This window comes from Delphinus delphis, chromosome 5 (genome assembly GCF_949987515.2).
Source record: "Delphinus delphis chromosome 5, mDelDel1.2, whole genome shotgun sequence".
Lineage (NCBI taxonomy): Eukaryota > Metazoa > Chordata > Mammalia > Artiodactyla > Delphinidae > Delphinus > Delphinus delphis.
Window position 1 is genome coordinate 40634740 of NC_082687.1, and position 144179 is coordinate 40778918.

At 39.0% G+C, this 144179-nt stretch overlaps 3 protein-coding genes across 7 annotated transcripts in view; 2 read left to right on the forward strand and 1 right to left on the reverse strand.

The window, feature by feature from the left end:
* Positions 1 to 17623: 17623 nt before the first annotated feature.
* Positions 17624 to 55521, forward strand: LOC132425364 (placenta-specific gene 8 protein). Its single transcript, XM_060011668.1, has 5 exons — positions 17624 to 17759; positions 31473 to 31614; positions 33808 to 33932; positions 39063 to 39177; positions 55197 to 55521. Exons 2-4 carry the CDS (start codon positions 31503 to 31505, stop codon positions 39165 to 39167), a joined length of 342 nt encoding a protein of 113 aa, XP_059867651.1. The 5' UTR covers positions 17624 to 17759; positions 31473 to 31502; the 3' UTR covers positions 39168 to 39177; positions 55197 to 55521.
* A 5838-nt stretch (positions 55522 to 61359) lies between these two features.
* Positions 61360 to 98316, reverse strand: COPS4 (COP9 signalosome subunit 4). 2 transcript variants are annotated; one of them, XM_060012252.1, is made up of 10 exons: positions 98157 to 98310; positions 89430 to 89509; positions 86943 to 87094; positions 85745 to 85848; positions 80980 to 81133; positions 80669 to 80819; positions 73794 to 73964; positions 68955 to 69070; positions 66683 to 66767; positions 61360 to 61882 (listed from the first exon to the last, which is right to left on the reverse strand). In XM_060012252.1, the coding sequence occupies exons 1-10, from the start codon at positions 98228 to 98230 to the stop codon at positions 61749 to 61751; spliced, it is 1221 nt and encodes a 406-aa protein (XP_059868235.1). In that variant the 5' UTR covers positions 98231 to 98310; the 3' UTR covers positions 61360 to 61748. The 2 variants fall into 2 exon arrangements, with proteins under 2 accessions (XP_059868235.1, XP_059868236.1); XM_060012253.1 differs by lacking the exon at positions 66683 to 66767 and having other exon boundaries at positions 98157 to 98316.
* Positions 98317 to 115461: 17145 nt separating this feature from the next.
* The window catches only part of LIN54 (lin-54 DREAM MuvB core complex component), a 76397-nt gene continuing 47679 nt past the window's right edge, over positions 115462 to 144179 (forward strand). Inside the window, exons 1-4 of one of the 4 annotated variants that reach the window (XM_060012254.1) lie at positions 115462 to 115590; positions 129206 to 129918; positions 134268 to 134385; positions 140691 to 140833. In XM_060012254.1, the coding sequence (XP_059868237.1) occupies positions 129238 to 129918; positions 134268 to 134385; positions 140691 to 140833 (942 nt within the window). In that variant the 5' untranslated portion in view covers positions 115462 to 115590; positions 129206 to 129237. Of the gene's footprint in view, positions 115591 to 117615; positions 117908 to 129205; positions 129919 to 134267; positions 134386 to 140690; positions 140834 to 144179 lie in introns of those variants that run through there. The other 3 variants (XM_060012257.1, XM_060012255.1, XM_060012256.1) reach the window with 3 other exon arrangements.

Consider the following 144179-nt stretch of genomic DNA (forward strand, 5'->3'; position numbering starts at 1 on the left):
GCTTAAACAACAACAGCCATTTTTCCTACTCAAGAGTCTATAATTTGGGCAGGATACTCTGTCTCTGCTCATGCAGTGTGAACTGGGAGAGCTCACCCCGGGCTGGAAGATAGTTGGAGGTGCCTCTTGGCCATGGATTCAGCCAGGGCTTGAGCCTAAGGGCCTGGGCTCCTCTCTACATTCGCCACACCACAGGCTGCTTGGACTGCCTCACAGTATGGTTGCTGGGAGTCCAGGGCAAGCATCTCAAGAGAACGATATGGAAGTGAGTAACATTTTTATGATCTAGCTTCAGAAGTCATATAGCTTCATTTCTTCCGAACTCTCTTGGTTGGGGCAGTGGCAAAGGTCCACCCAGTTTCAAGAGGGAGGGGACACAGACACTGACTCATTGGAGTGTAGCAAGGTACTTGAAGAATATAAGACAAGGGCTATTGTTGCAGCCATCTTTGGAAAATAGAATCTGCCACAGATGCTGTGAGGCACTCTGTGTTTTGTCTTGTGGGGGGTCAAAGCTGTAGTCCATCTGTTCTCAATAAAGCTCCTCTTGGAGGATTGCAGCAGATTGATGAGTTGCTGCAATTATCTGCTTCTCACCCCTCTAGACCTGACTGATGAAGATATACTTTTTTTTTTTTTTTTTTGGCTGCGCTGGGTCTTAGCTGCAGCGTGCGGGATCTACTTCCCCAACCAGGGGTTGAACCCGGGCCCCCTGCATTGGGAGCATGGATTCTTAACCACTGGACCACCAGGGAAGTACCTGAAGATATACTTTTAAAACATCTGATGATTCGTTCAAACTAAGGAACTACTTTTTTCCCCCTAAAACTGAAAACAAAATTATTTCTCCCAGAACAAAAGAAGAATCTTCCCCACGAATTTGCAATTTACACTGAGAGCAAAGATACAAATTTCTGACAGCTAAAAGCCACTTTTTAAGGTTTCCAGCTTTCAAAAGCATGTAGGTCTAAACTTTGAGAGGCACAATCAAGAAAAGCTAAACACCAATGAATTTAACTGAAGGACATGAAGAAAGGGAAGAAATTCAGGATAATTTGTTTTCCAGCTTGAGCAGCCAGGTGGAGGAGAGAGCCACTAAGCAAAATGGGGAAGACTGGAGTGGAATGGGAAAAGAGGTTTCGAGAACATTGAAAGCTCTTTTGGGATTTGTTAAGTTTGAGGGGTATAAGGCATCCAAGGGAACGAGTCAAGAGAGCGATGTCAAGAGTTTCAGTCAAAGGAGAGACCCAGGGTAGAAATACAAATTTTAGATTCGATGGCACTAAACTGGTGCTTGAATCCATGGCAATGCATGAGATGAGCAACGAAGATCAGAGAGAGAAGAGGGTTGAGGGCCAGGGCTGAAGAACTCTCAGATTTGGACATTAGTTAGAAAAAGGGATGGTTAGCAAAACTCAGAAGGAGCAGTTTGTGTGAAGGGAGAGTGAAACCAAGGAATATAGAAGAGGAGAGTGTTTCAAAAGTGAGAGACCAAATAATATGCAGACACTTGAATTGGGCCACTCAAATGGAATAGGAGATTTTTTGGAGAGGGTCTCTCATTTGCAGGGCTGTGGGGAAGGACAGCAAATGATTTCTCCTGTGGATGGCTATGAAAGGGTAACTACCTTGGGGAAATTAAACTGTTGGATCGTGCCTTTCCACATTTGGAGGGTGATAAAGGTCAGAATAACAAATGGGGCAAGGGGAGGGAGTCGGGGGGGACAAGGAGAGGGCTAGACACAAGGAAACTTCCCTTGTGTCCCTCTGAGCTCCCAAATGAACTCAGCTTTATTGCTGTGGCTCACTAACAGTCAAGTCCCAAGGGCTCACTCTATTGAATAATCACTTGCAGGAAACTGACTGCTTAGTTATCTGAATTTCTTTAGAAATAAATTATCATTCTGGCATTCTACAGGAAACGGCTGTCATCTCATCCTTGGGTCATTGTGTTTAAGACACGCTGACTTGTATTGCTTTCTCAGTTTCAGCCAAGAATGTCAGTTCATGGCAGGATGGGAGGTGGGAGATGGAAGGAAGCAGGCTCTGTCCACTCTTCCCGGCAGTGTGATCAGGAATCTCACAAACAGGCTGGCATATAAGACTGGAAACCCTTTTCCCAGATCCTTTTCCAGACAGGATTGTCTTCTTCATTTCTTTACCCTCTTCAGAGCTTAGCAGATAACTTTGCACATAGGAAGCACTCCACAAATAGTTCATTCAATAAGTATTTACTGAGTGCCTACTATGTGCCTCTCTGTGCCTCAGTTTATGAACTTATTAAATGGGGATAATATTAGAACCTACCTCACAGGGCTGATGTAAAAATACAATGAATAATATATATAAAGTGTTTAGAAGAGTACCTAACACACAGTAAGCGCCCAAGAAAAGTAAATTACCTTTGTTATAATTCTTGTCATTTGCGAAGCATTATGTGAAGCTCTGGGGACAAAGCAGTTAAAAAAAAACAGACTCTTTCAAGGAGCTTAAACTCAAAAGCTGTTGTAGAATGAATAAATAACATTTACCAACAATTTCTGTAAAGGAATGTTTCCCTTTGTACTTTCTCTAGATCTCTCTACTCACTCCCAGATCTCTACTAATTAAAAACAAAACAAAAACAAAATCAAAGAAGCAGAAATTTCTTATGAGACTCTCGCATGAGTGATTTCCTTGGAGTGGAAGCGTTTGCTTGGGGAGCTCGGGCAAGGGCCAGCCACACTATGAAACTGGAGGAAGCGCCCGGCTCTAAGAGCACCCACAGTGATGGCCTCGGCTCAGCCAATGTCCCCTGAGTGTGCTCTGTGCACAGCCCGGCCCTGGACACGAGGATGGACAGCGGGGCGTGGCATCCGCTCTCAAGAGCTCCGAGGGGAGCCCAGCCTGGTCATCCCTGCCTTGGCTAAGCTGCCTGTACTGCCAGAATTCACACGTTTTCTAATATAAGATGAAGTTGCGTTGCCTGTAGTCAACTTGCATGAAGACTGCAGAAATACTGATTCCCAAACCCCACCCTGCATGAAAATACTCGGGGGAGGGGAAGTGGCCTGGGCAGGGAGGGGAGGGGAGGAGGGATTGGGTGGGAATCTGAACTTCTAACACAATTACTGGTGACTCCAAGACACACTAAAGCTTGAATATTGTGCTTACTGGGTTTAGCGGAAGCTGGACTCTACTCTGTTTACCTGTAGGCTCATATTACCTGTAGGCTTTAACAGCTCGGGTTTACTCCAATTTCTGAGCTCTCAAGCCTTGTATGAATTACGTGAGTGTTAGTTATCTTTATACCAACTACTCTGCTTTTGGCTTTTCAAAGCATCTTACTAGATGATAGTTTTTAAATGTCACTTCATCAACATCCAAATAAACGTACTGTGCTTTAATTTTTGTGCAAATGATAAAGATGAATATGTTCACCATCATTCCAATTTCTCATATCTTTCTACAAAAAGAAAAAAAAATCCTCATAAATAGCTTTGTGCATTGTATTAGTTACCTGTTCATACATAACAAACTTCCCTACACTTCGTGGCTTAAAACAACAATGATCATGTATTGTACTTTGTGTTTTCTATGAGTCGGGAATTCAGGCAGCATCAATGGGAACAGCTTGTCTTTGGTCCATCATACCTAATCCTCAGTTCAAAGCCTCAAGGCCAGGATTTGGGACCATGTGAAGTCCGTTCATTCACATGTCTGGTGGTTGATGCTGCCTTATTGGCTGAGGGCCTTGCTGGGACTGTTGGCCAGAGCACCCACATGTGGCCTCTCCATATAGCTTGGTCTTCATCAAAATATGGTGGTGGGTTCCAAGGACAAGCATGGAGGGTGGGGAGATCCTTTGTATGACTGAGCTAAGAAGTCACACGGCATCACTTCCATTGCTGCTCCATTGGTCAGCAGTCACAGGTTTCCACTCAGATTCAACGAGAGGGAACACACACCCCTACATGTGAGAATATCAGTCACATGGTCACACTGGAAGAAGAGAGTGCGGGGTGGGATAAGCATGAAGAGGGCCATCTTTGAAAAACGCAATCTACTATATTGCACGTAATTGGTAATAGGAACTTGTGATAAGATACTCCCAGCACATGTTGATAAACTTATCCTTGAACACTGACACATAATTAATGAGGTTAGTGATTTAGAAATATATGGCTGAAGACGCAAGAGGGAAGAGATATGGGAACATATGTATATGTATGTATAACTGATTCACTTTGTTATAAAGCAGAAACTAACACACCATTGTAAAGCAATTATACTCCAATAAAGATGTAAAAAAATAAAATAAAATAAAAAATAAATAAATAAAATAAAATGAAATACCTAATTCTGAATCGAAAAAAAAAAATAGATAACTAACAAGGACCTACTGTATAGCCCAGGAAAATCTACTCAGTACTCTGTAATGGCCTGTATGGGAAAAGAATCTAAAAAAAGAGTGGATATGTGTATATGTAAAACAGTTTCACTTTGCTGTATACCTGAAACTAACACAACATTTTAAATCAACTATACCCTAATAAAAATTTTTAAAAAGTAAAAAAAAAGAAAAAAAAAAAGAAATATATGGCTGAGACTAACTTAGATCCCACCTAGGTTAAGACCTTCCAGGGTGATAACAAAGCATATTTGCACTTACCACATGGAACTGAAATTGCCCTGCTGTCTGTCTCCCCTGAGAGAGTGACCTATAGTCAGGGATTCTGTCTTGTTCACTTCTGGATTCTCAGTGCTCTGTGATGCCCAGCTATGTGGCTTGTGCTGACCATCCCACCAGTGCTGGGCGACCCAAGAAGCTGACCAAGCACATGCCCAGGGACCCAGCAAAACAGGGACACAGAGCGAGAGACAAGAGAAAGAACAAGATGCTTCTAATCATTTATCTAAAATTAAAAATTTTTGTCAATTAAAATTAAAAATTTTTAATTAAAAATGCATTTGAAATTCAGCACATATAAATGATATGTCATTTCAAAAAGTAAACATTTATTTTGAACTAGAAATGATAGGACAGGGAAACCATGATCTTTTCAGGGCTCAAGAGCCTGCAAGAGGGACTCCCCTGGTGGCGCAGTAGTTGAGAGTCCACCTGCCAATGCAGGGGACATGGGTTCCAGCCGTGGTCTGGGAAGATCCCACATGCCGTGGAGCAACTAAGCCCGTGCGCTACAACTACTGAACCTGCGCTCTAGAGCCCGCGAGCCACAACTACTGAGCCCACGTGCCACAACTACTGAAGCCCGTGCACCTAGAGCCTGCACTCTGCAACAAGAAGCTACCGCAATGAGAAGCCACCGCAATGAGAAGCCCACACACCACAACGAGGAGTAGTCCCTGCTCGCTGCTCTAGAGAAAGCCTGAGCGCAGCAATGAAGAACCAACACAGCCAAAAATAAATAAATAAATTTTTTAAAAAAAGAAATAAGCTTGCAAAATTCCACCTGCAACTCTTTTTCTGCTGTGGACTCTTCACCGTGGTGCGGTTACCTCCACACCTGTCCATCCCCACAGGTGAGATCCTGTGGAGGGGATGCCGTTCTCGATACTGCTCCATCCCTTTATTCTCTTCTACCATCACAGACCCAGCGTTATGTGTCTATTATGCTTTTCTAAAACATCGGTAGCTACTACAAGGAATTACAATGGACAAGAAGAAAAAAAGAAATGATTAAAATGTGTATATAAAACCTATAAAACAAAGCATATAAAATACTTTGAAAGAAGACATATAGGTTGTGCATATTTAGGTTTACTTTGTATGTTAGATTTTGTTGGAAACAAAAGTCTTCAAGATAAATTGCTAAAATGAAAACCAAAAACAAGGCCAAGAGGAGTGTACAGTTATTGTATACAATAAAAAAACAATATCTAGATGGACATCCTTGTAGTACATCTACTATCCCTGTAGGATACAAAAGAAACTGGTGAGTGAACATCTTCATACAAGGGGACAGTGTAACTGGGGGACCAGAGAGGAAAGAAGACTTACTTTTCACGATGCACTCTTTTATAGTTTTGAATTTTGTACCATTTACCTATATTATCCTTTCCAAGTAAATGACACGATATTTAGAAAGAAAAATAATGAAAGCAGTCAGTAAATAATAGTAGAAGAGAAACAGAATTCACTTAATCAGTAGAACCAAACAAACAAGTCTTTGTCAGTGAGAAAACAGTGCCTGGGTCAACAAGACGCAGAGGAAATACTGGATAGTTTCACTTTCTTGAGATGAGAGGCAAGATGGAAGGCCTGGGGTTGGGGGCAGGGAATTTAGGAGGAATCTGTGCAGAGGTCATACAATGAAACTACATGAGGGAGGTGGTCTAGTGAGGGGATGTATTAACAGAAAGGAATACACAGTATGGAGAACTGACTGGCATGATCAAGGTCTGGGAAAGCTTCTCAAGGAAACTGACAATTGAGATCTAGAAGATGATCAGGAATCAACTAGCCAAGAGGGACAGGAAAGGCAGTGCAGGTAGTGAGTGAAAAGAGCAGGTGCAAAGGCACTGTGGGGGGAGAGCACAGACTCAATTCACCCCAAGTGCCCACACACATGGCTACCCACTGCCATGATTTAGCAGTCAAGATGTTCAACCCTCCCTCTCTCCAAGAGAAACCCTCCTCCATAGAGCTAAACCGTGGTGGGGAGGTTTAGTGCCCGTCTGTGTATCAGGGGGAAGACATTTGATATAAATTGCATAGAGCCTGGGATTTCCTCTGTTTGTTCACTGGTATATCTAGTATTATTACCTCCATTAGAAACTAAAGCACAGATAAGGGAATCCCCTTGTCTGTCCAAGATTACACAGTTAGTGAGTACAGGGTATTTTTGGGTGCTCATTCAGGTATGCAGGTATGGTTTCATCCAGGCTCTGGCTCCAATTCCCTTGGCTCTACTCAATCCTCCCCCATTGGTATTCTCTCTGCACCTCAGAAAAATTGATGGAGAAGCTTTGTGCTAAACAGCCAACAAACGAGCATTTAAATAATATCCCTGGAGACTTATAGTTAAAACCAAGAGACTGGGGACTTCCCCAGTGAAGCAGGGGATAAGACTCCACGTTCCCAATGCAGGGAGACCAGTTTCAATCCCTGGTCAGGGAACTACATCCCACATGCTGCAACTAAGAGTTCACATGCCACAACTAAGGAGCCCATGTGCCGCAACTAAGGAGCCCACCTGCCACAACTAAGACCTGGGGCAACCAAATAAATAAATATTAAAAAAAAGGAAAAAGAAACATTAGTTAATTAATTTTAAAAAAATAAAACCAAGAGACTGGGAAGAGGGTCATCAGCAGAAAGGAGAGAGTTCAGTGAATTTCTAGATGTAAACTAGGTGGAGAAATGGTAGTTGAAGAAAAACTAGAGGAAGTTATATTCTAGAATACTTATAGAGGAGGCCAAAAAGTAGTGGGGGGAAAAAAAGTAGTGGGAGATGCTCTTTGCTATAAAGTCCTGGAGACTGTTTCAGAAATACTGAAAACAATGGAAGGTGCAATAAGACATGCACTGGCATCAGAAGCAAGAGCTGAATGAAATAACATGAGATTTTCCTAGCACTGAAGGATAAGAGTTTTTGCAGTGAAAGGACCCACAAAGGAGCCAGCACAATGAAAAGGGGACAATCTACAACTAGATATCTTATTGTAAAAGTTCAGAAACACAAGCATAAAAAAGAAAATTCTAAAAGCTTCCAAAAACATATTGCTTACAAAGGAATAAGAAGTAGATTGACTTCTCCTCAGTCACATCAGATAGTAGAAGACCATGGAGCAATGCTTTCAAAATTCCAAAGGAAATTTGTAGACAAGAGTGCACATAACATACAAAAACGGCTTCAAAATAATAATAAATGAACATCCATGAACCCTCCACTCCACTGAAGATACTTAATATCACCAGTACCTGTTATATACTTGAGGTCCACACCCTGATCCTGCTCTTTCCCCACCTTGACTTCCATTATAGTTTCACCACATATGCATGTCTTGATGACCAATATAATTTTGGTTTGGAAATATGTATTGTAAAACATATATTCATTATGTGAAATTCTATAAATATCTTCCTACCCTGTGTATTCTTCTGACTTGCTTTTTTCCATGCGTTTTTGAGCTCACCCATGTGGGGAGAGACCACAGAGGTTCATGCACTTTCACTGCATTATAATATTACTTGTCTCATAGTAATACAGTGACACTAGCTTGCTTTTGGCTAGTTGCCTGGTAGACTTTTATCTATCCCTTGACTTTTAAAGTTTCTGTATATTATGTTCCTGCAAATCTTGATTAGAATGTGTGGCTAGATCTATTTCTTTATTTTAAAAATCTGATCTGAGAACTTTGTGTTTTAACTGAGGTATTTAAAGTGAGTACTACATCTGGGGGGAAAAATCTGCCATCTTATTTTCTGCTTTCTATTTCTCTTTTTCTAGCTCTCTCTTTTCCCTCTTCTTTCTTGCCTTCTTTTGGCTTGAGTCTCCCCTTCCACCTCATTCCTCCTTCCCATAGGGGAATTTATTTTAAACATAGAATTATAAGTCTAGTTGAACTATAAAGTGTGAGGGAAGAGTAAAAAATTTTTTCAGACGTGGAAAGACTCAAAAAATGCACTTCCCATACTTCCTGTCTTAGGAAGTCACATTCAATGCAAGTGAGCTAAATGAGAGAGTGAACCATGAAACAGGATGACTTAGAATCTGAAAAATCCTGGGGACAAATAAAGAAAAGATTCAGGTGGATAGAAACCCAGCAGGTTTAGAGAACAACTAGCCCAAACTGGGCAAGTAGATAGAGGTTTTTAGGAAGGAGCAATCCAGGGAAAACAGAATTCCCAAGATTTGAAACTGGCATCGAGAAGATGAGTAAAGCATGTAATAAGTGAATAGAAACTTCAGAGAAAAAAAAAAAATCCTGACTCTTCAGTTAACTAACTCTGTGACCTTCTGCTTTTTGCTTTTCTGCCTGGCAGTTTCATCACTCATAAAATAAGGTTAATAAGAGTCCTTCCTCATAGGGCTGTCATGAGGACAAGTTAATAACTGCAGAGTGATTAGAAAAGTGCCCAGCAACTAGTAAGGGTGTATCAAATGGATAAAGAAAAATGAAGTTTGGCTCTGCCTTTAAAAATAGTCACAGAAACACAACGCCATGAGACTAGATATCAATTACAGGAAAAGATCTGTAAAAAATACAAACACATGGAGGCTAAACAATACACTACTTAATAATGAAGTGATCACTGAAGAAATCAAAGAGGAAATTAAAAAATATCTAGAAACAAATGACAATGGAGACACAACGACCCAAAACTTGTGGGATGCAGCAAAAGCAGTTCTAAGGGGGAAGTTTATAGCAATACAAGCCCACCTTAAGAAGCATAGAATAAACAACCTAACCTTGCACCTCAAGCAATCAGAGAAAGAAGAACAAAAAAACCCCAAAGCTAGCAGAAGGAAAGAAATCATAAAAATCAGATCAGAAATAAATGAAAAAGAAATGAAGGAAACAATAGCAAAGATCAATAAAACTAAAAGCTGGTTCTTTGAGAAGATAAACAAAATAGATAAACCACTAGCCAGACTCATCAAGAAAAAAAGGGAGAAGACTCAAATCAATAGAATTAGAAATGAAAAAGGAGAGGTAACAACTGACACTGCAGAAATAAAAGAGATCATGAGAGATTACTACAAGCAACTCTATGCCAATAAAATGGACAACCTGGAAGAAATGGACAAATTCTTAGAAATGCACAACCTGCCAAGACTGAATCAGGAAGAAATAGAAAATATGAACAGACCAATCACAAGCACTGAAATTGAAACTGTGATTAAAAATCTTCCAACAAACAAAAGCCCAGGACCAGATGGCTTCACAGGCGAATTCTATCAAACATTTAGAGAAGAGCTAACACCTATCCTTCTCAAACTCTTCCAAAATATAGCAGAGGGAGGAACACTCCCAAACTCCTTCTACGAGGCCACCATCACCTTGATACCAAAACCAGACAAGGATGTCACAAAGAAAGAAAACTACAGGCCAATATCACTGATGAACATAGATGCAAAAATCCTCAACAAAATACTAGCAAACAGAATCCAACAGCACATTAAAAGGATCATACACCATGATCAAGTGGGGTTTATTCCAGGAATGCAAGGATTCTTCAATATACGCAAATCTATCAATGTGATAAACCATATTAACAAATTGAAGGAGAAAAACCATATGATCATCTCAATAGATGCAGAGAAAGCTTTTGACAAAATTCAACACCCATTTATGATAAAAACCCTGCAGAAAGTAGGCATAGAGGGAACTTTCCTCAACATAATAAAGGCCATATATGACAAGCCCACAGCAAACATCATCCTCAATGGTGAAAAACTGAAAGCATTTCCATTAAGATCAGGAACAAGACAAGGTTGCCCACTCTCACCGCTCTTATTCAACATAGTTTTGGAAGTTTTAGCCACAGCAATCAGAGAAGAAAAGGAAATAAAAGGAATCCAAATTGGAAAAGAAGAAGTAAAGCTGTCACTGTTTGCAGATGACATGATACTATACATACAGAATCCTAAAGATGCTACCAGAAAACTACTAGAGCTAATCAATGAATTTGGTAAAGTGGCAGGATACAAAATTAATGCACAGAAATCTCTGGCATTCCTATATACTAATGATGAAAAATATGAAAGTGAAATCAAGAAAACACTCCCATTTACCACTGCAACAAAAAGAATAAAATATCTAGGAATAAACCTACCTAAGGAGACAAAAGACCTGTATGCAGAAAATTATAAGACACTGATGAAAGAAATTAAAGATGATACAAATAGATGGAGAGATATACCATGTTCTTGGATTGGAAGAATCAACATTGTGAAAATGACTCTACTACCCAAAGCAATCTATAGATTCAATGCAATCCCTATCAAACTACCACTGGCATTTTTCACAGAACTAGAACAAAAAATTTCACAATTTGTATGGAAACACAAAAGACCCCGAATAGCCAAAGCGATCTTGAGAACAAAAAAAGGAACTGGAGGAATCAGGCTCCCTGACTTCAGACTATACTACAAAGCTACAGTAATCAAGACGGTATGGTACTGGTACAAAAACAGAAAGATAGATCAATGGAACAGGATAGAACGCCCAGAGATAAACCCACGCACATATGGTCACCTTATCTTTGATAAAGGTGGCAGAAATGTACAGTGGAGAAAGGACAGCCTCTTCAATAAGTGGTGCTGGGAAAACTGGACAAGTACATGTAAAAGTATGAGATTAGATCACTCCCTAACACCATACACAAAAATAAGCTCAAAATGGATTAAAGACCTAAATATAAGGCCAGAAACTATCAAACTCTTAGAGGAAAACATAGGCAGAACACTCTATGACATAAATCACAGCAAGATCCTTCCGGACCCACCCCCTAGAGTAATGGAAATAAAAACAAGAATAAACAAATGGGACCTAACGAAACTTCAAAGCTTTTGCACAGCAAAGGAAACCATAAACAAGACCAAAAGACAACCCTCAGAATGGGAGAAAATATTTGCAAATGAAGCAACCGACAAAGGATTAATCTCCAAAATTTACAAGCAGCTCATGCAGCTCAATAACAAAAAAACAAACAACCCAATCCAAAAATGGGCAGAAGACCTAAATAGACATTTCTCCAAAGAAGATATACAGACTGCCAACAAACACATGAAAGAATGCTCAACATCACTAATCATTAGAGAAATGCAAATCAAAACTACAATGAGATATCATCTCACACCAGTCAGAATGGCCATCATCAAAAAATCTAGAAACAATAAATGCTGGAGAGGGTGTGGAGAAAAGGGAACACTCTTTCACTGCTGGTGGGAATGTGAATTGGTTCAGCCACTATGGAGAACAGTATGGAGGTTCCTTAAAAAGCTACAAATAGAACTACCATATGACCCAGCAATCCCACTACTGGGCATATACCCTGAGAAAACCAAAATTCAAAAAGAGTCATGTTCCAAAATGTTCATTGCAGCTCTATTTACAATAGCCCGGAGATGGAAACAACCTAAGTGCCCATCATCGGATGAATGGATAAAGAAGATGTGGCACATATATACAATGGAATATTACTCAGCCATAAAAAGAAACGAAATTGAGCTATTTGTAATGAGGTGGATAGACCTAGAGTCTGTCATACAGAGTGAAGTCAGTCAGAAAGAAAAAGACAAATACCGTATGCTAACACATATATATGGAATTTAAGAAAAAAAAAATGTCATGAAGAACCTAGGGATAAGGCAGGAATAAAGACGCAGACCTCCTAGAGAACGGACTTGAGGTTATGGGGAGGGGGAAGGGTGAGCTGTGACAGGGCGAGAGAGAGTCATGGACATATACACACTAACAAATGTAGTAAGGTAGATAGCTAGTGGGAAGCAGCCGCATGGCACAGGGATATTGGCTCGGTGCTTTGTGACAGCCTGGAGGGGTGGGATAGGGAGGGTGGGAGGGAGGGAGACGCAAGAGGGAAGAGATATGGGAACATATGTATATGTATAACTGATTCACTTTGTTATAAAGCAGAAACTAACACACCATTGTAAAGCAATTATACCCCAATAAAGATGTTAAAAAAAAAATAGTCACAGAGCCACAATAATATTCATATTGATTTTTTAAACAACTAATTAGATTCAACGATTGGGCAATGTACACGTTTCTTAATTATGGGTACAGAACAGGATGTGAGTTTTATCAATTTCAAAAACACAAAAGTAAAAACAGAGAGGTCATCTGAGTGCAGTGGGATGCCAGTGAAACCAGAGACACACAACTCAGTTCCTGGGTTCCTACTGAGTCATCACACAGGGACCAAAGGACACACTGGGTCAATTGTGCCCTCCTCTTCAGCATGCTTCTCCCAAGTGCCAGGCAAGCCTGTGATAAAAGAAATTTTCACATATTGAGATATACGGAAGTCATTCTGGCTTATGCATGAGTTAACTTGAATTTTATGCTAACTAAAATAGCCTGTTTATGGCCTATCAAACATACATTGTACATCTGCTTTAATTAGTATAGAAAAGGGCACACTGACCAGTAGTAAAGAATGTCCAAGTGAAAAATAAAGATTAAATGCCTCTCTTCCTGGAACACTAACCGTGGTACTCCTTTGATGATAAGACTCCCTTTCCAGGGGCCAAGGCCATGCTGACTTGTGCTGATCTATGTGTTTTGTTTTGTTGTTTTTATATGTGCTGATCTATGTGTGTGTTTTTTGTTTGCTTGTTTTTGAAACCTTGAAGATATGTATCCCTAACTTGTTTAATGTTCTTTGTTCTGACAAGATATAAAACTGTGCTGGAAACCATGCTTCTCCGGAGCAGCTTCTCAGAGTAATCCGGGAAGCTGGCTTCCAGGCTAATCCTTAGTTTGGCTCAAATAAAACTCTTTTGTTATCAGAGATTATTTATTAATTATTTTCATTAACACTGTGCTACCACAGGTTGAATCTTTGCAGTTTCCACTCCAGCCTGTCAAGATGAGTCCCATCATTTTATATGATTTTGTCTATCCTGAGGCACACACCCACTCCCTATTTCAGACAAGGACAGCCTGCAATAAAGAAGAACAAAGATGAGACAGAAAGAGATAGCAACCCTATTCAAGTCCCTGGTTCCAGTAATTTGGAAGAGCTCTTTATATCCCTGCCCTCAGGCTCTTGCTTTCTTATTTTTATGTTTCGTTTGGGAAAAAGGGGCAGGTAAGTGGGTTCTGTTACTTGTAGCCTATACACAGCCTCTCCCTAATGGAAGTTACTACATTTCATGAAGAAAGCTGGGCCTGTCTACAAGTCTGTAGCCACTGAGTATGCAGACAGGGTCCCTCCAAGAAATGGAGAATCTTCCATCTAGCTGCAGAAGGACAGGAATTTAATCTGCAGTTAGGATTCCCACAATAATATATAGGGAAACAAATGTCACAACTTCTTCCATAGCACCTCCTCATTATCATAAAACTGTGTTCTCAGTTGCAACCTTCTGGAAAGGTATTTCCACCAGATATAAACTGACGAGTTGCTGGCATGAGCTGGGGCTGAATGCGCATCTAAGCACAGAAATAGATTTCCATATATACTGGTTTTGTAATATTGATCTTCTCCTTTACCAAGCGTGTTGTAAATCATCTGGTCTTTATTGGTTCATTATCCTTCCCCAGGAGACAATGTTTGGTTAGAGAAATAACTACGTGAGCTGGACCCCTTCTCTGTGCTGCACTTACTGCATGAGCCAGCTCCTCCCCATTTAGAGGTAACAGACTCTTAGTCTTCTCTCCACAGGAAGGTTAAAGACTTGTATACTTTAACTAAAAAACAAGAGCTCATAAACCAAAATGATCTTTGGCATCCGTCCTGTTTCGTACAGGATATGACTTCTTCTGCAGAGCTGCCAAGATTTCTAACAACTTTTATAACAATGGGCCCAGAGGACAAGCAAAGGAAATCAAGATTCATTTACACGTGACCTGATAAAAGCCTGAGACATAGAAATGTTTTGCCCTCATGTGCATCTGGAAATGCTCAATTTTCTATGAAAATTTTTATATCATGGCCAGTTTTCTGGCTAGAAGAATATTAATTATAATTTCACAAGAAACTGGCCCTCTATTCGATATGATAGCTCCAGTTATTCCAGATGCTGATTAGAGAATGGCACTGAACACAGAGCTTAGCTCCAGCTGTTTCCTTTTTAAGAATAAAAAGGATTTCTAACTCACGGCTTTTTAAAATTTGACATATGATTCACATACCATAAAATTCACCCTTTTAAAGCACAATTCAGTGGGTTTTGGTATATTCACAAAGGTGTGCAAAGCTGGGGCTGTGGGTTGGGTCTCAGTTCCTCTCCACGTAAGTACAAAATAGATAAAGGAAGATAAACCAGAAACTAAAAAGACAGGGGATGGATAGGAAAGGGGGGTGAGGGGATGGTAACAGGACAGCAGAGATGAAGAGGGAGTGACCTTTTTCTGAATAGATCTTACATTACCACACCAAAGGGGACAGGAAAGAAAAGAAGTAACCTAAGTAACTTTGGAAAACAGTGTTTTGACTTGATCCTGTAAAGCTAAAAAAGCAAAAAGAACTGTACACAACACTGTAATCTAGTTGGTAAATTGGTTTCTTACAGAGGTGTCGGTTAGCAATTCTGAAAGCCCCATGTGTACATAAAAGGGTTGGATTGAACAAATAAGTAAATATATTGTAGATAATGAAAGCTAAGTTTTTTACTGTCTGAAAAAGAACTTAAAATAAGGCAAGGAGGAAAGCTAGAATTAAACCTCATGGAATTGGATTAGAATTAGAGGTATCAGTGTGAAGTCACAGTTTTGATTGATAATGATGGGCATATGTATGCATATCCATATATGTACATGTACACACATTCATTCATGTGTATGAGTAAATATACATATATCCCCTCTCTTTACTGAAGGAGCCTAAAAGCAATGAGAACCCAACAGCAATGAGCCCGCCTAGCACCCAGATCTTTTCTAAATGCTGTTCTCCAATGAAAAGACCCAGGGCTCCTTGGAGAAGAGGTTAATTCCACATAGGTACTCTTCAAACATGTCAAAGTCATGAAAAGCAAGAAAAACCTGGGGCACTTCTCCAGATAGGAGGAGACTAAAGAGAGAGATGACAACTAAATGCAGGGTGGAATCCTGGATTGGATCCTTGAACAGAGAATGGAAAAACTATTAAGATTCAAATAGTTTTGTCTGTGGTTGAGTTAATGCTCTTGTACCAATGGTAATTTTCAATTTTTGATCATCTTACTATATGAGATGTTAATTTTAAAGGAAGCTAGGTGAAGGGCATATGAGAACTCTTCTATTTTTGCAACTTTTCTGTTAAGTCAAAAATTGTTTCAAAATTTTAAAAAAGGTTTACTTCACATAGAATTCACTGTCATTGAGTGTTCTTCTCCCACTGCCCCCAGTGTAGCTCAAAGGGGTAGACTATGTAGTTAAGCTCTTTTATCCCTTACTCTGGGTAGCATAGCAGGCTAAACACAGACTTGACATGATTTGACCCTTTCTTTCCTGTATTCTTTCAGGCCTGGGACCAGGGTGAGGTAAACAAAATGCCTATGAGCACAGAATTTAAGAAGACACTCACTCTTAGTGAAATTGCTGGACCAAAGGATAAATCTATTTTTTGATTCTGCTATGTATGTATAGCCAATACTGACTGCCAAAAAGAGAGTACCATTTTATAATGCCACCAAAAATCAATGAGTCTATCATCCATTTTGCAAAACCTTGTCAATACTGGATGTCACCTGGGTGGGAGGTGTGCGGGGGGATCATTGTTTCAGATTATAGTTGGTATCTCAACAGTCTTTCAGTGATATCAGCTAACATACATTGAACATTAAAATGGACTAAGCCTGACTTCCCTGGCGGTCCAGTGGCTAAGGCTCCACGCTTCCACTGCAGGGGGCTCGGGTTCGATCTCTGGTCAGGGAATAAGATCCCACATGCAGTGCGGCGTGACTAAAAAAAAATTTTTTTTAATTTAAAAATAATAATAAAATAAAACAGACTAAGCCTTATCAATGACACCCAATGACTTTAGTAGGTAAACCTTATTTTTCTAATTTTAGAGGTAAGGAAACCAAAGTTTAGACTTTTTAGTTGACTTTCCAAGTCCACACAGATAAGAGGTTGAACAACGAGGATTTTATCCCCTGTCAGCTCAGCTATAAACTATGGCACTTTTTACTACATCACGCCCAATCTCTTTATACCGTTTCTTTTACATTTGAATTTCTTCCTTTTGAAATACCTGTTCAAAACATTTTGATTTCTGATTCCGTAATTTGAGCCTTTCAGGCATGAAAGTGGCCAGCCTTCTCACTCCCTCTGAGGTTGTGAGGAACAGCGGATGTTTCCCACTAGAGCGAGGCTAGCATCAGACTATAGGGTGAGAACGTGAGGCAGGATGTGGTGCAGACCTCAACAGACACAGATTACAGTCCCTTTTCAGCCAGTTCCTAGCTGCCAACTTCTAGCCACTTAGCATTGCTGTGACTCAGTTTCCTTGCCAGTTAAATGGGGATGATAATACCCCACAGACTTGTGAGGAGAATTCAATAAATTAATACATGAAAAGCATTTAGTACAGTGCCTAACACTTAGTAGGCATTTACTTAACCAATGTCAGGGAGAACAAAGGAGTCCAAAGAGGCAGAAGAAAAAAAGAAAAGTGTCTGATTAGGTATGGAATTCCAGATAGCCTGTTTTCTCCTTAACCCTACCTACAAGCTCCCCAATTTAAAAATGGCAATAAATACACACTAAATCACACTAAAGGGAAAAAGTAAAATTTAAAAATTGGTAAGCTCTGCCAGACATGTAAAACCAGTCAAATTATATAATGAATCAAATCTTCCCCCCGCCCAAAAAAAAAGATACATGAGTGTACTTAACACAATGTAGGAGAAGGAACACAATTCTGCAGGCAAGAAATGCTTTCACTTTCAAAGTAACAGAAACATACCTTGAACACTCCTCTGCCCAGACTGCACTGGCCAATGAAAAATCACTGATTATGTACTTTGTACTGCATACTGCGATGGAAACATACTTCTCTCTTTTCTGTATCTTTCACTTCTAGTGAGATTCTCTCTCAAGCCACAAGATACAGCCTGCCCAGAACCTATTTCTTAACTGTAAGTACTTTGAAATGAAGCACTTCTTTAAAAGCTTATCTAGCGCTGGGGGGAAAAAAAAAGTTTTCTTTAATAGTATTTGATTTTCTTGTTATTATTTCTAACATGCAATATTTCGAGGTCCAGCCGAAAGACCAATGTTCTCTTATCTAATTGCTTTAAATTTAGTTAAGTTAGTCAAATTCAACATGTACCAGGCATGTGTGAGATGCCATGCTTTTCATAAGGTAGTCTTGAATCCTCATCAACTATTGCTTTCAGCAGGATACATATATTAGGCATTGTGTTTATAACTTTATCATTAATTTCACTCTTTATTTCATACATAGGCATGTTTACTCGTGCTAGTCTAATTTCTTTTGAAATTATTTTGCTTGATTTTTTTTCCATTAGAAAAAGAAGACGGAATTTTATAGATTTAGCTAATGAATCATGAGAATCCTTGAATTTTTGGTATGACAGTAAGAAAAACACACTAGAAGGCTTCAAACTTAAATTCTGGTGCTTTATTTATATGTATAAAGAAAGAGACCCTTCTCATCTCACATTTGTTAACTTCTGAGATGAGAAATTAGGAAATGGAAATGTTTCAATCAAAGCAAAAAAAATTAAAATTTAACGTTGATAAACACTAGAAAGAAAAGGAAAATCTAAGTGATATATTGATTAATATTAACGTAATTAATGTAGTAGGTTAATACTAATTAATATTAATAAGATAGGGGCTGTCCTTCTCAAGAGTGAGGTTTTCCAGGGCAGGGAGACAGGTATAAGATTAGTTGTAACTAAAACTAATGGATGAAATTAGGGTGTTTAAAATGTGGGCCAAATCCTGCAAGGTTTCTGGGCATTGAGGTCATTCCATGAAAGGGGTCTTCTAAAGAAAGGGGTCTCAGTCTCTCTTCAAATCTTGTCCACCAAGATTCCCATTTCAATTCCTCCTGCCTCCATTTTTCCTTTTTCCGGAGTGGCCCCCACCAACTTTTTTTGTCACCTGTCTGCTCTGTGGCATCAAAGACAACATGAAACGAAACAGCTGTGTGGTCCCTCAGTGATGGGCAGAGCTACCGGCTGTGGAGAAGAACCTACAGACTCTCCTGAACCCCTACCATATCTAACACAAGTGCTACACACGTTGGGTGTCCAGTAATGTTTGCTAATGTGGGCTGGATCTGCAGTTATTCTTAACAGAAGAGAAATAAAAATGCCCAGGGCCGTGGGTTACCAAGTGTCCTCTGTAAGGGCACTGATGCTGGAATCTCCTGAGACGCCAGGCCTCTGCATGGGCAGGCAGCCCAGGGGTGAGTGGGGCTAGTTCAGCCTGTGCTCCTCAGGAAAGCTGGAGGCCCTGGCATGGCTACATCTGCCTGGAGAAAGGGATGGTATTTTTCTAATTCTCACCAAGCTGTATCTATGCAGAGGGGCCACATTTCTCTACATGACAGCACCCTATGCCATAGGGGCAGCAGCCCTGAGGGTGCTCGGTACAGATTCCTGGACCCCAGCCCATCCCACCTAAATCACAGTCTCGAAGGATAGTGCCCAGGAATCTATATCGTAAACAAACTCTCCAAGTGGTTTTTACGCACAGTAAGCATTGAAAAGACGACTGAACGGAGGAGACAAGCTTGTAGACAAGGTCCCAGAAATTCTTGGAAACATTACTGGGCACTAAAATGATTTCAGGGAAGTTGTCTTTTGTTATCTTCCCCTTAACTCCTGCTGTCGATCTTTTACCTTGAATGGTTAAGGTTAAAGACTATTGGGTATTTAATGGCTGAAGCAAAGAGATTTGCAACCGTTTAGGATACTTTGAGTTCGTTTTTATTTTATATTTTATTGTAACCTAAAGGATGCCTAGAATTGTGAAATGATATTTAAACCACAGAGCTGCACAGGAGTAAGTGTGCTTGTTTTCTCTTCCGTTTGATAGCTACAGGGAGCTCTTTCTGGAGTAAGAAATCTCATGTGAGAAGTTACAAAACCTCTTTCAGAATAAGCCACATTAGTCAAAAAGAAGTCTGGGGCGCTGGTTCCTAGTGCTGTTGTTCTGGGCTGGGCCGGATAGAGTAGCCTTCCCCCCTGCTGTAGGTAACCTTCACTAGAGGTGAACCTTGAAACCTCCTGGGGCCCCCAATCTCTGCTCAGTTCTAGGTGCTAAAGTCCACAGAAACACCTGGGGTGCCCCAGTTTTCCGTATTCAAAAGAGGAAGTCAAAAGTAGTGAAAGAAACAGAAACAGAGAGCTTTTAACTTTGGGGCTAAAGACTGTTGAGGCCACTACACTGAGAAAGTAAACTGTGGTACAAACTAACTGGCAGTCAGCACATGGATATTTCCCACGAAGCTGCTGGCTACAAAATGTGCAGATTACCATTGACTGAACTTCAAAGGCACTCAGAGAATGCTCCAGTCTCTGCTTTAAGGGCTAACAGCAGCCAATCTGAATACACAGATATATAAAGTATGTACAGAGTGAGGACAGTTAGGAAAAGGAAAGGATGGTTAGATAATTGCAGGCAAGTTTTTATTTTGAAATCTTCAGATCATTCTATTCAAAATCACAGCATAGACTTCTTAAAAAAATAAGCAAGTTAAATGAACATGTTTTTCCTGAGAGAGATCATGGGAAGGGTATAAATTCATTAATTCAGCAATTGGTTACTGAATGCCAACTTGTGCCAGGCACTGGCCAGGGGCTAAGGAGAAAAAAATTCAGACAGCTATAGGATAATCAGCACAACCCTTTACTTTCTTTTTTTTTGTTGTTTTTTGTCACTGCATTTGCTTTTTGTTTCCAAAATGGGTATTTCTTGTGTTGATTATAAAAGGAATAAATGCTAATTGTAAAAAATTTTTTCAGACAATGCTCAAAATTATAAAGATAAAAATATCTACCAGCCAATCACCTAGTGATAACCACCAAACATTTTGTATAGCCTTTCCTGTTTTTTTCTGATATTTGATTATTAAAAAGAAATACAAAAGAAAGTTTGAATTTCCTTTTTTTTTTTTTTTTTTTGAGGTACCCGGGCCTCTCACTGTTGTGGCCTCTCCCGTTGCGGAGCATAGGCTCCGGACGCGCAGGCTCAGCGGCCATGGCTCACGGGCCCAGCCGCTCCGCGGCATGTGGGATCTTCCCGGACCGGGGCACAAACCAGTGTCGCCTGCATTAGCAGGCGGACTCTCAACCACTGCCCCACCAGGGAAGCCCTGAATTTCCTTTTTTTAAAGCATTTCCTGCAACACCTCTTCTTCCCAGGCCCCAAATATGGGAAGCTATCACCCAAAACTATGGTTTCTGTCATGTGAGTACTGGGGTTTGGGATATAGGATGTCTGGCAGTCTAAAGGAGTTCTAGGGAGAACTGCCACTGCGTTTTCAGGGCTGAGCACTAGCCTGTGTCTGATGTGCACCGGCTCCAGCGGGCATCACGCACTAAGACCGCGGTAGCGGGCATGTTAATGGGCACCTACTGTGTGCCAGGGCCTGAGCTAAGCTTTTGCGTTACATCAGAGAACACAGTCCCCAAAAATTCCCTGCCCTTGTAGAGCTTACGTTCAGGACTGGAAGCTTTCCCCCAAACCAAGGTGATTATTGTAAAAAGGGTGAGCAACAGAAATGACACAATTGCAATTTCTTTATCTCCTTTTTCATGAATCCACAGAACGAGTTTGTTTAGAAAGCTGTGGATGCTTCTTACTAAAATGAAAAACAGGCATGCGCACTAGAAGTAGAATCTGGGGACCACTTAAGAGGTGTTAAAATCATTGGGGCCAGGGGCAGGGGGTTGCTGATGATAGTTTCCTTCTGTATTACTTCCTGATCAGAAGTGAGCTGATCAGCCCATTCATCTGATGAAAACTTTAAAAAATGTATTACAAATGCCTGGTGAGACTGAGCGGCCGCGGCTGGCGGAGCGGCAGGGTGCCGGGCAGCGGCACCCCGACCCTGTCCCAGACCCCGGGCTCCCTCGCGCCTGACCGGCCAATCTCGGCTCCCACCAAGTCCGGCAGGTCCAGTCGCGTACGGCGACAGGGACCAGCCCGGGTCTCAGCCTCGCGGACCCTCCCCGCGTCCGCGAGACGCAGCCGCCTGGAGCTGGCCGCGCCCCGACTGCGGCCGACCCTGCCCTCGGGCTCCGCGCTGCCTGCCCAGAGGGATTCGGGGGCAAAAAGTCGGGTCCCAGCAGAGGAGACGGCCGGGTACACAACTCACGTACTGGGAGGCGGAACGTGGGTGCCTGGCGGAGAACACCTTCTGCGCCGCAGCGCTGCGCGCAGTCACCATCCTGAGGGGCGAGAGGTCACGGCGGTGAGAAGCCCACCCCACCCTCCGCCCCTCCCTGCTGAAGCCCCGGGCCCTGCTCCTGCCGAAGCCACACCTCCCGCGTGCGCCAGAAACGGGGAGCGAGTGGGCTCTCCGCCCCAAATGGAAAAGCGGGGGCTGCTGATGGGCCCGGATGCTTTGATAACTTGGTTCAGCCTGACACCGGCGCGCCCCGCCATCGGCGGGCTGTCCTGCCCTTGTCACTTCTCCCTGCAAGGGAGCCAGAGCACAGCCAGAGGCAAGTTCGCTTCGTTCCATCACCTGGTGATCCTACCCTTCAAGATAGACTCCTGCCTACAAAGACACCCACAGATAACGCAGGCCCCGAATGATCACCCCCCCCCGCCGCCACCTTCCCTCCTCCCCCCCATTTTTGTTCACTTACTAAACCTTCTTTCGCGGTGTTTTCTGTGAGATCCACAGTGGTTAGCCTCTCTTATTGTAAAAGAGCAGTAAAAAGCCATTATGGCGCATTAAAAAATAAATTAAAAAAGCAAAAACCAAAATAAAAAACCACTTTAATGCATATAAAAGGACAAACCTAATAAATTTTAAATAAGCTTCAGCTATTCTGAATGCATTTTATGGTGTTTTATACGAAAAAGAGAAATTCTTTAGGATGGTTCCTAAGAATTATAAGTGGGAAATGCAACCACAGTTCAAAAATCTTCTTATGGCTATGTTTATATTATATACTACTTGGATTTGGGAATGTATGTTTTACAGCTTTTGTAACAGATTGCTTTTGTATTTTTCACTCTAAGTCCTATGGGGGCTCTCCTCTTCCCATATCCTCTTTTGTTTTCTTATTTTTTAGAAATAATTTTAGATTTATGAAAAATGTTGGAACAATAAGACACAAAAAGACAAACAATAACAAATGTTGGCCACGATGATGGGACCCGCAAACAAAATGCAGCAGTTTTGGAAAACAATGTGAAGCAGTTCGAAATGCTAAACATGGCCTTGGTGGTATAGTGGTGAGCATAGCTGCCTTCCAAAATGCAAAACATGAAGTTAGTATTTTGACCCAGCAATTCCACTTCTAGATAGACACCCAAGAGGAATGAAAACAAATGTCCGCACAAAACCCTGTGTGGTACGCAGATAGTAATAGGAGCGTTATTCATAATAACAAAAAAGTAGAAGTAATCTAAATGACCATCAGCTGATCAATGGACAAACACAAAATGGTATATCCACACAATGGAATATTGTTCAGCAGTAAAAAAAAAAAAAGTACTAATGCATGCTGTGGTAAGGATGAACCTTGAAAACATTATGCTAACTAAATGAAGTCAGTTACAAAAAAAGCATATATTCTCTGATTCCATTTATATGAAATGACTAGAATAAGCAAACCAATAGAAACAAAAAGCAGATTAGAGATTGTTTGGACGTAGGGGAGGCGAGAGGAAGTGGGGAGTGACTGTTAATGGATATGGGTGCTAAAGGATGTGTGCTAAAATATTTCAAAATTAGATTATGGTGGTGGTTATGCAAGTATGAATATACTAAAATCACTGAACTGTATCCATTTTAAACAATTGAATTTTATAGTATGTAAAATATTTCTCAATAAGATATTTTTTTAAATAACAGGGACTTTCCTGGCAGTCCAGCAGTTAGGACTGCACGTTTCCATTGCAGGGGGTGCGGGTTCAATCCCTGGTCAGGGAACTAAGGTCCCACATGCATACGGCACAGACTAAAAAATACAAAAACAAAAAAGTAATACGCAGAGTCCCCATATACCCCTCACTGGCTTTCCTTGTTAATGTTTTACATAACAATCGTACAAATACAGAAACCAGGAAATTAATATTGGCAAACTGCTATCACCTAATTAATCCACAGATCTTATCCAAATGTTACCAATTGTCCCACTATTGCCCTAAGGAAGAGAAAAGCAGCTCTTGCCATTGTGGAGCTGGCCCAGTGCTGTGAGCTAGGCTTTGGTGTTGCAGCAAGCTGGCCTGGCACTTACACCAGGTCTTTTTTTATTTTTGAGATATAATTGACATATAACATTATATTAGTTTCAGGTGTACAACATAATGATTTGATATTTGTATATACTGTGAAATGATCACCACAGTAAATCTAGTTAACATGCATCACCACACAGTTACAAGATTTTTTCCTGAGATGAGAACTTTTAAGATTTATTCTTTTAGCAACTTTTAAATATACAATACATTGTTATTAACTATAGTCACCATGCTGTACATTACAGCCCCAGGACTTATTTATTTTACAACTGCAAGTTTGTACCTTTAGACCACCTTCACCCATTTCTCCCACGCCCTACCCCTCACCTCTAACAACCACAAATCTGTTCTCTGTATCCATGAGTTTGGTTTGTTTGCTTGTTTTAGATTCCACGTATAAGTGAGATCATCTTGTATTTGTCTTTCTGTGTCTGACTTATTTCACTTAGCGTAATGCCTTTAAGGTCCATCCATATTGTCCTTCCCACTGGGTCTTGATGTTCCCCTCTAGCACATGAACAATTTCACAGAGCATCAACATCAGATAAGACCATAATGGATCAAATAAAAACACTAACACTCTGTAATCATATTTGAACACAGATGAATTTTAAACATTATCAAGCCACAAAATACCAGACATTTCCCTTTCCTGACTAATATGAGTGATTGCTATTTCTTTACCTGTTGCAGGGTTAGGCTTGCTCTAGTCACCTTCATTCCCATAGATAAGATTTATTAATATACCCAGTCATAGCATTGTCTCCACTTTCTGGAGCACATCAATATGTCCCATTACTGATAATATCAACTTTGGTCACTTGACTAAGATAGTGTCTGTCAGATTTATCCACTAGAGAGTTGCTGTTTTACTCTTTGTAATTAATAAGTAGCCTGTGGGGAGATACTTTGAGATGTGTAAATATGTTGTTTCTCATCATACTTTCAAAGTCTAATTTTAGCATCCATCTGTGAGTCTTTCCTATAACAATTATTACTGTAGTGTTTGCCAAATGGTGATCTTATATTTCCATCACTCCCTCTATATTCATTAATGGGAATTCTCCCTCATTTTATTTATTATTATTATTATTATTCTGGCCGTGCCGTGTAGCCTGCAGGATCTTAGTTCCCTGAGCAGGGATCAAACCTTGCCTCCTGCAGTGGAAACGTGGAGTCTTAACCTCTGGGGACCACCAGGGAATTCCCCCCTTCTCCCTCAGAGTAAATAAAATTTACTCTTTTATTTATATCAGTAGAGAGTTACGGATAGTTTAGTCTATGAATTATAATCAGATATTAACATTATTTGGTTACACAAATTGTCCCAGATTTAGCCATTGGAAGAGCCATCAAGTTGGCTCTGAGGTCCTATCTCTAATCCATATTTGCACTCTTTTTTACTTTTTGGTACACAAGATGTTCCAGGCTTATCTTGTACTTCCCTTTCCCAGCCCTGGAATCATCCATTTCTCTAATGAACTCAGGCTCTTTTTAAAATTGGAAAATGGTATTTAGAAACCAAGATTTGGGCACAAGGTGTGTTCATTGATAGTGGGTTGTTGTTCCTTCTAGGTCCTCTCAATGGAGAGGGCTAGGAAATATTTATGTATTCATACACATTTCTATATCTCTCTGTGTGTATGGGTGTGTGTGTGTGTACTGTAAAGTTGTTGTTTGTTGCCTCAGTGGCTTTCTAAGTGCCTGTTTTGAACTTTTACCAAGTTATTGCCCACTTCTAGGTACCCATCCCCAGTACATGCGTTCATAAGCCTTATAATGACTTCCCCATCTTACCCTTTTCCTACTTTCCACATTGACCAAGTTACATTTAAATTACCCAGTGAGAATGCTTCCTGCATGCCACAAGCTACCCCACTCATGACCCTCAATAAAGGCATTTGCCCATGAGTCCTGGCTCTGCTCTCTCGACGCCTGTTGTTACCAAACTTCAGGCTTCTAAGGGACTTTGCATGGCCCTTTGGGCATGTCATGCCTCCCCCTTTAGGACCTGTGAGTAGAATAAATTCTTTAATTTCATATGCTTGTCTGAATGGGATTTCCGTAGCTGTGTTGGAGTGACCCTTAAAGACCCCACAAAGGAGTCTTACCCCCTCATTTACAACTGTGTGTGTGTGTAAATAACCATGAGTTCATACCAATGATTCCAACTCAATAGGACTCATACTAGCTGTCCTCCTTTCCTTATTTGTAATTTCTTTCTCTGACAGGGAAAAATCTCAATCTCATTATCCACAGTATATTATTCAAGCCATAGATAGATAGATAGATAGATAGATTTCGGAATTGCTAATTCATACCTCTGTGAAAAACAAGTTTAGTAACTAGAGTATAATATTTGTCAGGTTTTTTTTATAGCTTTATGTTATATAGTCAAAATACTTTCCAAGTTTATTTAGGTTACCTTTTTCTTCCTCAGTGTGGTTATAATATTAATTGTAATACAGTCAGGTCTATTTGTTAATGTTTATATTGCATTTTGGGATCCTGCCACATTCTCTTTGATTTTGACTATCCATTTATGCGTTGACTTGATATGTGAAATATTAGCATGGTTGGAAGAGTCAGAGCCATATGAAAAGGTACACTTAGAGAAGTGTTGCCCCCAGCCCTGCTACTCCATTTCCATTCTCTCATTCTTTCCACCTCATTTACCCTGAACATAACAAGTTTCATTTGTGTCTGGTTTATTCTTCCTGTATTATTTATTGCACAATTGAACAGATACATGTGTGTTTTCTTATTTCCCTTTATCTCTTACATGAAGGATATCATACCGAAAACATTCTTTTGTGCATTTTTTTCCCACTTATATATATCTTGGAAGTTACTTCATGTCAGTTTATAGAGCTCGTCCTCCTTCTTTTTTTGATAGCTGCATAACACTCCACTGTGTGGGTGTACCATAGTTTATTCAACCTGTCTCCCATATAGTGCTTACAATTATTTTGCAAAAACAAACAATGCTGCTAGGAATAACCTCATGCATATGTGTTTTTGCATTTTTGGAGGTATATCTTCAGGATGAATTTCTAGATATGGGATTACTTGGGCAAATGGTAAGCGTAAGTGTAGTTTTGTTAAGTATTGCTAAAGTTCCTTCCAGAATGGTTGCACCAGTTTGCATTCTCACCAGAAATATATAAGTACCTGTTCCTCCACAGCCTTACCAAAAGAATGTGTTGCATACTCTTTAATTTTTGCCACCTGACAAGTGTTTAATTTGCATTTCTTTAATATTGAGTGAGTTTGAACATCTTTTTTAATATACTTAAGGTCATTTTCATGTCTTCTTTTGTGAATTATCTGTTCCTGCCTTGTCATTTTATCAACCTTGGGGCTTTTAAATTTCTCTCATTTTAAAGATTTTTTTTAATACTTAATGTCAGATTTTGTCCTCTCTTTGTGTACCTATAATCATTTTATTAAAACTTAGAAAAATATATGTTTGCAGACCACACTCACTAATGGGAAGGGAAATACCTAGAGCTGTTTTCTGATGGTGATAAAGTTCAACAGACAGAAACCTTTAAAAAAACGTTTTAAAGCTTCTTCCTTCTTTCTAAAAAAATAAAAATAAACTCGTTTAATAGTCATCCAAAAACACTGTGTCCTTCACATGAGGCTGTTTGCTAGGACTCAGGGGACCATTTATAATGATTGACCTGGTTAATTTACAATTAGCTATGATGAAGCCTGGGCAGATTTAGACATGTTTGAACCATTGTTGATACGCTTTCAATTGTGTGGAAAAACATCCAAGATGTTGCCTTGTTTCATATACTGCTCTCCCTTTTTGTCCATGGGAACTACCAAACTAGCCAGGCATTACTGGGCAATGCAATCTAGAAAGAAACCCAGTTAATTCAAGAAATAGAAAAAGTGTAAAGTAATATGGAACAATGGAGGTAATTTGCTTGTTTTTGACACTGCCCTATGAGGGAAATAATACAAGAAAGCATTAGTATAATCACATTGCCTGAGTATCTCAAAGCACTGTATTTTCAATTTTAGTGTTTTTCTTTTGTCCTGAATTCTGAAGTGGAAATGTATTACATCTCAGTGTCTAGCACACTGTGAGTAAATCAAACATATAATAAGTACTTAATTCAAGAAGACAAGGAAAAGTACCTTCTATTAGACTACATTGAAGTTGGTGCTAAAGGAATAAATATGAAAAGAGAGTTCCAGTTCTCAAGGAGATCACAACAAACCAATGAAAATGCTACCCTGTAATAAGTGCTGTGATGGAGCAGGGCTCTAAAGCTAAGGGGCAAAGGGAGGGACAGGGACTGTGGAGTGAGCCAGAGAAGGATTTGAATTTCATAATTTACTTAAACTCTCTGAGCCTCCATTTCCTCATCAACTCAATAAATATAATAATTCCTACTTGGCAGGGCTGTTGCAACATTAAGTGGACAGTGTGAGTCTAGCACAGTGCCTGATATAGGGTAGAATTTCAATGAATATTAGCTGATATTATTGCCAACAGATATTTGTGGAAATCATCAAAAGAAATTTCCTTGCTGCATTTTTGTACATTTTAGCCGTACTCCCTGATACTAATCTGATTTTTTTTTTATTGTTCATTAAATTCATCCCTAGACTTTATCTCATAGAAGGTACTCATAGAAGGTAATTTTCATTGTCTTCTTGAATTAAGTACTTATTATATGCTTGATTCACTCACAGTGTGCTAGACACTGAGATGTAATACATTTCCACTTCAGAATACAGGACAAAAGAAAATACTCTCAATAAGCACAGAAGGTGGATAGGTCAGAAACCATTTCCATTTTTAAAGATTAGTAAGAGGAAATTTAAATGATTAGTTAAATAACTAGGCTGATCAATGACTAGTCCAAGATCACACAGTTTAGGAAACCAGAATTTGAGCAAAGATATTCTCACTTCAAATCAAATCAATGTTGCATGACCCCACACTGCCTCTCATGATGGAGAGAAATTAGGACCCACCTAACAAAATGTACTTCATAATAAACGTTGCTGGGGCACACCATCAGGGCTTGCCCCTAACACGTACCAAGGGTCTGTCAGCACTGACAGTCTGCACTGTCAGAGGGATACAGGCTCCAGGTAAATTTGAAGTGAAGGACCAACTTGGATGAAGGAAGATTGGAGAGGACTACTGTGATGTTGTGGTTTTTAATAAGAAATACATATTTGGTCTTCATTCCCGTTCATGGCACAGAGCTCCTAAAATCTTTGGAATTTCTTACATGGTAAGAGCAATAAAGGTGTCTTGTTATTCATAACAAGCCCCTCTCAACTACAGAGGAGTTTATGCTAATGAAGTGACTTTTTTGAAAGCCCTTGAGGGTGCTGGTTGCCAGAGAAACCAATCTTTGTTTAGAGGGTTGGAACTTTTTGCGAAGCTCTCAGACTTCCAGGGGAGGGGAGAGGGGTTTGGAGACTGAATTCAATCACCAATGGCCAATGATTTAATGAATCATGCCTGTGTAATCAAGGCTCCATAAGAACCCAAAAGGACAGGTTCAGAGAGCTTTGGGGTTGGTGTACTGGGAAGGTGGCCCACCCCAAACTCCACAGGCTCTGAACCTCACCCTCTGTATCTTTTCATCTGGTTGTTCATTCTTATCCTTTAATAGCCTTTGTAATATATCAATAATCTAGTAAGTAATCTATTTTCCTGAGTTCTGTGAGTCAATCCAGCAAATTTATCAAACCTGAGGAAGGGGTCATGGGAACCTCTGATCTAGTTGGTCAGAAGCACAGGTGACAACCTGGTCTTACAATTGGCATCTGAAGTAGGGGAGGGAGGGCAGTCTTGTGGGACTGAGCCCTTAACACGTGGAATCTGACACTGTCTCCTATAGACAGTGTCAGAATTGAGCCAAATTGTAGGACACTGTATGGGCAGGCTCCTCAAGATGTCTGTTCTCTTGTTCTCTGTACATTCTCTGCTTACCAGTCCCTGCTTAACCTACATTCTATTCAGATGACTGACCTTCCCTAATCAGCAAATACCTACGTAATTGCCCCCTGCCCCAGCTAGTGATTGTTCTAAGCTTTAGATCAGAATATCTCCCCTGTGATAGCTTATCAAAGGGGTGGTGAGAGGCTGTGCTCCTCTGCTTGTTTCCCTGGTAACCAGTGAGCCAACCTGATGTCAATCCTCCCTAAAACTGGTAACCTCCCTCTCCCCCCATCCCCTGCCCTGGGAGCGAAGACTGGTGGGCTGTCACTCCAGGACCTTGCTTCAGAAATGTAAGATCCCCCTATCCATTAAACCATTGATGTTTCTGTCACTGACTCTGGGCTCTTTCTTCGGTCTCCGGACAAGTACGGAGCTCGCAGGCCTGCAGGGTGCAATCCAATGGACCCCCATCTGGTGTTGCAGAATTGCTTGGTGTGGAAAAAAGCTACCACACATTTGGTGATCACAGGTGACAGTGTTCTGTGAGTAGACAGAAAACAGGGGAGTTTTTCCTTTACAACTGCTCATCAGAAACAAGTCCACAGCAAAAGGGAACATAAAAGAGGGGCAAGAGGAGAAAGGTTGCAAGTACACAAAAGCTTAGTATGGTGCAATTTTACAGAAGTCCGTTTCCGTAATTCACTACTCCTTCTGTCAACTGAAAAAAAATGCACAACGTGAGTGTTGTGAGTTAAGTTTTATTTGGAGCCAAATGAGGACTATAGCCTAGGAGAACAGCCTCACAGATAGCTCTGAGGACCTGCTGCAAAGAGGTCGGAGGGGAGATGAGTATGCACGCGATTTTGGTGAAGGGGGCACGTGCGTCAAGCACACATTTTGGCAGAAGGTTGCTGCTGGTCACGGGGAGCAGACGCCTCCGTTAATGATTTTAGTGCTTTTCTAGATATGAGAAGATGTAAGAAATGGGGCTCATAAAATCTTCTCCTAAAAAATATCTAACTCTCTGAAGGCCTGTTCTGCCAGTGTTTCCCAGAACACACAGTGCCTCATTCCTGATCACCGTGCTGAACTCCTTTCAGGGTGTGTTGAAGGTCAGTGACTGCAGTGGCGGGTGACTTCGTTCTTGTAGAACCAAACAGCGTGCAACAATTTTTAGTTGGCATGGTCATTATCACGGGTTTTCTAATTTGTTTCCCTGTCTTGTGTGGAGACCAGGCACCTGTTTAAAATAGTTCTTACAACCCTGTTACGTTCCCTAACACCAAGAGAAGAATCTGTACGTTTTACCAGTTCAGTGAATCCCTTCCCCCAGGGGCCTCTGCAGAAATTCTGTTCTTCAAAGATCAACAAGTCACTTGGTCTAAATTGCCTCACTTGCCCGTGAAGCAGAGTACCTCAAAACAAGCTTCCAAGAGCAACCTCCAGGCTACTTACACCAAGTTTTTCCTTTCAGACCACTGCCACGTAAGACCCTGCATCGAAAATGCAAGCTCCATCTCCAGTGGTCATTGTAACTCAGCCTGGAGCTGGTCCGGTTCCTCAAACCTCTAACTGGCAGACGGGCATGTGTGACTGCTTCAGCGATTGCGGCGTCTGTAAGTGCTGGGGAAAGTGCGCCCGTAACTGATGCAGAGGTGAATTACCAAAGACCAAATCCTTCCCTCACTCCTCCCTTATTGTGTAGTAAACGTTCCCCACTGATGCCAAAGTACCCTGTGTGTCAGGCAATGCTTTGTTAACAGAAAAAACCTGTACGGACTGTAAATTAATTGTTCTCCACCCTTCGAAGAATAGTCTTACTCCTAAAATAAGTTCTGGAGTTAAGATAATAGGCAAAAAGCTGATAACTCTAACAGTGAACAGACTTGGCCTAATGACTATAAATAGACCATACATCATATTAAAAGAGACATTTCAAGTTTTACTTGATTAAAAAAAAGACTGCTCTTGTTACACATAAATTAAACTCATTATTTTATAGTTACACTGTGCCCAGTAAACAAGGGATAATTTTCATCCATGGTTTCAGCATGAGCTCAGAGAAAAATTATTTTATTTGTACATTTAGCTTTGTTATACACCTAAGAATAAAGAATTCTAAAGGCAATTAACTTCTCATTGGGTAAAATATCTCTGACCCTCCTTGTTTTTTGTTTTGTTTCTTTTATGAGCGCTCTCTAAGTAAACTTGGGAGAGAGGAAGTTTGAGAGAAGATGGAGGTGTCAGAAAGGTCAAATGCTTAGTTCTCAACACCAAGCAGGAAACAAACAAACCTGCCTATATAACAAATTTTGCTCTGAGGTTTTTGGTATTGTTTTCCTGCCTCCTTGAAGTCTACACAGTGTTCTGAGACAGGAAAGGAAAATTTGTTAACCTCTAACTTATCACTGGAATTGAAATTTGAAATCGAGTTAATAATTACATTGAAAAGCCTAAAGGGGGGCTTCCCTGGTGACGCAGTGGTTAAGGACCCGCCTGCCAATGCAAGGGACACGGGTTCAAACCCTGGTCCGGGAAGATCCCACATGTTGCAGAGCAACTAAGCCCATGCGCCACAACTACTGAGGCTGTACTCTAGAGACTGCAAGCCACAACTGCTGAAGCCTGTGTGCCTAGAGCCTGTGCTCCGCAACAAGAGAAGCCACCGCAATGAGAAGCCCGCGCACCGTAATGAACAGTAACCACTGCCTTCTGCAAGTAGAGAAAGCCCGAGCGCAGCAACGCAGACCAAATGCAGCCAAAAATAAAGATAAATAAAATTTTTTTAAAGTAGATTGTAAAATAATATTTAAAGTAATATTAGATATTAAAAATAATATTTTTTAAAAAAGCACAGAGGGAAAGAATTACCTAGGAAATGGAACAGTTGGGTTTATTGATTTGCTGTCATTGTCCTACTGGATGACCTGGGGTGATGACTTACACTTCTCGGGACATTAGTTCAACATCTGCATATCATAGTGATAATGAAACCACAATAATAAAACCTTCTAAAGATGAACATTCTAATCCCCTAACCCCTAGTATTGTTACTCAAATAAGTGAATTACAAGTCCTAATATGAGCTTAATATCTTCATACAGAATTTCTTAATTGTAGATCTGACCAAATCATTCTCCCTTCTTAAAATATTTCAGAGGTTCCTCATGACTACCATGACCCATTCTGAGCACTCGTACTTCCTCTTTATCCAGTCTCCAACTCGCCATGGGTCCAGCTTCATCCCCGTCCCATCCCTGGCTCCAGCCATGTTGAATGAAAACCAGCCATTGCCTAGACATACCATGTTATCTAAAGAGGGTCTTTTCCCTTTCCTCTACCTATAAAATTCCTAATCATCCTTCAATATTCAGATCAAGCAACATTTCCTTCCCAGAGCACTGGAGGCCCCATTTGTGTGAGTGACTCCTTGGCATCCTGAGTAGGTTTCTGTTGGAGAATTTTTCATATGATCTAACTTCCCTTCTAGACTTCAGACAGAGGCATTGTCAGTACTGAGGATAATCTCTGGAACATGGCTAGGTTTCAGTGAATCATTCAATACATGGATGAAGGCAGTACTACAAAAAGAATACAGACTTTCCAAGGTGTGGTTATTCCAGAAATGATTGGGTGGAGAGAAGGGAGAAGCTGATGCGTTGCTGAGCAAAAGCAGTGAAGATGGACTTGGCAGCAGGATGTGTGACAAAGGCCCCAGGATTTGGACCGCCATTCATGAAAGCACACTGACTTTCAGCTGTGGTGGGGGCAGAGTGGAGTAATTTGTACCTCTGATTTCATGTGTCCAGGTCTCTGTGGCATATTTTGCTTCACGTGTCTTGCATGTCAAGTTGCATCTGATATGAATGAATGCTGTCTGTGTGGAACAAGTGTTGCAATGAGGACCCTCTACAGGACTCGATACGGCATCCCGGTGAGTCTCTTATGACACTGTATCATTCAAGTATGCGCCCACGTTCAAAATAATTGTCATAAACATGGAGACAATTTGATGGTACCCATCATCATACGAATTTGATTAGTAGGAGTTTCCTAGCATCTGCAACCTTGTATTCCATTACTGTAGCAATAGATCCTCTGGTTATGGGACCTCCTTCTATGTTTCTGTGAAAACCTTAGAAAATAAACAACTCTTGTATTTGCAATGTATGTCATACAGTGGAAGAGGAATGTTCAGAGCCTACTATGCCCCAGGTATATTACATATGTTACATCATTTAATCCTTACACCAACCCCGTAAAGTAAGTAGGCCCACCAGGCAGAATTCCTTCTTACTCAGGGGAAGTTGTTCTTTCTCTATTAAGGCCTTCAACTAATTAGATGAGACCCACCCACATTATGGAGGGTTACTCTAAATCTACTGATTTAAATGTTAATCTCATCTGAAATATTATCTTCACAGAAACATCTAGAATAGTGTTTGATCTAATATCTGGGTACTATGACCTGGCCAAGTTGACACATAAAATTAACCATCACAGGAAACAAATATCAATAAATAGACAGAGGGCTTCCCTGGTGGCGCAGTGGTTGAGAGTCCACCTGCCGATGCAGGGGACATGGGTTCATGTCCCGGTCTGGGAAGATCCCACATGCCACGGAGCAGGCTGGGCCCAGTGGGCCATGGCCGCTGGGCCTGTGCGTCTGGAGCCTGTCCTCCGCAATGGGAGAGGCCACAACAGTGGGAGGCCCGTGTACAGCAAAAATAAATAAATAAATAGGCAAAATATTTTAGGAACTTATCTTATTCCATTGAAATTATTTTATTTTTTATTTGAAAATATTTCTTACTTTTTTAATTATACAAGATAATACATATATAGGTAATTTTATGACAAATCCAAACACAGAGGTATATAAAATAAAAAGTGAAAATCTCTACTCAGTGATAAATTCTATTAGTAACTTGGTGGTCTCCTTCCTCAGGTTTCTTTTTCCTATGCCTATAAGGCATATACATATAGATTAGATGTAGCTATAGCTATAGATCTAGACATATGGGGTTTGGGATATGCAGGGCTAATTTATTGCTTTTTTTTTTTTAATGAGTTCATACTATATTGTAACCTGTTTTTTCCACTTAATATATGGTAGACACCTTTTATGTCTGTAATACAGATTCTTTTTAATATCTGCATAGTATTCCATCATAGAGATAACATATTTAATCACTTCCTTATTGATGAAAGGTTAAGTGATATTGCAGTTTAAATAGTTGTACGTATATGATTTTGTACATGCACTGGTATTTTTGTAGGATAGTGTACTAGATTAGATTGACAGATCACAGGATATGCACATTCAAAATTTGAAAAATACTGTTAAGTATCCCTTCAAAAAGATTATATCAATTTATAATTTATTAATATTATACATGTGCCAATATAATATTTTTTCATGTTGCCTGTCAGAGAGGAAATGATATTTCCTTGTCGTTTTAGTTAAATTTTTATTAGATAGATCAAGCAACTTTTTGAAAATTTATTGTCCTTTTTCATTTCTTCTATAAATTATCTGTACATATACTTTGTTCATTGTTTTATTGAGTTGTTTTTCTTTTCTAATTGATTTGTAGGAGCTCTTTATTTATTACGCTATGACTATTTAACATGAAAGTTATCAACTTTTTTAAAGGCTTAGTACATAATCAATTTTTTTAAATGCTCATTAGGAGTTTGAAAAATTAATAACAGTCTAAAACTAAAACTTTAGTTGGTTTTGACAAAATTTGGAAGATTGGAAGGAAGAGGAAGAAACTAAGATATTCTAAAGGCTTTGTCTGGCATTGATAGATAAATACATATTTTTTTATAAAAAGAACATTACTGAGGTATAACTGACTTACAATAAACTGCATATATTTAAAATGAACAATTTGATAAGTTTAGACATATGTATATACCTGTGAAACCTCACAGTCAAAATACTGAACATATTCATCACCCCCAAAATTTACTCACATCCCTTTGTAATCTTTCCTTCTTTCCCCTCCCCTCTTCCCCAAGTAACCACCAATATGCTTTCTGTCACTATAGATTAGTTTTCATTTTCTACCATTTTATATAATAGAACTATACAGTGTGTAGCTTCTTTCACTCAGTATAATTATTCTGGGATTCTTCAAATCGTTGTGTTGTGTAAACTTAAATGTGTTAAGAGGGTAGATCTCATGTTAAGTATATATTTTTAACCCAAACAATAAAATTAGAAAAAAAAAGAAAACATTTGAATGGCAAATAAGAACATAAGAAGATGTTCAATATCATCAGTCATTAGAGAAATGCAAATTAAAACCACAATGAGATACCACTACACACCTATTGGGATAGCTAAAATTAATCAGCCTAAACCACACCAAGTGTGAGCAGATATGGAGGAACTGAAACTCTCATGCACTGCTGATTGGAATGTAAAATACAGTTTCTTAAAAAGTTAAATATACACCTACTTTTTAGCCCAGCCATTCTGCTCCTAGATATTTACCCTACAAAAATATATATCCATACCAAGACTTGTACACAAATGTTCAGAGCAGTTTTGCTTGTAATAGCCAAAAACTAAAAACCACCCAAATGTCCCCCAGCAGGTGAATGGATAAACAAATTGTGATCTATCCATTATATGGATACTACTTAGCAATAAAAAGGAATGAACTATTGATACCCACTACAACGTTGATGAATCTCAAGATAAATATAATGTTAATAGCCAGGACATGGAAGCAACTTAAATGTCCATCAACCGATGAATGGATAAAGAAGATGTGGCACATATATACAATGGAATATTACTCAGCCATAAAAAGAAGCAAAATTGAGTTATTTGTAGTGAGATGGATGGACCTAGAGTCTGTCATACAGTGAAGTAAGTCAGAAAGAGAAAAACACATACTGTATGCTAACATATATATATGGAATCTTAAAAAAAAGAAAAGAAATTGTTCTGAAGAACCTAGGGGCAGGACAGGAATAAAGACACAGATGTAGAGAATGGACTTGACATGGGGAGGAGGAAGGGTAAGCTGGGACAAAGTGAGAGAGTGGCATGGACTTATATACACTACCAAATGTAAAATAGCTAGTGGGAAGCAGCCACAGAGCACAGGGAGATCAGCGGGGTGCTTTGCGACCACCTAGAGGGTTGGGATAGGGAGGGAGGGAGGGAGATGCAAGAGGGAGGAGATACGGGAACATATGTATATGTATAGCTGATTCACTTTGTTATAAAGCAGAAACTAACGCAACATTGTAAAGCAATTATACTCCAATAAAGATGTCAAAAAAAATTTTTTAATATATAATGTTAAGTTGTGGGTAAAAATTTAAGGGTCATTGCTAATAAAAATTAGTTGTGGAACATCTAAAACTACTAAAGGGAACAAAAGGAACCAGGAAAGTTCTATTCAGCCAAAAATGAAAAGAAGGAAAAAAATACCATTTGATGAATACCAAACGTAAAATAATTTGGCTATCTCATGGGTGGGAGTGATTTAGATTTATCAGCTGTGCTAAAATGTCTTTACCTTTTATTATTTCTTTTAGTGTGTTTGTGGTGAGTCTTTGAGAGTCTGACCTCTTATGTGATAGGTGAATAGCTGCCCCACTTATCTCACCCCTCTTCTCTTCTGGGGCCCCAAAGCCCACATTAGGGTCATCTGTTAAACTGCTCTGCAGGCTGTGTTCCAGGCAAGGCCACAGCTGGCAGCTCTGGGCTGGCCCAGCTGCTCAAGCTGGCATCAGTTAACCACTCATCTTTCATTCCCCAGCCCATTCTTCCTCCTTTCTGAACTGAGAGTTTTTGGTTTGGGGTTTATCAAATACCGTGCCTCTGACTATGTTAGGTTTCATGTTCCTTAGCTCTGTTTTACTTTCTCCATCAATGTAATCCCATCTGCTTCATTTTTTTTTCCAAAAATTGCTCATGATTTCTGGCTCACTAAATCCCCCCATCCCTGTTTTCTAGTACAGCTTTCATTTTAGTTAACAAAGCTCTGCAAGCACATAGTTTTTAAAATTATCTAATTTATAAGGTTTGTTAAGGAAAATAGTACTCCCCAAACTTCTCTCCCCTACTTCCTCTTTCCAAAGGCTGATCTTTGGGTGTTTACCTCCGTATCTCCAAATAGTAGACTTGTATTGCTACTTTTTGACTTTGCAGTTTGGGGCATTGTCTCTGGACTTCTTACTGTGGAAGATGAGAATTTAGTTCTGTTTTATCCCCCTTCCCCACCATGGACATGCACCCTACCCCTACCTCACTCCTTCCAATATAGTTATATATAATTTTGGTTAAATCCGTATTTAGTATTTATATTATGATAGCTCTGCTTGCTCTTCAGAGTTGAGTTGAATCGTGTAATGAACTATGATTGCCTTTTCTACTAAACTTTGTTTTTCCTACTATTAATAATGCTTGGCTTTTTCATTAGGAGTTTTTCATTTACTTAAGAGTAGTGCAGTCCCAAACTCTTTCCCAGTTTTCTAAATCTCTTCCCCAAACATTCAATACATCAGACATTCTATCATTTTCGTCTCCTTGATGAAATCACTCCCTGACCCGCTACCCTTTGAACTAGATGCTTTTCACTCCTGGTGCTCTGCTTTTGCCCTGAGATCTCCTTCGCCATGACTGGAGATTCCATTAACCGCTCCCCCATGTTAGTCTCTGGTTTCTTATACCTTTCTTGGTTTGCTCCTTCACTTTGGTGGAGACATCCTCTAGTAGCTTCCTGAGAAAGAGAGAGGGTAGAGGAGAAAAGAGATTTTACTTCATGAAACTCCTTATTTTACCCTCATATTGATAGTTTGGTTAGATATCTTCCATTTTCAATATCACAAATTATAGGAAAACATTTGATTTCATAAAAAGAGACAGGAGCTATATAGAGAAATCAACTAACATTTTCCTAAATGTATCCATCCAAACTCCAAATTCAAAGGACCAATGCCTTCTGCTTCTCTTCAAAATGTCTTGAAAATCCACAAGTCTTAATTCCCAAATAGGTGGATTTTACATTTCTGTTTCTTTTATATTTTCAAACAGGGATCCATTTGTGATGACTATATCGTGACCCTTTGCTGTCCTCTGTGTTCTCTTTGCCAAATCAAGAGAGACATCAACAGAAGGAGAGCCATGCATACTTTCTAAAAAAACAATGGTAAGTCCCAGAATCTGTGAATGTTGAGAAATATAATCAAGGGCTTTGTAAACTCAGCATTATTTTGAATAATAATTCAATAATAACAATTATTTAAGTCTCTCAAATGTTATCTTAATATAAAGATTGACTTTGATTTCTTCAAATGAAGAAAGCTTGTTTGGGCTGCCATAACAAAGTAACATAGCTTAAACAGGTTAAACAACAGGAATTTATTTCTCATAGTTCGGAATGCTGGGAAGTCCAAGATCAAGTATGAGCCAGTTCAGTTCCTTGGTGAGGATGCTCTTCCTAGCTTGCAGTTGGCCACCTTTTTGCTGTGTCCTCAAATATTGGAGACAGAGAGAGAGTTTTTGGCCTTTCTTCTTATGAGGACAGTATTCCCATCATGGGGCCCTCACCTTCATGATCTCATCTAAACCTAATTACTTCCCAAAGGCTTCACCTCCTAATACCATCACACTGGGGGTTAGGGTTTCAACATATGAGTTTTGTGGCTGGGGGGACACAAACATTCAGTTCAAAAAAATAACTCTATATTTTGAAACTATATTTTAGCAAATAAAGGGATGGTGACTTCTCTAGACTTCTCAGAATTCTGATGGTCTATTAATGAAGCACCACTTGCAAAATACAAGAGTGTGGTGAGATACAAAAGAAGTGGAAAGCACTTTCCCTGCTAATACAAACAAATTGATGAAAGAAACTGGTAAATAATTATAAAGTAGTAGAGCAAATGAAAATTATGCTATGTAATATTTGGATTAATTGTGGCATAATGCATCTATAAATAATGAGGTGAGGTTAAACAGGAAAGAGAAGGTGAACTTTGAAAGAGGTGGAATAGAATACAGAATATTTGGAAATGTTCTGTAGAATGTCATCATCTGAAATTCAGTCAAGTCATTTCCAACTCATTTTTCCAAGATTCTCAGAATTAGCTATTGAGGATATAGTAAAGTAGAAATCAACATGATTTTGTCAGTATTCTATAGAACGTATCTTGAGTATGGGAAGAAAACATTAATTTTCCCATTCTTTGCAAAAATCCCACTTCCTTTCTCAAGTGAATGAGAACTTTGTGTAAGTTAACAAACATAACTCTTGGAAGATATGTTTTCAAATATTCATGCATTTAGCAAATAATGCCTCACGTACCTAGTACCATGCAGGACACTGTTAGGGACTGTGGGGAATGAAGAGAAATAAGCTGGTCCTCTTCCCCTTAGAGACTTTATACTCAAAAAGAAGGCATTAGAAAATCCCTCAAATAAAATGCAAACTTTGAATAATGCCTTTAGATGAAGTGCTATTTTATGCTCAGAGGAAGGAAAGATGATATCCTGTGAGAAGTGTAAGTGAAAGTTTCTTGAAAGAAGTGGTTTTAATTCTAAAGAAGAAGTGAGCATCAGGGTCACAAGAGGAAATAGATGGCACTCAAACTGTGATAATACAAGGATTTAATGAAGACCATTTACAAAGGTGTGGGTGGGAGGTACAGGGAAATGACAGGGGATTGTGCAACAACAGCTGAACCGTTACCATCCCTAGGCCTCGGGAGGATGGGAGGGAGCAGTTACCTGCATCCCAAAGGAGAAAGCTGTGTAACGGCTGCCCTGAGAGGACCTGAGCAGCCTGGGGTAACCCCTCAGGAAGGAAACAAGGGGAAAACTACCCTGACCTCATTTTCTGATGTCCTTCTGGGCTTGCCATTGGTTGAACACACCAGGAAGGCAGAGAGAAGAACAGTATTGCTGGGGACCACAGGTCAGCCTCCCAGACCACAGGGCAGGACAGACAATGGTAGAAATGGATTGGATGGGGAAAAGGGAAGATTTTTGACACAAGATGAATAGAAATGGGTGTTGCTTCCCATCAGCAACATTAGTGAAACTATAGAGGCAAAAAACGGAAAAAAACATCTTTATGAGCTTAGGTTCGACTTGGCAGGGACATATGGTATAAGTAGGAAAATAATGAGAAATGAAAGATTTTAAAAACTGATTTGGGACCTTGGCATGCAATGTAGTGAATACTGGGCTAATGATTTGGCCTTTTATTTGGTAAGCACTAAGGAGTTATTGCAGGCTATAAAGGAGTAACATATGTAGACTTATACTTTAGAAAAATTAACCCAGTAATGGCAAGTGGCACAGACTGGACAGGATGAGGTCAAAAGCAAAGATTTGGCCTTACACCATTTCAACACTTTACCTAAATAAGCACATGAGACTGTTTGGAAAAAATATCTACCCACACATATACAATAATAAATCCTGGCATTTGAGCTTTTTTTTAACCTCAAGGAAATTATCTCACTGAAATTTTGAGCTGGTTTGACATAAAATATCTTGGTGGTCCCGACTCCTGCTCATCAGCTTGGACCCTACATTATTCATTGACAATAACACTTTAGATATACAAATACCTGAAATGGGAGAATAAAGAGATAAAGATAAAAGAATAATGTGATTTACGTTAAAAACAGATTGAGACAAAGGGATACAAGAACGAACTGAAAAAGTTCCCAGTAGCCAAAACTGGAACAACTTGAGCAACAAAATAAGGTAGTATTGGATTATAACCCAAAGTATAAAATAAGTATCTGAGTATCAGTCCATACTGATATGTATGTAATGGCAATATTATTCATTACTGTGACCAACCTATATGTAAGAATAAGTTTTCTTCAAAAATACACTAATGCAGGGACTTCCCTGGGGTTCAGTGATTAGGACTCTGTGCTTCCAATGCAGGGGGCACAGGTTCGATCGCTGGCTGGGGAACTAAGATCCCACATGCCATGCAGCGCTAAACAAACAAACAGATCAGTGCGGGAGACCTTCAAGATGGAGAGGAGGAGTAAGACGCGGAGATCACCTTCCTCCCCACAAATACATCAGAAATATATCTACACGTGGAACAACTATAGAACACCCACTGAATGCTGGCAAAAGACCTCAGACCTCCCAAAAGGCAAGAAAGTCCCCACGTACCTGGGTAGGGCAAAAGAAAAAAGAAAAAACAGAGACAAAAGGATAGGGACGGGACCTGCACCAGTGGGAGGGAGCCGTGAAGGAGGCAAGGTTTCCACACGCTAGAAGCCCCTTCGCGGGCAGAGACTGAGAGGGGCGGAGGTGGGAAGCTTCGGAGCCGTGGAGGAGAGCACAGCAACAGGGGTGCGGAGGGCAAAGCGGAGAGATTCCTGCACAGAGGATCGGGGCCGACCAGCACTCACCAGCCCGAGAGGCTTGTCTGCTCACCTGCTGGGGCGGGGTGAGGGGGTGCTGGGAGCTGAGTCTCGGGCTTCGGTCACAGCGCAGGGAGAGGACTGGGGTTGGCGGCGTGAACACAGCCTGCAGGGTGTTAGTGCACCACGGCTAGCTGGGAGGGAGTCCGAAAAAAGTCTGGACCTGCCAGAGAGGCAAGAGACCTTTGTTTTGGGGTGTGCATGGAGTGGGGATTCCTTCCCAGTGTGCCCACAGAAGGCAGAACACTGCCTAAGCGAGCTCCAGAGATGGGCGTGAGCCACGGCTATCAGCTCGGACCACAGAACGGGACTGAACTGCTAACACTGCTGCCGCTGCCACCAAGAATCCTGTGTGCCAGCACAGGTCACTATCCACACACTCCCTGGGAGCTTGTGCAGCCCGACACTGCCAGGGTCCCGGGATCCAAGGACAACTTCCCCGGGAGAATGCACAGCGTGCCTCAGGCTGGTGCAACGTCACGCTGGCCTCTGCTGCCTCAGGCTCACCCCACATCCCAATAATGACTACTGTACCCCTCCCTCCCCCTGGCCTTAGAGAGCAAGAGAGCCCTAATCGGCCGCTGCTTTAACCCCCAGCTCTCTGGGCAGGGAACAGACTCCTGAGGGTGGCCTACTCACAGAGTTGGGGCCAAAACCAAAGCTGAACCCCAGAAGCTGTGTGAAAGAATAAGAGAAAGGGAAATTTCTCTGTGCAGCCTCAGGAGAAGCAGATTAAATCCCCACAATCAACCTGATAAACCCTACATCTGAAGGATACCTAAATGGATAACGAATGTTCCCAAAATTGAGGCAGTGGACTTTGGGAGCAACTGTACACTTGCGGTTTGCTTTCTGCATTATTTTTTTTCTGGTTTTATGTTTATCTTAGTTTAGTATTTAGTGCTTATTATCATTGGTGGATTTGTTTACTGGGGTTTGGTTGCTCTCTTCCATATATATATATATATATATATATATATATATATATATATATATATATATATATACATATATATTTCTTTCCCTTTTCTCTTTTTTGTGAGTGTGTATGTGTATGCCTCTTTGTGTGATTTTGTCTATATAGGTTTGCTTTTACCATTTGTCCTAGGGCTCTGTCTGTTCGTTTTTTGTTTTTGTTTTTTTCTCTCTTCCTTTTCTTCTGAGCTGTATGGCTGGCAGGGTCTTGGTGCTCTGGCCGGGTCTCAGGCCTGAGCCTCCGAGGTGGGAGGGCCGAGTCCAGGACATTGGACCACCAGAGACCTCCCGGCCCCACATAATATCAATTGGTTAGAGCTCTCCGAGATCTTCATCTCAACACTAAGACACAGCTCCACCCAATGGCCAGCAAGCTCCAGTGCTGAACACACCATGCCAAACAACTAGCAAGATGGGAACACAACCCTACCCATCAACAGAGAAGCTGCGTAAAGTCATACTAATTTCACAGACACTCCAAAACACACCACCAGACACGGCCCTGCCTGCCAAAAGGACAAGATATAGCCCCAACCGGCAGAACACAGATACCAGTCCCCTCCACCAGGAAGCCTAAATAAGCCACTGAACAAACCTCACCCACTGGGGGCAGACACCAAAAACAATGGGAACTACGAACCTGCAGCCTGCGAAAAGGAGACCCCAAACACAGTAAGTTAAACAAATAGGAAAACAGAGAAATATGCAGCTGATGAAGGAACAAGGTAAAAACCCACCAGACCAAACAAATGAAGAGGAAATAGGCAGTCTACCTGAAAAAGAATTCAGAGTAATGATAGTAAAGTTGATCCAAAATGTTGGAAATAGAATGGAGAAAATCAAAGAAATGTTTAACAAGGACCTAGAAGAACTAAAGAGCAAACAAACAATGATGAACAACACAATAAATGAAATTAAAAATTCTCTAGAAGGAATCAATAGCAGAATAACTGAGGCAGAAGAACGGATAAGTGACCTGGAAGATAAAATAGTGGAAATAACTGCCACAGAGCAGAATAAAGAAAAAAGAATGAAAAGAATTGAGGACAGTCTCAGAGACCTCTGGGACAACATTAAATGCACCAACATTCAAATTATAGGGGTTCCAGAAGAAGAAGAGAAAAAGAAAGGGACTGAGAAAATATTTGAAGAGATTATAGTTGAAAACTTCCCTCATACGGGAAAGGAAGTAGTCAAGTCCAGGAAGCACAGAGAGTCCCATACAGGATAACTCCAAGGAGAAACACACCAAGACACATATTAATCAAACTATCAAAAATTAAATACAAAGGAAAAATATTAAAAGTAGCAAGGGAAAACCAACAAATAACATACGAGGGAAACCCCATAAGGTTAACAGCTGATCTTTCAACAGAAACTCTGCAAGCCAGAAGGGAGTGGCAGGACATATTGAAAGTGATGAAAGAGAAAAACCTACAACCAAGATTGCTCTACCCAGCAAGGATCTCATTCAGATTCAATGGAGAAATCAAAACCTTTACAGACAAGCAAAAGTTAAGAGAATTCAGCACCACCAAACCAGCTTTACAACAACTGCTAAAGGAACTTCTCTAGGCAGGAAACACAAGAGAAGGAAAAGACCTACAATAACAAACCCAAAACAATTAAGAAAATGGTAATAGGAACATACGTATCGATAATTACCTTAAATGTAAATGGATTCAGTGCTCCAAACAAAAGACACAGACTGGCTGAATGGATGCAAAAACAAGACCCATATATATGCTGTCTACAAGAGACCACTTCAGACCTAGGGACACATACAGACTGAAAGTGAGGGGATGGAAAAAGATATTCAACGCAAACTGAAATCAAAAGAAAGCTGGAGTAGCAATTCTCATATCAGACAAAATAGACTTTAAAATAAAGACTATTACAAGAGACAAAGAAGGACACTACATAATGACCAAGGATCAATCCAAGAAGAAGATATAACAATTGTAAATATTTATGCACCCAATATAGGAGCACCTCAATACATAAGACAAATGCTAACAGCCATAAAAGGGGAAATTGAGGGCTTCCCTGGTGGCGCAGTGGTTGAGAGTCCACCTGCCAATGCAGGGGACATGGGTTCGTGCCCCGGTCCGGGAAGATCCCACATGCTGCGGAGTGGCTGGGCCCATGAGCCATGGCTACTGAGCCTGCACGTCCGGAGCCTGTGCTCCGCAACGGGAGAGGCCACAACAGTGAGAGGCCCGTGTACCGCAAAAAAAAAAAAAAAAAGGGGAAATTGACAGTAACACAATAATAGTAGGGGACTTTAACACCCCACTTTCACCAATGGACAGATCATCCAAAATGAAAATAAATAAACACAAGCTTTAAAAGACACATTAGACCAAATATACTTAATTGATATTTATAGGACATTCCATGAAAAAACAACAGAATACACTTTCTTCTCGAGTGTCCATGAACATTTTCCAGGATTGATCATATCTTGGGTCACAAATAAAGCCTTGGTAAATTTAAGAAAATTGAAATTATATCAATTATCTTTTATGACCACAATGTTATGAGACTAGATATCAAATTAGAGGAAAAAAATCTGTAAAAACTACAAACACATGGAGGCTCAACAGTACACTACTAAATAACCAAGAGATCACTGAAGAAATCAAAGAGGAAATCAAAAAATACCTAGAAACAAATGACAATGAAAATACAACACAAAACCTATGGGATGCAGCAAAAGCAGTTCTAAGAGGGAAGTTTATAGCAATACAATCCTACCGCAAAAAACAAGAAAAATCTCAAATAAACAACCTAACCTTACACCTAAAGCAATTAGAGAAAGAAGAACAAAAAACCCCCAAAGTTAGCAGAAGGAAAGAAATCATAAAGATCAGATCAGAAATAATTGAAAAAGAAATGAAGGAAAGATAGCAAAGATCAATAAAACTAAAAGCTGGTTCTTTGAAAAGATAAACAAAATTGATAAACCATTAGCCAGTCTCATTAAGAAAAAAAGGGAGAAGACTCAAATCAATAGAATTAGAAACGAAAAAGGAGAAATAACAACTGACACTGCATAAATACAAAGGACCATGAGAGACTACTACAAGCAACTATATGCCAATAAAATGGACAACCTGGAAGAAATGGACAAATTCTCAGAAAAGTACAACCTTCCAAGATGAACCAAGAAGAAACAGAAAATATGAACAGACCAATCACAAGTAATGAAATTGAAACTGTGATAAAAAAAATCTTCCAACAAACAAAAGTCCAGGACCAGATGGCTTCACAGGCAAATTCTATCAAACATTTAGAGGAGAGCTGACACCTATCCTTCTCAAATTCTTCCAAAATATAGCAGAGGAAGGAACACTCTCAATCGCGTTCTGCAAGGCCACCATCACTCTGATACCAAAACCAGACAAAGATGTCACACATAAAAAGAAAACTACGAGGACTTCCGGGAAGATGGCGGAAGAGTAAGACACGGAGATCACCTTCCTCCCCACAGATACACCAGAAATACATCTACGCGTGGAACAACTCCTACGGAGCACCTACTGAAGGCTGGCAGAAGACCTCAGACCTCCCAAAAGGCAAGGAACCCCCCACGTACCTGGTTAGGGCAAAAGAAAAAAATAAACAGAGACAAAAGGATAGGGAAGGAGGAAAAGTATCCACACACTAGGAAGCCCTTTCGCGGGCGGAGACTTCGGGTGGCGGAGTGGGGGAGCTTCGGAGGTGGAGACTGCGGGTGGCGGAGACTGCGGGTGGCGGAGAGGGGGAGCTTGGGAGCCGCGGAGGAGAGCGCAGCAACAGGGGTGCGGAGGGCAAAGCGGAAAGATTCCAGCGCAGAGGATCGGGCCGACCGGCACTCACCAGCCGAGAGGCTTGTCTGCTCACCCGCCGGGGCAGGCGGGGCTGGGAGCTGAGGCTCAGGCTTCGGTCGGAGCGCCAGGAGAGGACTGAGGTTGGCGGCGTGAACACAGCCTGCAGGGCGTTAGTGCACCGCGGCTAGCCGGGAGGGAGTCCGGGGAAAAGTCTGCACCTGCCGAAGAGGCAAGAGACTTTTTCTTCCCTCTTTGTTTCCTGGTGCACGAGGAGAGGGGATTAAGAACGCTGCTTAAAGGAGCTCCAGAGACGGGCGCGAGCCGCGGCTAAAAGTGCGGAGCCAAGAGACAGACATGAGACGCTAAGGCCGCTGCTGCCGCCACCAAGAAACCTGTGTGCGAACACAGGTCACTATACACACCGCCTTCCGGGGAGCCTGTGCAGCCCGCCACTGTTAGAGTCCCGGGATCCAGGGACAACTCCCCCGGGAGAACGCACGGCGCGCCTCAGGCTAGCAACGTCATGCCGGCCTCTGCCGCCGCAGGCCCGCCCCACACTCCGTGACCCTCCCTACCCACCCCCGGCCTGAGTGAGCCAGAGCCTCCGAATCAGCGGCTCCTTTAACCCCGTCCTGTCTGAGCAAAGAACAGACGCCCTCCCGCGACCTACACGCACAGGCGGGGCCAAATCCAAAGCTGAGCCCCTGGGAGCTGTGAGAACAAAGAAGAGAAAGGGAAATCTCTCCCAGCAGCCTCAGAAGCAGCAGATTAAAGCTCCACAATCAACTTGATGTACCCTGCATCTGTGGAATACATGAATAGACAACGAATCATCCCAAATTAAGGAGCCCTGTGGATGAAAGGCTCTTGGTGCTGCAGCCAGGAGTCAGTGCTGTGCCTCTGAGGTGGGAGAGCCAACTTCAGGACACTGGTCCACAAGAGACCTCCCAGCTCCACATAATATCAAACGGAGAAAATCTCCCAGAGATCTCCATTTCAACACCAGCACCCAGCTTCACTCAACGACCAGCAAGCTACAGTGCTGGACATCCTATGCCAAACAACTAGCAACACAGGAACACAACCCCACCCATTAGCAGAGAGGCTGCCCAAAATCATAATAAGTCTACAGACACCCCAAAACACACCACCAGACGTGGACCTGCCCACCAGAAAGACAAGATCCAGCCTCATCCACCAGAACACAGGCACTAGTACCCTCCACCAGGAAGCCTACACAACCCACTGAACCAACCTTAGCCACTGGGGACAGACACAAAAAACAACAGGAACTACGAACCTGCAGCCTGCAAAAAGGAGACCCCAAACACAGTAAGATAAGCAAAATGAAAAGACAGAAAAACACACAGCAGATGAAGGAGCAAGATAAAAACCCACCAGACCTAACAAATGAAGAGGAAATAGGCAGTCTACCTGAAAAAGAATTCAGAATAATGATAGTCAAGATGATCCAAAATCTTGGAAATAGAATAGACAAAATGCAAGAATCAGTTAACAAGGACCTAGAAGAACTAAAGATGAAACAAACAATGATGAACAACACAATAAATGAAATGAAAAATACTCTAGATGGGATCAATAGCAGAATAACTGAGGCAGAAGAACGGTAAAGTGACCTGGAAGATAAAATAGTGGAAATAACTACTGCAGAGCAGAATAAAGAAAAAAGAATGAAAAGAACTGAGGACAGTCTCAGAGACCTCTGGGACAACATTAAACGCACCAACATTCGAATTATAGGGGTTCCAGAAGAAGAAGAGAAAAAGAAAGGGACTGAGAAAATATTTGAAGAGATTATAGTTGAAAACTTTCCTAATATGGGAAAGGAAATAGTTAATCAAGTCCAGGAAGCACAGAGAGTCCCATACAGGATAAATCCAAGGAGAAATACACCAAGACACATATTAATCAAACTGTCAAAAATTAAATACAAAGAAAACATATTAAAAGCAGCAAGGGAAAAACAACAAATAACACACAAGGGAATCCCCATAAGGTTAACAGCTGATCTTTCAGCAGAAACTCTGCAAGCCAGAAGGGAGTGGCAGGACATATTGAAAGTGTTGAAGGAGAAAAACCTGCAACCAAGATTACTCTACCCAGCAAGGATCTCATTCAGATTTGATGGAGAAATTAAAACCTTTATAGACAAGCAAAAGCTGAGAGAGTTCAGCACCACCAAACCAGCTCTACAACAACTGCTAAAGGAACTTCTCTAGGCAAGAAACACAAAAGAAGGAAAAGACCTACAATATCGAACCCAAAACAATTAAGAAAATAGGAATGGGAACACACATATCGATAATTACCTTAAATGTAAATGGACTAAATGCTCCCACCAAAAGACACAGATTGGCCGAATGGATACAAAAACAAGACGCATATATTTGCTGTCTACAAGAGACCCACTTCAGGCCTAGAGACACATACAGACTGAAAGTAAGGGGATGGAAAAAGGTATTTCATGCAAATGGAAACCAAAAGAAAGCTGGAGTAGCAATTCTCATATCAGACAAAATAGACTTTAAAGCAAAGACTATTAGAAGAGACAAAGAAGGACACTACATAATGATCAAGGGATCGATCCAAGAAGAAGATATAACAATTGTAAATATTTATGCACCCAACATAGGAGCACCTCAATACATAAGGCAAATACTGACAGCCATAAAAGGGGAAATCGACAGTAACACATTCATAGTAGGGGACTTTAACACCCCACTTTCACCAATGGACAGATCATCCAAAATGAAAATAAATAAGGAAACACAAGCTTTAAATGATACATTAAACAAGATGGAGTTAATTGATATTTATAGGACATTCCATCCAAAAACAACAGAATACACATTTTTCTCAAGTGCTCATGGAACATTCTCCAGGATAGATCATATCTTGGGTCACAAATCAAGCCTTGGTAAATTTAGGAAAATTGAAATTGTATCAAGTATCTTTTCTGACCACAACGCCATGAGACTAGATATCAATTACAGGAAAAGATCTGTAAAAAATACAAACACATGGAGGCTAAACAATACACTACTTAATAATGAAGTGATCACTGAAGAAATCAAAGAGGAAATCAAAAAATACCTAGAAACAAATGACAATGGAGACACGATGACTCAAAATCTATGGGATGCAGCAAAAGCAGTTCTAAGAGGGAAGTTTATAGCAATACAATCCTACCTTAAGAAACAGGAAACATCTCGAATAAACAACCTAACCTTGCACCTAAAGCAATTAGAGAAAGAACAAAAAACCCCAAAGTTAGCAGAAGGAAAGAAATCATAAAAATCAGATCAGAAATAAATGAAAAAGAAATGAAGGAAATGATAGCAAAGATCAATAAAACTAAAAGCTGGTTCTTTGAAAGGATAAACAAAATTGATAAACCATTAGCCAGACTCATCAAGAAAAAAAGGGAGAAGATTCAAATCAATAGAATTAGAAAGGAAAAAGGAGAAGTAACAACTGACACTGCAGAAATACAAAAGATCATGAGAGATTACTACAAGCAACTCTATGCCAATAAAATGGACAACCTGGAAGAAATGGACAAATTCTTAGAAAGGCACAACCTGCCAAGACTGAATCAGGAAGAAATAGAAAATATGAACAGACCAATCACAAGCACTGAAATTGAAACTGTGATTAAAAATCTTCCAACAAGCAAAAGCCCAGGACCATATGGCTTCACAGGCGAATTCTATCAAACATTTAGAGAAGAGCTATCACCTATCCTTCTCAAACTCTTCCAAAATATAGCAAAGGGAGGAACACTCCCAAACTCCTTCTACGAGGCCACCATCACCCTGATACGAAAACCAGACAAGGATGTCACAAAGAAAGAAAACTACAGGCCAATATCACTGATGAACATAGATGCAAAAATCCTCAATAAAATACTAGCAAGCAGAATCCAACAGCACATTAAACGGATCATACACCATGATCAAGTGGGGTTTATTCCAGGAATGCAAGGATTCTTCAATATATGCAAATCAATCAACGTGATACACCATATTAACAAATTGAAGGAGAAAAACCATATGATCATCTCAATAGATGCAGAGAAAGCTTTTGACAAAATTCCACACCCATTTATGATAAAAACCCTGCAGAAAGTAGGCATAGAGGGAACTTTCCTCAACATAATAAAGGCCATATATGACAAACCCACAGCCAACATCATCCTCAATGGTGAAAAACTGAAAGCATTTCCACTAAGATCAGGAACAAGACAAGATTGCCCACTCTCACCACTCTTATTCAACATAGTTTTGGAAGTTTTAGCCACAGCAATCAGAGAAGAAAAGGAAATAAAAGGAATCCAAATTGGAAAAGAAGAAGTAAAGCTGTCACTGTTTGCAGATGACATGATACTATACATAGAGAATCCTAAAGATGCTACCAGAAAACTACTAGAGCTAATCAATGAATTTGGTAAAGTAGCAGGATACAAAATTAATGTACAGAAATCTCTGGCATTCCTATACACTAAGGATGAAAAATCTGAAAGTGAAATCAAGGAAACACTCCCATTTACCATTGCAACAAAAAGAATAAAATATCTAGGAAGGTTCCTTAAAAAGGAATTTTTTAAGGTTCCTTAAAAAACTACAAATAGAACTACCCATAGTTCTATTATAGACCCAGCAATCATAGTTCTATCAATCAATGTGATACACCAAAATCAGAGAAGGAAAAGAAATAAAAGAAATACAAATCAGAAAAGAAGAAGTAAAAGTGTCACTCTTTGCAGATGACATGATACTATACATAGAGAATCCTAAGGATGCTACCAGAAAACTACTAGAACTAAACAATGAATTTGGTAAAGTAACAGGTTACACAATTAATGTACAGAAATCTCTTGCATTCCTATACATTAATGATGAAAAAACTGAAAGAGAAATTAAGGAAGCAATCCCATTTATCACTGCAACAAAAAGAATAAAATACCTAGGAATAAACCTTCCTAAGGACACAAAAGAACTGTATGCAGAAAACTATAAGACACTGATGAAAGAAATTAAAGACGATACAGACAGATGGAGAGATAAACCATGTACTTGGAGGGGAAGAATCAACATTGTTAAAATTACTATATTACCCAAAGCAATCTACAGATTCAGTGCAATCCCTGTCAAGCTACCAATGGCATTTATCATAGAACTAGAACAAAAATTTTTACAATTTGCTTGGAAGCACAAAAGACCCTGAACAGCCAAAGCAATATTGAGAAAGAAAAACGGAGCTGGAGGAATCAGGCTCCCTGACTTCGGACTATACTACAAAGCTACAGTAATCAAGATAGTATGGTACTGGCACAAAAACAGAAATATAGATCAATGGAATGGAATAGAAAGCACACAGTTAAACCCACACACATACGGTCACCTTATCTTAGACAAAGGAGGCAAGAATATACAATGGAGAAAAGACAGCCTCTTCAATAAGTGGTTCTGGGAAAACTGGACATCTACATGTAAAAGAATGAAATTAGAACACTCCCTAACACTGTATACAAAAATAAACTCAAAATGGATTAAAGACCTAAATGTAAGGCCAGACACTATTAAACTCTTAGAGGAAAACATAGGCAGAACACTCTATGACATAAATCACAGCAAGATCCTTTTTGACCCACCTCCTAGAGAAATGGAAATGAAAACAAAAATAAACAAATGGGACCTAATGAAACTTAAAACCTTTTGCACAGCAAAGGAAACCATAAACAAGACGAAAAGACAGCATTCAGAATGGGAGAAAATATTTGCAAATGAAGCAACAGACAAAGCATTAATCTCCAAAATATACAAGCAGCTCAATATCAAAAAAAAAAAATAACCCAATCCAAAAATGGGCAGAAGGCTTAAATAGACCTTTCTCCAAAGAAGATATACAGATTGCCAACAAACACAGGAAAGGATGCTCAATATCACTAATCATTAGAGAAATGCAAATCAAAACCACAATGAGGTATCACCTCACACTGGTCAGAATGGCCATCATCAAAAAATCTACAAACAATAAATGTTGGCGAGGGTGTGGAGAAATGGGAACCCTCTTGCACTGTTGGTGGAATGTAAATTGATACAGCCACTATGGAGAACATTATGGAGGTTCCAAAAAACTAAAAATAGAACTACCGTACAACCCAGCAATCCCACTACTGGGCATATACCCTGAGAAAACCATAATTCAAAAAGAGGCATGGGGCTTCCCTGGTGGTGCAGTGGTTAAGAATCCGCCTGCCAATGCAGAAGACACAGGTTTGAGCCTTGGTCCGGGAAGATCACACATGTCTCAGAGCAGCAAAGCCCATGTGCCACAACTACTGAGCCTGCGTTCTAGAGCCCGTGAGCCACAACGACTGAAGCCTGTGCGCCTAGAGTCCATGCTCCATAACAAGAGGAGCCACCACAGTGAGAAGCATGCACGCTGCAACAAAGAGTAGCCCCTGCTCGCTGCATTTAGTGAGAGCCCATGCACAGCAGCAAAGATCCAATGCAGCCTATAAATTAATTAATTAATTAATTAATAAAAAGAGTCATGTACCACAGTGTTCACTGCAACACTATTTGTAATAGCCAGGACATGGGAGCAACCTAAATGTCCATCAAGAGATGAATGGATAAAGAAGATGTGGCACATGTATACAATGGAATATTACTTGGCCATAAAAAGAAACGAACTTGAGTTATTTATAGTGAGGTGGATGGACCTAGAGTCTGTCATACAGAGTGAATTAAGTCAGAAAGAGAAAGACAAATACCATATGCTAACACATATATATGAAATCTGACAGAAAAAAAAAGGTTCTGATGAACCTAGGTACAGGACAGGAATAAAGATGCAGAGGTAGAGAATGGACTTGAGGACACGGGGAGGGGGAAGGGTAAGCTGGGACAAAGTGAAAGAGTGGCATGGACATATATACACTACCAAATGTAAAATAGATAGCTAGTGGGAAGCAGCTGCATAGCACAGGGAGATCAGCTCGGTGTTTTGTGACCACCTAGAGGGGTGGGATAGGGAGGGTGGGAGGGAGGCTCAAGAGGGATGGGATATGCGGATATATGTATACATATAGCTGATTCACTTTGTTATATAGCAGAAACTAACACAACATTGTAAAGCAATTATATGCCAATAAAAATGTTAAAAACAAACAAGGAAGGGAGAATAGACAAATCTCCCAGAAATACAGAATTTTAAATAATTTATGTAGGTACACCTCCCCCAAGGAGATAGAGCATAATTCCCCACCCCTTAAGTGTGGGTTTGCATAGCAACTTTCTTTCAAAATGTGTAGTATGAAAAGGAGGGAAAAAACTAACTTCACAGTGGAAAAACCTGACAAAACTACCTCAGCCAGTTAATATCAAAGTTAACATCATCAGTGGTGTCCTGTTGATAGCACGTACCCCTAAAATGATGTGATGAGATTGGCACCTTACCTCTAGGGTTTTCCTCTCAAAACCCCACAACTCCAGTCTAACCATGAGAAAAACATTAGACAAACAAAAATTGAGACCCATTGTACAAAATACAAAAATTGAGGCAGATTCTCCTCAAAAGTGTCAAGATCATCAAAAACAAGGAATGTTTGAGAAACTATTGCAGTTTAGAGGAGCCTAAGGAAACATGATGACTAAAGGTAATACACCAGCTAGATGGGATCCTGGAACAGCAAAGGAACATTAGGTAAAAACTGAGGAATCTAAATAAAGGATAGGATTTGATTAATAATCTATCAACATTGGTTCGTGGTCACAAACCTAACACAGTAAGATGTTAACCAATAAGGGAACTGGTGCAAGTTATATGGGAACTCTCTATACTATCTTTGCAACTTTTCTGTAAATCTAAAATGATTCTAAAATTAGACCTTTATTAAAATTTAAAAAGTAGATTGAGAAAATTTAACCCTATTTTTTGTCTGTCCCTTATAGGTGAAGAGCTCTTTTTTTTCTTTCCTTTTTCCTGTGGTCTCTCTCCTGACCTCGTGAAGAGCTCTTACTGAAGCAACTAAAACCAGCTCTACACCTCTTCAGCTTGAGTGCTTCTCCACTTTTTGCAATTGAAATATGATTGGTATGTTTAATCACAATCAATGGGGTAAAAAAAAATTGAACTTTGATTTATTTTAAAGGAGTGTTGTCCCTTAGTTTTTCTAAATGGTCCAGCTTAGTTTCTCCTTGCTATTAAATTTTCTGGCTTATAAATTTTGTATTACATTTAAAATATAAACCAAATAAAAGATTTTACTAACATGAATCTTTATGCTTCTTTGCTCTCAATAAAATGTCCTTACGTCATTAGTCAATTTCAGGGGTCAATCTCATAATTTGGTTCTCGTAGTTTGGTTTCCTAACAGGAGATTTCGGTCCACAGCTACTCAGCTCTCTTTCCTCTAAGAAGTTTAAGAGATAGAGAAAACGGCTACAGACAACTATTCTAAGACACTTATGGTACATTTAGCCAACACTTTTGCTCCTTTTCACGTAATCTATAAGCATTATCAATGCTGACAAAGCAACAATGCGCTATGCTCTGCTTCCCAACTGCATACCTGATGGTTTCATTGTTGTGTTATTGATTTTCTTTCTCTTTTGGATATGAAGTATCAGAGCAAGTAATAAAAATTCAATTCAATATGATTCAATTTTGGTTAAATATTGATGCATAAATGTATGAAGAAACTATTTTTTTCACATTTCTCAACCTGTTTGATCCTCTGCAACATTGTACCCTGATGAAAATCTCACTTCCTAATTTCCTTTCGTTCTCCTCCTACACTTCTGAGTCCATTTCATTTGTTGGGGTGGGGGGTTGAGGGAGGCAAAACTATCTTCTAGAATTAGATATTTCACTATAAGTATATTGTGAAATTTCAGTGAGATAAAATGTAAAAGCACCTGGAACTTAAGACGCATTCAACAAACTTGAGTGTTTTGCCCTTCTTTACTTGCCTTATAGATGTAGGTACTTTGCAATGTTCTTTCCTGGGTCCACTCCTTTTACAACTCATGTTCTTCTTAGAGTCCTCTACTCCCGTGTCTTCAAACGCCCCTATACACCAAGGAAGACTGTATTCCCAGTTTCTCCCTTACTATTGATCTTCAGAATGTCTCTTCAGCTGCCTACTAAACAAGTCCATATGGATGTGCCCTACCCCTTCTCTACACAACAGGTCAAAAGATATTACCACTCAGTTGTTTAAGGTGAGAAATCTAGATATCAGTGAAACCTGAACTGTCTCAGCATACCATTCTCCCTTCTCACATCTAATCCAACACCAACTTCTGTCACTTAAACTCCACTTAATACCCCCAATGGATGATCTATTTTGTTTGTTGCTGTATCTGTGGTGCCTAGAAGAATGCCTGACACCTAGTAGATACATACTGAAATCATTTATTGAATGAATTAATCTGTCCTCTCTTCTTTGTCTGCACTGCCATGGATGTAGTCCAAGCCCTAATTATGTCTTTGGAGACTCACATTCATAGCTCCTGAATTAGTGTCTCTGCCTCTAGTAACTCCAGCTCCCATTGCCTTCTCTCCAGTCCATCCTATACACAGCTTGCCATGAGTAAACTGTAAACATCCTAAAAAAATTTGCCTGGTGCTTCACAATATAACCTTAATCTACCTCGTTAGCCTATTCTCCCACTATTTTTTCACTCTACAAATTCCCTATTTTCCCTACTTTGAACACACATACTTTTTTCAAATTTCAAATTCCAGCTCTTCATTGTTATATATATAGGAAAGAAACTGACTTTTGTATATTAACCTTGTATCCAGCAACTTTGCTATAACTGCTTATTAGTTGCTGGAAATTTTTTTTTGTTTTTGATTCCTTGGGATTTTCTACATAATCATGTCAACTTTGAATATAGTTTTATTTCTTCCTTCCCAGTCTGTATTTAAAGTTTAATTTCCTTTTCTAGAGTTATTGCATTACCTAGGACTTCCAGTACAAAGTTTAATAGGAGTGGTGAGGGAATTCCCAGTGGTTAGGACTCCACACTTTCACTGCCAAGGGTGTGGGTTGGGGAATTAAGATCTGAAAAGTCATGAGGTAAGGCCAAAAAAAAAAAAGTGTGGTGAGAGCAAACAACTTCACTTTGTTCCTGATCTTAGGGGGAAAGAATCTAGCAATCTAGTTTCTCACCATTATGATGTTAGCTATAGGTTTTTTGTACACGCTCCTTATTAAATTGAGGAAGTTCCCCCTGTATTCCTAGTTTGCTGAAAGTTTTTATCATGAGTAGGTGTTGGATTTTGTAAAATGATTTTTCTGTACCTATTGATGTGATCAAATGATTTTTCTTCTTTAGCTTTTAGATGTGATGGATTACATTAACTGATTTTTGGATGTTGAGCCAATTTACACACCTGGAATAAATCCCACTTGGTCATGGTGTATACTTCTTTCTCTGTACTGCTGGACTTGATTCGCCAATATTTTGTTAAGAATTTTTGCATCTATGTTCATGATAGATATTGGACTGCAGTTTTCCTTTCTTGTAATGTCTTTATCTGCTTTTGGTGGAAGGGTGATGCTTGCCTCATAGAATGGATTAAGAAATGTTCTCTGCTTCTATTTTCTGAAAGAGATTATAGAGAGTTGGTGTGATTTCTTCCTTATATGTTTCATAGAATTCACCAGTAAACCCATCTGGGCCTGGTGCTTTCTGTCATGGAAGGTTATTAATTATTGATTAAAAATTTTTAATAGATATAGGCCTATTTAGATTATTTCTTCTTGTGAGGTTTTTGGTAATTATGTCTCTCAAAGAAATTGGTCCATTTCATCTAGGTTATCAAATCTGCCAGCACAGAGTTGTTCATATTATTCCTTAATTATCCTTCTATTCTTCATAGGATCTGTAGTGATGGCCCCCTTCATTCCTGATATTAGTAATTTGCCTTCTCTTTTTATCTTAGTCTGGCTAGAGTTACCAATTCTATTGATCTTGTCAAAGAACCAGACTTTGGTTTCATTGATTTTCTTTATCAACTTCCTGTTTTCAAGTTTCACTGATTTACACTCTATTATAATTTTTATTATTTCTTCCCTTCTTCTTACTTTGGATTTAATTTGCTTTTTTTCTAGTTTCCTAATGTGGAAGCTTAAATTATTGACCTTGGATCTTTATTCTTTCCTAAGATATGCACTGCTTTCACTGCAACCCACAAATTTTGATAAGTTGTATTTTCATTTTCATTTAGTTCAAAATATTTTTAAATTTCTCTTGAGATTTCTTTCTTTTCTTTTTTTTTTTTTTTTTGCGGTACACAGGCCTCTCACTGTTGTGGCCTCTCCCGTTGCGGAGCACAGGCTCCGGACGCGCAGGCCCAGCAGCCATGGCTCATGGACCTAGCCACTCCACGGCATCTTGCCAGACCGGGGCATGAACCCACGTCCCCTGCATCAGCAGGCGGACTCTCAAACACTGCACCACCAGGGAAGCCCGAGATTTCTTCTTTAATCCATATGTTATTTAGAAGTATTTTGTTTATTTTTTATTTATCGGCTGTGTCAGGTCTTAGTTGCAGCATGTGGGATATTTGTTGCGGTATGGAGGATCTTTCGTTGTGGCACGAGGGCTCTTCACTGTGGCTCACAGGCATCTCTCAAGTTGTGGCACACAGGCTCCAGGGTTTGTGGGCTCTGTAGTTTGTGGCATGCGGACTCTCTAGTTGAGGCACATGGGCTTAGCTGCCCCACAGCATGTGGGATCTTAGTTCCCCGACCAAGGATCAAACCCACATCCCCTGCATTGGAAGGCAGATTCTTTACCACTGGACCACCAGGGAAGTCCTGAAGCATGTTGTTTAATCTCCAAGTTTTGAGGGAATTTCCAGGTATCTTTCTGTTATTGATTTTCAGTTTCATTTCACTGTGGTCTAAAAGCATACATTTTAGGATATCTATTTTTTTTTTAACTTGTTAAGGTGTGTTTTATGGCCCAAGATGTGGTCTACCTTCATGAATGTTCTATGTGAGCTTGAGTGTACTCTGCTGTTGTTGGATGAAGTGGTTTAGAAATAACAATTAGATCCAATTGATTGATGGTGCTGTTGAGTTCAACTATGTCCTTACTACTTTTCTGCCTGCTGAATCTGTCCATTGCTGATAGATGGGTATTGAAATCTCCAAATATAGTAGTGGCCTCGCCTACTTCTTCTTGCAGTTCTATCAGTTTGGGCCACATGTATTTTGACACTCTATTGTTGATGCTCTGATTTTAACTGAGCAGTTTATGATTACATTTTCTCCATCCTCTTAGCTATCAACTATATTTTTAAAAATTTTACAGTTCCGAAACTTCAATTTGTCTGCTTACATTACCCATCTGTCCTTGCATGTTGTCTACTTTTTCCATGAGAGCCGTTAGCAAATTAAACATAGCTGTTTTAAATTTCTATTCTGTTCTGAGAATTTCAACATCCCTGCCATATCTGAGTCTGGCTCTCATGCTTGATTTGTCTCTTCAAATTGTGCTTTTTCTTACCTTTGATCACCCTTTGTAACTTTTTTGGTTGGAGGCCAGACATGATGTATCAGGAAATAGGAACTGAGGCAATTAGTCTTTTAGTAGAAGGTTTTATGTTAATCTAGATAGGAGCTAGGCAGTACTTAACATTTTCTGTAGCTCTAAGTGGCAGAGGCTTGTTTCCTCTGTTTTCCTTGTTGTTTTGTCTTCTTCCCTGTTGTGTTTTTTCCCTAAGAATTCTTTGTTAAAGAGTCTGTCTTGGAGCTCTCAGTCATACTGAACAGATACTACACTGGAACTCTGTTGTCATGGTGGTAGGGTATTTGGGAAGCATTCAATAATCTTATATCTCTGTCTTTTATTTGGCCTGGGTCCCTGGGCTGTGATTTTCAGAAGTATTTCTTAGACATTTTTTTCTCTTCTCCCATGATATAAGAAGGCTAAAGGGGGCTGAGATTGTCTAACTTGCTTTTCCTCAGGTGAGATAAGGCTCTGGTAGAGTAATTTCCTTCAGAGGGCAGGACTTTGTCATGGAAAATGATATGGGTGTATTTCAAAATAGTTATCTTCTCCTCCCCTGAAACACAAGGGGATCCCTGATCTTAATCATGAGAACTTGGTGGGGTTCCTGGGGATAAATCCTATAAAGTGTGGAGGTTCTCCTAAGAGTGGGGTTTTTAACTGTCAAGGCAGTTAGCATCCAGTAACTTGTCAAAGTTACCATTTCACTGTTCATATCAGTTACTGGCCCAAGCAGGTCTGCTCCTGGTAAGCTGATCTCTAATGTGATTCTATCTGGCTGTTTCTCCAGTTTGGGAGTGGTGGTTTGCCCTATGACCTCAATTCTCCTTCAGATCTAATAAAAGGCATTGATTTTTCTGCCTGTTCAGCCTTTTTCTTATGATTCCATTTTCTCCATCCTCTCTTAGCATATCAACTATATTTTTTAAAATTTTATAGTTCTGAAATTTCAATCTGTCTGCTTACATTATCCATCTGTCCTTGCATGTTGTGGGATATGTCTTGCTGTGAGGATGGAGTGATGACTTCAGCTCCTTATATGCTGGAGCTGAAACTGGTAATTGCCTACAAACTCTTTTATTTTTTATTATTTTTATTTATTTATTTTTTTTTGTGGTACGTGGGCCTCTCACGGTTGTGGCCTCTCCCATTGCGGAGCACAGGCTCCAGACGTGCAGGCTCAGCGGCCATGGCTCACGGGCCCAGCCTCTTCGCGGCACGTGGGATCCTCCCAGACCAGGGCACGAACCTGCATCCCCTGCATCGGCAGATGGACTCTCAACCACTGCTCCACCAAGGAAGCTCCCAAACTCTTTTTTAAAAGTTCTTCCCTGTTTTCACTATAAAGCAAGGCTGAAATAATCCTGAGGAGTCTTCCCTGATCTCTCTCTGCTAAGTGAAAAGCTCCTGCCTATGTACTCTAGTACTTGGTACAACTACAAGTATTTCATATATTGACTCTTAGCTCTGTGACTCTGTGAATGCCTGGAGAACAGGCTTTTTGGCTTATCTTTGCATTTCTTGCATATGGTATAAATAAGTGTCTGCTTAATTGAAAGGAAAAAGGAACAAAACACTGTTCACTAATTAAAAACAAAGTACTACTTTTATTTGGCTCACTTCTCCATTTATTAGATAACCACATGTGGAGAGGCACAAAGCACTTAAGTTTTACATAACTACAAAGTTATCACAAATCCCAAACTTTTTAGCCACAGATACTTCACTTACTCTGTTTAAAGAAAAAGCTTTCAAAACATCTGAGTTAGCCTGATACAGAGACCCTGAATAAATGGGAACTACATATTTTTAAATGCTTGTACTTCCTGCTCTAATAATGTCTTCTTTAAATTGAATCCAGCATGAAAGGGATTGAAATATGTAAGGTCATGATGCAAATGCTTTTGAGAGATAGTGAAATTAATCTGTACAACATGGAAAAAGATGTAATGTGCACAGAAGGTCTGCAAGGATTCACTGAGCCATCTGGGCTTCCATGGCTTGTGCTGTCCATTCTGGTGCTGTCTGACTGATTTTCTCCAAAAGGTTATTCACTTGGAAACAAAGCGATTGGATCTGTTTGTCCCATGTTGGCAGGGCTTCTCGTGCTAAAGAAAAAAGGAATAATGTACAAAGTTGAAATTACTCCTTTGCAACCACAGTGAATGTTGAGTTAGAAGATAAATACAGTAACATTGATTTTTAAAAGTTTACTCCAAAAATCTTAGTTAATGAAATTAAGCTAATTAAAAAATAGTTAAGAAAAGTACCCCAATCACTGGTACAAAGTATAAACAAAACAAAACAAAAAACACAAAATAAAACCAAACCACCTCAACTGCAGCAGTCAGACAGACAACTTCACTGAGGCCACCTGTTCCCTCACCAATGTCTACTGCTTCGTAAGACACTGCCACCAACTGGGGAAAGTGAAACTTGAAAACACTACGATCAGTGAAAGAAGCTAAAAGGTCACATATTGTATGGTTTCATTCATATCAAATATCCAGAACAGGTAAATCCATAGAGACAGAATAGAAATTGGTTGCCAGGGGTTGGGGAGAGAGGTATGAGGAGCAATTGCTTAAGGGGCATGGGATTTCCTTTTGGGAAGATGAAAATGTTCTGGAACTAGGTAGAGATGGTGGTTGCATAACACTGTAAACATACTAAATGTTACTGAATTTTTCACTTTTAAATGATTAATTTCATGTTATGTGAACTTCAACTCAATTAAAAAATAGTAGTGGAGGAATAGGTATTCCTTTATTAACAGTAAAATTTACTATAAATTTATTACCTAATATTGTTACAGATCAATGGAACCAAATAGAGTACAGAAATAGATCCGAACATATATGTGGAACCTAATATACGCCAAAGATCAGAAAGGATATTTTATTTAATAAAAGATATCTGCATAATTGGCAATCCATCTTAAAACAAATAACTAGACCATGCCTTAAAATTATACACAAAAATGAACTGCAGACAGATTAAATTTCTAAATATAAAACAATAAATAAAATATTAGAAGAAATTTTAGGAAAATATTAATTTTATCCCAAAATGAGGGAGACTTTCTTTTTTTTTTAACATCTTTATTGGAGTATAATTGCTTTACAATGGTGTGTTAGTTTCTGCTTTATAACAAAGTGAATCAGCTATACATATATCCCCATATCCCCTCCCTCTTGCGTCTCCCTCCCACCCTCCCTATCCCACCCCTCTAGGTGGGAGGGAGACTTTCCTAATCAATACAGAAAACACAAAAGCCATAAAATTAAAAATGGACATATTTGGCTGCAAAAGAGCTTTTAAATGTGTTTATGGCATGCATTGCGTTACAGAAACACAACTGACAGAAAGAGAAAAATATCTGTAACAGATAGGAAAGGTGTGGAGGGGGAATGAAGGAAATAGACAAGAAAAACTAACATGAATTCACAGAAAAGGAAATACTAATGGCCAATACATGGAAAGATATTAAACTTCACTAGTGCCAAGGAAATGCACAATAAAACAATAACATAGTATTTTCCCCTCAACAATTGGCAAAAGATAAAAAGAAGAAGAATATCCAGATCTTAAATATTCATTCTCTCATATTGGTGGAAGTGTAAATGGCTACACCTTTCTGGAAAGCAAACTGGCAGTAGCTATTAAGAATCAAAATATGTATATCCTCTGATGCAAAGTATGCAACTTCTGAGACTCTGTTCTATAGAACTAAGTGTCCCAGTATATAAAGATACGCACAAGGAAACCACCTGAATGTCCATCAACAGGTGAATAGTTGAACTCCACGAAATACTATGCAGCTATTAAAACAAATAAATTAGATTTATATCTAGTGACTTGCAAATATATTCACGGTACATTAACTTAAAAAAAAAAAAAACCACTTTGGGACTTCCCTGGTGGTCCAGTGGCTAAGACTCTGAGCTTCCACTGCAGGGGGCATGGGCTAGATCCCTGGTCGGGGAAGTTCCACGTGCCAAGCAGTGTGGCCAAAAAACCCCCCAAACAAACAAACAAACAAAAAACAAAAAACACTTCATAGAACACTATGTACTTTAAAGTATAATGCCACTTTAAAAAATCTCTACATGTTTTTACTTATCTATATAAGCATGTAGAAAGGCACACGAGACTTTAGACTGACATTAGTTATGCCAGGCAGCTGGGATCAGAAGAATGCAGGTGAAAGTGGAAAGACATTACGGACTCTTCCTTTATTCATCCTTGTAATGTTTTACTTCTTATTATGAGCAGATTTACCATTGTAGTTTTTAAATCTAAGAAAATTAGAAAGTAAAATATCCCATATTCTATCAAGTTGGTATACGTTAATTTAAATTGTGTTTACTTTGTGACGCTTCTGCTATACTCTTCATCATACACTGTGTTTGCTCATTCAATAATTATTTATTTCCCACTTACAACGTGCAGGGCACTGGAAAAGATGTTGGATATACCATGGAGAACAAGAGACACTTAATATCTATCACTAGGAAGCTGAGCTTGGTTAACAGAAACAGACATTTAGACAAATTCAGAAATTCAGGGTGACAAGCATGTATGACTTAAAGCCATACCTAACCTGGGAAGTCAGGAAAATCATTATTGATTAACATTGTTCAAACTAAGACATGGGGACAAACAGAAGATGGCTGGAGAGGCTGCTTGTGGAGAGGGATGACTATTTTGGAATGTTTCAAGTGGGAAAGAATTTACAATGCTGGAAAAAACAAAAAGTCCTGTGAGCTGGATTGGAAAGAGAAAACCATAAAGGATCATGCAGGACCTTTTGGAGACTTTGTAGAATCTTACTCTACAAGCAATGGGGAAGCCATTCATCAGCATGTCAAGGAAGAGAGTCACATTTAATAATTTGGTTTTTATTTCTTTTTTCTGTTTGTTCACATTTTTAAAAGATCACAATCCCTCTGGCTCTACTAGGGCAACTGGACTAGAAAGGAGCTATTGTAGATGTGAGAAAAAAAGCTAAAAGGCTATTTCTTAAGCCCAGAAGGGGTTTCAGGGGTTCAGAACAGGCTGGTGACAGTAAGAAATGAAGAAAAGTACATGGATTCCAGATACACTACAAGGTAAAATTCGAAGGATTCTGGGCAGTGAAGAAGAGAAGGGGTCAAGGATAAGGAATGCTGGAGAAAGCGAACAGTGTAGTTTCTGGCTGGCTGGCTGTTTTGGGAGGCAGGCAGTGGAGGAGATAGTGAATTCAGTTCTGGGTATATTCATTCTGAGAAGCCCACGAAGCAATCAGGTGGGAAACACCTATTAATCAATTAGAGCTGCTGAACCTGGGACTCAGAAGGGAGATTTACACTAGAAATCTAAGCGCTGTCTGCATAGAGATGGTAACTGAATCAATGGGAATAGGTGAGATTACCTAGGGTAACAGTAGAGGAGAAAAAGGCCAAGGAGTATGTCCCAAGCAACCCCAATATTTAAATTTAAAGCACTATAGAATCTACAAAGACAACTGGGAAGAATACCTGGAGAAATAGGAGGAAAAACAGGAGAACAGGGTGAAGGAGATGACAGAAGTCAAGAAGGGGCGGGGGCACTCAAAAAGGAGTGAGTGATCAACCCTATTCAATATGTGGAAAAGTCAGGATGAAGCCTGAAAGATAAAAGGATTTTTGTTAAAATGGAAGAGACCTGACCATGTTTAAATATTGATAAAAAGAAGCCAACAGAGAAGAAAAGGATGAAAATAGACAAAATAATTGCTAAGCTCAGGTTCCTAAAAAAGATTTCTTTTGGAGCAGGGAGTGGCAGAGTTCAGAGAAGGGATCCAAAGTACAAGAGGAAGAACTGGAGAGAGAGATAGAAACCATCTCCCATAAAACACGGAAGAAGAAAAAGACAGAATTAGATCTATATTGAACAGAGAGTGAAGGAGGAGAAAAGTCAGAGGTTTAGGAAAATGAAATTTGAAATAGTCATTGCAGAGTAGGGAAAAAGTGGACTAGAGAAAAGTATCAAGAATCCCAGGCAGCGTCGAGAATTCAGGACCTTGAATTTTGCAGTGGTATCAATCTGTCTGGTGCTCTGACTCTTCTCCAGCAACGTTAGTTAGTTACTTAAGTACAGGCATGGAAAAGATGGAGAATGGGTTCATTCAAGGTGAAGTTTTGCTGGACAGCAGGAACAAAAAGTTCGCAGGCAAGTGTTCTGGGGCATCTGTAAAAGAAGTAACTGAATCATGAAAATGATTGAAATCCTGATTTCATGATTCACGATGAATCATGAAATCTAAGCTGGATAGGAAGAACAGTAAAGGTTAAAAAAGGGCTGAGCTGACTGAAAGAAAGTGAAAGCAAATAGACCAGAGGCTCCAGTGCAGTCAAGGAAGAGGTGAGGTAGAAGTACCTGAGAAAGACCACTAGAAAGGCTGGGAAAAGGTCATGGTCAGAGTGGGATACTTCAAATTAAAACTGTACAAGTGGAATGGTTCTGGGTAAGGTCCAGGGCATAAATGAGGTGGGAAGAAGGGCTGAGGAGGTATTAGACAATGAGAAAGACAAGAGATCTACTTACCTGTCTGTCTTCATCAGTTTAGTGAGCGGCTGAACAGGAAATGCAACTGTCATTTCTACATGCCCAATACACGGTATGTGGTCAATAAATGTTTGGTGAGTAAATGAGTGAACTAACATAACAATTCCAATTTCAAATTTTTCCACGGCATAGAAAATGCTGCATTAATTAGATTCATGAATATAAGTTCATAAAAATTATTTTAAATTATTTCTTTGGGAAATAAGCTCATTCCAGTAGTAAGATTCTGGGTCAAAGGAAATTGCTCAACATGTTTTAATCACAAATATACAACACTTCACTGCCATTTCATTATGATATAAACAAGCAAAACTTCTTACTTTCAAAATGAACTATTCCATCAATCTGATCAATAAATCCATTCATACGTCCTTCTGTTATCATTTGCGATGCTATCTTTTCTGCCTGTTTAAAAAAAACAATAAATTCTTAGACACTTTAATTATCATTTCTAGTTATTCACATATTCTCACCAAGAGAACTGAAAGCTCTTGGTTTAGCTACCCGTCACTAAACTTTACGTATGTGTTCATCTGCCAATCATTACAAGAATAAATCCTGTAAATCTGCCTGTTATATCCCCCCAATTCTTTCTGGGTACAATCCATTATTTTAAGTTAATTGGGATCTGTTTTTCTTGTTGTAAGATTTTAAGCAAGAATCTAGCCTTCTAACCAACTTTTCTCTCTGCTCAAAATCAAACTAACAATTTTTCCTCTCACTGGGATCCACATCTCAAAAAAATCCCTAGCTTTTCTTATTTTATTTCATTTCAATTTTCACAGTATTTATCACCCCCAAAACTCTCTAAGACAGTAATATTTTTGAAGAAAATATTGAAAGGAGGAATAATGTTCAAATTTAAAAGGGAAACGAAAGGATTTAAAAGACCATTAAAGGGGAGCAAAAGGTCCTCTACCTAATTCCTAAAGAAATACTTCATGTTTACTGTCTGTTTAGTAAACTGGGTTGTGACAGTCATTTTAGTAACTCTGACCATCTTCACAATCAACCCTAAATCACTCTTGAACAGACTGTGACTAGCATTTATTGTTAAAAACATATTCACTTCCCTTAGTCTCAGCAAGGGATCAATACGTCAAAGCCTAAGAAGAAAGCACCTTTTAATGGTAACTGAAGCCTTGGTTCCGAAATTGTTCCACGTCCTTTACTGTGTGTTGAATGTGTACATGTAAAGGAATTGTATTAGAAAATACTAAATTTAAATTTCAGTAACAGATAAAAGGGGATGTGACCATAACTACATGACTCTAAGCTCTACAAGTTTTGTAGTGAGGTGGATGGACTTGGAGTCTGTCATACAGAGTGAAGTAAGTCAGAAAGAGAAAAACAAATACCGTATGCTAACACATATATATGGAATCTAAAAAAAAATTGTTCTGAAGAACCTAGGGGCAGGACAGGAATAATGACGCAGACGTAGAGAATGGACTTGAGGACACAGGGAGGGGGAAGGGTAAGCTGGGACAAAGTGAAAGAGTGGCATGTACATATATACACTACCAAATGTAAAATAGATAGCTAGCGGGAAGCAGCCGCATAGCACAGGGAGTTCAGCTCGGTGCTTTGTGACCACCTAGAGGGGTGGGATAGGGAGGGTGGGAGGGAGACGCAAGAGGGAGGAGATATGGGGATATATGTATACATATAGCTGATTCACTTTGTTATACAGCAGAATCTAACACAACAATATAAAGCAATTATACTCCAATAAAGATGTTAAAAAAAAAAGTTGTACAAGTTAGGTAAAAGTAAGGTTGATTGCTTGCTTTTACTGTTACTTAAAATTAAGAGAATGTTTTATAGATGTTACGTGAAATACCCTCTACATACGACCGGTACTTTTTGGGAATTTATACATAGCCAACCAAACGTTACCATGACTAAGAATAAAATTAACTCCCTAATAACTCAGTCAACTTCTTAAGTTAAATCAAGCACAGAAGTTACAATAGAATAGCCCAGAGTATTACCATAGTCATTCTCTCAAAGAGATGAACTTTTTAAACTTTGAGTCAATCTAGGGCAGAAAAAAGAATTAAGGCATAGATCAAATGTTAGTTAAAAATCAGAAACCACTATGAAGTGGATTTAAACAGATACTAAACAAAGATATTCTTATAAAATGGGTATCATAACCTGGAACCCCTTTAAGATTTCCATTCTAGGTCACTTTACCATAAAATACAACTTAAAAAAAAAACCAAATCAAAGAAAATTCCATTACAGTACTATTTTGACATTCAAATAATTTATTTCCATTTACCTTAGGCTTTTAATGTATATTTTTGTTGCAACTGCCAATATTTATCAATTACAGTCGTCTCTTGGTATCCATGGGGGATTGGTTCCAGTAGCCCCCATGAATACCAAAATCCATGGATGCTCAAGACCCTTATATAAAATGTAGTAGTACAATGAATACAGTTGGCCCTCCAAAATATTCCTCCAAAATATCCACAAATTTTGTATCCGCAGATATGGAGGTCCAACTGTATATATTTTATTTTCTCTTTATGTCAATAATTTAGTCTCTTAACTTCCTTTTATGTATTGGAAATAAGAAAATACCTTAGCTGCAGGAATCTCTAAAAGGGCTCCAAGTTCCTCAAAGGTAATATTATTATATAATTTGCTTGCAGACAATAAATTGTGTTCAATAACAGCTCTGTCCAAGATGCTAGAACCTTAAATATAAATAAGAATGTTATAACTTTGAAACTAGTTTTACACTCTTAAAAGATGCATCTTGTTAAAAATTTTCTAGGCAGGTACTAACTCATAATCATTGCCTTTATTCTTATCAAAAATTTAAAAGTAACCAAAATCCCTTAATACATTTTGAATAACATGCAGTTAAATACAAATAACATTTAGAAAATGATTGGCAAGTATTTATTAACTAGCTGAACAGATTTAATCCTCTGGGTTTGGGGTTTTGCTTCCTCGGACTAGCTACCAACTTCACTAACTTTTCTTTTCTTGCTATAAGCACATACTTTTATTAGCAAGCAGCAGCAAAACAATCATGCAAACGATCATGCTGTTTGTAAGCCTGATAAGTCAAAAAATACTGCTCAATGGAAATATCTCTATTCCCCTGGGCACTTCACAAGCACTTTACTCTGAGGCAAACGTGAGAAATGTTTGGAAGGCAGGATCCCTTCATGAGATATCAGGCATAGGATCCTCCCTTAAGTAAGATAATACAGGGCATGACAAAGTTATGGACCTCAGGCCCCATCCTGAAGGTGTGGCTCACTCACTTCTTTTTTTTTCCTTTCCAGTTTTATTGAAATATAATTGACATATAACATTGTATTTATTTAAGGTGTACAACATAGTGAGTTGATATATGTATATATTGTGAATTGATTACCACTATAAGTTTAGTTAATTAACATCATCACCTCACACAGTTACAATTTTTTTTCTTGTGACAACTTTTAAGATCTACTTTTTTAGCAACTTTCCAGTATAAAGACCTAAATAAACAGGAAAATATGGAAGACTTAATATTGCTAAGATGGCAGTACTCTCCAAATTGATCTACAAATTCAGTGCAATCCCAACTGGCTTCTTTGCAGAAACTGACAAGCTGATCTTAAAATCTATATGGAAATTCAAAGGACCCACAGAAGCCAAAACAATTTTGAAAAAGAACAAAGTGGGAAGACTCAAATTTTCTGATTTCAAAACTTACTACAAGGGACTTCTCTGGTGGCACAGTGGTTAAGAATCTGCCTGCCAAAGCAGAGGACGTGGGTTCGATCCCTGGGCCAGGAAGATCCCACCTGCCGCAGAGCAACTAAGCCCGTGTGCCACAACTACTGAGCCTGCGCTCTAGAGCCTGCAAGCCACAACTACTGAGCCCACATGCCACAATTACTGAAGCCCGCGTGCTACAACTACTGAAGCCTGTGCACCTAGAGCCCATGCTCTGCAACAAGAGAAGCCACCGCAATGAGAAGCCTGCGCGCCACAATGAAGAGTAGCCCCTGCTCGCTGCAACAAGAGAAAGCCCACGTGCAGCTACGGAGACCCAACGCAGCCAAAACTTAAAAATTAAAAAAAAAAAAACTTACTACAAAGATACAGCAACCAAGACAGTGTGGTACTGGCATGAGGACAGGCATACAGAATAATGGAACAGAATTTAGAGTCCAGAAATAAACTCACATTTACAGTCAACTGATTGTCAACAAAGATGCCAAGGCAATTCAGTGGGGAAATAAGAGTCTTTCCAACAAATGGTGCTGGGACAACTGAATATTCACATGCAAAATAATAAAGTTGGACCCCTACTTTACACCATATACAAAAATTAACTCAAAATGAATCAAAGACCTAAATGTAAGAGCTACAATTATAAAATTTACAGAAGAGGGGCTTCCCTGGTGGCGCAGTGGTTGAGAGTCCCCCTGCTGATGCAGGGGACGCGGGTTTGTGCCCTGGTCCAGGAAGATCCCACATGCCGCGGAGCGACTGGGCCCGTGAGTCATGGCCGCTGAGCCTGCGCGTCCGGAGCCTGTGCTCCGCAACGGAAGAGGCCACAACAGTGAGAGTCCCGCGTACCAAAAAAAAAAAAAAAAAAAAAAAAATTTACAGAAGAAAATAGAACAACTTTTCATAACCTTGGATTAGGCAATGGTTTCTTAGATACAACACTGTAAGCACAAGCCACAAAAGAAAAAACATAAATTGGACTTCATCAAAATTAATAACTTTTGTGTTTCAAAAGATACCATCAACAAAGTGAAGAAACAACACACAGAATGGGAGAAAATATTTGCCAATCATTTATCTGATAATAAGATCTAGAATGTATAAAGAATTCTTACAATTCAATAATAAAAGCATAAATAACCCAATTTAAAAGTGGTCAATAAGCATATGAAAAGGTGCTTAACACCATTAGCCCCCAGGGAAATACAAATCAAAACCACAATAAGATACCACATTTCATACCCACTAGGATGACTAAATCAAAAAGACAGATAATATAACAAGTGTGGGAGAAAATATGGAGAAAACGGAACCCTCACACACAGCTGGCAGGAATGTAAAATGGTGCAGCCACTTTGGAAAACAGTCTGGCAGCTCCTCGAAAGACTAAATATAGAGTTACCATATGACCCAGTACTTCCACTCCTAGATATACATCCAAGAGAATTAAAAGCTTATGTCCACACAAAAACTTTTACATAAATGTTCACAGCAGTATTATTAATAGCCAAATAGTGAAAATAACCTAAATGTCCACTAACTGATGAAGAAATAAAATGTGGTTAACAGAATGTTATTTGGCAATAAAAGTGAATGAAGTACTGATGCACACTACAACATGGATGAACCTTGAAAACATCACGTTAAGTGAAAGAAGCCAGTCACAAAAGATCATATATTGTATGATTCCATTTATATGAAATGTCCAGAACAGGCAAATCTCTAGAGCAGAAAGTAGACTAGTAGTTACATTGTAAAACTCTGAGAATATACTGAAACCACTGAATTGTAATAACAAAACTATGTCTCAAGGTTGCTAGCCTTAGGGTTGTAATGACAATAAACAAAGATGTCCAAGAAAGATAAATAAGGAAGGCAATAAAGTCTAAAATGGAAGAGGAAGAAGACAAAATGCCTGTCCTATATATTGATACATAGTCTCCTATGAGAAATTTGAAAATCATTTGCATTCTCTGAGATCCTAGTGAACAGCCCTCATTTGAGAAAAGAATTATCTGATGTTATCTTTTTTTTTTCATGGCCAGAATGCTCAAAGTCAAATGTGAAGCTCAACTACATCAATTCTAGAAACTCTTTCTTATTTATCTAGCTTTTGTTTGTCAGATATCTTCTTGCAAAAGAATTTATTTAAAGCTGCTCAGAATACACAGAAGACAAGAAAATTTTAAAGTTAAAAAGAAAAAGAATAACAACAATCAAAACACACACATTACAGGTGGGCTACAAGTTTAATTTTTTAAACTTTCTAGCAGCCCATCAAATTAAGAAAGCTGGGACTTCCCTGGCGGCACAGTGGTTAAGAATCCTCCTGCCAATGCAGGGGACACGGTTGGAGCCCTGGTCTGGGAAGATCCCACATGCCATGGAGCAACTAAGCCCGTGCGCCACAACTACTGAGCCTGTGTTCTAGAGCCTGTGAGCCACAACTACTGAGCCTGCACTCTAGAGCCCACAGGCCACAACTACTGAGCCCACATGCCACAACTACTGAAGCCCGTGTGCCTAGAGCCCATGCTCCGCAACAAGAGAAGCCACCGCAATGAGAAGCTCACAAACCGCAACAAAGAGTAGGCCCCACTCACTGCAACTAGAGAAAGCCCAAGCGCAGCAACGAAGACACAATGCAGCAGAAAATAAAAATAAATAAATACATTTTTTTTTAAAAATTAAGAAAACCAACCAGTTTATCAACTCACAGTGTTTAAATAAGATAAAAATCAATTGCTCCGGAGAATCACAACTAATCCTAAGACTGAAAAGGAATTTTTCTGAGGATCTGCATAAAGAATATCCTATAGAATAAATATCTCCTTTAGACAGAAAGATAATAATCAATTGATTTGTTTCTTAAAGTACAATTAAATAAAAGAAATTCTATAGGTCAATATAATTGCTTCAATAATCTGTAACTCAGGGCAGTAAGACTGGTGAGGTATATACCTTTCAGCCAAATCTTACATAAATAATTCTTTACAGCTAGATTCTCTTCAATATGGGATGACAGTGAATCCAAGGCAATGAGTCTGACAGCTCTGCACGTTTGTCTTGACCTTTTCCATGTTTCTGGTGGCCTACATCTATATTTTTATTATCATGTGTGTTACTGTTATAAGCTACTTTAAAACCTCTGTAGATAAACATACATAAAATAATTGATGTTATGAACAAGCATCTATTACAAAATTCTTTCCCAGCAAAGGCAGTCTGACTTAAGCAAATACCTAGGAAACATGACACCAAGTTCTATTCTTATTGGAAACACTTTCCCCTCAGTAACCTTGGGCAAGCTATTGTGCCAAATTTTGCTCTAAAATAGGACTGGATAATTATGCTCTGTTACAAATTGATGTTTAAGATTAATTAAGGTACTTATCAAATGGTTTGAGTCTGTAAAAAACCAGGCGCTATAAGCCTAGCCTATAATTCTTCTGCTCTTAAGAGTTTCCAAAAAATGCTTTATTCCATGAAATGCTTTCCAATAGAGCTACTCTTATACTTCAAACTCATATCTGTGTATAATATTCATCTTCAGTCAATACTTCTTTTATCAAGTGTTACATAAAAATATTACAGAAAGATATCAAGATGCTTCAAATTTAACATATGTTCTACTAGTGTGACCTCAATATTTACTACCACATACTTATAAGAAGTAATCATTACCATCAGCTGTAGTTGCTTTCTGGTGAGGCATCAGCATGGCAGCAAATTCTTGAAGTTGATTTCCTCTGATGATCCTATCTAGGTACATTTTCTCGAGGATTCCATAAGCAGCAAGTTGCTGGCACCTTTCATCCTTAAAAAGAGTAGCAAGCATCCGAGAACGCTGCTGTCCTAAGGGGAACAAATGAGCATCACATATTCTCACAATCTGTTTTTTCAATGAAAAGCAATCTTTTTTATGACCCCATTTTTGCCTACTAAAATATGCAGGCTGATTCTCGTTATTTCTGGTAGTTATGTTCTATAAATTTGCTGCCAACACTGTATTAGTGAATACTCAACTCCTGCTCCTAGGGGATATATGGGGTTAGGTTCCATGAGCCTCTGGTCACAACATTTTTTTCAGCTGGTCAATATGTAACCTTGTTTTGTGTATTTCTGTTTAAAGGCACCACATTCAATACGTATTGTTGATTCAGTAACATTGAATTCATGGCTTACACTATAACTCATGCCTGAATTAAGCTTACCTAACTTAACACACATCGTTTCTCCAAAAGGCACATCACAGACTTCCCACACATAAGTACACAAGATAGTACTTCAGCACTATGCTAGGGGCCATTTTAGACAGCAAAACCACCAACAAAATGCATGAAAATGTGGAGAATGTGGTATTAAATAGACCACAAAAAGGACACTTGTTTATAGTATGAGAGCTGAAACAAGGTAGAGCATTGCCTTGTTCGATCCCAGCTAGAAACATAAACAGGGAGACTCAAATTTTTTGCTGCTCTGCACATGTCTGCAAATGACTGTGAAAGCATCATACTTTGAGTACTGATTTGGGGGTGATAAATTTTAGGAAGCAGGCAAAGTCACAAATGTGGAATCTGTGAATAATGAGGATTAACTGTATATTCATTTGTGAAGACTATGATATACAATCATTCCCTCAGTATCCAATGGGGATTGGTTCCAAGACCATCCCCCCAATAAATACCAAAATCTGCAGGTGCAAAAGTCACTTATGTAAAGTGATATTGTTTTTGCATTACCTTCATACATCCTCCCCTATACTTTAGATCATCTCTAGATTATGTATAATACCTAGAGATGATCTATCTATGTAAATGCTATGTAAAGCATTGCTGGCACATGGCAAATTCAAGTTTTCCTTTTGGAACTTCCTAGAATTTTTTTTCCCAAAATATTTTCAATCCACAGTTGGTTGAATCTGCAGATGAGGAACCCCTGGATATGGAGAGCCAACTATATGCCAAAATGTTACATGTGGTTCCAGTTATAGTTGTTATTTTCTTCTTCTTGCTTATCTGTACTTCTACAATGAACATGCATTCTTCCCCTAATAATAAAAAATTTATAAAAGATGAACAAACATTTCTCAGATGGGAAACTTGATTTTCATAGTTTCAATTTATACCTTCAAGGACCTTTAAATGGTGAAAAAATACATGACAACTGATGACATTAAAAACTGAACTAATGGAAATAATATGAACAAACTTTTTCTTTTTAAATTTATTTTTAGCTCTATATACTGAAAGAGCCTAATGACAACGATACCCAGCATCAATGAGCATATCTAGTAACCTGATCTCACTATCCTCATTAAAAGGAACTAGAGAATAGCTGATTTCATGTCTGAAACAGGGAAAATACAAAAGGAGCCTGAAGCATCTTTTTATGCTATTGATACATTTCAGGCAAGTACTCAAAGACTAATGGGGCTGTGTCAAAAAGACATAATTTGGTCATATTTGGGACAAGTTGAGCATCAAAAAGAATAACAACTATAATTTATTGTGACACACTGAATAAATAAAAAACAGAGTCAAATATACAAGAATGTTCACAGCAGTACTACTACTAATAGCTAATAAGAAGGCAATAGGATAAACAAATTGTGGTATATTCACATAATGGAATACCACATAACAATGAAAATGAAGAAACTGAATGTAACAGTGTGGATAAATTTCATAAAGCTGAGCAAAAGAGGCAAGACAAGAGTATATATACTATATGATTTCATTTATATAAATACAAGAAGCGGGCAAAATAACAATTGCTCTTGGGGGATAGGGGTTGGGGCCAGTGGTTAGGAGAAAGCAGGACAGAATATTTCAGGGTGCTGGTAATATTTTGTTTCTTGTTCTGGATGTTGATTACGTGATGGTATTCATTTGTGACAATTCAGCAAATTGTACACTTCTGATATGTACAGTTTTCTGTGTGTATATTATACATGCAGAAAAATAAGCTAAGAAAAAATCCACAGTGATATTTGGGAAAAAAAAAAAAGGAGAAAAAAGGAAAGCTCCTGAAGAATACTATCTAATAAATACAGAAGAAAAGAATTAGTAAATCAACATTTTTCATTTTTATTTTATATTACACATATAATGAGTGATCCAGGCAAAGATTATTAATAGATATTAAATTATGGAAAGGAATATGTGAAAGGAATTTGGGGAACAGGATTTTTGTAGTGTCAAAGCAGCACCCCATGAATTATTTACAAAATACACAGAGGACAATGTACCTTTACAATGGAATTTCTACCTTAATCAAATGAACAAACTCAGCATCACTAACAGTGGGACCAACCTGACAGTGTGTGCTCTCTGACGTGATTCAACAGCAAGTACACAGCATCATTATAAGGTATTCTTGCTAGAAAAAAAATAACCTGAATCTAATCTCACCTCTGGCTAACTTCCATTTTACAGGAAATATAGGGGATTAAGGAATAAAAAAACAATATATATGTATCAAAAAATCTAGGATGAAGGACATTTTACCTAACAACTTCAAAGTCAGTATTTTTTCTTTTTTTAAGTGAGGCAACTATACAGTGTTGTATGTCAACTATATCACAATAAAGTTGGCAGGAAAAATAAGGAAACTACTCTAGACTAAGAGTCTAAAGACTAAAGAGCCATAATCACCATAATCACCACACATGAAGTTGCTCCTTGTTCAAGGGGAAAAAGGCAGGTATAAAAGATATTCTTGAGCTAACTGGGGCAGTGATAACATGGACCAGCTGCTAAATTCTACAGTGGAATCACTGTTAATTTTTTTAGGGATGATGATGGTATTGCAGTTATGTAGAAAAATGTTCCTGTTCTACAGAGATACATAATGTATAAAGAGGCAGTGTCATGATGGCCTACAACTTACTTTAAAATGATACATCAAAAAATATGTGTGTGTGCGCATGAGAGTGAGAGAGAAAGCAAATATGACAAAAAGCCAGGAAAGTTTAGAAAAAGAGTAATGAAGGGGAAGTAGATCTGCAAGATAATAAAACACTATAAAGCTATAATAATTTGAAGAGCATAGTACAAGTATATTCATAAATAGACAGGCTAATTAACGGAACAGAATACTATGTCCAGAAATCTACTACAGTGTGCTTCAAATCAACAGGGAAAAAAAAGACGGATTATTCAATAAAGAATGCCAGGTCAAATAACTAGCCATTTAGAAAAACAAACAAACAAACGTTAATTTCCTATCTCATTTCTTACACTAAAATAATTCCAACTGGATTAGGATTTATAGGTAAATTTAAGTAGGTGAAACTAATCTATACTAGTGATTACTCTTGGGGGGCAAGGGTTAGAGATCATGACTAGGAGGAAGCATGAAGGTAAAAAATGAAACCCTGAAGCAGCGATTCTCAAAGGCGGTCCCCATGACCTTTTCAAGGGATCAGTGGTTGACACTAAATTTAGAATAACAAAGACATCCTGTGCCTTCTTCATTGAGTTGACATTTGCACTGCTGGTGCAAAAGCAATGGTGGCAAAGACTACTGGCACCATAGCACAAATCAAGGCAGTGGCACTGGCAACAAACTATATTATGCCACACACTCAACAGTCAAAAGAGATAGTTTCACTTAAGAATGTCCTAGCAGCAGTAAAAAATTATTTTCATTAAATCTTGACACTTGAGAACATACCTTTTTAATATTTTGTGTGACGAAATGCGAAATGTACTTACAGAACTTTTGCTATAAACCAAAGTATAATGGTTGTCCCAAGGAAACAGTGCAAGCTGAACTAGTCTCTCTTTCATGAAACACATTCACTTAAAATAACAACTGACAAATTATGGTTTCCAGACTTAGGTATTTGGCAGACATTTTCTTAAAAATGAACAAAGTGAGCCTGTTACCACCAATCAACAGCATTTGCTGCCCTTGATAAAATTTGAGTTTTAAAGAAAAAAATTAAAATTTCTGAAAACTTCTATCTGCCACTATGAAGCTGACAACCTTCCAATACTTAAAGGTTTTTCTGATGAGATCAGTGGTAATACATTGGATATTGGATAATAAAGTACATCAATATTTGGAAGCTCTGCATAAATCAGCAAACCAACATTTTCCAAACAACAAATACATGATGGTACAAAATCTTACATGGGTAAAAGATCCATCAATGTTGAAGACAGACCAAGATTTTGACATTATAGAGTGCAAAATGTTCACTGATATGGTTTCAGATGCCACATTCCAATTAACCCATAAGAACTACACTACTTGTCAAGTTATAGTATCAAAGATGAATACCCACGATTATCTGAAAAAAATCACTAAACATGCCTCCTTTTTCCAACTACATATCTGTGTGAGGCTGGGTTTTCTTCATATACTCCCACCAAAACATCAAAACAGGCTAAGCACAGAAGTACATTTAAGAATTCAATTTCTGTCTATTAAGCTAGACAATGAAAAGACTTGTAGAGTCAAAAGTAAAACAATTCCAATTCTCTGACTTTTTTTGTTTTAGAAAAAACAGCTATTTTATAAAAATGTCGGGAATTCCCTGGCAGTCCAGTGGTTAGGGCTGTGTGCTCCCACTGCCCAGGGCCTGGGCTGGATCCCTGGTCGGACAACTAAGATCCTACAAGCCGTGCGGTGCAACCAAAAAACAAATAAAATTAATTAAAATGTCATTTACGTTTATACCTAAGAGATCTATTATTGTTACTTTTAAATGAATTAATAAATATTTTAAAATTTCTCACTTCAATTTCTAATTCAATAATCAACAGATATACCCTACATAAACAAAAGCTCTCCAGGGTTCTCAATTATTCAGAGTCTAAGGGGGTCCTGAGTCCAGAGGATGTGAAAACTTAAAGTACTGGAAGAAAACATGAAGGAATTTAAAATATGTAATTTCACAATAGAGAAGACCTTTCTAAGCAAGTCAACAAAACCCAGAAACCATAAAAGATTAAAAAATATTTAACTATATAAAAATTTAAAGTTTCTGCATGGCAAAAATTTCATAAACACAGCTAAAAAGGGGACAATAAATTGGGAGAAAAAAACTGTTAATTTCTTATATACATGAAGAGCTTTTATTAAAAAAAAGATAAAAACAAAAAAATGGCTAATGGACATAAACAGATAATTCACTCAAAAGATTGGGTTTTTCAACGACTTTTTTAAACACATGAAAAGATATCCAAGAGTATTCATGATAAATGAAATGCAAATTAAAACTAGAATGAAATACTATTTTTCTTCTACCAGGTTAGCAAGGACAAAAAAATTTGGTAATGTGTGTGTGAGTAATCAGGTTCACAAAGATATTGTTGTTTAGAAGGTCTAACATTAAAGGGCAACTTATAATTTCCATCAAAATTTTAAATGTATGTACCCTTAGATTCAAGAATTTAACCTATACATATATTCACATATGTGTATAATCACTACAGCATTGTTTATAATTGACTAATTATGATACAGCCAAACAATAGAAAATCAAAAAGAATGAGCTTTATGTAATGACATATAAAGACCACTGTGATGAATATCCACATAAAAAAAGAAAGTTGTAAAAGTGTATTTATCATGCTATCATTTGTGTATAAAAAAGAGGATACACACTTTTATATTCAAGGAAATAAAAGAATCAGTAATAGTTCTTCAGAGTACAAGCAGTCCATTTTATGTACTGCCTTTTCAGTAACAAAAATAAAATAAATAAGATGACTGCTACAAAGAGAATGAAATGTGTAGTCTGAACATGTCATTAGGCTCTCAACTAAACACAGTTCAAAAATAGACATTCTGGGCTTCCCTGGTGGCGCAGTGGTTGAGAGTCCGCCTACTGATGCAGGGGACACGGGTTCGTGCCCCGGTCCGGGAAGATTCCACATGCCGCGAAGCGGCTGGGCCCGTAAGCCATGGCCGCTGAGCCTGCGCGTCCGGAGCCTGTGCTCCACAACGGGAGAGGCCACAACAGTGAGAGGCCCGAGTACCACAAAAAAAAAATAGACATTCTAAAATGATTTAGAAAAGCAAGCCATGGCTTAGAATTATCAGCATTTCCTCTCAATGCCCTTTCCTGCTTTATAAGTTGAATGATTTACATGTTACAGTTTAGTAAAAAAGAATACAGAATAGTTTATTATTTATATTTATGGAAGAAAAAGATAAGCACCAGGTCTAAAACTGAGGCTTGAATATAAAAAAAAAAACAAACCCCAAAGCAGTACATTATCACAGCACTCATTTCTAGATTTTAATTTTCATTTCCCTTTGTCTAATTCTCAATTTAATATCCATTTTTTCAGTGATATTTTAGGAGAACTAAACTTCAGATTACCTCTTAACTACTCCTAATACCTGACAGGCTGATAAATGCATATTTTAAAATGTCTTAAGTTAGCAATGCGCTGTTTTTAACTGTTTAAATTTATCATAATTTTATTAACAAGACATCCTCTTAAAGAATAGCTCCTTGCTAAATCCTCAAATAGTAATGAACCTGAAATTATTAAGCAAAGATAACTTACTGTTCATTAAAGTGTAAATGACATATTTACCTGCTGATGCTAAGATGGTACAGTGCAGAGCATGTTTTAAGGCCTCTAGTCTTTCACTTTCGTGCACTATTGTCTTGTAAGAGAGCTCGTTGTACCTTTGTGCAGCTTCAATGAATTTTCTTCTATAATCAAGAACACGTGCATAGCAGACCTATACGAGGGAAAATGTTTCAATTAGGGAGAAAAATTAAAAATAAAAAGCAAAAGAAAATTTCTATTATATAACAGTATTTATCAGATATTCTGGAGCACCTTATTACTGAAGGATTCTCCAATACAAAATTAATTTTCCAAATTAGCTCATCTGTTACCTTATAATGTATCTGTAACTGTTCATTGGTTGATTCATTCTGAAGCAATGATGCCCGATTTATGTAAGCCTCTGCCTGGACTGGATCATCATCCTCCAGATATAGCCTAGCAATCTTCAGGTATGTCTCCAGTTTATAATCTACATTGTACTGTCTAGGGTATAACAGAAAGACACAGAATAACTAAATATTTCATCAAGAAAATTTTGGGAGTGGTAGGAAATACATTATTTTTTCCTTATATATATTCTGTTAATATAAGGGAATCATACTTTTATTGCAGTATATTACGTAGACAAGCTAAAACATATTTCCAGAATAAGATTTATTGAATTTTTATTATTTTTATCTTTGTTCATTTTATTTTAGCTTCTTCTAATCCTCAGATAATCTCACAAATCAAAGATCTTAAAAAAAAAAAAAAAAGCTCAGTTCAGGGACATATCATATACTACCAGGGAAACTATGAACATGTACAACCATCCTGGAAAACAATTTGGCAGTATGCTCTCCAAACATCCTTTGAATGCTTTAAAAATGCATATCCTCTTTACCTACTGTATTTTACCTCTAAAAAATAAATCCTTAAAAAAAAATCATGGTTGTACATACATATATATGTACAGAATATTCATTTGTAAAGTTATTCATAAATATCCGTAATAAAAAAAATGGAAATCGCCCATAATCATATTTGTGGTAATCAATTAAGTTGTGGTACATAAAGATGGTAGATGCTATACAGTTATTATAATAATTACTTCTGATAATAGTCATAAGTTTTTGCTAAGTGAAAAAATTGGATAAAACAGTACATAAAACACCATCCAAATGTATTTCTATACATGCATATCAAGATAGTAATAGCAATTATCTCTGAGAATACAGGTGGTTTTCATTTTTCTTCTTTATCCCAATAGTCACATTTTATGCAAAAAATGTATAACTGAAGACCTAACATAATTCAAAACTCACATAATTCAAGATTAATCCTCACAGAAAAATTAATTCTATTTACCAGTAAAAGTGGAGCCACCATTTGGCAAGAACAGAGTTTACAACTGACTTGGCCCAGCTTTGAAATTAATTCTGCAAAAATTTTTATATTGAGCTTCCCTGGTGGCACAGTGGTTGAGAGTCCACCTGCCGATAAAGGGGACACGGGTTCATGCCCCGGTCCGGGAGGATCCCGCATGCCGCGGAGCGGCTGGGCTCGTGGGCCATGGCTGCTGGGCCTGCACGTCCGGAGCTTGTGCTCCGCAGCAGGAGAGGCCACGGCAGTGAGAGGCCCACGTACAGGAAAAAAAAAAAAAAAAAAAAAATTTATATCAATTCAAAATTTTCCATAAGTCATATATTATTATTTTTTATTATATTATTTCCATTCACAACTCATATTTACATAAACTGCTACAAATAGCACCATATTTTTTGCATTTCCATATTTTATGCCAAGATATCTATTATGTCCATTATTTTCAGAATCAGAGTGAATCATTTTTTAAAGAAACAGGCTCTCAATAATTTACCCAAATCACTTTAACTTGTTTAGAAAAACCACTGAATTTTCAGTTCTTGGTATCCTCACAGATAATGTTATAGTACTCTCAAAATGATAATTACCACCACTGCAAAGAACAATATCTATTTTATATTTACATCAACTACCAATGAAAATAAATCATTTGCTCTGTGCTAGGGAGAAACTGTTCCAGACAGAATAAGACCAAAGCAATTAAGAAAGCCTCCAGCCTTTTCAAACTATCCAAGAAAAAACCCAAATTAACAAGAGGCCTTAGAAAACAAAATTCAACATCTGCGTATGAATGAAGGCTTTTTAATATACTGATTGCTTTTTCAACGGGCATCACTGTCTAACAATTTCATAAATGCACAAAAGGCAAGATGCCTGAAGTAGTGTTTGACTTATGATCACAAATATTAATGAAGACAAAAAAAGAATCCCTTATTCACCTGGTAAAAGAGAAGTAACTGAAAATATTTTTTGTCATTCAGTTGGTATTTTTATACTTGCCAACTGAAAGAGGAAGTGTGTTTAATAATACAACCAAGAGTTTCACACCTTTCATCCTTCTATACAATATACTTTGGAGGAATGTTTCCTAAAGAACTATAAATATTTTTTAAAATACATATCAAAGGTAAGACTGGCTGGATAACAGTCATCTTAATTTTTTCTAATTGTTTTTCCATCTCATTTTCTCTAGTATCTCAAACCTAACAATCCATTGAACCCATTGTGACTCCAAACCACTGATCCTACTACAGTTATTGTATTTTTCCCCTTAAAGGCCTCACTTCCTCCTTACCTGGCTTAATTCCTATGGTCAATCATTTCCATCACTGAATTGCACGTGCGCTCGTCTCCCTTGCCCCTCTCATGCTGTCATACTGGTTGGGCGAAATCATAATGCTGGTTAAACCTAATAGTTCATCTACTCCTTTCCTGCAACCATGTAGCCGAACTCTGATGAAGAAAAACACCCAACCAATCTGACTGATCCCATTTTAGTGACTATGACCTTTAAATGAGCCTTAATGCTGTACACCGTCTCACTCTCCCAGAGAATTTTTTTTGATATTCTTATATCTCCTCAACCTCACAACTCTCACCCCCATCCACACTTCAGCTGATGACTCTGATTCCAACTTCACTAAGAGTATTGAAACAATCAAAGAAAACAGTACTTGCACAAACTCCATCACCACATTACTAATATCTGCACCCATATACTCTGTTCCTGGCTGTTACCATAGATCACTGGGACTATTCTGCCCACCAGGGAACAATCTGCAATGTTTACAGACATTTTTTTCTTTTTTCGGTATGCGGGCCTCTCACTGTTGTGGCCTCTCCCATTGCGGAGCACAGGCTCCGGATACACAGGTTCAGCGGCCATGGCTCACGGGCCCAGCCGCTCCACAGCATGTGGGATCTTCCCGGACCGGGGCACGAACCCGTGTCCCCTGCATCGGCAGGTGGACTCTCAATCACTGCGCCACCAGGGAAGCCCTACAGACATTTTTGATTGTCACAACTAGGCATAGTGGTGTCACTGGCATCTAGTGAGTAGAGGCCACTGATGCTGCTAAACATCTGCAATACACAGGACAGCCTCCAGGACAAAGAATTATCCGATCTAAAATGCCAAGAGTGCCCAGGCTGAGAAACTCTGCCACAAATGAACTGTCCATGCTCCTATCTGAAGCCTATCCCTCCACTGGATTCCTTCCCCTCTAGTCCACTCCTGCAAGAATCCTCTCCACTACTCCCCTATGTCAAATTTTTGCTTTCCACTGAATCATAAAAGAAAAAATAATCTCAGCCTAACCTCCGCTGTCATCTTCTACCCTACTTCTCTGCTCCATTTTATGAAAACTTCCCCAAAGAGCTGCCCATGCCCACCATCTCCAATTCTTCTCTTCCCATTCTTTTTTAAACAGCTCCAATCAGGCTTTCACTCTCACCATTTCAGCAAAACAGCTTTTGCCAAGGTCACCAATGACCTCCACGTTACTACCTTTTACGGTTCACCTTCAACTCCTCATCTTACTTGACCATCAACACCATGTTGATCCCTTGCTCCTTCTTGATACATTTTCCTCATTTGGCTTCTGAGATATCACACTCCACATTCTTCTGGTTTTCCTCTTACCTCAATGGACAATCCTCACTTGCTGTATCTTCCTCCTGCCCCTGACCTCTTAATGTCAGAGTGCTCAGTACTCAGTGCTCTTCTCTACCTATATGCCCTCCCTTGGAGATCTCGTCCAATCTAAAGGCTTTAAGTTCCATTTATATATCAATGACTCCCAAATGTACATCTCTAGTCCAGACCTCTCTCCTAAACTCCAGACTAATATATTCAACTCCCTACTAGATATTTCCACTTGGTTATCACATGTCCAAAACAGAACTCTTGATCTTCCCTCAAAATCTATTCTTTACCACTCAGTAGATGGCAACTTTATTTTTCCAGTTATTCAGACCGAAACTCAGGACTTATCTTGGCTCTTTTTCTTGTACTCCATGTCCAAGTTGTCGAGAAACCCTTAGCTTTACCTTAAAAACACATCAAGGGTCCAACATTTCTCACAATCTCCATCTCACCTGCAGTAGCTCATAAGCCTCTTAACTAATGTCCCTAGTTCTATCATCGCATGTCTACAGTTTACTCTCAACTCGGTAGTTAGAATGATCTAACATGATCAGATCATGTCAGTCCTCTGTACAAAATCCTCCAATGGCTCCCCACTGTTTTACTTAGAAAAAAAGCCAAAGGCCTTACAATGGCTTACAAGACCCCATGTAATCTGGTACCCAATACTCTCTGATCTCACCCTCTATCACACTCCCCTTTGCTCACTCCACCCACAGTGGTCTCCCTGCTCTTCTTAAAACACTCCAAGCATGTTCCAGTCTTAGGGGCTTTGCACTAGCCATCCTCTCTAAGAGGATCTACCGATAACTCTTCCCTCAGGCAGCTCATAGCTACTCTGTTACCTCCTTCAAGTGTTTGAAAAGGTGATATCAGGACTACCCTACCACTCTAATCACCCTATTTAATAATACATCCTGTCCCCACTTTGCCCCTTTTCCCCATAGCACTTATCACCTTCTAAAATAGTACAAATTTTACTTATTTATTTATTAAATTGTTCATTATCTGTTTCCTGTAACAGAATGTAAAAAAAAAAAGTAAGTGAACAATTATACACGTTTTATATCCACTATTTACTATACTTTTGTCCTGTTTCCAAAGGAATTCCCACCAACACTTGGGCTGCATTTCTCCAATCTTCTTCTTTTTCATATATGGATGCAAGATGCTGTCTTATGGAAGCAACCTGGAATAGGAGGTATACATGTTAAATTACTTCCGCTGATATTAGTAAACTAGTTAAAATAAATAGATGATAATCTATTGTGACAATGCTCTCATTCAACATATTATGCAGGCAAGTAAATAGTAAAAGTTTACCTAGACTACCCAAATTTTTAATGACTTTTGCATTTACAGAATATCAAAAGAGTGAACTAACACATTCTGCAATGTGGATTATGGCAATAATTTAGTTGAAATATTAAGTTTTGCTTTTGTGTCACTGCATATATAATGCTGGAGTTCTCCTATGTTCTTAGCCTAATCAACAATTTACCTGATTTTTAAAAATTATCTAGGGACTTCCCTGGTGGCACAGTGGTTAAGAATCCGCCTGCCAATGCAGAGGACATGGGTTTGAGCCCTGGTCCAGGAAGATCCCACATGCTGCAGAGCAACTAAGCCTGTGCGCCACAACTACTGAAGCCTGCACTCTAGAGCCCGCACGCCACAACTACTGAAGCCCGTGCGCCTAGAGCCCGTGCTCCGCAACAAAAGAAGCCACTGCAATGAGAAGCCCGCGCATCGCAGTGAAGAGTAGGTTCTGCTTGCCGCAACTAGAGAAAGCCCGTGCGCAGCAACGAAGACCCAACGCAGCCAAAAATAAAATAAATAAATAAATACATAAAATTTTAAAAAAAATTATCTAAAGAGTAATATTTGGTTCATAAAACCAAATTATAGTATATGAGCAAATGTCAGCTGGACTTAAAACATCATGATATTTATTTGATCTTACATTGTAAAATGCTGTTTGGCACGCTGTTTGGCACACTGTTTTGTAAAAATGAAGTTGAATGATTACCTACTTTAAAAATTTAATAGTATCTCTCAAAATAACTGCTGCTATCTCAAGTTTAAAAATTGCCACTCTAATAGCCAATATTTTATAATAACTATAAATGGAATATAACCTTTAAAAATCGTGAATCACTATGTTGTACACCTGCAACTTATAATAATATTGTACATCAATTATATCTCAATTTTTAAAAAAAAGAAACACATAATAAACAGAGTCCTAAAAACAAAACAAAAACCACTGCTCTAGGTTTTTACCTGCTCCTCAAATGAAATGACTCTAGGCTGGATCTTTTCCAAGGTGAAATGATAGATTTCTTTGGCTGTGCTATCAGGTAGGTTAGGGAGATGTGTGCAGAAATCAGTCAGCAACTGGCGAGAGATCACGAGGCTGACATTCTCATTTACCACTTGTTAAAAAAAGTAAGGGATAAGAAAACATGAGTAATTTATGTTTTCATTAAGCAATCAATTTTCACCTAAAATTAATACTAAAAATAATATATACCAGTGTACTCTTCAAAGCATTATTTAGGGATCTCCACACCCCTGTGACCTTATATTATAGAACCAGTTTTCCTTATGCTGAATTATCTGATCACATAACAACTACAACAAAACAGTAAAAATACCACAACTTTTCTAAGAAACAGAAATGGCTGGGAAAAAGTTTTAACAGTTGAGAATTTTAAGTCATTCTTTTCTCTTCTTTATTTTTCTACAAAGTGAAGGCACAGAAACACTTAATATTTTTATTTATGTTCTTACATTCTACCTAGCTACAAAAAAAGAGTTAAAGAAGAAACAGTGAAATAATTTTCACGAAGTTTAAATAAAGCGAGTAGTGACAGTCACTGCCACTTGTACTTTCCTGATAAAAACAATAAATAAGAACTTAGGTCAGCACTAGATGCATAGACATATTTTATGATACTGTTTATAAACATTTATGATGTATTATTATATATGATTAAGGATGAAAACTCTGGAGCCACACTGCTTCCAAATCCTCCTGATTACATGCCCTCAGGCAAGAGACTTAACTTCTCTGTGCTTCTCTTTCCTCTTCTGTAACATGTGGATAAGGTTGCTGTGAAGCTTAAATGCAATATACATAAAGTGCTTTAAACAATACCTGGCACATAGCACTCAGCAAATGTTAGTTATTATTATCACTATTATTACATTTTAAAAAGATGCATCATGCTTGTGAACCACTCCTTAGATAAGTTTAAATCAGTAGTTACTGGGGAAATAAATGACAGTTCAAAACTATTCAGTTGATGCAAATGATTTTAACAGTAGACTGCTTTTTTTTTTTTTTTTTTTTTTATGCGGTACGCGGGCCTCTCACTGTTGTGGCCTCTTCCGTTGCAGAGCACAGGCTCCGGATGCACAGGCTCAGCGGCCATGGCTCACGGGCCCAGCTGCTCTGTGGCATGTGGGATCTTCCCAGACCGGGGCACGAACCTGTGTCCCCTGCATCGGCAGGCGGACTCTCAACCACTGCGCCACCAGGGAAGCCCGACTGCTTTTTTTTTTTGGTGGTTCATTGGATTCAAAGTTTATATAAAGATCAAAGTTTATAAAAAGCACTACTCTTTTGCTACTAAGTGCAACGGTCTTAAAAAAAAAAAGCCACTAAAAGAGTTTTTCTGAAACCATTGCCAGTTTGTCTCACATTGCAGGCCCCAATTTTTTGAGGCAGTAACTGACAGGCCTTGTAACTAATCAGTTTATAGTATATTAATTGGAATTGGATGATACTGGATGTGACTGAGAACAGTTTCATTACAAATGCCATTAGGTACCTATAACTGTTAGAAATTACTATACAAACTAGGACTTCTCAGGGAAATATAATTAAATAAGAACTATAAGTAAGAAAACTTAGTTTCTAGTCTGGGCTCTGTCACTGACTAACTGAATGTCCTTGGGGGAAAAAGTCACTTAATCCTGAGACTCATTTTATAATATATTATATAGGGCTATCTATACCTGCATTGTTAGTCACAAGGTTATGAAAAGGAGCCTGTGTGATGGATAATGTGTATGAAAGCACACTGTAAACTGTAAAGCACTATCAAGTATCATTAATATTGTGAACTCAGGATAAATTCCAGCCTGAATGTTGAGTAATTTTCCAGATAACTGGATATGTTAGAAGTCAGGGAATGGGGAAGAGTGTCTTAAAGAATGGAAATTTCTAGTTCCCATTCAAAAGAAATGTTCTTAACATTAACAACAGCTAACACTTATCTAGTACTTATCATGTGCCAGGTACTATTCTAAGCACTCCATTATGGATATTAACTCATTTAATCTCCCAACAATTCTACAGGGTAGGTATCATATCCCCATTTTATAGACAAGGAAAAGGAGGCACAAAGAGGTTATATAACCTACCCAAGATCACATAGCTAATAAAATAGCAGACCAGGATTTGAATCCAGACTATTCTTTTTTATCATTTGCTATATTGTCTCTCCATCAGTTGCTTTATCAATAACTATACAAAACCTTAATTGTAAATGTAACAATGGCTTCACATTGAAAAACAATTGAAAAACAATCAAATATCAAGTTGTAAGTAGTTTAAATTCTAAAATCAATCAAGCTCAATGCATATTTAATTTAATCTCAATGTAAATTATACTGACAATCTGATATAAAACAAGGCTTGAGCAAGCTTTTAAGTCCTAACTCAGCAATACAAGGCAAACACAGAATTTTCATTCCACTTACTTGCTTCCACAAAAGCTTTCAAAGCTTCTAGCTGTTCTGCCCCAGATAACTGAATGGCTTTTTCCAGTATCTGACGATACCTAAAACAATACCAAAAAGAAAAAGTGTTTAGAAGGCATTATATAGTCTAATGCTAACTTTGATGTTTGTTCATTTCTATTTACCCTGGTTTCTTTCATAGTGCTCTAGTTTGTGGTTTTCTTCATAGTACACTACAGATTTTTTTTTTTAAGTTTCTAGTTCATCACAAGAAACACTAAATCTGTAATTCAAAGTGCTACTTCTTCTAGTTTTCTTTACAGTATATCACCATTTTTTAAGTTTTCATGTCTATCACAAAAAGAGTAAATCAAAGTTAATGGATCTAAGGTGCCACTTTTTCTTTCAAGTTTTAGTTTTGAATTTGAAACGTCAATTTTCTTTCAAGTGCCTCAAAAGATAAGCTATATTTCCTTCACTAAAGTACACACAAGAACATTACTTGAGGTGGCCCAGAACCTTTTCCTTATGGACCTAATGAATCTAGGTTTACCAACAATAGGATAATGTTGACTATGCAATGAAGCCAAATATTAGAGATTAAATGTCTTAGTGTGTACAAAATACATTCCACCAAGCCAAATGTCCTGACAGAACATCCTTCAGTGCCTATTAGTTCTTTATTTGCATTCAGTTCCAATAATCATTCTGCCTAATATTCATGATCACACAAAATTCAAATCAGCATTCTACAAATGATGGGGAAATGTTGAAAACAAGAACACTAACAATTATTAGGCAATGGTAAGTTCCTTCCTAAACTGTAAACTCCATGAGGACAGGGATTTTTGTTTTGTTTACTGCTATATATACAATGCCTAGAAGAGTACTTGGCACATCATAAGGACTCAAAGATACAGCAGTATTAGTAACATTTTATTTCTTAAATTGAGTGGTTGGTACATTGGTATTATACTATTCTTTATCCCTTTTGTTTGTCTCAATCATATTTATTAAAAGCATTAGTTAATGCATTTTACAAACCTAACTGCAATTATTCAGAGCATTATCCAGAATATAGTCAAGAAATAAAAATATACAAATAGGGCCCAAACTCATTCAAATTTATGACTTGTATTTGTAGGGCACACCCTCAAGCTACAATTCAGCACTTACTGATTATCAGCTCATACAATATTCTCACAGCCTTGGTGATACGATTTCTCAAAACAGCAGTGAATCAAACCGGCTTTGTAAGAAAGCAGGTATACTGACAGAAAAGATAGCTAACTCCAAAAGAAGAGACAAACAATTCCAAGAAAGCAAGGAAATATTATCAAGCTTTAAAATAAAAAATTGTCATTTTAAAAATTGCTACATTTGAGGGATGAAATACAGTTATCTAAAAATTTATTTACATTAAATATCTCATTCTCGGGAGTTTACCAGTGGCCTAGTGGTTAGGATTCGGCACTTTCACTGCCGTGGCCTGGGTTCAATCCCTGGTTGGGGAACTGAGATCCCACAAACTGTGCAGCACAGCCAAAAAACAAACAAACAAACAAACAAAACTCATTCTCTCTCTCTACATATATACATATATACACACACATATACACATATATTTTCCATATCTATATTTATACATTTACTTTATTGCCCTGGGCATGGTTCTAGTTAATGCATTCATGGTTTATTATTTCTTTTTTAGATTGGCTTGTTTTTCATAATCAATTAAATGAAGACTATGGCTAAACCCTCTTACTCTTAAATCCCAGTTATTTTATACTAACAATATTGTATTCAAAGATGACAATGTCTCACTTATAAAAATTTGCTAATAATTTAAGTTTTAATATATAGTTTCATAACTTATCAATCAACTAATCTGTATTGAGAACACCAAAAAAAACCCAATCGAAATCAATGGAAAAGATGGAAAAGTGACTGATGTGGAGAACATGACAAGTACCAAATATTTTTTCATTAAAAAATATTATGGAGGAAAAGAAAATTAATTAAGGCACCTTGCATCTGTCCTATCCATTCATCATCATCAACAAATGTTTATCGAGCATCTATTATGTATGTGAACTAAAGTTCAGTATGTCAATTTCTGATTTCTTGGCACTTGAAAGGAATCTGGAGGTAAATAAAACATACACACATGAAACTGTACCACAGTCACTATCTATGCTCAAAATTAGTGTAACAGGTATGTATTCACAGATCTTTCATTTACAGTAATGGTGAAATAGATATTGGACCAATCCTGCCTCCAAAACAACATAAAAAGTTGAAAGAAATGAAAAAAAAATTTAATAGCATAAAATCCTAACAAGAAAGAGTAAAGAGAAGAGACTAAGCGCAAAGACGTGAACCATAGCTTCTGTTTGAAAGCATTTGCTGACTGTGGAAAGAGAGCTGAGAGGCAAAGAGGCACTTCTGCTGGGGAAAAGTGGGCTCGGCTCTGGGGTGTTCTGCCATCTGCTGGAAACGCTGAAAGGCAAGTTGCAATTTCCGGCTGACTGATAAAACTAGAACAGGAATCTAAGGTGTTTTACCTGCCAAAGGAGGAAACACTAGCACTTTGGAAGTATGGTTACAAATTCTATTCCAAGGATCATCTAGTAAGAAGACCAATAAATTTGGAAGCCTTGGTCCTAGACTCCTAACCCTGTCAGGTGTCCAGCAGAAGGAAATGAAAATCCTCCCTGAAAGGTAACATCATAGACCTCCAGTTGTTTCTAAAAATACATTTAAAAATAATTTGCCAACAACAAACATTACAATGCATATGACAATATTAGCTGGAATCAACAAAAACAACAGTCAATAGCAACAAACAGGGACTCCAGATACTGGAGTTACCAGAAAGACTGAAATACACTTATGTTTATCAAGTTTATAGAGACAAAGACAGGCTTTTAAAAAGTTTCAGAAGAAACTAGGAACCATAAATAGTGTCATTTGAAAAAAGAATCACCAAAAGCTATAGAACTAAAAAATAATATTACCAAAACTTGAAATTCGGTGTAGTTCTTAACAGCAGACTAGACACATTTGACGAACTGACAAACTAGAAAGTAGGAGAACTTATCCAGAATAAAGCCTTGAAATGGAAAGTACAGAAGACAGAGTAAGGGGCACAGAGGTCACAGTAACAAGGCCTAACAAGGGTTTTACCCGGGGCCTAGAGGAGAAAATAGAACGGGACAGAGGCAACATTTAAAGAGAGAGAGGGCTTCCCTGGTGGCACAGTGGTTGAGAGTCCGCCTGCCAATGCAGGGGACACGGGTTCGTGCCCCGGTCCGGGAAGATCCCACATGCCGCGGAGCGGCTGGGCCCGTGAGCCATGGCCGCTGAGCCTGCGCGTCTGGAGCCTGTGCTCCGCAACGGGAGAGGCCACAACAGTGAGAGGCCCGCGTACCGCAAAAAATAATGATAATAATAAAATAAAATAAAGAGACAGAGAGCTGAAAAACCTCTCAGAACAATGAATGATCCAATCCATTGATTCAAGAAACAAAATGAAGCTTAACCAGGATAATGCGGTAGAGCAGTGGTCCCCAACCTTTTTGGCACCAGGGATGGGTTTCGTGGAAGACAATTTTTCCATGGAAGGGGTGTGCTGGGGCGTGGCGGTGGTTTAGGCGGTAACGCGAGCAACAGGGCGCGATGGGGGGCGGCAGATGAAGCTTCGCCCGTAGCTCACCTCCTGCTCTCTTCTGCGGTCCGGTTCCTAACAGGCCTCGGACCATTAGCGGTCCAACGCCCGGGGAGCTGGGGACCCCTGCGGTAAAGCACTCACAAAAATTGCCCACATTTCTTTTACTCTCTGTATCTATGCCCCTTTGCAATGTGACTTCGTAACTCTTCACATCAAGAGGTAGAGTTTATCTCCCTACCCTTTCATCTGGGCTTGTTTTGACCAATACAAGGCAACAGAAATAGAAGTAAAGTGCCCGTTCCAAGCCTGGACTTTAAGAGAATTTGTCTTTATCTGCTGGAACGCGGCTTTGCCACATAAATGGGTCCAGGCCGACCTATTGGATGATGAGATATGTAGCCCAGTCACCTGCCACCGCCACAGCCAACAGAGAAGCAGAGCTGCCTACCTGACCTGACTGCCTACATGTAGCTGACTCCAGGTGCACCTGGAGCCCCTGTGGAACCAAGACCACGTGGAATAGGGAAGAATCAACCAGCTGGGCCCAGCCCAAAGTACAAAACAACAGAACTATGAGCTAAATAAATGATTGTTGTTTTAAGCCGTGAAGTTCTGGGGTGGTTTATTTCACAGCAGAAGCTAATTGACATAAGTAAAATCAAATCCACAGACACATCATAATGAAGTTGCAGAATATTAAAGACAAAATCTTACAGCTAAGTGCTAATATAATTTTTTAGAAGACAGAAATAATTTCCTAATGAGGTTGATCTTTTTTTTTAACATCTTTATTGGAGTATAATTGCTTTACAATGTTGTGTTAGTTTCTGCTGTATAACAAAGTGAATCAGCTATACGCATACATATATCCCCATATCCCTCCCTCTTACATCTCACTTCCACACTCCCTATCCCACCCCTCTAGGTGGTCACAAAGCACCGAGCTGATCTCCCTGTGCTATGCAGCTGCTTCCCACTAGCTATCTATTTTACATTTGGTAGAGTATATATGTCAATGTTACTCTCTCACTTCATCCCAGCTTACCCTTCCCCCTCCCCCTGTCCTCAACTCCTTCTCTATGCCTGTGTCTTTATTTCTGTCCTGCCACTAGGTTCATGAGAACCATTTTTTTTTAAGATTCCATATATATGCATTAGCATATGGTATTTGTTTTTCTCTTTCTGACTTGCTTCATTCTGTATGACAGACTCCACGTTCATCCACCAATGAGGTTGATCTTTAAGCAGTCTAAATATTTGGACTTAGTTAGTGTTAAATGGGAAAGAGTAGGAGAAGACAGAAATTCTAGGCAAAAAAAAATTTGTCTGAAATGCAGTCCAGTTTGCTGAAAGTAATATAAAACCAAAAGGTAGGTAGGTGTTTCGAGTTAAGGGCTCTGAGCCAAGCAGACAGACTGTATTCTGGCTTTGTCACTAGCTATGTGACCCCAGAGCAAAGGGTTTCACCTCTGTTTTCTCACATGTAATGTAAATACTATCACCTACTGTTTAAGATTTAAAAATGTAAGTAAAGTTGTGCTTGGCATATGGTAAACACTAGATTTTAGGGAACTCCACTCTTCAGATGGGAACCGCTGAAACTTGTGTGTGGGAATAACAGAGAACCAGAGAATCTGCGTTAGAAGAGGACTTTGAGGTCTGACCTCTGTTTCGTGTGTGTGTGTGTGTGTGTGTGTGTGTGTGTGTGTGTGTGTGTGTGTATCCTCTATTTTTTGACAATTCTATTCCACTGTATTACTAGAAAGCTGTGATCCAAAGTCTACCTCTGTGAGGTAGAAAAGTCTATTTTCTTTTCTGCAAAACAGCTTTTTTAATAGTCAGCTAAAAGGTCTCCCTTTCTCTCCTTTCTCCAGATTGACAGCTTTTTGTAAAATGAAGCATTTAGATTTCAAAGGCCTGATATTTTCCTCTGAATACCCTCCATACCACAGAACTGGGAAGGAAAAAAAAAAAAAGGTCATATTTATATAGGATTGACTCAACAAAGACCTATAATCCATGACCTCAAACCTGCCCTCAAAGAGATAACATTCTAGTTGGAAAAGCAAGAAGTAAAAAGACAAAACAAGTAAGTGCTATCATAGAGGTAAACATAGGATGCCACTGGGCATGGGAAGAGCAACTAACCAGGTCCTCCATGTGTTGATGGTTGTTCAGAGAAGGTTTTTTGGAAGAAATAACATCTGAACTGAATTTTGAAGAATCACACAGGTTTTAGCCAAGTGAATAAGATAAGCTATCACAACAAATGCTCCCTCTCTCAAGGCTTTTCGCTTCTTCTAAAACTTTATATGAGATAACGAACACAATGCATAATATGTACAAAAGCAGTCTATATAATTTGCAAAAATGCTTCTCATGTGATAATTTCTTACATCAATTTCAGACTGTTGTGTTATTTCATAGTTATGGGAAAGCATTTCTAATTGAAGTTTTGACAAGAAAAGCAGTGTAGTCTGATGGGTTAAAAATGAGCTTTTTAGAGTAGACAAACCTGGTTTCAAATATATGCTCTGCACCTTTTCAGCTATTCATTGAGTCAACCAATATTTATTGAATAACTACTGTTATAAATATTCTGCAAATTGCTGGTAACACACAGTATCAGTATTTTAAAAAGGAATTTACTCCATTACTTCTTAATATGGAATCCTTTGTTACTCAGCTCCTAACATAAAGCCTAAAACCACTGATATGTTCCAAGAGTATTTCTCTCATAAAGCATGTAGCTGGCAGAACTGTTTTCTTATGAAAATAAATATGACACGTTCTTGCCCAGATAGGACCAGATATGTACCCACAGGCAAGGCCAAGACTTTCCTCAGGAAGCACTGGCTATCAGTTATCAAGCACATTATTTTATTTTATTTAATCTTCATAATAATCCTGTGTACTAGATTGTTACAGTAATGGGATCCAGTGTAACTTGGCCACTCTTCCCATAAAGAGGTAGACTCCATTTCCCCTCCCCTTGAATCTGGCCTGGTCATGTGACTTACTTTGACCAGTATTTGAGAACTGATGTTGTGAGACTTCCAAGGGTAGCTTTAAGAGACCTCGCAGCTTCCACTCTCACCCTCTTGGAACACTCCCAAGGCCCTGTAAGGAATCCTCAGCTAAACTACTGAATGAGAGGCAGTGTGGAGAGAGACCCAGCCAACAGCTAGATGTGTATGTGAGTCCATTTTAGCCCCACCAACCCCAACTGAGCTGCCAGTTGACTGCACTTGTATGAGTGGGCCCAGACAAGACCAGCAAAATAGCTCAGTAGACCCAAAGCATATTGAGAAATTATAGTTGTTTTACACCACTAAGTTTCTGATTTGTTTACAGAGCAGTAAATAACTAAAGCACCCAATAAGGTGGATACTATTGTTTATCTGCAATTCAGAGCAGAGGAAGTAAATGCTTAGCTTAAGTTTCAGAATCCCGCAAATACATGAAAACTTTATCTCTTCTGATAACTAATAAACTTTTTTTTTTTTTTTTTTCTGTACGCGGGCATTTTTTTTTTTTTTCTGTACACTGTTGTGGCCTCTCCCGTTGCGGAGCACAGGCTCCGGACGCGCAGGCCCAGCGGCCATGGCTTACGGGCCCAGCCGCTCCGCGGCAATGTGGGATTTTCCCGGACCGGGGTACGAACCCGTGTCCCCTGCATCAGCAGGCGGACTCTCAACCACTGCGCCACCAGGGAAGCCCTAATGCACTTATTTTTTTCACCAAAACAAAAAGGAGAGCAGGCATGGAAAAAAAAATATAAGCTAGTTTTACTTTCATCCAAATCTATTAAAATTACATGCAAAATGGATTGAGCTACAAGACATATTCAACTTATTTCCAACCCAGGGATTATTACGTCCATACGTATTTACTAACTGCTTAATAATAATAGTAACAACGACAATCCTATGGCTGTTTCTAAGTGTCAGGTACTGTTCTAAGTGATGTAAGTGTGATATAAGTGCATATACACACACATACTCATTTTGTCCTCAGACAGGATATATATGATCATCCCATTTTCCTGAGAGGGAAATTGCCCCACAAAGTAGTTAAGTCCAAGATACACAGCTAAATTTCCCACTGATAAAGCAGGTTACATTTACCACCAGACAAAAACATAAAACAAAGTCAAGGTTTCAGCGGCCAGGTTAGAGCAGTCGTATCCTATTGAATGGATCAAAGTGATCTCAGCCGTCGGGATGTAAATTGGATCAACTTGACAAGCACACTTTAAATAGAATGCATGTTCATTACAAAAAAAAACAAAAAAACAAAAAACAGTGCTGTGAAATCTACAAAGAGAAAACTGACATCTTTCTGTAACTAACACCGCTTGCAGGGCAGGCACATATCACAAATTTTAAGTTGGAGTGCACCTAAGCCTTCCACATAAATTCCGACCAAATTCCTAAACAATCCAGATCCCTGCAAACATCACTACTCTAGACATCCCGACCCATGTTATGGTGACATGCCGCCTACGTGCCCTTCTTCAGAGTTGGTGGCGGAGAGTACCCAAAACACAACCCACAGAAGATGGTTCAAGTGGCTCTGAACGACATGATAGCGGCCATACCTCCTCAGCCCTCTCAGCCTCAAGAAGCCATCTCCCCAGAAAACTCTACACCAAGGTCCCAGAATATAAATTTCCCTTCAACCAAAACGAAAAAAGGGGGGAGCAGGGGCAAAGAGAGGCCACGATTCAGTGTGAGAGGCCGGCAGGCGATGGGAAGGGGCACCAGGGAAGGCTTAGAAGGCCATGGAAGCAGTCGTCCCACAAACCGCGCTTCTAGAATCTTAAGATACAGGAAAGGATGCCATCAGGGACTGCAAACGTTGACAGTCACCCCAGATCTACGGTCCTGAGGGCTCCTTACACAAGGTCCCTTCCAGTTTTCTGCTGCTCCCAACATTTGCCTACACAACCGACCTCAGGCCCGCCCCCTTGGTCATCAGGCCCGCTCCTAGCCTCACATCCGAAAGCCGCCGTCAATCCAAGGAGAACAAGTCTCTGGCTTTACTCTCCACCTCCCAGGCCCCTGGGAAATACTCACTTGCCCGCCAGATCTTTATGAGAGCCGCTCGAATTCATGAGCTGGGCCAAATCCTGTCGCACGGCTGCCGCCATCTTTCTCCCAGCTCAGCGAAGGCTGCGAGGCCTCTCACAGCCAAAAGAAAACGAGTGTAGGCCTCCAGAGTGCGGCTAGAGGGAACCCGAGATGCCACAGAGTAGCGCCTGTGTGGGCCAGACCGCCGAGAGTGGGAGCCTGCGTTAGGCCCGCCCCCAGGGTTGAGTGACGCGAAGCTCCACTCCTCAAGTCCGAGGCCGGCCCGGGCTTCTCTCACAGGCTCAGGCTCGCACGCTCCCACTTCGGATTGGCGGATGAACTCCAAGAGGCTGTGTCGCTTGTGCAACCCCAACAAATGCCCGATACGCAAAACTACCGGATTTTCATCAAGTTCCGTGTCTCACGTCTGTGGTTTACCGTTCCTTGTTCTTTAAGGCAGCCCTTAACTACCCGTGGTAAAGAACGAGTTGTTTTTGGTTACAATTCACCACAGACCGGTACTTTTTGTAAAGTACAATAAAAAAGGTCCCCATTCCCCTTCCCACTCTGCCCCCTTTATATAGGTTGATCATACCTCCCAGTTTGTCCAGGACAGTGCCATTTTCCATCTGTTGTTCTGGAGTAATTATTAATAACATGCCCTTTCACTCTACCAACTGTTCCATTTGGATGACAAATTATATGATCACCTTACCTTGATATGTAATTATATTCATTACTTATGTATCCTTGTAGAATTTGCAATTTTTTTGTCCTTTCTAGCTTTTGCAAAAGATAGCACATTCTGCTCTTGATTTTTTTCTCTTCTTGAAGATTTTACCATGTAAGTCCAGAGAGCTTCCTCATTTTTTAGAGCTGGAGAGTATTCCATATAATGAAGGGATGCCATGGTTCATTTAATCTGTATAGCTAGACACTTAAGTTGTTTTTAATCAATCAACCAATGCTGCAATGAATAACCTTGTATGTACATCATTTTATATGTGTACAGGTAGAATACATTCAAGAAGAGAGTCAAAGCTTAGATGTACTTACAATCTTGAAAGATATTACCAAATTGCACTTTATAGGAATGGGACCATTACAAGCAGCAATACATAGGAGTGCAAATTTCTATAGCCTTGCCTACAAAGGATGTTAAACTTTTGAATTTTTGCCACTTTATATGTGAAAAGAAGCATGTTCCCTCTTTTGGGAAGGGGAAAGAAAAGAAGACCAGAACAGGGAAATCCTTTGGGAAAGTAATGTGGTGATTACCCACATCAATTCAGATCTCACTCCATTGTTAAGAACTTAGTCAAATCACCATGCCTGGCAACAATGAGACTGGAAACTTAGTTTCCTTTTCCAGGGAAAAAGGAAAGGATGGTTTTGGAGGGACAGTAGGCAGTCTTTACTGCCATCTGTCCCTCTGACCATAATATCTGTGTGTATCCTTCTTGTAATAGAACACTCATCTCTAAAGAAGAGTGTTCAATTTCCCAATTCAGTTTCTCTAGCAGCTTAAAATCCAGGATGTCTGATGATGCACAACCCTCTCCATCAGGTTGGGATGAAACTTTTCATGGCACTGTAAAACAAATTATCTGCCTCATGCACAAACATGTAATACAAAACAATAGTGGAGCAAGAACAGGAGGAACAGCATAACCACAGTTACAATCCAGAAAAAGTAAGAGTGGGAAACACAGCAGTTACTTGTCCACAGCAATGGTAGAATCCTGGGCAGGAATTATGAACACCCACTACCCTGGTTAGACCCTAGTAGTGCATTTTGAGAGGATCATTGCATTGTTCATTGTATTCTGTGAGCCTGAGCTTTGCCCTCTGAATACAAGTTAACTGGATGTTGGAGAGTAGTCCCTCTTTAGGGAAATGTTTTAGAGCTTGAACAAGTGAGGGCATTTGTAGGCCAGGTTTATCAGTGTTTTTTTTTTAACATAATTTCACTGAATAGTCAGTAAACTCTGTTCGCTTATAGACAGTTTCAGGGGCCAATAATCACACCCAAAGTTTTTTCTAGAAGTAGTCGTTAAATATGCCCTATTTCCTGACTTCCACATGCAGCCCATTCTTAACATCTTAATCATGGCATCCTTGAAATCACCTGAAACAATAAGATTAGGTGTAAAGAGGACTCTATTAGTTTGATTTTTGCTTCAGTTTATCTTTCTTTTCTGATGCTTTTTTATTTACTTGCATTTGCAAAAAAGTCATAATGGGCTCTGAGAGATCTTTAAGCCAAGTCTTCTCTTCTGTTATTTAAATTTATTTATTTATGGCGGCGTTGGGTCTTTGCTGCTGCGCGCGGGCTTTCTCTAGTTGCAGCGAGCTGGGGCTACTCTTGTTGTGATGCGCGGGCTTCTCATTACGGTGGCTTCTCGTTGCGGAGCACAGGCTCTAGGCACGTGGGCTTCAGTAACTGTGGTGTGCAGGCTCAGTAGTTGTGGTGCACGGGCTTAGTTGATCTGCAGCATGTGCGATCTTCCCAGACCAGGGCTCAAACCTGTGTCCCCTGCATTGGCAGGTGGATTCTTAACCACTGCACCACCAGGGAAATCCCTCTTCTGTTATTTAGGTTTACACAAGCAGTTGGCTTTTTCAACTTAGTGAAGCTCCAGAATTTCTGGACATTCTGTTCCCTTTTTACCCTGACTTCAAACTTTACTTGTAATACCTTGCTAAAAGACAAAAAGAAGCAGCCACATACACAAACTGGCTCTTTCCAGATATCTCCACTAGAGCTACAAGCTAGGGAGGGAGGTTGTCTGCCTTTCTAGTTATTGTAGGCAACAATTTTACTAAATTTTTTTGACATGACAAGGCCTCCCCCTTCCAAACTCTTTATTACCCCTGCCCAAGTTCTAAGGGAATACTACATATTTTTAGTTTTTGCTCATAGCATTGAGAAAAACAAACCTGGATGGCACTGGAAGCTTATTCTCTCCCTCTCTCCAGTTGCTTAGCAGGAAAGTTACTAGGCACATCCGAGTTAAGGGAAGTGCACTGATGCTAGTTCTTTTTTACTAGGTAAAAACTTGGATCCTAGCCCCAACATACTGAGTCAAAATTGCCATGTTAACAAAATACCTCTAGTAATTTTGCACATTAAAGTTTGAGTAACAATGCTCTAGCAGATGTCACCACTGGTATATGAGCTCTTCTCATTAAATGCTTATTTAATAAGGCCATTTCTCTGGCCAGGGATCTCCCATTTTCACATAATCAACTAGATGATCTCTACCCCCTCACAATTTCCCTACAAATATGCAAAGGGAGACATCCTAACATCTTTTTCCTAGCACATCTTCCACTCAGCATCCCATGTGCCCAGCTCAAATATGCCTTGCTATAGAAGTAATAGAAAAAAAAAGTATAAGTGAGTGTATGTAGTGCTGTTTTCTGAGCACCAATTGCTTCTCTGAATTTGTTCCATATGTTGTTAGTGCTGTTATCAAAATTGTTCTATAGTCATCTTGTGTGTTTACCAGCCTAGTCCCTGAATCAGCCATTTCTCCAAGAAGCCCTTGTTCCTTTAGTTCCTTTTAGGAATGATAGTTACAGATAACAACCTGTGTGCTAGGGATGCTTACTGCTACTGTGTTGGTCATTGGGAACCTTTTCATAGGATGGATGTAGGATATATATATATAGATATAGATATAGATATATATCCTACATATATATACACACATACACACACATAATTAAAGATAAAATAACTCATGAGTTCATAGTGATACTTCCAATTCCAATTTAGGTGATTTTACTTAACCTCTTCTGTATTACATCTGTATCTCCTTAATTCCACATCCAAAGTCCTGGTTCACAAGTACATAGAGGATTACAGAATCAGAAAATTCCATAATTATTCATTTAATTCATCCCACATTATACACACAACAGTTTCAGAAAAACAATACTAAAACTAACACCCTCAATACGATTGCTGAGAAGAGTTCAATCTTCTGCTAATCCTCTCCCATTTCCTTTCATTTTTCATAATTGTACTGTAACTATATGATAAGCAAATACAGCCAGTACAAATGGTACTTTCTTCCCTTTAATCCTTATTTAGTCTTAGTTCTATAAATAATACATATTTAATGCTCACTGTCAGCTCTTATATTGATATCTCTCTAGTCCTTTTTGTTGTCTGAAGGTAGTTCTTTAACAGGTTTCTCAGGAAGGGCTCATAGAAGGCATATTCTCAGTAACATCTTCTGCCTTTTATGTTTGAAAGTCAGTTTTGTTAGATATAATCAACCTTGGCTCACTTTTCTTGAGAATCTTGAATGTGGTACTCTATTTTCTTGGGGCATAAAGCATTGCTGAAAAATATCTCATGAGAGTCTAATTTTCTTTTCTTATAAATGACCTACTCTTTTTACCTAGATGTCCCAAATTTATTTTCCTCTAACACCGAGTAATTTTACTAGACTAAGTGTTGGTATTGGTCATTCTGGGTCAATATTCTCAGGTACACAGTGTGCTCTTTTAATATGTAGTTTTAATTTTTTTCAACAACATTGTCTTTCATTACAATCTCTTGTACCTGCTCTATTTCTTTGGTTTCTTTCTTCAGAAACTACTATTATCTATATGTTAAAACAGAAGATCTACCTATCTTTAGTATTAGTCACCCATCCTCAAAATCTTTTTATTCCTTTTTTCACATCATTTTTATTTTAAAAAATTTCCTCCTTTTCATTCTCTATTTCTCTTAAGGCATTATTTTTCCTTTTTATTTACTCCTGGTTTCCTTCTAGTCTAGTTTTCATTTTGAAAGTAATATTTTTACTTCTAATTCGTTCCTGAATTCCACCGCTCATTCTGGGTATATCTGATTTTACTATGGTATCCTGTCATGTCCTATATCATATTCTTTTCTATTTAGTAATTACCTTCCCTTTTCTGACATTCACTATCAAACACTTTTCCTTTAATAATATATGAGAACAAGTTTTCAGCCATTTCCTTCCTTCTAGACACTTTAGTTCCCCGTTACCTGTTTATTATACCTCAATAAATGAGACTTTTAGAATATTTTCTCTGCTATACCCTTCACTCCTAGTGGAGACTTTCAGAACCTACAGTATTTACTTCTGCCCCTTCTACCTCCACTTAATTCCTAGGTTTCGCTGAGAAAAGTTGGTACTTTCTTTCCATTTCACCAAGTTTTTTGTTTTGCTTTGCGGTATGTCTCTTCTATTTTAGGAATCCTTAATTTACCACTGTGTTATAATTCCCACATTGTCATTATTCACTTACATTACTATATAATAAATTCAAGGTGAATTACTCACCACAAATTTCCTTTCTCTTCATCTTCCCTATCTTGATATGAGGTGTCTGTTCTGATTGTTTTATTGTTTGGTAGTATTTACTATTTTTTCTTTTTTTTTTTTTTTTTTTTTTTTTTTTTTTGCTGCACCTGCGCAGCTTGTGGGATCTTAGTTCCCTGACCAGGGATTGAACCCGCGCACTCTACTTGGCAGCAAAAGCACGGAGTCCTAACCATTGGACCGCCAGGGAATTTCCTGTTCGTATTTACTCTTAAGTAGTCACTCAGATGCTGTGCATGGCTAACAAACTTGTGAATCTGTGTACATTCACAAATATCTTTCTGTCATCCTGACAGTTAAATGGGATTTTGTCTGAGCTGCCGTCCTTTTCCCTCAGTGACCTGCAAATGTTATTCCACAGTTTTCTAGCTTCCAGGATTTCAGATAAGTTCAGTGCCAGTGATTTTTCTCTCTCCCTCTCTCTCTTCCCCTTCCTCTTTTTTCCTTCCTTTCTCCCTCCCTCCTTCCCTCCCTCCCTCCTCCATTCTCTCTCTCCCTGTTTTTCCCTTTCTCTCTCTTTCTTTCTTCTCTTTGAGAGACTAAATATGCAAACCGGCAATGGCAAGACCATATATGAAAATAAAACTCTGACCCACAATCTGTAGCAACCAGTCCAAAAAATCAACTCACTATCTGCAGCAACCCTTCTAGGATCCAAACAACAACTCCTGTAGCCATCAGCCCAAAACAGCCACTACCTGATCAATAACTACCAGATTCCCGAGTAATTTAATTTCTAATTTAATTTCTAATTTAATTTAGTTTAGTAATTTAATTTCTAATTTAATTTCTAATTAACTTCTAATTTATGACTAACCAGAGAAGGACAAATATGCCCCCTTACATGGGATACCCCACTTCAAGCTAGGCTAATTACAACCCCCTCAGGTCCACAGCCTCCAATCAGGGAACATTTAAATTCCTTTTTTTCCACTATAAAGCTTTCTCTGCCTGCCTCTGACTCGCTGTCAAACACAAGTGATGGTGACCAATTCCCTTGCTATAGAAAGTTCTGAATAAATAGCTTTTACTTGTTGTCATCTGGTTGGTCTTCCTGTCTATTTCCAACTTTCTTCCTCCTTTTTCTCCCCTGCCCCTCCTCTCCCTCTTCTTCCCCTCCCCCACCTCCGTGTCCTCCCCATTGTTCTTCTTGTTTTTCCTATTCTTTTTGTAGGAAACTTGTTCTTTCCACCTGGAAGTTTTTAAGATCTTTTCTTTACAGGAATTTCCCTCAAATGTGCCTAGGTGTGTCTTTTTTCATTGATCTTACCTGAAATTCAGTGACCCCTTTTATCTGCAAATGCAAATCTATCTTTAGGTCAGGGAAATTTTCTAGTATTATTTGTTTAATATTATCTTCCTTTTATCGTTTCCTTTGTTTCCTTCTGGAACTCCAACTAGTCATATATCAGGTCTCTTGGGTTTATCTTCAAAGTGACTTGCCTTTTTCTTCATAATTTCTCTCTTTATATTTTCGCTCTGTTTTGAGATATCTTTTCCACTTTTCAGGCCACTTAGCAAGATTCAGTTCTCCTTCAATATATCTTCAACGTTGTATTTTAAAAATCATGATTTTCATATGTCTACTTGTGTAAAAATGTTATAGCTGCTCTATTTATAATAGCCCCAAGTGAAAACAAAAAAAGTTGTCAGGAAAGTGGGTAGACAAAGTGTGATATATTCATTCAATAGAACACTACTCAGCATCAAAAAGAAAAACTGCAGATACATGCAACAATGTGAATGAATCTCAAAAACAATATGTTGAGTGAAAGAAACCAGACGTTAAAAAAATACATGTAATAAGGTTCCATCTCATGAAGTTATGAATTAGAAAAAACTAATCTATGATGATAGAAAATCAGAAAGTGCTTGAGGAGGAGGAAATGGAGAAAGGTAGGAATTTACTGGGAAGTAGCAGGAAGTGGAGGTGACGGAAATGTGCCATATGTTGGTAGGCGTGTGGGTTACATGGGGTGTATGGATTTATCAAAGTTTATCAAAGTATACATTTACGATCTATGCATTTCACTGAGTGTAAAACCTTAATTTAAAAAGGGAACAAAATCATGCTTTTTGTTCCATAGTCTTGTGTGTATGTTTTGAATTTAGTCTTCTTGAATGCTTTTATTTATGTATTTTTTGTATTTATTTACAGTTAAGGTGTCTTCTGTCTTCTCTACTAGTTTCAAAGGCTAGTGCTCTTCCAGCCTCAGAGGAAGAGATGCTCGAACACAACTGTTATGCTTCCCCAAAACTCCCTCTGGTATCAAGATGACCAACAGATCCTCTTAATAATAGTGTCCAGGTAGGTCTTATCCTTCCACCTGGAGGTCCATGCATCTTCACAGGCTACACTCTCTTCACTATCTAGTGTGTTCTGATACTCTTACCTTGCTATCTCTAGATTCCCTGTAACCTGAGGCTTCATTTGTGCCATCTAGTGCCCACCATGTCTTTCTGCTTGTTCCCTTGTGTTCATATTTCAAGTGGGCTCATATAGTTGAAAGTGAGTGAAAGAGATGTGCTAGCTTGATTGACTTCTATAAACCACCCAGTACCCAGAACTATGTTCTTTGTATTAAGTAATCACTCAAAAAATACTTGTTAAATTGAGTAAAGAACATAGTTGGATAAATAGGAGACCTAGAAAATCCCAGCATCATTGAATGTGCTGGTGTTTCCATCTAAATCTCCCTTCTCTGGAGGTGGCACTAAAATCAAGGAGTATGTAAATCCAAAGGCTGAGTAAGAACTAATGCGGGTAGGGTGGAGAAGATTATCCAAATCTGCCACCAACTGTGGCAACAACCAGAAGCAGATATTAAACTCGAGTCATAAAGCAAGAGTTCTGAGAGCTAGTAAGACAAATAGGAAGGGGTGGGTTAAGAGAGTAAGTAGAAGAACTATCCTGGGTAAAACTTGTGATAAGCACTGTGGTCCAACAATAGAGACCGTCTGACTCTCTTAATAAAATAACACCTGGAGGACTTCCAGCTTCTGCCTAGCTGGAGGGAGCTGCAAAAAAGCATTGCTCCCTCCACACAACAATAATCTAGGTAATCTATAAAATCATAATTTTTTATTAAGCCAATCAAAGATCTGAGGTCATAGGGCAACCCACTAACTTGAAATCTAAGGAAAGACAGGTGCTTCTAAACACAGATGAGATGCAGGCACTGTGTCATCTATGGCAGAGCATGGGAAGGAAGATGGGGCAGCCATACAAACAGGAAGGAAGAATTCTGCTAAATTTTTAAATAAATTGCTAAAGACTGAGTGTGGGCTGGCATGCTTGTAGAACACCATAGAAGCCACAGTCATAAAAGGAGTCACAACTATTCACAGGCTCTTCTCCAGAGACCACCACTGGGAAGCCAGGACAAAGACTGGGGGCAGGGTGGTAGGTAAGGAAAAGACTCCTGGGTCCTTCAAGCCTAGAGGAGAGGAGTGGCTGCCATTGCAGGAAAGGCAGGAAGAAACCCAGACACTTCTCCCCCAAAGAACAAAAGACTTAAATTGATGGGAGAAGGCAGCAAGCCCTGTTGTTCCCCAAGGCACCAGTAAAGATCCATTGCAGCTGGAAGAATAGGAAAAATGAAAAGAAAAGAAAAAAACCCCCAAACCTCTAATCCCAGGGAAGAGACTGGAAACTGTCTACTCTTAGAGGTCATAATGCTCTGGGAGGGTCTGGATTACCCAGACCCAGGGATACAGAGCCTGTCTAAGAATGAAGTTGGAACAGGACCACAGAGACACTGTCTTCCTTCCCCATCACTACAACCATTCTAGTAAGCACCAAGTAACAAGCAGGTTACTGCTGGGAGAAAGGCATGAGCTTAGAGTGACCCCCTCTGAGTGGTAAGAGCATAGAAAGCCTAAAGCTGAAAGTGGAATATCAGCACTGAGAAAAAACTTTAGCAAACCCGCCCCAACTCTAAGCACAAAATAACTTTAGAGGAATTTGAAAATGATGATGCACTGAAGGTAACCATAGCAACAATAAAACCCAAGCCCAGTTCAACTCCTGACTAGAATAACTAAACCTCTTACACTAACAGCTTAGCAGAAAAAGATGCATGCCCATTTTAAAACATAAATAATATTTATCTCCATCTCTCCTGTCTGCACACAAGGTCCAGCATCCAATCAGTAATTATGAGAAACACACATACACACACACACACTCACACAAACACACACCACTTTCAAGAGACAAAACAATCTAGAGATGTTGAAACTATCTGACAGGGAGTTTAAAATAATTATGATCAATATGTTAAAGTCTCTAATATAAAATGTAGGTAACATGGATGAACAGATGAAGAATGAACAGAGAGGTGGAAAGTAAAAGAAAATATAAAAAGGAAATGCTAGAAATAAAAAGACATGTCAACAAAGATGAAGAATGCCTTTAATGAGCTCATGAATAGACTCAACACAGCCCAAGGAAAGAATCAGGGAACTTGAAGACAGATCAATAGAAAGAACCCAAAGTAAGAATCAAAGAGAAAAAAGAATGTGTAGGTAGAAGAGTGTGGGGTGGGTAGAGCATCCAAGGACTGTGGGACAAAGTGATCCAAAGTATGTATAACTGGAATCCAAGAAGCAGAAGAGAGAAAGGATAAGGCAGAAGAAAAATTTGAAGAGATAACAGCTGAGAATTTTCCCAAAACTATGAAAGATATCAAACATATCAAACCGTACATCCAGAGAATCTCAGAGAGCTCCCCGAAGGATAAAACACTTATACACACACACACACACACACACACACTCCTAGACACACAATATTCAAACTACTGAAAGCCAAAAATAAAGAGAAAAATCTTAAAGGTTTCTGGGGGGGGGCACATTACATGCAGAGGAATTAAAACAGACTTATAGTCACAAATTATGTGATTCAGAAGACAATGGAGTGACGTGTTGGTAACGTAAGGAGTCTGGACTTTACATTTTAATGGTTTTCCCTTGAGGTGTACCTTCCCTTTGGGGATAATTCACTAAACACTATCATTCCCATAAAAGAGAAATGAAAAGCCACTGCTCCCCCATAACATTCTGACACCCATGTGGACACTGACTTTGCCTTTAATTTACCTCAGGAGTGGTGAATAATGGAACTATTCAGTAATGGTTAATAAGATCTTACTCAAGGCTTGGGGAGAGCAGAAGGAAATTACACATATGTGATATGGTGGACCTAACACTGGTATGGTGCTCAGGGAAGGTAGGCCTTTCTTCATCCCCCGAGGTATATCATGGTTGATCTAGGCAGGAGTCTGCAAACATTTTCTGTTAAGAGCCAAATAGTATTTTAGATATCGTGGGCCACATATGGTATCTTTGCTTCTTCTTCTCCTTCTCCTTCTTTTTGCATTTAAAAATGTAAAAGACACAAAAACATTCTTAGCTTGTAGGCCTAACAGAAACAGGCCATGGGCTGCATTCAGCCTGTAAGTCTTAATTTGCTGACCCCTACTCTAGGCCATTTATGGTAATTCCATTTCCTTTTGCTAGTGAATGGTTTAAGAAGACATATATGGTCTGGGTCTGACCAGTGCATCATGATGGGAAGTCTTCTGGGGGACTTACCTTGCAGATAAAAAGTGGTGCATGGGAAGAAATACCCTTCCTCTGTGGCTGATATTTGTGTGTGGTGTGTATTATGTCTATGTATGGTACTAAGTGACAGCCACTGGAAGGCAAGCCTACAATCTAAGACAACACCCTGAGACTGGTGGTGTGGAAAGGAGGAATGAGCCAGGATCTTTGATAATATCTTTTCTCTGCTGAATTATCCTGGGAAAGCCTATTTCTATACTATTTATTTTATGAGCTGTGCAGACAGTTATGAAATATATAAGCTACTTTTACTTGCAGCTGAAAGCAGCCTAGTTAACTGTAGCTAGTAAGTTACAACTATGTAGCAGATAGCTTTGTGGGTAGCTTTGTGAGTTCACAGGTCCCAGGCCAGAGCCAACTCTAGAATTTTTACATTGGAAGAAAAAAGAATAGCAGTTTAACTGGAATAAGGAGGTTAATGCTGTATAGGTATAGCAATTTACAAAGGACTGAAGAGTCATTTGTATTTGTTTTTAAAAGGGGTGTTTTCATGGAGATTGTAAAGTATTAAAGCATTCTGATCTCCTCCCTAAACACCTGTTTAGGCCGATGTGCAAGGTGTCTTCTTGTGCTGGTTTGGATCAATACTCCCAATTCTTTATTCCCTCTTTGTACTAGAATTTGTACTACATCTACACCCTGTGCCATGTACCTTTGCAGTACCTCTCACTAGAGTACCAAGGAATACATATCCTCCATCTCATTGGTGCTGGGCTTGGCAGTAGACTTGTTTTGGCCAATGAAACATAAGCAGAAGTGACAGTGTGCCAGTTGGTTGAGGGGGAGGGGTAGCCTTAAGAAGGATATCATGTTTCCACTCATTTTTTGTTGTGTTCCTGTGATCGACTAGAAGAGCATGCCCTAGGTAGCTAATGCCGTATCAGCTTGGGCCCAGAATTAAGATATATGGAATAGATGGGAACCCAACCAAAAGCCTGGGTTCCAACCTGGCCTACCTGAGCCCAGCCTAGATCAATTCATACAAATCATGAGAAAAATAAATGCTTGTGGTTATAAGCCATGAAGAATTTTAAGATGTTTTACAATTAAAACAAAAAACAGAACATCAAACAGTCCCTCTGGAGGCAGACTTTTCTTTCCCCGACTAGGTGGAAAGGTGGGCACATTCCTTCAAACACATTAAACTCTTCGTGTCCAAGTCCAAATAAGTAAGGCTGAGAGAAAGGAAGTACCTCCCTCTCTCCGTGTGAGCCCTTCTTGCAAGTTCCCATATGCTGTCTCAAGATGTGCCTCCTAGGATGACTGATACTGGCAATATCTACTTCCTCCAAGGGAAAACCCTGCTCTTAACCACAGGGATGGTTATACCCCTAGCAGGACAAGTACATCAGAACGTTACAGAGGAGCCCCTATTTCTATCCTTTTAATTAGAAAGACAAAAATGACTATTAAGGAGGCCAAGAAATCATAAAGCCAGAGGAAAAGTAAATGAATGCTGCCTGACACCAACAGATGATTTTAGTGGTTAATTTTATTTTTTTAGGTGGTTTGACATTATTAATCACATCCTGCACCATAAGTGAAAAAACCTGGAGTGTGTTCAAAGTGATACTGATCTACATTTCCTTATTCCAAACCCTTGGGTACCAATGTGTTTTGGAATTGAAGATATTTTGGATTTTAGATGGCACATGCACAAATTTTAAGAATTGTCTTTTTTTTTTCTTTTAAAACCAACTTTAGGGACCTCCCTGTTGGCTCAGTGGTTAGGAGTCTGCCTGCCAATGCAGGGGCCACAGGTTCGATCCCTGATCCAGGAAGATCCTGCATGCTGCAGAGCAACTAAGCCTCTGTGCCACAACTACTGAGCCTGCGCTCTAGAGCCCGCGAGCTGCAACGACTGAGCCCGTGTGCCACAACTACTGAAGCCCACACTCCTAGAGCCCATGCTCTGCAACAAGAGAAGCCACCGCAATGAGAAGGCCGTGCACCACAACGAAGAGTAGCCCCCACTCGCTGCAACTAGAGAAAGCCTGTGCTCAGCAACAAAGACCCAATGCAGCCAAAAAAACAAAAACAAAAACAAAAACTTTAATGGCGTATAATTTACATACAATAAAACACATCCGTTTTAAGTGTACCCAATGAGTTTAGGCCATTGTATATATCCTTATTATTTTTTCAGGGTGGAATAGTTTTTTTTAATTAATTTTTTAAATGTATATACCCTTATGTAACCAATACCACAATCAAGGTCAAAAACATTCCCATCACGAAAGATAGGATCAAAAGAATGTGTGTAAATAATGTTAAATTAAATATATACACATTCTGGGAAGGGTACCTGCTGGGGAGCAAGCCTGAGTGGGAGATTACTTTGGCTATGTAAGGTACTTTTTTTGTTTGTTTGTTTTGCCATATTGATGTGTAACCTTTATCAAAATAAAAATGTTTAACTTGTAAAAAGAAAAAATTCCCATCACCTTGGAAAGCTCCTTCCAACCCCTTTAGCCTTTAACAAGCTCCATAGTGAAACACACTCATGTTTCTGCACTGATATATATTCACACTAAATGTTCTAGAGACTATTAATACCTTATGTCATATTGATTTTCCTACTGAATGAGTTTGTCATAAGCTTCCAGAAATTTTTCAGTTTTCAAAACATTTTGTATTTTAAAATTGTTGATAAGGGGTTATGGATCTGTTACAAAAGAGTTATGTGATGATGAAAAATAAATAAAGGTGATAATTACACTTGTATAGATTTATACATGATAGTTGCTTTACAGAGACATCCTGGATTTATGACAAAGGAACTAAAGAGCAAAGGAACGTCTAAATAATCTTTTGGAACTAATATATTTTAAGAAAATTTTATTAACTAGTGTGTACTTTGTATCTAGCAGTATATCTGGCACATAATAGGTGCCCCATAGTACATTTTGTTTTTTCTTCTATGCAACTCATACCTCTATACAATCTTTTTATTTTTTGTATTGATATCTTCTTCAGAAACTCTATTTATTTAAAATCTCTAATTTTTTCCTACTAGTTTTTGACTGTCACTTCCTATAGAACTGTGCTGTCCAATGCTGTAGTCATTGGCGACATGTGGCTATTTATTTATTTTTAATTAATTTATTTTATTTTATTTATTTTTGGCTGCGTTGGGTCTTTGTTGTGGTGCGCGGGCTTCTCACTGCGTTGGCTTCCTTGTTACGGAGCATGGGCTCTAGGTGCGCGGGCTTCAGTAGTTGTGGCACACGGGCTCAGTAGTTGTAGCTTGCGGGCTCCAGAGCACAGGCTTCAGTAGTTGTGGCGCATGGGCTTTGTTGCTCTGCAGCATGTGGGATCTTCCCTGATCAGGGCTCCAACCCGTGTCCCCTGCGTTGGCAGGCGGATTCTTAACCACTGTGCTGCACCACCAGGGAAGCCCCGACATGTGGCTATTTAAATTTAAATTAATGACGATGAAATGAAATGAAAATTTCGTTCCTTATCCACACTAGCCACATTTCAGTTGCTTGACAGGCACAGGTGACTAGCGGCTACTATATCAGACAGAGTGGATATAGAACAGTTCTACCATAGTGGAACATTCCATTGGATAGAGCTGCTCTGTCTTGTTTACCACTTTATTCCCAGTGTCTTGTCAGTGCTTAGGATTTGGTAGATGATCAACACATACTTGCTGAATAAATGCTTTTAGTTCATCTAGGAAAGCTGTCATGCAAATATAAACAGATTCTGTTTTGTTTGAACAGCAGTGGTTCTTAGGAGCTAAAAATGCTCTCCTTGAAAAAGTAAAAAATTACATTATATTTTAGACTGTATTGTAGCTTAGATTATTATTAGTTTTCAGTCATGAGCTCTTACCATATACCAGGCACTATTCAAAGTGCTTTACACATAGTACCTCATTAATCTTCACAACAACCTTATGATGATACTTTATTCCCAATTTACGCATGAGGAAACAGAGGTTCAAGAGGAAAGTAACTTGCTTAGGTTCACACAGCTATTAAGTGGCAGGGCCAGAATTTGGATCCAGGCAGTCTGGCTCCAGAGGCCAAACAGTTAACCACAACACTGAGCTCTTTGTGATTATTTTTAATAAGGACAATTTTGTCTCTTCTTTCCACTATTTCAAGCTTTTTTTTAAACGTTCTTATTTAATTGCATTTAGCTAGGACGCCCTGAAAAATGTTAAATAGCTACTATAGCCCTGCATCCTTGTGGGTCCCTGATTTTTTAAAAAGAATATTCATTTATTTATTTATTTGGCTGCACCGGGTCTTATGCGGCACTCGGGGGCATGCGGGATCTAGTTCCCTGACCAGCGATGGAACCCGGGCCCCCTGCATTGGGAGGGCAGAGTCTTTATCGCAGAACCACCAGGTTAGTCCCTGGATCTGTGATTTTAACGAGAGTACTTCTGCCATTTTACTCTAATGCATGATATTACTGTCATTTTTTTATAATTATCTTGATCCAATTAAGGAACTGTTCTTTTATTTCTAGCTTACTAAGAAATTTTTAAAATTCAGAAATGGCTGTTGAATGTTATATGGTACATCTCTAGAGAATATCATTTGGCTTTTCTCCTTTACTTTAATAAATGTCATGAGTAGATTTCTTAATGTTAAACCACCATTCTTTGTTATGGTGTGAATTCTTTTTACTACCACGTTACTGGATTTTATGTCTTAATACTCAATTTTGTCTTTTTAACAAAGTCATGGTGAGAATAGAAGAATTTTCCTTTTTTTTTTGGTGCTCTTTGCCTTGGGTTTTGGTAACCAGTTTATGCTAGCCTTGTGGAATAAGTTGAGAAATTTTCTCCTTCTGAAGGTGATTCTTTGTTTCCCTAGATTCCAGCCGGATTTGGGTACCCCATCTCACTCTCTTCTTCCTTCCAGAGGTGCCCCACAAGTACCACCCATCATTTAACCATTTTTTTTTTTTAACTGCCAAGGCCCTTTTCTTTTCTTTCTTTCTTCCTTTAATTTTTGGCCGAGTGGCTTGTGGGATACTAGTTCCCCGAGTAGGGATGGAACCCAGGCCCCCTGGGGTGCAAGCATAGAGGCCTAACCACTGGACCACCAGGGAATTCCCACCACCAGGATGTTTTCTTACACCAGCTCTCAAAGCTTCTCATAAACTGGACTCACCTACTGATCCTCAATAAAGCCTGTGTATCATGCAGGTTTCTCACATTCCTTGCACAGGCTCCAGACCTTCCGGCTACCAAGCCTTTGCTAATTTCATGCCACTTGCCTTGCTAAATCCTAACCATAGAGTTTGAGGTGGAAGGTATGGGGTGCTGTTGATTATGGTAAAATAGAACTAACATTTGAGGCAGAGACTGTGTGTAGCTGCTTGACACCTCTCACTTTATATGATCCTCAGGATCTTGGAAAGCTATGTTATTTTTCTTTTGTAGATGGGAAAAGAAACTTGATAAATGTTATACACTTTAGTGGAGGTGCCAGAATTTAAAACTAGGACTGCTTAACCCAAAATGATTGTTGCTTCCACTACAGCATGTCTCACCTCCTCCTTTGTGTTCCCAGGTTACAGTCTCTCACGTTGACCTGCAGGTCCTCCGTGCTTCACTAGCAATTACAAACTGTACCACACCATTTTATACTACGTATATACTCTTTTGTATTTTCTATTGTTTCCTCTGTAGTCTTCTCATACAGGGCAGTTATTCACTGAATCTCTGCCTGTTTATCCGACTCCAAATTTGGGCATCTTTTCTTACCTTATAAAAAGAATACCGGGAAAAATAAAAGTAAAAGGTTACCAAATACAAAGAATTTTGATTGTGTTAGTCTTGACTGTATACCGTAAAAAAAAGTCCCTTTCAAAATAAGTTTAACTCTGCGTGGTCTTCCAGGGGCTTTTTTAGCGACCCCCGCAAAATCAGTGCCTAAAAAACAAAGAGATTTGGCATTTGTGATTACTGATCACTTCCCCACCCAAGAACATCAAACAACGGCAAGATGCTGGAAATCGCACCTACAGCACAGACTTCCTAACAAGGAAAGCTAGAAGATAACACACTCCCTCCCAAGCTCGTGCGCGACCCTGCCTTCCCCCTCCCAGCTTCAGCTGGATGGAACATTCCGTGCGAAAGCTTTGACAGAGCGCACACTCGGAGTCACGTGGAGCAGGAGCGTACTCGCGGCCGCCTTGCGGGATGACGCTAGCTAGGGTTGCCAAGGGGCGGGGCAAGGCGCCGCGGAAAGGGCGGGGAGAAGGAAGCCGTGGAGGCGGGGCGGGCAGAGTGGAGGGGCGGGCGGAGAGGGGCGCGCGGGAGGGGAGGGCCCAGCGTATTATGGGATGCGGCGGTGGAATGGCGCTGGGCGCGTGATTTTGAACAAACCCGGGTCTGTGTCTTGGAGGCGCCGCCGCCGCCGCGGCTGCGGGGAGCCCAGAGATCGCGGCGTGAGAAGGAGGCGGCGGCGCCGCCGGCTTTGGTGAGTGTCAGCCCCCGGGGTGGGGGCCTCTGGGCAGGCGGGCGGGAAAGGGGGCGCTGCGGGTGGTGGCGCGGGCGGAGGGCGCCGGACCGCCCCCTCCGGGAGCCCGGGCTAGTGGGTAGTGGCGGAGAGCGGGAACCTGCAGTCTGGGGGACGCCGCGCCGCATCCCTGGGCCGCAGGGGGAGGGAGGATCCTCCGGGCTCGGCCCCTTCCCGCCGGCACTCGGGAGGGCGGCTGTCACCCAGCGGGGCCGGCGCTCTGCCGGCAGCCCGCCCTTCCCGGCGGTCTGGAGGAAGGGCTCCCGCGGCTGTTGACACGCACACTGCGCGGTCCGAGGAGCCCCTGTGTCGGCCCCGGGTTTCTGGGAACCGGTTTTGCTGCTGTGTCATTTTGTACCAGCTCCTCCTTTCCCTACTGCCCGCCGCCCTGTTCTTCCTATGCCCCTTTGTATGGTGTCTTCTTCGTGTATGTCCGTTTTCCTCGCGAAGCCCACCAGTCAAATGTCACAATGTTCCCGAGGTGCACGGGGGAAGGGAGCGGGCCAAGACTTAGCTTGGCCAACCAACGGTAAACACCAAGCAGAGTGGGGGTGAACAGGGCTGGCCGTGGGGAAATAAAGTTTAAAGATAAAGAAATTGGGAAGACTTGATACTCTCAGAGTCTAGCAGGCTGCATATAGAAACGGCGACTGGGCTGGGTGATAGTACTTGTTTAAGCCTGAAGCTACCGACTTTTATATGGAGTTGTCATTCAAGCAAGGTAAGGAAATTAAATGCCTTTTTTCAACTTCTGCCTTTCTCTTTTTAAACTAACTTTTAAAAAAGGCGGTAGAGTGGCTCTGTTCGAAACCTTGAAATTCAATTTGCTCATTTCAGACAGGTCTTTTAGAGCTTATGCTGTAGTTGAATGGTAGGTTATAGAATTCAGCTTTTCAATGGGTGGTTATCAAATCTGAAATTAACAAAGGTAGTCAACTTAGTTTTTTTTTAAAAAAATTCTGTTCCCATCAGAAGCCTTGCAGCTTATGTTTTACTGATATTTCTTTGATGATTAAAATTTGCGTATATTCTCTTTTAGTTATTTATTAAACTGCATGATGAGAGGAGCTGGTGGAGCTGGGTGGGTAACTCTAGGGTCTTGCTCTGAAGCAAGCTGCTTATTTTCACAGTATCAAATAAACATATCAGCGGCAGATTTTTTTTTTTTAATTTGGTGACTTAGATTCTAAAAGCATTTGGCAAAGAATTTTAACTTAGAGGTATATTTTCTGTATTTTAGAAATTGTTCACTTATGAATAGGTTCAGTACATTTTAAACCTAGTGGCACTTTGACGTCTTAAACCAATGACAAACGAACTGGAAGTCACAGTGTTTATGGACAGAAATGATCAGACGAAATTAAGTGGAAAATAGTTGAGAAATTTATTTGAAAACTAGACCTTTTGACTACAGTATCTGCGTGAGAATCAATGCCTGTAACTTACAAATGTATCAGAGAGGTCGGACGTGCAGTTGGAAGTAGCCCATTCTGTCAAAAGTAGTGCTGACGGTGGAGGAAAATGTCAGAGCTGGTGAATGGCATTAAAGGTCTTGATCCAGTTTTTAGTGTCTGAGAGGGACACAGTGAATAAAAGGCATTCCGTCAACTCTCTCAAGTTGCTTTCCTGAAAATGAGAGAGTTTGGGCTCTTTATTGCCCTTCTGCCCCCTTCCGCATGTTTTTTGCTCTTCAAAACAAAAATGTGCCGGACTTGGGGCCCCGCAGGTAGCACGACTTGCTTTCGCGTTGCTACCGGGCCCGCCGGAGCACCATCTTTCGTGGCAGGGTGAAAGGTCTCAGCGTGGACTGTGTGTGCATTAGTATCTCCCTGAGCATTTGAAGGTTGGCGGGGCCGGCGGGAGGTTTCCCCGGATATGTGGGTGTGCGCCTCTCCGGAGGGGAGGGCCGGGGAGGGGAGGAGGAGGAAGGGGGAGGTTACTGGCGGCGGCGGCGGCGGCGGCGGCCCGGGCTCCGGCTGTCGGGGAAGCTGCTGAGCTGTGATGGTGATGACGAGGTGAAAATGGCGGATCTTTCGAAATACAATCCCGGCCCCTGACATACCAGAGGCGGCGGCCGCGGCGGCGTCGCCACCCGGGCTCCCTCCTTGGCCCCCGGGATCCCTGTAGCGCTCCAGTTCGTGCAGACTGGGGAAGGAAGCGGCTGGCCGGAGCTACCGTGCACAGGCAAAACAAGCACCGCCCGGGCTCGGAATTGCCCGGGACCTTCTGGAGTCCCCACCTCGGAGCCGGAGGGAGGAGACAGCGGCAGCCGCCGGAGGTAGAGGAGAAGGGGATACCCGAGGGCTGCTCTGTTTTGAGCTCTCTTTATTTGGGGGAGGGGGTGGGTGGGAGAAGAATTGCGTCGTGGGTCAGGGAATGACTAGTTCAGAGGGCAAAGAATCAGTAGCCTCATAATGACATCAACATTATTCTTTGAGTGTTAAGAGGGCTTGAGTTTGCTCTTACACCTAAGGCTGCTGCTGAGGCCTAGATGAACCGCTAGCAGTTATCATGATTACCTGATTTAATATTTAAAATATCCACTCTGGCGGGTGTTGGTTTGATGATGTTCAGCAGTTTATGGGGTTGTATGTTTCTTTAGGGAGGCAGAGCATTGACATTTTATTCTGCATTTAAGCTCTGTGTCTTAGATCATAGTCTGTGACTTGTTGGGGTGTGGATGTTCACATTTTTTGAGCATATGGACCAGTTTTGTAATCATTAAAACTGTTGTCGTTTTCTTTTATGGCTCTGTCATCTATAGAGGACCCCTTGGGCCCTGCCATTTGGCAAATAACAATTGAGATACTGTCAGTCATATTTGATATCCATGTTTTTCCCTGCCTCTCATCCATTTCATGAATTCAGAGAGTAAAGTTATGGAAAATTTCACAGTAGATTTTATGATCCAAGTGAAGTGCAGCTCTGGGTGCTCTATTTTTGTTCACAAGTTTTACCTTCATTGTTAAGAAGGAAGTTGTGATGGCTTGATGCTCGCACTTGATACGAGTCAAATTTTAAGTTGGTTAAAGATAAATTGAGACCTCTGTTTTATTTTGCATACTTGACTTGTTAGCCCTTTGTTTAAAGAGCTGGAGAATTGGCTTGATTGACTCTGTGACAGCCATTGTCTAATTTTGTTAGGTTACCTAAAGATTCATGTATGTTTTAGATTGTGCTGCAGATCCCCAACAGTAGTGTTACTGAAAAGTTACATGTGAATCAAATTTTTATACATTAATTTGGGGCCCTCTGTTTTTTTCCAGCTTTTGTAGTGGAAGGTTGGGTCACTGGAAGGTTGAATATATGAGTGAACAGAGAGGTGAATGTTTAAGAAATGGCCCCTGGTCATGTTTATGATAGCAGTGATTTTCCTTATCCAAGTTTCCTACAAAGAGATGATGTCATAGTATGTCATACAATATTATTCACTGAGTGTTTTATTCAGAGAGGAAATATTTGTGTGTATAGCTTGGACATTTGAGTGTCTGAATTCATTCACTAGAAGAATAAGAGACCAAAAAAATTTTTTACGGGAAATAACTGAGAGGTACTCAGAGGTTTTAGTTAATGAATTTTCTAAATCATTTTTTTCCCTGATATTCTCGTTTTATCCAGTAGGAATTTGATTGTTTTTGTTGTTGTTGTTTTTTCTTATAATGTTTATGTTGCAGTTATTTGGGCCATGCCAACCAAGCTGCTAAGTTAATAGTAAAACTAAGAATTTTTAAAATAATTAAAATAAAGAGGGAGATTTAATGCTTTTTCACTGGCTTTCTTTTTTTTTTTTTAAATCACCGAGTGCTATTGTCTTTTTGTGATTCCTTGTGATTGTCTTTCAAGACCAGCTTTTAGATTATTGTGGTTAAAACAATTAATAATTAGAAGTGTGTTAGAAAGAAATGAAGAGTTATGCCAGTGGAGGTAGTCAGTCATCTGTTTTGGTGGAGAGGAGCATTACAGATTCCTGTTACTTTTTTCAAATATTACTATTGGGTATCTATTATGTGTCACATACTATGCTAGGGATGGGCGATACCTCAGTATCTTTGCCTCAGGAAACTTTCACTTTAGGAATTGGAGATAAAGTTGCTAGGTTGGGTAGGACCTTAATACAGAAGGCCTTGAGACTTACAGAAAATTTTTGAGTAGGAGAGTGACAGCCTCAGAGATGCACTTGAGGGAGATAAGTCCTGTAGCTTTTTCTGTAGGAGGTATTGCAGGTGAGAGGAGATAAAGGTAAAAATACGTAGTTGGCTCTGAGCTTTGGAGATTTGGAAACTCTTGGTTACAGTGGGAAGGAGACATTGTGAAGGTGTAATCTGCATGATATATGACAGATTAAAAGTTCTATGGAGAGGGAATTCCCTGTGGTGGTCCAGTGGTAGGGACTCCATGCTGTCACTGTCCAGCGCCCAGGTTCAATCCCTGGTCAGGGAACTGAGATGCCATGTGGAGCTGCCAATAAATAAATAAATTAAGTAAGTAAGTAAGTAAATAAAATTTTTAAAAAAGGGAGAAATCAGGAGAAGCTAATTTAGATAGAAAAAGAAGAGAAGAATTTTCATTTGAGCTTTACTGTACCGCATAACTGTCTTCCCAGTAACCCTGCAAGTAAACTAGGGCTTAGGGCTTCCCTGGTGGCGCAGTGGTTGAGAGTCCCCCTACCGATGCAGGGGACACAGGTTCGTGCCCTGGTCCGGGCGGATCCCACATGCTGCGGAGCGGCTGGGCCCGTGAGCCATGGCCGCTGAGCCTGCGCGTCCGGAGCCTGTGCTCCGCAATGGGAGAGGCCACAACAGTGAGAGGCCCATGTACTGCAAAAAAAAAAACCCCAGAAAACTAGGGCTTAGAGAGATTATTGCTTAGGGTTACATGATAAGCAACTAGGAGAGTCAAGATTTGGAAGCAGATCTTTCTGATGTGAATCCCCATGTTTTTTCCACCAGGTTAATCTTGAGCATGAATAATATACAATCTCCCTTTAAAGGGAAAAAAATATTGTGGATCCTCAGTATTGGCCTAAATAGTTTTATTTTATTAAAATATTTAATTTTTAGATGTATATAAATTCCTTATGGTTATTGCTTATATGGAAGTATAAAAGAAAAGTAAATTTATAAATGAAATATAAACAAAACTATAAAGCCAGTAAAACCAGTTAAATTTAGGGTGATGGATGATGTTGTTTTGCTGAAATGAAATCTTTCTTTGCATAGTGAATATACTATTGTGGGCCTTGGCTAGGTGTGCAGTTTTCTATATGCTGTATATCCTATGATAACTCAACTCCTACACTACTTTTCTGTGTTTGAATGCTGCAGAGCTTTCCTCCTTAAATCACTGATTAGGTGGTTTGGCTTTCACTTGGCATAAATATATCATTTACCTTGTAAGACCCTTCTATGCCCACTCTAATTCTGGTACCATTGATGGTAGATATGAGGTGGTTATCAAGGTGATCCAGAATATACTTTTAAAAAATATATATTATTGAAATGAAAATATGAACTTCTCAAAATTTCTTCAAGACTCATGTTTTATAGTTCACTGCTCCCACCTTAGTTTGAGAAATGTAGTTCTGTACCTAGTTTTTGAGTTGTTGATGTTTGATCTTAGAAATGAAAGCTAAAATCCAAGTAGTATAGTTAACCAGATAGTGCTGGTGGTAAGCTCTAGGTACAAAAGTGTAATTCTTAAACATTCAAATGTTTCTGTCCCAACATCTGACCAATTACTCACCTATAATATGATGATAGGTCATCACCATTTTATATTAGTATGTGCAAGAATGAAAACAGTTGTTTGCCAGGTTGTCCTCCACCTGTAACTAAGGGAAAGAAGAGTGTTTCAGCACTGGTAATATTCTCTAAGAAACCATTTAAAAATGTGAACGCATAGAGCATTTATCATTTCTATCTTATATTATTTTTTATATTATATTTAACTCATTTCTTTTACTGCCCTAAATCCGTCCCTCCATTTATCTCTGTCTTGAACTAATTACTGTAATAGCCTTCTAACTGGTTTCCCTGCCTCCAGTCCAATAAAATACTGAGATGAAGTTAATCCTCCGAAAGTACAGCTGTGATCATGCCACTCTTCTGTTGATTTCTGAGGTCTGTCTGGTTAATTTCCCTCCACAAAGTTGGGAAGCAATACATATTAATTAAATGCTGATAAAAAACATAAATAAGTTTAAAACTAAGGCTTTTAGAACTTGATTTTATGAGCAGAAATGTTGGAGGCATGGAGAATGCATTGTATGTTCAATATTCTTTTCTCTCCATACCTTGAAAGGTAACCTTTCATACAGATGTGGTAAACTAAAGCTCCTCAGTCCCATTGGCTTGTGAAGATCCTCTCTTTTCTTGGAGTGGTCCTCAACACAGAGATGATGAGGTTGCATGTGCTAGTACATATCTTCCATTCCTAAGGGATAAAATTAGAGTGATGATTCATGTAACTAGATGGCCAAACCCTTTCCTGCCATGCCCACAAGCTCCTTTTGAGAGTTTCTTTTCGCATAGGCCATCATGCCCTGCATGTGACCCTGACTGAAACAGATATGGATGTCTAATCATAAAGCAGTTATCACAGTCTGCTCAGTGGCCTGTGAGGTGTGCTGGCTCCTGAACTCTGCACAGCCCATACTGCTTAGAGACTGGCCAAACGAATCAGACCTTTTCTTGTTACAAGTTTGAACTTTACTCCTACTTCCAAGGGAGACTCCTAGGTCTATAGCTCCTAGTTCCTTTTAATAGGACAAATAGGAAGACATGTTCTGCCTAATAACAGAGCTTTAAAATATATGAAGAAGCAAAAATGCATAGAAGAGGAGAAAATGACAAAGCCACAATCGTATTTGGGAATTTTAACAGCCTTTCTCAGTAATTGATAGAAAAGGAAAAAGAAAGACTATGGAAGATATGAACAACACTATCAACCAACTTGACCTAATTGACTTTTATAGGGTGCTACCCTCAGCAACCATAGAATACATGTTCTCTTCAGGTGCACGTGCAGTGTTCACCAAGATGGACCATACACTGAGCCTTAAACTAGTCTCTAAATTCCATCTACACATGATGGAAATGGTAATTACAGTCTCTGACAATAGTAGGAGCAAATTAGAAATCAATAATAAAAGGTAGAAAATCCCCAAATATTTGGGAATTAAATAGCACACTTCTTTATTTTCCGTGTATCAAAGATGAAATCACAAGGACTATTAGAAAACATTTGAAGCGAATGATAATAAAAACATATTGAGATTAGTAGAATGCAGTTAAAGTAGCATTGGGGGAATTTTTAACATTAAATGTTTATTTCAGAAAAGAAGGTTTAAAATCTTTATGGTAATAAATTTGGCAACTGAGAGGAATAGACAAGTATCTTAAAAGATACAAACTATCAAATATCAAAGGTTTAAAATCAATGATCTAAACCAAGTGTTGACAGATTTTTTCTATAAAGGGCCAGATGGCAAATATTTTAGGCTTTGTAGGGTAGTGTGTGTGTGTGTGTGTGTGTGTGTGTGTGTGTGTGTGTGTATATATATATATACACACACACACACAGTGTATATATATGTATGTGTATATATATGTGTATATATATATACATATACATATGTATATATATATACGTATATATGTATATATATATGTGTGTGTGTGTGTGTGTATATATATATATATATATATACACACACACACACACACATATATACTCACTCTCGCCCAACTATTTACAAATGTAAAAATCATTCTTAGCTGCAGAGAAATACATAAACAGACCGTGGGCTTAATTTGGTCTGTAGGCTATGGTTTGTCGAATCCTGATCTGTGCTTCCATCTGAAGCTTCTAGAAAAAAATGTAAAGTAAGCAGAAGGAAGGAGATAAAGGTAATAGTTAAGTAAAAAATGGACAAACTGTTGGGAAAAATCAATGAAGCCAAAATCGTTCTTGAAAAGATCAATAAAATTGAAAAATCTCCAACTAGACTGATCAGAGAAAAAAAGGAGAAAAGACAGAAACTACCAAAATGAGGATGGAAGAGTTGCTATCTCTACAGACATTAAAATAAAAGAATATTTTGTATAACTTTATGCTAATAAATTTGGCAACTTAGAGGAATAGACAGATTCCTTAAAAGATACAAACTATCAAATGTCAAAGGTCACTCAGAAAGAAAGAGATAACCCGAGTAACCCTACTCGTATTCAAGAAATAGAATTTATAGTTAAAAACCTCACAAGAAAGCTTTATGTCTAGATGGCTTTACTGGTGAATTCTAACAAACATTTTAGGAAGAAATTGTAACAATTCCATGAAGGCTCTTCCTGAAAATTGAAGAGGAGTGAAGACCTCCCAACTCATTTTATTAGACTAGCATTATCCCCAGAGAGCCACTACAAAAAAACTACAGACCAGTAGTCCTCATGAGTATAGACAAAATTGATTAACAAAATATTAGCCAGTAGAATTTGGCAATATGTAGAAAATATGATTTTATACAATTTTATATAATTTTGAGTGGAGTTTATTTCAGGAATGCAGAATTGGCTTAATAAAAAATCAATATAACTCCCAGACTAAAAGAGGAAAGCCATATGATTATCTCACTAGTTGTAGAAAAAAACATATGATTAGATATCCATTTATGATTATGATTGAAAAAAGAAACAACTACAAACTGGTACTATAAGTTAGCTTTCTCAACCTAATAGAGGGAATTTATGAAAAACCTACAGCTAAGGGTAAGTTTGGGAACAAGGTAAAGATGTCTGCTCTTACCACTTTTATTCAACATTTTACTGTAGGTCCTAGCCAGTGCGGGCGGTAAGGTAAGGAAAAGAAACAAAAGACATGCAGATTGGAAAGGAAGAAATACTGATCTTATTCTCAGACACCATGGATTATCTTTCTAAAAAATCCTAAGGGCTCTACATCGAGATTTAGTGAGTTTAGCTAATTGTTAGATACATGGACAATATAAAATAATCAGTTGAATCTCTGTATACTAGCAACAAACAGTTGGAAAATGGAAAAAAAAAAGACCACTTACAATACATCAAAAAAACGTGAAACACTTAGGGATAAATTTACCAAAATATATATAGAAAGAAGACCTATACACTAGAAGTACAAAAAACATTGCTAAAATAAATAAGTAGAGAGAGATACTTTTGGGAAACAGTTTTCCCTGGGTCTTTGCATTTCTGTACTTCTTACAAGTGAGGCGGTGACAGCCCTTTTTTCTACTTTTTTTTTATTTAAAAAACTTTATTTATTTTTGTCTGCGTTGGGTCTTTGTTGCTGCGCACAGGCTTTTTCTAGTTGCAGCGAGCGAGGGCTACTCTTCGCTTTGGTGCGCAGGCTTCTCACTTCAAACTGAGCTGTTGTTGCAGAGCACGGGCTGTAGGCATGAGGGCTTCAGTAGTTGTGGCACGTGGGCTTCAGTAGTTGTGGCTTGCAGGCTTTAGAGCGCAGGCCAGTAGTGTGACAGCCCTTTTAAACAATTTTTTCCAGGATGTTTGTATAGCATAAAGCCTTGGATGATAGTTAGCGACTCCTGCTGTTGCAGAGGGCAGATTTGCTTATTGTCCAGTATAGTAAAGGTAATATCGCCCTTTGGACAAAGGGCAGGTGTGCTTCAGGTTATAAATGATTCAGGTTCCTTAAGCTCAGGGTCCCTCAGTTGTGATGCAAACCTGCCTGCACAGTGTCTACCTGGGCTCCTCTCCACATCTGCCCTGTAGGACTTGGGGGCAACAGGGGAACTGATACACACATGATACTTATGTTCCTTGCTGTGCTTGGAGTAGTAAGTCCTGTGTCTCTGACCTAGGCCTACTGTGTTGTCCGCCAGTATCCACGAAACAGTGACAGGCTACTTTGTTAGCTTGCAAGGAGAGGCTAAAATCTCAGCCCCCTCCCAGTACTTGACAGTTTTAGCCATAAGAATGGAGTGCTGACAGAGACATGGCTTTTTGAAAGAGGAAGGATGAGGACCTTGAGGGCTGGGCGAGGGGATATTGAAAGACTCTCTGGCATCTGGCAGCAAATGCTCTCACCCAAGTGGTGGGCAAGGGTGGCAGAGGCAAGGGAAGTAGGAGCCCTTTGGTGTTCTACCTCTTAATGAATATTTAGGGGCTGAGCTGAGAGATAGCCTGAATGGTTACCTTGGTTGTTGTACACTCAACTCCATGGCCCTAGCAGAAGGGCGGTGGGGCTGTAGCTGCTGAGTCAAGGAGTCCCCAAAGCTGAGAAAATGATGTTAGAAATGAGGATCTGGGTGGATCGAAAACATTAGAAGTTTGTTTGGTTGAGCTGCAAGTGTGGGGGCTTGAAACTGAAAGTAAATGCACCGTCTGACCACTGTCTCCTTCCGTGGGGTGACCTCTCCTCTTCTTACACCTTGACTTCAGGTGTTTTAAGGAGAAAGATGAATAAGGGTTGGGCTGAGGTCTCCCTATCCTTAAGGGAGACCAGAGGCCACACCTATCTGTCTAAACGTGCTGGGGGAACTTCAGGGAGAAGAGGGAGTCAAACTTTTATGGTTGTGTTGGATGCTGACACCCAAGTCATCATCCTACCTTGTTCTATGGGGGATGGAATGTTCAGAGACAACTGACAGGCCTTGGGCAAGGTCCACGGTAGGGAAGGGAAGCTAATGTGGCACTGTGGGTGAGGCCGTTTATTGTTGTGTACTGTTATCTGGCTTCCACTGCAGAAAGTATAATTGGTGTTGATGTTTTAAAGAGCCTGTCTGTAAATGCCCTGTTCTGTAAGTGCCAGAGGAGATTCTATTGATTAGGAAGAGCCGCATCTAGAGAAGTGCTCATACTTTGGAAACCTTAGTGATTCCTCTGAGCTACAAGTTACTGTGACTGATGGTTTTGCAATATATGTAAAGAACTCATCCAACTCAACAAGAAGATAAAAAACCCAATATTTTAAAAATTTGGCAAAAGGCTTTAACACAGGCACTTTTTAAAAGAAGATACACAAATAGATAACATTCATATGAAAAGATGCTCAACGTCTTTAGTCATCTGGGAATTGCAAATTAAAACCACAATGAGGGCTTCCCTGGTGGCGCAGTGGTTGAGAGTCCGCCTGCCAATGCAGGGGACACGGGTTCGTGCCCTGGTCCGGGAGGATCCCACATGCCACGGAGCGGCTGGGCCCGTGAGCCATGGCCGCTGAGCCTGCGCGTCCGGAGCCTGTGCTTCGCAACGGGAGAGGCCACAACAGTGAGAGGCCCGCGTACTGCAAAAGAAAAAAACCCACAATGAGATACCACTTCACACCCACTAGAATGGCTAAAGTTAAAAAGACTGACAAAACCAGTTGCTGGCGAGGATGTGGAGCAGCTGGGAGCCTCATGCATCGCTGGTGGGTGTACAAAATGGTACAGCTGAGCTGGGAAGTAGTTTGGCAGTTTCATGCAAAGTTAAAAATAAACTTATCTTATGACCTAGCAAGTCCACTTCTAGGTATTTATTCAAAAGAAATGAAAATATCTATCCATAAAAAACTTGAATGTTCATAGCAGTATTATTCATAATAGTCCCAAAATGGAAACAGTCCAAATGTCCATCCACAGATGAATGGATAAACAACTTGTGGTAGATTCATCCAGTGGAATGTTACTCAGCAATGAAAAGGAACTGAGCTGCTAATAAGGGTAAGAATAAAGATAAATCTTAAAAAACATACTGAGGGAAAAGGCTTATACTGTATATTCCTTTATGTCATGAGTATGTAATATATGATTCCATTTATATGAAGTTCTAGAATGGGCAAAAAGGCAACACTAATCTAGTGAGGTGATAGAACAGACCCGTGGTTGTGTAGAGTAGGATTTTGGGGTAGGAGGTTGACTGTAAAGGAGTAGACTTTTTTTTTTTCTCAATTTAAACATACCAGTGGTAAAAATTTAAGGCAGTAAATTTTGTGATTAAAATTATGAACTTTGTGTCATAAAACATATCCTGAGTTTGAGTTCTGGCTATCATTTACTGGGTAGCTGTGTGACCTTGGGCAAATAGTTTAACCTTTCTAAGGTTTCCTCATATGTAAAATGGGGGTGATAATGATACCATATTAGAGTTGTCAGGATAGATTAAGTTATGTCAGGATAGATTAAATTAAATTATGCCATCACTGGTAGATAGTAAGTGCTCAATAATGAAGATTAATTTTGGCAGTATTAGTATTTGTCAATGCTAATAATTATAATTTGCTGTTCATGTCTGTTACTCTTAATCTTGGAATGGGTATTGCATGTTTATATTTTTTAAAAAAAGGGAAAAGAAAGAATTACTGATTAGGTTCCTATGGATCTTAGACGTTCTCTGGGCAGATAACTTATTTAGTCAGTCATAAATATGATGAACTCTTTAATATGTGAAGATAATGGTACTGACTCCTTTATTGGAAGTTCTGCATGACCTTTGGCTGAAAGCATTGCAGTTCTGATTTGTTCGTAATCTGCTTTATTATTATTACCATTTTTTTTTCTTTATGGGGCCTAGCTGTATTCCTCTTAAATGGTTCCCTTTGTGACATTTTGAATGGCTGAGGAGGATTTGAGAATCTTCTTTCCAAATAAAGCTTTCTTTAGTATGAAGCAAATTGATCAAACTTGGGCCAGATAAGCCATTTGACCTACAGTTGCTGAGATGGATTACTCTAGAAACTCCTTTAACATTAATTTGAGTCCTTAATGGATTTTTTTTTCTTCACATCTTTATTGGGGTATAATTGCTTTACAATGGTGTGTTAGTTTCTGCTTTATAACAGAGTGAATCAGTTATACATATACATATGTTCCCATATCTCTTCCCTCTTGCATCTCCCTCCCTCCCACCCTCCCTATCCCACCCTTCCAGGCGGTCACAAAGCACCGAGCTGATATCCCTGTGCTATGCGGCTGCTTCCCACAAGCTATCTACCTTGCGTTTGGTAGTGTATATATGTCCAGGCCTCTCTCTCGCTTTGTCACAGCTCACCCTTCTGCCTCCCCATCTTAATGGATTTTTATAAATGGTTTAGTAACCTCATTTTAGGACCTCGCTCACTGGAGATTTGAATATGTTTTCTAAAATCTGTTTATATTTAAATCTTTATTTCCTTGTGCAAATCAGCAGTTTTCAAGTTTGTCGGTAGGAAAAAGAAAAACAAAACCCATAACTGGGAAGAAGTAAGATGATCAGACATGTCAAAGATTAAATGTTTTATTTATGAGCAGGAACTGGAAAGGAGTTTCCTGTAATTATGTGACTTAGTGTTGCCTGAATGCAGTATACTTTTGGGTTGAGACATGGCGAATGAGAATGTTTGCTTTTAGTTTTGTGTCCCATATGACTTATATTTCAGATTCTTGAAGGTTGAGGATTTGTTAAAATGGTTTAACCCAAATATGCATCAGGAATGTCCTTCATTCAGTTATACATAAGTAAAAATTTTTGTTTTGTCATTTGCATTTTTCTTGAATAATTTTTTTTCTTCTCTTAAATCTGTTTTGAAACCTAGTAATTTATTCATTTTTCAAATTTTATTGCAGTGCCTGATCAACTTTCTAGCAGGAGAACGATCATGGAGGTGGTGCCAGCTGAGGTGAATAGTTTGCTTCCAGAGGAGATAATGGACACTGGTATAACTTTAGTGGATGATGATAGTATTGAGGCTGTTATTGTTTCATCCCCAATTCCCATGGAGACAGAACTGGAAGAAATTGTCAACATAAATTCTACTGGTGACTCTACAGCCACGCCCATTTCCACGGAACCAATAACAGTGTACAGTAACCACACTAACCAAGTTGCAGTGAATACCACAATTACTAAAGCAGATTGTAATACCACGGTGAAACCAGCTTTTCCAAGTGGCCTTCAAAAACTTGGTGCTCAGACTCCTGTGACTATATCAGCCAATCAGATTATTTTAAACAAAGTATCACAGACATCTGATCTTAAACTTGGCAATCAGACCCTTAAACCAGATGGACAGAAGTTAATTTTAACAACTTTGGGCAAGTCTGGTTCACCAATTGTTTTAGCACTACCCCATAGCCAACCCCAGGCTCAGAAAGTTACAACTCAGGCCCAGTCAGGAGATGCTAAGTTACCACCGCAGCAAATTAAAGTAGTTACCATTGGAGGGAGGCCAGAGGTGAAACCTGTCATTGGTGTCTCAGCATTGACCCCAGGAAGTCAACTGATTAATACTACAACTCAGCCCTCTGTGTTACAGACCCAACAGTTAAAAACAGTACAGGTAAAAAAAAAAAAAAAAAAAAAAAAAAAAAAGGGCGCTTACTAGTTAAAATGCATGTTAAATTGATTCATAGTTGCGTGTGTAGGGTGATTAAATGCATAGTTGTTACTGAATTCTTTTGAATGTTGCTTTTAGTAATTGTGTGGTTTTTTTTGTAAAGTTTGATATGTGCAATGCTTTTGAAAATTTCTGCCAGAGAACTTAGAACTTAATTTTGGTTAAATTCCAATTTAGTGTATTTATAGCTTTTCACTCATTTTAAAACAATTTTATTCTCAGTAGTAGTTTGAGTACAAGGATATTCTGCTGGTATAAAGATGCCAGAGTTGATGTCAGGCTGTCAAAAAATCATTCAGACATGATATTTTCAGCTAACAGATGGCCAGAGTCTAGGAAAACTTGCTGCTCTGAGAAACCCTTCAAGCCAGCAGTAGTGCATACCAGCCAGTGTGTGCCTCTTCTTTGGAATTTACTGTCCATTGCATCGCTCATGTTTGCAATGTAGAAAGGCAGTGCCATGTGATGGAAGGTTTAGAATTGGACCAACTGGATTTCAGTCTCTTCTCTGCTGCCCTCCCAGCTGCAGAACTTTGGATAGGCTACTTATTTTCTCTGAGTTTTTGATTTTAGCTGTAAGATGGCTATTTGATCGTGATGAAACACATAAGAAAAGATAACTCTTTGGTATGGTTCTCAAAACATTGAGAATCCTTCAAAATGGTACCCATTGTTAGTATGAATAGAAACCTAAGATAGAAGGTTATAAGAACATATGTTAAGTATTTTTTCATGCCCAATAGGCCTTTTTAGGTCACCACTGCTCTTAGAAATACAATGATCCACTTAAGACCACAAATGCATTTCCTGTTTGAAAGAGTTGGCTTTTAGAAAGAAGGCAAGAGTTAGAGAAATAAAGCAGGTGTATAAGGAAGGAAGAAGGTTTGGGGAACTGTCCACTCTCAGCTGATATTAGAAATATTGTTTTGGTTATTATGTTGACAAAATAGTTAGAAACTTATTTTTCACAGGCTTTTTATTTAAGAACTTCATAAGATTTCTCAAACTTTATAATTTGTCCATGTCCCTTCTGCCACTATTAAACATTTAGTGCTCTTTCTTGTTCATTATCATCTCTCACTTAATTCTGACTTCCTTTTACTTTTTTTGGTGAGGATCTCTTGAATGAGATATCCTATCACCATCAAGCACCTTGTCCTCACCTTGTTTTTTAATCAGTTTTAAAACTTGTTTTTATTGGTTTACCAGAGTTTATCTGGCTTTGGGGATATGGATCATAACCATGTTCGCAAGATACTGTAAATGTAAATCAGAATGTCATTTTTTTTCATTTACAAGAGCAATGTATACATACTATTTGTAAGACCAGTTTACTTGTATCCACTAGTTTTCTACTATAATCCCCTAAGTACCAACAATAAAAACAAAGACTGGGGTCTAATTCTTATAACTTCTCTTCTTGTCCTTACTTTTACAAAATCTGATTCTATTTATTTAAAAAGACTTCTATTTAAAAACAAAAACAAGGGCTTACCTGGTGGCGCAGTGGTTGAGAGTCCACCTGCCGATGCAGGGGACACGGGTTCGTGCCCCGGTCCGGGAGGATCCCACATGCCGCGGAGCGGCGGGGCCCGTGAGCCATGGCCGCTGAGCCTGCATGTCCGGAGCCTGTGCTCCGCAAAGGGAGAGGCCACAACAGTGAGAGGCCCGCGTACTGCAAAATAAATAAATAAATAAAATAAAAACAGAAACAAAAGAAACCCCATTTAGAATATTGTTCTACTTGTCCAGTTATTTTTAGGCAACTAAATCTTTTCAACTCAAGAGTAGCCTATAAAGCTCTGAAGCACTGAAGCACAGAAAAAACAAACAAAAAGCTACACATCTATCTGTATCCATTTTGGGCAACAGAATATTTGGTTTACTTTTACATGGTGTGTATGATCCCCTGATTTTTTTCCCAGACGGTTCTCAGCATTGTCTTAAGTTTAATCAGAGTATTGAAACTTATTAGGGTGTGGACAATAGGAAAGGGTGGAAGAAGGAGACCCATCTCCAAAGGTGACAGTTGAGGCCAGAGGCAGTAACAAAGAGGTATAGTTACACTTAGTTACAGATATATAAACACTTTCCTGTGTTTCTTTTGCATAGTATATAAGAATAATAGATAATTAGCCATATGGAACAACATAACTCCTTATTAGTTCCTGAATCTGTATAACACAGTGCCCAAAATTACTGCATGTATTATTTGATCACATCTTTGGCAGTCTTATTTGTAAATTTCCTTCTTTGATTCATTTTTGTCTTAATCTGCTAATTAGATACATTTGTTAAAAAATGATCCTTTGGGCTTCCCTGGTGGCGCAGTGGTTGAGGGTCCGCCTGCCGATGCAGGGGACACGGGTTTGTGCCTGGTCCGGGAAGATCCCACATGCCACAGAGCGGCTGGGCCCGTGAGTCATGGCCGCTAAGCCTGCGCGTCTGGAGCCTGTGCTCCGCAACGGGAGAGGCCACAACAGTGAGAGGCCCGCATACTGCAAAAAAAAAAAAAAGAAGATCCTTTATGCTCTGTTTTATTTAATAAAGTAAATTTGTTCTAGGGTAGTTTAGAATTCATAATGCAAAAAGCCTGGTTCCTTGACAGAATTGGAAATCCTTATTTTCAGCAATGCTACACTAAAGAAACAAAACCACAAGGACAAGTTGAGATTGTTCCTTTGAATAATTAATGTGCTCTTGGTCGTATTTACATTTTTTTCCCTGGTTGGTAAGTATTCATATAGTTTTATGATTGTGAAAATTAGTTAAAAATGGGGAAACACTTTAAATTCCCAAACTCTATAGCTAAGATTATCTATTTCGAGACACAGATTTCCAAGAATATCAATACCTCTACCTCTTGAGATTCTTAATACTAAGTCAATAGACAACATATTCTAACTTATTTTAGAGTTTTAGGCCTGTAAATACACTTGGGAAATATTTTCTCTGTGTGTCTCCCAAATTGCATCAGTTTTTAAAACTACAATTATGGATTTATTTGGGTATATCAGAGTTTTACAAGCTGGATATTTTTTAATATAGTAGGGAATCTCTTTGGTTCGTTTTTTTAAAAGGTGATTTGTGTTTCCTTTACATTTTGTTTTGTCAGTAATATGTTCTGAGTGTAAGAAAGTAATATATTCTAAGTGTAAGAAAATGTTATTAAGTTTAATTTATAGTTTGAGCACAAAGCTGGTATTTACTTAGTTCTGTAATCAGTTACAGCTTCTGGTATGTTTTGTCGTTTAAGTTGGTCATGTTTGTTCATTTTGAGTTATTATTTCCAATAATAGTACTTTCAGGGCCTCAATTTTCAATCTGCCAAAGATAAAATTAGTATTTAATGTCCTTCCTGCTCTGAAAGTCCATGATTTTTATCATAAACTGATAAAAAAGTCTATGATTTTTATTATTGCTAAAGGCTATGATTTTTTATCATTGCTAAATTTCTGCTTCTGACTTTTAGAAAAAGCTGTGCCTTGCATACATTGCAATTTCAGTATAAGGACATTGGTAACTCTACCTTCCTTGACTTGTGGAGAATTTTAGTTTAGGGCAACAGTGTACCGTGTATAACGTAAAAGCAGAGATGAATAAAACATAGACCCTCCCTTCAAACAATTTGTAGTCTAGTAAAGTGTATTTTAGTAAATAATATTTCAGAGGCTTCACCTTTAGAATAGTCTGTGTTTTGCCAAACATGTCTCTTTGTATCCTAGGGTGTTTAACTTGTGCAGTTCCTTATTTATCTGCCCCTGATATATAGATCTAAAGTTGAAGATATAATCATGAGGCTATCTTTTATGTGTATTTATATTTTGCTTCCAGGGGCCAATGAAATTATATTTATCATTTGCACTATGCTTTCTTAACATACTCTACTCCATCTTTTTATTATTGAATAATTAGCTATTTGGAAAAGGATATTGCTGTGCCATATTTGTGTTTCATTATTATTATTAAATGGTTATTTTAAACATTACTATTGAACATTAAACATTATTTTTACAAATTAATTTGTTTTTCATTATATGCATATGTCCCAGAGACTAAAATAAGAATTTGCAATAAAATCCAAAGGTATTGTTGTATAATGGCCTAAGGATGTGATCATATTAGTATTTTGGTGAATGGCTGCATTTTAAATGTTTTTAACGTCAGTACTTAGATATGTTTTGTTAAATGAGCTGGTTTCACATGTACTTCTGTATATCAATCTTGTCTAATTTTGATTGAATAGGTGTTTTATAGAAACAATGGTCTTTATAGTTATTTATATATTTCAGATTGCGAAGAAACCTCGAACTCCAACCTCTGGTCCAGTAATCACGAAGCTGATTTTTGCAAAACCAATTAATAGTAAAGCAGTTACAGGACAGACAACTCAAGTACCAGCCATTGCAGGTTATATTTCTTTATAGTTTGTTTAGCTAAATATTTACCTTCCTTTTAGGTTTAAAAAAGGCTGTTCTACTACCTTGAAATGTTTTAGTGCTTATTACTGTAAATCAGACTGGTTAGTAAGAAATGTTACACCTATTAAATGTGTCCTTCAAGCAAAATGCCTTATCTCAAAATCAGTCCATTACTTTAGCCTCTTTGGTTTTTGGTATACCTTGAAAGTAGTGAAGTCTCAGACTCTGATAATACTAGCTAACATTTACATAGTGTTTGCTACGGCTTCCACACTATTCTTAGCTCTTTACATAGAGTGACATATATAATCCTCTGGCAATCCTATGCGGTAGGTACTAATAACATCCCCATTTTGCCAGTGTGGAAACAGAGGCACTCAGCTAGTAAATGGCCAAGTTGGAATTTGAATCCAGCTAATGCTAGAGCACATGCTAATAAGTCTGTTAGGTTTAAAGTAATATATGTGAGAGTATCATATTTCATGGTTTCTGTTTGAATTTTTGGTTTCCGTATTTTAATATTCTCTGTATGCAGTTCTCTATGAAACAGAAAATTATCACAATGATAATAATTACTTAAGTGAGAACAGAATTTTAGTTATATTACTTTTACCAGCAAATTCCTCAGCATGGCCCAATTATTTTATTATATACTTTTAAGATATGTCATCACTAATAACACCTCAGAAATCTTGACTTTGAGTATTTCACTCTTTATTATTCTAGTTGATCTGCCTTTGTACTTCCAATCTAGTAATTCTTTCACTTTGAAATCTCTGATCCATTAACTCTTCCACTTTCTCATTAATAATCCCTTTCCAGTCCTCAAATTCTTCCTTACTCAGCATGGAGTTCATGACCCATCACTACTGCTCCCAGAAAACACCATTGATTCTCTTTTCACTCTCTCTTTCTATAATGGCTTGGTTAAGTCCAGCTCTCTTCTTGCCTGGCAAGCACCTCAGTACTTCTGGAGAAAATCACACAGCTGTGGTGACTGGTCTTTAATTCAGAGCTATACTAACATTACTTCTTTCACCATTTAGGAGCTCATTTTAAATTTCCATTGTTCTAATAGCTTATGGAAGCACCTCTGGGTGGTAGACTTTGACTAGAGACTTTCAAATGCTAATTACCCATTTCTAGAATGTGTATTCTTGATGAAGGTACTTCAAATGTTAATTAACCATCCCTGGGATATGTATTAAAACCACCTCCTACTGTCTTTGATAAATTTACAGACAGTATAGCAGTAGGCAACTCTGAAATCAGTGGCAGTGAAATGATCATTTTCCTAGGCTTTGAATTATAATATATAGGGAGGCTTCTCTGTTTAGCAAGTGAGAGAAGGAATGAGGAGATTGTAGTTTGAGGGCAGTGTTGGGTGAGTGAATGTTCTTTTTCTTTTGGCCTTCAGTAGAGATTTGGGATGGTATAGGATGCTCGTATCTAGAGGGCTGTCATGGGAGATAGGTGTGGCCCCAGAGGAAAAACTGGAAAGGGTTTGGATTTCGAGCTGCTTCAGGAAGTGGGCTTTAGTTGGCTGAAAGTGAGGAAGGCTTGGATATGTTGATGATAAAGGGACCACCAGACCCTTAGGAGTTTGGGTGAGTAGAGGTGGTTTACGAGGAGGGGTGTCTCAGTGCCATGTTCTCTACTGCTTTTGAGTTTGAGAGAATTCCTTAAAACTTTTAATTATGTAGGGGCGAAGGGGAGCTGTATGCTAAAGAATTGTGGTTTTGCAGAAGTGTCTGAGTGAATATTTGGTAATGTCAAGATTTCACCTCTCTTACATTTGACTATAATGGATTTCATTGCTGGGTCTTTGGGTGATTTACAGTGTGTTGCACACTAATCTTAGCTTCACCTTTTAATTACAGACAGACTTATTAGCCCTCCCAAAATACATAGAGATAGACTTCTATTAAATTTCACTAGAATTTGTTGGCATTAAGTTCAGTTTGGAGGGATAATTTCTACTGTTAACTAATAGTTTGTAGCTTTTTAAATTCATGTAAGCCAAATTTTAAACCACCAAAGTAGCTCTCCTGCTGAATTGTCTTATCACAAGGAGGTTCCATTATCTTTATATTATAGCTAAGGATCTTTCAAATTACATTTAGACTGCTTTTTAATGACCTTTGGGCTTTTCATGGAAGATGGATATCTTTTTCTGTCTTTTGATCAAGATGAACTTAGTGTTTGTATAAAATCAATTTTTCTAAAATGCAAATATGATTTTGTCACACCCTTGCTTAAATTTTCTTGGCCACATCCATTTCTTGGCCTTAATCCTTCAGGAATAAGTTCAGATGCCAGAGCTTTCTTAGCATTAAAGTCATTTATTATATAACATATACCTTTTTCATTTTCAGCTTGTATTAGCTCCAGACCTACTGATGTAACTTATTTCAAGAGATCACCAAATGGCCCATGTTCTCTCAGAACTTAGGCCCTTGGCACTGTTGCTTTTACCTGAAATGACTTTTTTTGCTTTCCTTATGGCTGACTCATCCATTTTATCTTTGGATTATCTCCACCTGTCTTGGAAGTTTTTGATCCCTGGGTTTAGTTAGGTTCTCTTTTCTCTGACCATCTCCTATATATTTCCATAAAACTTGGTTATACCTACCAAATACTTAACTTGAATCAGACTTCTGTTAAATTTCACACTGGCTTTTAATGTTTCCATTAGTCATGGTATATTGTAATACTTGGTTTCCTTGTCTGTCTGTCTCCCCTGTTGTCTGTCTGTCTCCCCTATTACACTTAAAATTTTGCTTAATAGTAATTTTGGATTTTGTTTGCCATCTAGTTTTTAAAGATTATTTTTTAAAAAATTACGATAAATACACATAACATAAAGTTGACCATTTTAACCACTGGTGGCATTAAGTACATTCATGTTGTTGTGCAACCATCACCACTGTCTGTCTCTAGGACTTTTTTCGCATTGCAAAGCTAAATCTTTGTCCGCATTAAACAATAACTTCCCAATTCCTTCCTTCCCCCAGCCCCTAGCAGAGACTGTCTCTATCAATTTGACTTTTCTATGTATCTCGTATAAGTGGAATCGTACAGTATTTGTCCTTTTATGACTGGCTTTTTATGACTCTCCAATACCTAGCACAGTTTCTAGCACATAGATGTGGTTCGGTGAATGTGTATTGTTGAGTGAATATGTGTATCACGGAGGCAGTGTGGTGTATGGGAGGAGCTATTAGGAGACTTGGGTTTTAGTTATGGGTCTTCTATTCATTTTCTCTGTGATCTTGGGTAAATATATTTTCTGTTCATCTTACTCCTTTCTGTAAAATGTTGATAACAATCACTTCACATGACTTTTGAGATGGTTAAATGAGGTACAGAGGTCCTCATTATCAGGTCCTCATTATCAGAGCTCCCAACGTACAAGGTTGCTGCTATAGCAGAGCAAACTCCATCAATGTGAAAATATTCACTAGTGAATTAATCTCTTATAGAATTAGTCCTGGCTCAGATAAGCTAGCTCTCTGCCCCCAGCCTGTCCCATCTGTAGCTTTTTGGTTATGTCTCTTTTGATTCTTGGAGAATACCTGACAGTAGAGTGTAAAATGCTTTGCAAATTGATTTCAAGGTGAAATTGTATAACTTGTATACTTTCTTGAATCTGTCTGCAGAGTCAAGGATAAACAGGGATTTGGAGATTAATCAGGAGAAATGCTATCTGGATGAAAAACAAGTGGCCCTTCAAAAAAGAATAATTTGAATTTTAAAGGATATAGAGGGTTCTTGGGAAAATTGATGAAATCCTAAAATATTTTGGCAGAAATAATCTTCTGTATCATCCTGTTGCGCCCATCAAACAGAGTCTGTCATTGTAATGTCATTACTAATTTTCAGAAGAATCCTCTCCCCCTCAAACAGTTCATTCTAAGAGATAGTATAGTTGTAATTATAAACTGAATTTTTGTTAAATATAAGCAAAAAAAGTTTTAGTTTTAGGGGTTTTTGTTGTTGTTATTTACAGTGAAATTTTTGTCCTTGTTTTAAATGTAATTCACTTTAACTGGCCTTTTTCTGGTATCAGTTATCCTCACTCAGGAATAGAGGATTTTTATATGTATGTTTTCTGAAATGTATGTAATGCTTAACAAATAAGAAATTATAGTAATAACTGTAAATGATGATCATTTTATGAAAATGTGTCTTTATTGGTAGTTTCTTTTCTTAAAATAATGGTTGTTGGGGCTTTAGGCTTATCCCAGAGGTATTAGTTTTGGAAACCAGAACAGACAAACATGCTACTTCAGGCAGGCTCCACATTTGAGGGTGCCCTTCTAAAAATATTTGATATAGATTCATTTAGTTTATATAGAATTGACTTATTTAGTTATGATGTAATTCAGCCTAAAAAAACCCTAGCAAAACTCTCAACTGAAATTCATTAAGGAATATGTCAATAATATAAAATGTAATCGTGTACTAAAAGAAATTGAAAAAATATATTTAAAATATTTTTAAAATTCATGTGTCAGACAAAACTTGATTCATCTTTAAAAAAAAAATACGTTTACTGTCACATTGTTATTAGAAAAAAAACAGCCTTGAAACTCTTACATGCTAGTTCTCTATTTTTGCTTGAAGGGTAAGACCCTTTTTTTTTTCTCTTTTTCCCTTTTTCTCTTCCTCTCTCCCTCTCTCTTTCATCTCTGACTGTATCTGTAAGTTAAATCATAGCATCTAAAGGGATTTTAGAGATAATTTAGTTATCTACCTTCTCTATTTCTTGAGTGCTTGGAGTTCCTCTTCAGCCAGTGGATTTGATTATCCAGCATCTGTTTTTGAACACCTTCAGTGAGTAGAAACTCACTCATATAGAAACAGTCGTTTCAATTGGAAATTTTTGTTAGAAGTTCTTTCTTACTGCTTAACTAAAAATTTTCTGTTTATATTAGTGTGTGCATCTGATGGATACAGGGTGGTTCTAATCCTTCAACTTGACAGCATGGATCAATCAGGACAGTCTTGGTTCTCTGCCATAATAAACAGTCTTTAAATCTCAGAAATTTAAGAAAACACAAATTTTATTTTGTATTCATACTTCATGGTTATCTACATGTCTACTGTGGGTTAGAAAGGGGGCTATTCTCATCATGGTCACTCAAGGACCCCGGCTGATGGAGGAGCCACCATCCAGACGCAGTGAGGAAAAGAGAGCTTTGGAAGGTCTTGCGTAGGCAGTAAATGTTCTGACCCAGAAATGACACACATCACTTCTATTCATAATTTGTTGGTCAGAACTAGTCATATGGCCCTAATCTAACCACAGGGAGCTGCAGGGACGGGTAGGAAGGGCAGTCCTGCCGTGTGCCCAGAATGGAAGGGGAGGAGGTCGGCGCCAGAATGCTGAATGGCAGCATCACACAGTCTTTCAGGAATTTGGAGCTGTGTCATGTCTTTGTATTCCTCTCTCACCTAGGACAAAAATTCCTAATATTTCAACTCCTTGTGATATGATTTCCAATTCTGTAAGCCATCCAGACACACTATAGTTTTTCTGTTTTGTTCCTGAAGGATATTTCCAGAAGGGAACACAGCATTCTTGTTGGAATCTGGCCAGGACAGCTAGAAGAATTTTTTTTCCCCTTTTTGGCAGACTAAAATGAGACAGTATTAAACCAGTGTTTAAGTTAGTTCAGTGACTATCTGTTTTATAGATGTGGACTTAAATTGTATCCTGAATGGTTTCAGTTCAAAGAGAAGAAGCTGAGGTATAGTAGAGAACAGAGACTGAAGTTTAAGACTTGGATTCAAGTCCTAACTTTGAGGAGCTGTGTGACACAGGACTTGTTCCTTAGTTGTCCTGAGCCTATTTTCTTATAGATATAACCTAACAGTATAGATGAGGGAATTCCCTGGCAGTCCAATGGTTAGGACTCCGCACTCTCACTGCCGAGGTCTCGGGTTCAGTCCCTGGTTGGGAAACTAAGATCCCACAAGCCAGCGGTGTGGCCAAGAAAACAGACAAAACACAAAGCAGTATTGATGAGAATGTGAGCAGAAGTGTTTTTGTGGACTTTCATAAGGTGGTATTAAGATACTAAGTGTTACTAAGAAGCATTGTTTTGTTTCCTTCTGCCTAGGTTCACCATAGTTCATTAGACCTACTTAAGTGTTTCAGTTCATAAGTGGCTGCGTATGAAATATTGAACATATATATACTACAGTCCTTGTGGGTATAAATCATCATCAAATACATTTTTATACGATTATTGAAAAGAGTCAAACTGATGTGCTGCCTCTCATTTGCAGGTAGGGTTCTTTCACAGTCTACTCCCGGGACTCCATCAAAGACCATAACAATATCTGAAAGTGGTGTTATTGGATCAACTTTAAATTCTACAACACAGACACCAAATAAAATAGCCATCTCACCTTTGAAATCGCCAAATAAGGTAAAAAAAATATTAGCCACAAAGGCCAAGTATTGTGGTTAATGACTTTATTTTCTCACTAGTCACTTCAGATACTTCAGTTTTAATATATTCCTAAAGAGTTAATAGGTATTTGGTAAATATCGGATTAATTTAGTAATCAAGGATGTACGACAGATAAAAAACTTACCCTGAACGCATAGTTACACAGTTATCATTTTGCATGCTAAGATTATTTTAATGGCCCTTGTGAATGTGGGTACAACATAAATCTTCTGAACGAGGTGCATTATGTAGGTGTTTGGTTCCTCTTCAGTTAATACTTGTGCAAAATTATTGTCTTTGGGTCAGTCACATATATAGTGACTCTATAAATATAAAATGTTAAATGTAACTTTTTTAAAAATAAAATATTTGGTGCCTTCTGCTTAAGCTGTCCTTGATTTTATGGAGAGCTGAGCTTTTGCTGGTAACAGAGTATCCAGAGTACTAGAAATTGCCATCAAATGCTGGTGATCATATTAATTCGGGTTTTTAGGCTTAACACAGCTCATTCAGAGCATCTGAAAGCTTGTCTTAATTTATTTTCTTTTAAAGGGGGCAAAGTACCTATCATTTTAGGTCAAGTTAAGTAGTCTTAGCTCACTTTCCTAAAACATACAGATGTCATTATACCAGCATAAAATTTTGGAACAAGTATGCTTTAAAGGACATATTCAGGTGGAAAGCCAAGCATCATTATTCTGTAAGGTGCCACCCTTGCGATTCTGGAAACACACTGCCCTTTGTACCTGCCTTTTTCCTTAATTTGCTACTATTCATGAGTAGAACAAACATTAAACGTTTGCCTTACATTTTTTAAAAGTCTAACTGTTGGTTTCTGTTTTAATGAGACTTGACTCTAGTGTATAAATACAATGTCTGTTACAGTTTATTAAAATGGGATTCTACCTGCATGATAATACAGATAATTATCTACTTAAATGGAATGAATTCAACAGATATTTGAGTGCTTACTATGTGCTCTGCATAGTGATAGGCACTGGGGATAAAAGCATGAATAAGAAGTTTTAAATTTCAGGTAGTTCAGTAGGGAAGTTAGAGTTAAACATTAAGAATTGCCCTACAGAATCATAACGGTCACAGGTGGATTGAAGAGCCCTGTTGTGTCTGTCAGAGGAGGTTTATACAAAGGGTGCTGTTCCTGAAAGGTCTTAACCTTAAAGGTGGTTCAGGCCTTAGCTATGGGGGAGCATAGGAGGTTTCCAAATTGAGATAATACTTTACACAAAAGTGTAAAAGCGTGGCCCCTTGTAAAAGGGTAGTGTAGGGAGCTACCTTTCTTTGGTAGTGTGAGAGCCAAGGGTGCTAAAGTTAGATAGAAGGTTTCATTACCCTCAGGGGAGTTTGGATTTTATTGTTCTTAAAGACTTTCTGTGACTTCCCATTGCTTCTAGGACAGTGGTTCTCAACCTTGTCTGCACGTTGGAATCACCTGGGGAGCTCTAATAAATACCAATGCCTGGTTCTTATCCCTGAAGACTCTGTTTTAATTGGCCTGGAGTTTGGCTTGGTATCAGGATTTTTTAAGGCTAAGTGATTCTAATGAGTAGCCTAGATTAAAAACAACTGCTCTAGGATAATATGAGATTTGCATTTCAAAAAAGATGACTCTGTAGCATAATGAAAGATAGTTTGGAGGAAGGTAAGCCTGGATTCTAGAAGAGACCAGTTAGGTTAGTTATTCTCAACCTTGGCTACACTTTGGAAGCACGTGGAGACCTTTCGAAAAAACTCATGGCTGACCTCCACCTGATCCCACTTAAATCAGTCTCTAGGCTGGGGCCTAAGTATTAGATTTAATATTTAAAAATTTTAAAGTATAGGCCAGGGTAGAGAATCACTAAATTAGATTATTTTAGTACTTCACATTTGAGCTAGACTAGTAGCTAAGGGGTTAGGAAGAAGAGATGTGTTGAAAGAGGTGTAAGACATAATGACTGGATGTCAGGGTATAGGGAGGGGAGAACCTAAGGGATGACTCCTAGACTCCTAACCTGAAGAACACAGTAGTGGTGGCACTGTGGGCTGGTATGTGGGCTATATCTGATGGCATACAAATAAGAACTAGCTTTATTTTTCTCTTATCCTTGACTTTAGCCATGTCATGTTGAATCTTCCTTCTCTGGCTCTTGACAAGACGTTGTTTTTACTATAAGAACAAGCCTTATTTTGATGATTAAATTCAAAGGTATGAAAAGTCTACTCCAAACCTTACATCTAGTTGAATGGATGTAACTCAGACCTAATCATGACTCAGGGACCATGCAGTAGAGGAGTATTATCTGTTTCTTCACTCTTCTACTTCTTCCCTCTTTCTGCTTTTGGCTTCTGATTGGAAGGAAAATTAGAAGAGAAAGGACAAAGTTTTATGTGACTGGGACTGTTGTAATCCAACTGCCAGTGTTCTCTGTGTGACAGGTGTCCAAGTGTGGCCTTTTACAGTTGTGCATTTAGGATGGTTTTTGGAGGCCCCCGTGGTATGCCCACATTGCCCAGGTCCCTTTTATGGTGCACACTCCAGCTACTGTTGGCAGGCCTCTAACTATCTCTTCCCTCCTGTAGTCTACCTACAGCCTGTTACTGCTGAGTCTCCTTCCTCAAGAAGGCACATGTCTTTGGCCTACCGAGATGCTTTAGCCCTTCTGCAGCATCTGTTGTATTTGGCTAATGGGAAACCTTTAGAACCCAGTGGTAGAAATGTAGCTCATCTAACTGCTGTCCTCTGAGTCCTTGCTCTGCCGTTTTGAAGCTCCATCCAACTTCTTGCTTTCAGAATTCTCCAGGCTGGGACCAGTTTCTGTGTTCACATATGACCTAAACTCCTGGGGATATGTCAGGTTCTTTTGGGCTTTTAAGAGTTTCTTTATCTCAGTATGTTGCCAGCCAAAGATTCAGATGTCAATTTCCCTTCTTGTAGTTATCACCCAGTCTGTCCCAGAGGTTTTCTTGGAGAACCCCTGCTTTTGTTCTCACTAAGGTTGTAAAGCCCTAGCATTCTCTATGTTTATGAATTCACTTCTGTTTCTAATCTTGTTTTGTTTTGTTTCATTTTCAATAGGCGGGAGGTGGGTGATAGAGATGCTGTCTTTTAGCAACTCTGGCATGGATGTTTTGTTCTTTTTAGAGTGTAGGGGAGTTTATCATTTGTAGTTCTCAGCTTTGGGGGTTTCACTAGAGCCAAATTTTAAGATCGGAGAAAACATCCCATTATCCTTTTATACTAGAGACGAAATACAGAAGGAATGGGTGGTTTAGGCAAAGAGATATTGTTTAGTTCTTGGAGATGTTTGTCATGGAAGTACCC

Coding starts and splice junctions, on each gene's coding strand:
- LOC132425364 (XM_060011668.1), top strand. CDS start 31,503: ATGCAAGCTCCATCTCCAGTGGTCATTGTAACTCAGCCTGGAGCTGGT. Junction 31,615..33,807: donor CTTCAGCGATTGCGGCGTCT/GTAAGTGCTGGG, acceptor TCATGTGTCCAG/GTCTCTGTGGCATATTTTGC. Junction 33,933..39,062: donor GGACTCGATACGGCATCCCG/GTGAGTCTCTTA, acceptor ATTTTCAAACAG/GGATCCATTTGTGATGACTA.
- COPS4 (XM_060012252.1), bottom strand. CDS start 98,230: ATGGCGGCAGCCGTGCGACAGGATTTGGCCCAGCTCATGAATTCGAGC. Junction 80,820..80,979: donor AGTTACAGATACATTATAAG/GTAACAGATGAG, acceptor TCCCTCGTATAG/GTCTGCTATGCACGTGTTCT. Junction 73,965..80,668: donor TACCATCTTAGCATCAGCAG/GTAAATATGTCA, acceptor TGTTCCCCTTAG/GACAGCAGCGTTCTCGGATG.